The sequence below is a fragment of the Scyliorhinus canicula genome, chromosome 1, assembly GCF_902713615.1.
Source record: "Scyliorhinus canicula chromosome 1, sScyCan1.1, whole genome shotgun sequence".
In the NCBI taxonomy this organism is placed as follows: domain Eukaryota; kingdom Metazoa; phylum Chordata; class Chondrichthyes; order Carcharhiniformes; family Scyliorhinidae; genus Scyliorhinus; species Scyliorhinus canicula.
This window is the reverse complement of record NC_052146.1, coordinates 216,371,733-216,491,089: the sequence shown is the minus strand read 5'-3', so window position 1 is coordinate 216,491,089 and position 119,357 is coordinate 216,371,733. Positions and strand designations below refer to the sequence as shown.

Below are 119,357 nucleotides of genomic sequence, written 5' to 3'. Positions count from 1 at the left end.
AGCAAGACCTGGACAATATCCAGGCTTGGACTGACAAGTGGAAAGTTACATTCGCAACACACAAGTAGCAGGCAATGACCATCTCCTACAAGAGAGGATCTAATCATTGCCCCATGACATTCAATGGCATTACCATCACTGAATCCCCCACAATCAACATCCTGGGGGTTACCATGGATCAGAAACTGAACTGGACTAGCTATATTAATACTATTAAGGCTAGGAATCCTACAACTCACTTCCTGAACCCCCCCCCCCCCCCCCCCCCCCCAAGCCTGTCCACCACCTGCAAGGCACAAGTCAGGAGTGTAATGGAATACTCTCCACTTGCCTGGGTGAGTGCAGCTCCAATAACACTCATGAAGCTCAACATCATCCAGGACAAAGCAGCACTTGATTGCTCCCCCTTCCACAAACATTCAAACACTCTACCACCATCGAACAGTGGCAGCCATACCATCTACAAGATGCACTGCAGGAACTCACCAAAGTTCCTTCAACAGTACCTTCCAAACCCATGAGCACTATCATCTAGGACAAGAGCTGGAGATACCTGTGAACCCCACCACCTGGGGATTCCCCTCCAAATTACTCACCACCTCGACTTGGAAATATATCGGGCGTTAGTTCGCCGTAGCTGGGTCAATATCCTGGAACTTTCTCCCTAACAGCACTGAGGAAGTACCTACACCTCAGGGATTGCTGCAGTTCAAGAAGGCAGCTCACCACCACCTTCTGAAGGGCAACTATGGATGGGCAATAAATGCTGCCCTAGCCAGCCACGTCCACATCCCATAAATGAATTTTAAATAAATAATAGCTGTGGGATTTAAATTCAATTATGACAGTGGGAATGTGAAGCTAGTGCCGGTCATGGTGACCACAAAACTACTGGATTGCAATTAAAAAACATCTGGTTCACTAATGTCCTTCAGGGAAGGAAATCTGGCACCCTTACGCAGTCTGGCCTACATGTAATTCCAGGTCCTCTGAAATGGCCCAGCAAGTCACACAGTTGGATTAGGGATGGGCCAAAAATTATGCTTTTTGTGGTGATGTTCACATGCCCACGACCGACTAAAAATAACACATGTACGGAAAAGCAGACTAAAATACATTAGTAGTACGATAATGCCAGTTTCTTCTTCCTGATATGCTGCTACCCCCCCCCCCCCCCCCCCCCCCCCCCCCCCCCCCCCCACCCTTTCCCCACAGTGCTGGCTCCAAAACAGTCATCCCTGTACATCTGGTTAAAGTACAACACGGGCAAAAGGATCTGGAAAGAGCGAGTGGCTCTTCACAGCTTCTCATTCGGGAAAGATTAATGAACACAGTGAGGATTGGGACAAGAAGCAGGAGAAATGAGCACACACAAAAATATAATTTTACAATGCAAGCAATTATTTCATATAAACACAGTGGCCTTATTTCTCTCCGATTTCAATCATACCACTGCAGCTCCCAGTATTGTTCAACCGCCTCAACCTACTCAAAAGGTGAAAAGGACAATGATAATTTGCACTTGTTACCATGACTACTGCTGATTGATGTCTTACTTATTTGTTTCCGTATGTGATTTAACCTGTTGTGATGTAATCTATTGCCAATAATTTCTAATCTAACAATGTCATTCCTGCTGTGGTCCATGTTACAAAGAAATGCTGTGAATTTAAAGTACTTACTGTCATACTCTGGAATGAACAGAGTTATTGCAAATCTATATGCAATGTTCTTTGAATAAAGTTTAAACTGTTGATGTGCTTTCTTTGTATTTTTCGAACGAAGATCCTACTGTCTCCATTATGGGGTTTGTGCCGTTTAATGACGTTTCCCTTCACGGATTTTATGGCTTAAGAAAGAGGGGATTTTATGGCTTAAGAAAGAACTAAATTATGAAATGTATATTTTATGTTCGTTTCACAAGTGCAGTGAAACCTCAGGAGGTGCTTATAGATTTATGAGTGAATTTTCCCCTGAAAGTAGGTGTCAAGGCAGCGAGAGAGCAGACGTGGTTCATTGGAATGGTGTTGGGGATATGTGTCTTCACAGACGTGGAGAAACTGAAATTCATCTCCATCGAGCCAAGAAAGTGAAGAGGAAATTTAATTGGGGCATTCAAAATCATGAGGGGTTTTGACAAGAGTAAAAAAGGAAGAACTATTCCCATTGGCACCAATTGGAACCAATTCCCATTGGTTTGACTGGCCTTCAAAGGCCACACATTCAGACAGGTGAAACCGTCAAATAATTTGCAGAAAGACATGTGGGAGTGTAATTGTAACATTGGCCAATGTCTGCTGTCCTTCAGATGGTTACTGTTGGCAAAATACAGAACAATAAAGCATTGAATTTATTACTTTATTATGAATTTAGTGTACCCAATTCAGTTTTTCCAATTAAGGGGCAATTTAGCGTGACCAATCCACCTACCCTGCACATCTTTGGGTTGTGGGGGCGAAACCCATACAAACACGGGGAGAATGTGCAAACTCCATACGGACAGTGTCCCAGAGCCGGGATCAAACCTGGGACCTCAGCGCCGTGAGGCAGCAGGGCTAACCACTGTGCCACCGTGCTGCCTAATTTATTACTTTATTAAGAACAATAAGTGATAAATATGAAAGTTCAAAACAAATTTGTTACTAATAGGGAATATTACAGATAGGATCGCCTTACTCATAACCGGACAGATTTGAGTTAAAGGCAAGTCATGTTGCTTGTGTTTTTTGATTTAACTAGACTGGATAATATATTTAACACATTATAGAGAAGTTTTGGATATCCTCTTGAGTTGAGTAGCAGAGATACTTGCTTGATTGTTACTGGCAAACTGTCTATATTCTCACCACAAATCCCTGTCATAAATGTATTGCAAAATTGTGGAATGTTCTGAAGTCGAAACAGTTCAAAGATATTGGGCTGGATCGTCCACTTCTCACTGCTGGAAGTGGAGTTCCTGATGCAGTGGAAAATCCAGCATCAGGGAAAAAATGGGGGGGCAGGATTATCCGTTGGCTGACACCGAAATCGTGAAACTCGATTGACACTAAATCGCAATTCTCCGTCACCTCGACAGAGGCACCAATGTATTCTGGAACACTCGAACAGTAAACACCATTTGCATATCATTAGCGGGCTCCTACCCATTCTCCGGGGCCTCCGCGATTCTCTGTCACCGATTGGCCAAATTCCCGATGGTGCGGTTCACTTGTGCTTTTAAAAATCGTGAAACTGGCACTGTGGCTGATAAGGGAGAGAGAGAGGAGGTAGGACCCAGAGAGGAGCGGCTGTGGGCTGCTAGGCTGGTCGCTGGCCGGGCTGGCTGTGGGGGGAGGGGGGGCTGCCAGGGCCTGGGGAGGGGGTGGGGAGACGGGGTAACAGGCTGAGTGGCCGGGGTGACGCCCCCCCACGGAACTGAGACGGTGCCCAGGCATGGAGAGCCATTACTGCGACCGTGGCCACTCTGTAGCCTGGTGGACCTGGTTGGGCACAGGGGTACGCATTATGCTAACATGTCGGCATTTCGCCCCCTGCAGACAATGGAACTCTGCTGATTTCCAGCACATCCCCAAATTGATAATAATTTATTTTTCCTTTTGTATTTTACAGAAGTAGCAATTACTTTAGCAGTAATATTACAAGTACAAATTTAAGGTCAGCACGGTGGCGCAGTGGTTAGCATTGCTGCCTCATGGCGCCAAGGTCCCAGGTTTGATCCCGGCTCTGGGTCACTGTCCGTGTGGCATTTACACAGTCTCCCTGTGTTTCCGTGGGTTCCGCCCCTACAACCTAAAGATGTGCATGATAGGTGGATTGGTCACGTTAAATTGCCCCTTAATTGGAAAAAATTAATTGGGTACTCTAAATTATTTTTTAAAGTACAAATTTAATGCACATTTAGCCTCATGTGATATATAACAAATTGGAAACAGGGGGCAATTTGTTTTCTGTATAACCCCAGGGTATTTTAGAGAATTTATTGTATCCATATTGCAGTTCAGCCAATTCACCCCATCCCCTCCAATCCCTACAATCCTCTAAGATATCTGCCTTAATTCAATTCTGCCCTTGTGCTTTTGACAATATTCTCAAAGATCTTCAGTACCTCAATAAGCCTCAGTCTTCTCCAGTGTAAATAATCTTGGTTTCTGTTTTATCACTAGGTAGCTCCACTAGCTGAAACCAATTAGCAGAGCAATGTGTGCTCCATTCATGTTGCAGAGCGTTCATGCTGCAGAGGGCCACATGCCGTGTTCATACCTTTATTGCTGTATATGAATTACTAAACACATACATGGTTTATTCCAAAATATACCCATGATACCTGAACTCCGTAGGACTTCCCCTGTTCCCCAAACAACATCCAAATTAAATAACCATCTTATCATTATCACAATACAGGGATGATACTCAAGTCTAGCAATTGTCTTTTCCTGGTCCAGCAAAGATATTTAAAACTGCTGTTACAAAGGTTTGCAGCACTGCCTTGGTTCTGAGACGTAGAGCCTTGTTGCATGTAAACTTGACCTCTAGGCTGCTAGCTGGGTAACTAGCTTGTTGGCTTCGGAGGCTGATGGGTTTCTACTGCCTGCCTTGCTTCTGATTGTTCGGCCAGTTCGACTGTCTGCCCATCAACCTCCTTGACTATACGTTAACATATATATACTTCATTGATCTTCCTAAACGTCCACAAACTGTCTTTCCTCATAAGCCATTCACACTTGATTCTTATCAAAACTGCCTTCACGTTACGAGGGAGCGACACATCCCATTTGGGCCTTTTGAATACTGAATACTGCTGTCTCTAGGCAGATTTCTACCTGTTCCTGGATATCTCGCATCCTATTATAGAACATAGAACTGTACAGCATAGTACAGGCCCTTTGGCCCATGATGTTGTGCCAAACTAGTCTGAAACTAAGATAAAATCAACCAACTCCCAATCATTCTAGTGCACTCCATATGCCTATCCAATAACCGCTTGAAAGTTCCTAAAGTATCCGACTCCACTACCATAGCTGGGAGTACGTTCCACGCCCCAACCGCTCTCTGAGTAAAGGACCTACCTCTGACATCCCTCCTATATCTTCCACCATGAACCTTATACTTATGCCCCCTTGTAACAGCTACATCCACCCGAGGAAAAAGTTACTGAACGTCCACTCTATCTATCCCTCTCATCATCTTATACACCTCAATTAAGCCACCTCTCATCCTCCTTCGCTCCAATGAGAAAAGCCCTAGCTCCTTCAACCTTTCCTCATAAGATCTACCCACCAGTCCAGGCAGCATCCTGGTAAATCTCCTTTGCACCCTTTCCAATGCTTCCACATCCTTCCTATAATGAGGCGACCAGAACTGCACACAATGGGCGAAATTCTCCGACCCCCAGCAGGGTCGGAGAATCGCCTGGGGCCGCCGAAAATCCCGCCCCCGCCGTGGCAGAGATTCTCCGCCACCCGGGAAGTGGCGGTGGCGGGAATCTCGCCACTCCGATCGGAGAGGCCCCTGCGGTGATTCTCCGGCCCGAATGGGCCGAAGCCCCGCCGCTGGGAGGCCTCTCCCGCCGCCGAGGTTTGAACCACCTCTGGAATGGTGGGATCAGCGGCGCGAGCGGGCCCCGGGGTCCTGGGGGGGGGGGGGGGGGCGAGGGGCGATCGAACCCCGGGGGGTGCCCCCACGGTGGCCTGCCCCGCAATCGGGGCCCCCTGCTCAGACTCCGGGCCAGTGCCCTGGGTGCACTATTTCTCCTCCACGGCCTCCACGGCCTCCGCCATAGCTGAAGAGAAACCCACATCGCGCATGCGCCAGCTGCTGCTGACGTCACTGCCGGCGCATGCGCCGACTGGCGAAAACCTTTCGACCAACCCCGCTGCCGGGGGCGCCGGTGTTTTGCGCCAGTCTTCTGGTGCCAACCGCTCCGGCGCGGGGTTGGCCCCCAAAGGTGGGGAGAATTCCCCACCTTTGGGGAGGCCTGAACCCTGAGTGGTTGGCGGCACTCCCGTACGCCGGGATCCTCCGTCACGCCGGGTAGGGGAGAATCCAGCCCAATACTCCAAATGTGGACTAACCAAGATCTTGAACAGTTGCAGCATAACCTCACGGCTCTTAAAATCAATAGCTCGATCCACTTGGGTGGCAACGTTCAGAGATCTATGGACATGACCTCCAAGATCTCTCTGCTCCTCCACATTCTTCTGAACCCTGCCGTTAACCATGTAATCTGCGTTCAAATTTGTCCTACCAAAATGAATCACCTCACACTTATCAGGGTTAAACTCCATCTGCCACTTTTCAGCCCAGCTCTGCATCCTATCAATGTCTCTTTGCAGCCTACAACAGCCCTCCGCATTATCCACTACTTCACCAATCTTAGTGTCATCAGCAAATTTACTAGCCCAACCTTCAACTCCATCATCCAAGTCATTGATAAAAATCACAAATAGCAGAGGACCCAGCACTGATCCCTGTGGTACACCACTGGTGACTGGTCTCCAGGATGAAAATTTACCATCTCCCACCAGCCTCTGTCTTCTATGTGATAGGCAGTTACTGATCCAATCGGCCAAATTTCCCTCTATGCCATGCCTCCTTTCTGCATAAGCCAACAATGGGGCACCTTATCAAACTCCTTACTAAAATTCATGTATACGACATCAACTGCTCTACCTTCATCTATGTACTTACCTCCTCAAAGAATACAATCAAACTTGTGAGGCAAGACTTACCCCTCACAAATCCGTGCTGACTATCCTGGATTAAGCTGTATCTTTCCAAATGATCATAAATCCTATCCTTCAGGACCCTTTCTAATAATTTACCAATGACTGAAGTGAGACTAATCGGCCTATAATTCCCAGGGTTATAACTATTCCCTTTCTTGAACAAGGAGACAACATTTGCCTCTCTACAATCTTCTGGCACTATTCCTGTAGACAGTGAGAACATAAAGATCAAAGCCGAAGGCTCTGCAATCTTATCCCTTGCCTCCCAAAGAATCCTAGGATATATCCCATCAGGCCCAGGGTACTTATCTATCCTCAGGCTTCTCAAAATTTCTAACACATCTTCCTTCCGAATATCTACCTCCTCCAGCCTACCAGCCTGTATCGCACTATCCTCCTCAACAACATGGCCCCTCTCGTTTGTGAACACTGAAGAAAAGTATTCATTTCGGGCCTCTCCTATATCTTCAGACTCCATGCACACGTTCCCACTACTGTCCTTGACCGGCCCAAACTTCACCTTGGTCATTCTTTTATTCCTCACATAAGTGTAAAAAGCCTTGAGGTTTTCCTTGATCCTGCCCACCAAGGACTTCTCATGCCCCCTCCTAGCTCTCCTAAGCCCTTTCTTGAGCTCCTTCCTAGCTATCTTGTATCCCTCAAATGCCCTAACTGAACCTTGCTTTCTCATCCTTACATAAGCCCCCTTCTTCCTCTTGAAAAGACATTCAACCTCTTTTGTAAACCATGGTTCCCTCACTCGACCATTTCCTCCCTGCCTGACAAGGACATACATATCAAGGACACGCAGTATTTGCTCCTTGAACAAGCTCCACATCTCAATTGTGCCTATCCCTGACAGTTCCTGTTTCCATTTTATGCTCCCCAATTCTTGCCTAATTGCATCGTAATTACCCTTCCCCCAGTTATAAACCTTGCCCTGCCGTATGTTCCTATCCCTCTCCATTGCTATAGTGAAAGTCACCGAATTGTGGTCACTATCTCCAAAGTGCTCTCCCACAAACAAATCTAACACTTGGCCCGGTTCATTATCTAGTACAAAATCCAATGTGGCCCCGCCTCTTGTCGGTCTATCCACATATTGTGTGAGGAATCTACAGGAAAACCATTACAGGCTGCATACAAAGACAATAACCTTCTCACTTCTCCAGAAAGGCCGGTGAGTGCTGAATTTCTGAATCTACAGAGACCTGAATGAACCTACAATAAAACCATGAACCGAAAGCAAAGTTTGAAATCATTATCTGAAACAAAGGCTCTTTTTTCCTTTGTCTTATGATCTTTTTACTCCTTTCTTCCCCATCTGTGTTTGTCTGTTTTGTGTGTGTTTGTGTGTGTGGCGGGTGGGGGAGAGGGGCAACTAAAGTAGGGAATTAGGAATTAATAATAGTTAACCAGTTGTATTTGCTGCATATTTCATTATAGTTCTTATTATAAATAAATAGTAATTGTGTTTAAACTTACAAACCTGGTGACTGTAATTATTGGGCAGCAAAGGGCCAAAGACTTTGGGTATTTTTCTAAGAATTATTGGTTAATTCACTTGTGTTGTGACTCCAGGAGAAGTGGGGCTGGAACTGACCACGCACGAGCTAAGGGTGTCATAACAGTATATATACAATAAAGTCCAGCCATTTGTGTCGTCACCATTGGTGAATCTGCCTATCTGTGCTAAAATTATGTACACTATTTCACTGATTGCGGATCCAATGCTCGCTGATCCACGGTTTTCAGAGAAAAAAATTCGAAGAAAAATTGGAAAAAATGACATGCGACAAAAAAGCGGCATTAAAAAAATTCAAGAGAAAGGGCAGCACGATGGCACAGTGGTTAGCATTGCTGCCTACGGCGCTGAGGACCCGGGCTCGAATCCTGGCCCTGGGTCATTGTCCGTGTGGAGTTTGCACATTCTCCCCATGTCTGCGTGGGTTCCACCCCCACAACCCAAAAGATGTGCAGGGTAGGTGGATTTGCCACGCTAAATTGTCCTAAAAAACAAACAAAACAAAAAGATTCAACAGACAGAGGGTGTCCGAGACACATTTCTTGCACTAGAAGGTGAGCGCTCTCCATGCATCATCTGTCGTTTTGCTTACTGGCATGTTTGTACGTGTGTTCATAGTTGATTTAATTTGTGTCTGTACAGTACAATATCTGGGAAATTTTTAAGTCACCATTATTTAAAAATTAGTGGATCTGAATCATCCTAGAAAAGTGGTAACAGTCACCATCAAAGTGGCAATATTAGTTAGGCTGCAAGTTCATCCCCAAGTATAGAGTTACTGCTGTGGTTTGCACTAAATCAACACAATGCAGGTTTCTGTGCCTCCTATCTCATTTTGATTTTATGATCTTCCTAGAATCACACAGCATAGAAGGTTCAGCCCATCAATTCTGTGTTTGGCAGAGCTTTCAAATCAGTACTAATCCCCTGCTCTTTCCCATAGCCCTTGTATTTATCCATTTCCTGTTGAAAATGATTGAACCTGCTCCCACTACTCTGTCAGTCAGTGTATTCCAGATCCAAATACACTCCAATTCTCACCCTCTGGTTCCAGTGTTGATTAGCTCCTGTTCCATGTGAGGAAAATTGATTAAATATTGTGCCTGTGGGTCCTTCCTCAGCCTGTCGTGAAGCAGAGAGACTCATCTTCATGTCCAAGCAACCGAGATACCAGCCCTATTGGGTCAAACCAATTAGAAATTGGAATGAATGAGACAATGGGTTAATGGAGTGTGAATGAGAGGGAGGGGTGGGGGCATAGATGGGAGGTCGTTTTAGGAGGTGCTTCAGTCATTGTAATGGGGGAGACACTGGAACAGGGAATGAGAATCCAACTAGAGCCAGGAGTCCAATGAGTGGTAACTTGACATTTTTCAATCTTAAAATGTAAGTTAGCTTCAACTTGCTCCTGAAATAAATCAGATGTGGGAAGAGGCACTGTGGAAATAGAAGGAATCAGAAGCCAGGAGTAAACTGGAAGCAACGCTCCCACCGCAGTAAACTAGCAGCGGGAATGGGGCCAAACAATAGAAAACAGACACAGAAACTGCAAGGCGGAAAGCTAAGACACACAAAAGCCAAGAGTAAACAATGGGGCAATTATGTGATGAATGTAGGAATTTTGGATATATATTGTTTATATATATTTGGTGCAGTAAGGGTTAAAAGCCTGGGGTAGTGTGTGTGTGGTGAATCACACAGTAGCGTAATTCACACTGTATTACTATGCCTCTGTAAGCTCGGCACACGAGCAGTTGCGCTGCTCTGCCACTAGGGAGAGATGCACTGGGAGTGTATGGGAGTTTGTACTGGGCTCCACCCTTGGCTCCACCCACGGCTCCTCTCCCCTAACCGGAAGTATTTTTTTTTTAAATTTAGATTAGCCAATTAGTTTTTCCAATTAAGGGGCAATTTAGCGTGGCCAATCCACCTACTCTGCACATTTATGGGTTGTGGGGGTGAAACCCACGCTAACACGGGGAGAATGTGCAAACTCCACACGGACAGTGACCCAGAGCCGGGATCGAACCTGGGACCTCAGCGCCGTGAGGCGGTTGTGCTAACCACTAGGCCACCGTGCTGCCCCCTAACTGGAAGTATAAAGGTTGATGCTGAGAGCCTGCCTGCAGTTCATCTGGAGTTCATCATGTCACAGGCAGGCTCTGTTGTAAGACGATTAAAACCACTGTTCACTTCTAACCACGTGTCGCGTGAATTGATGGTCTCATCAGTGTGTGTGGCTGCTGTAGGAATTTTTTTAAATCCTTGTTTAAAAGACCAGCAAACACCTCAGCTACAGGTGTGCAATGAAAGCATCACAAAAGTGAAATCATCACTCATTCCAACCACGTATATTGTTTATCTGAAATAGGGCTAATAGAATTGTGTACATATAAAGGTTCCCTGGGAGTAAATAATTAGTGACATTGTGTTTGGCCTCAGTAAGATGATGTTGATAATGGGAGGAGCCTGGGACTGAAGCAGTCAGGTGTTGAGTTTTGGAGTTCAGTTTTGATCTGTCCGTGAACAGGCTAGCAGTTTCTGAAAAGGCTTGCAGGTTCAACAGTACTTTGACACAGACAAGAATCTACAAGCTGGTTTCCTGAAGGATCTGTCTCAAGACATCGCTTTACAACAAGTATTCCTGGGTTTGCTAACTGTATTTATTTTATTTTTTTCAATTTAGAACATCCAATTCTTCTTTTTTTTTCAATTAAGGGGCAGTTTAGCGTGGCCAATTCACCAACTGTAGAAGTCAATATTTTTCCCGCTTCTGGACTGTGTAGAAGGATTCAACAACGCTCGTTATGGAAAAATAACAAGACTTTATTTTTAAACAGACTGCATGCAGTTTTGGCTGAAAGTTGAGGTCGGAGAGCAGGGAGTGTCACTGCTGATTCCTACTCAAGTCCGCGCTTTCACAGAAAATTAGCTCAGTATTTATACATTATCAGAATCAGCATTACGTGACTACAGCTTGGTCAGGAATTCGATCAGAAGTACAAACTTAAGCAATATCATAAAACAGGCGTCACCTTGCTGACCTTTCAGGACTCTTTGTCTCATCACTCAGACCATTATTTTGTCCTTTATATCGAATGTTTAAGAGTCGGAGGAGACTTGTTTCTTCCTGGCCTTATCTTGTCGTATTTAGACTGCTTTGGGTTATGACGAGTTAGTCTTATCAGAATTTACCGAGTCCAGGCATTTCGGATCAGCTTGACCTTCTCTGATCTTATTCAGGCTTTAGGTCATGCAAAGTCAGCTTTTCTTACATTGTACCCAGTAGTTGACCAGTTTTCCCATCATGCCATTATTCACTTCGTACAACATCACAAACCCTGTACATCTTTTTGGGTTGTGGGGGTGAGACCCATGCAGACACGGGGAGAATGTGCAAACTCCACACGGACAGTAACCCGGGGCCGGGGTCGAACCCGGGTCCTCAGCGCTGTGAGGCAGCAGTGCTGACCACTGCCACCATGCCATCCCTTGCTAATTGTATTTAAAAGTGGATTTTGACCTGAGATGGTTTTTTCTTGAGTGGAGATAAAAGATAGTAGTTGGGATATAGGCCGGGATTCTCCCCTACCCGGCGGGGGGGGGGGGGGGGGGGGGGGGTCGGAGAATCCAGCCCATAGTGTTTCATTGTCATTGTTTTTTTTAAATATTTTTATTCTCCTCCTTTTTCACATTTCCTCCCAAATTTACACCCACCAACAATAAACAATAATCAGCAACAAATATGTCAATCCCCATAACAATAACAACGATCCCATCTTCCCACCAAACCCCAAACATTAGCCCGCATGTTTACATAAACAAAAAGGAATCAGGGATCACCCATAGTCACCCTTAATACACACAGCCCCCCTCCCCCCAACCCTCCCACCCATCCCCCCAACTAATGTTTTTGAGGAGTTTTTTGAGTGGTTGTACAGGTCAGAGCCACCTGTGGGGAGACCGTGAGATGCAGGAATTTCTAGATGGGTTGGAGTACCTGAGGCTAGGGGAGGGGGACTGGGCTACATTAGAAGGAGCAATACTGGAGCAGGAGATAAAATATGCGATTGGGAGGATGCAGTCGGGGAAGGTGGCAGGGCCGGATGGGTTTCTGGTGGAATATTATAAAAAATTCAAGGATAAGCTGGCACCCCTAATGGTGGGGATGTTTGAAGAGGCGATAGGGAAGGGAGTTCGATGTTATCCAGTTCTTGATTGGATTGGATTGGATTGGATTGGATTGGATTTGTTATTGTCACGTGTACCGAGGTACAGTGAAAAGTATTTTTCTGCAAGGAGCTCAACAGATCATTCAGTACATGGAAGAAAAGGGAATTAAACAAAATTCAAGAAAATACATGAGAATATAAAAGAGAGAGGTTAGTAATAATGTTAGCTTTAGAATAAATTTTTAAAAGGTTAGAACGAGTATAATTTAAGTTAAAAGTGGATCTGTTGGGGAGAGCTTGCAAATAAGGGCACCTGAGTAAAACTTTTGAGTAAGTAAACTGGTCTAACTCATCAGAGGGTTTAAAAGTACAACAAACATTGTTGCCTACGGCGCTGAGGACCCGGGTTCGAATCCCGGCCCTGGGTCACTGTCCGTGTGGAGTTTGCACATTCTCCCCGTGTCTACGTGGGTTTCGCCCCCACATTCCAAAAAAGATGTGCAGGGTAGGTGGATTGGCCACGCTAAATTGCCCCCTTAATTGGAAAAAATTATTGGGTACGCTAAATTTAAAAAAAGAAGTACAACAAACTGGAAAAAAAGCTGCTGTTACATAGAAAATATCTCTCCTATCCCCAGGATATCCCAAATCATAGAGTCAGAGAGTTTTACAGCACAAAAAAGAGGCCCTTTGGCCCATTGTGTTTGCATCGCTCATCAAGTACCACTGATTCAAAAAATGTTTTCAAAGCCAATTAATGACCTTTTTTCAAATTTAGAGTATCCAATTCATTTTTTGCAATTGAGGGGCAACTTAGTGTGGCCAATTCACCTACCCTGATCATCTTTTGGGTTGTGGGGGCAAAACCCACGCAAACATGGGGAGAATGTGCAAACTCCACACAGACAGTGACCTAGAGCCGGGGTCGAACCTGCGACCTCGGCGCCATGAGGCAACAGGGCTAACCCACTGTGCCACCATGCTGTCCCAATTAATTACTTTTTTAAAAAAAAATTTAGCGTACCCAATTATTTTTTCCAATTAAGGGGCAATTTAGCATGGCCAATCCACCTATCCTGCACATCTTTTGGGTTGTGGGGGTGAAACCCACGCAGACACAGGGAGAGTGTGCAAACTCCACACGGACAGTGACCCAGGGCCGGGATTCGAACCCGGGTCCTCAGCGCCGTAGGCAACAATGCTAACCACTGTGCCACCGTGCTGCCCCCAATTAATTACTTTTGAAGGGTAGTCACTAAATGGGAAAAGGCAGCTGCCAAATTGTGCATAAGATCCCACAAGCAGCAGATAAGCTAATGACAAATGGAGCAGTTTTGATGTCTTTTGAGGGATTAGGTAGGACGTGAGGCAAACTCTCTTACTCCTGGATTGGATTAGATTTGTTTATTGTCACTTGTACCGAGGTACAGTGAAAAGTATTTTTCTGCGAGCAGCTCAATGGATCATTAAATACATTGGAAAAAAAGGGAATAAAAGAAAATACATAATAGGGCAACACAAGGTATACAATGTAACTACATCATACATAGACATACAAAGAATTTACAGTGCCGAAGGAGGCCATTTGGCCCATCAAGTCTGCACTGACCCACTTAAGCCCTCACGTCCACCCTATCCCTGTAACCCAATAACCCCTCCTAACCTTTTTGGTCACTAAGGGCAGTTTATCATGGACAATCCACCTAACCTGCACGTCTTTGGACTGTGGCAGGAAACCGGAGCATCCGAAGGAAACCCACGCAGACACAGGTAGAACGTGCAGACTCCGCACAGGCAGTGACCCAGCAGGGAATCGAAACTGGGACCCTGGCGCTGTGAAGCCAAAGTGCTATCCACTTGTGCTACCGTGTTGCCCATAAGCACCGGTCATCAGCACCGGCACCGGATGAAGCATACAGGGTGTAGTGTTAATGAGGTCAGTCCATAAGAGGGTCATTTAGGAGTCTGGTGACAGTGGGGAAGAAGCTGTTTTTGAGTCTGTTCGTGCATGTTCTCAGACTTCTGTATCTCCTGCCCGATGGAAGAAGTTGGAAGAGTGAGTAAGCCGGGTGGGAGGGGGTCTTTGATTATGCTGCCCGCTTTCCCCAGGCAGCAGGAGGCGTAGATGGACTCAATGGATGGGAGGCAGGTTCATGTGATGGACTGGGTGGTGTTCACGACTCTCTGAAGTTTCCTGCGGTCCTGGGCCGAGCAGTTGTCATACCAGGCTCTGATGCAGCCAGATAGGATGCTTTCCATGGTGCATCTGTAAAAGTTGGTAAGGGTTAATGTGGACATGCCGATTTTCCTTAGTTTCCTGAGGAAGTATAGGCGCTGTTGTGCTTTCGTGGTGGTAGTGGGTGGACCAGGACAGATATTTGGTGATGTGCACCCCTAGGAATTTGAAACTGCTAACCATCTCCACCTCGGCCCGGTTGATGCTGACAGGGGTGTGTACAGTACTTTGCTTCCTGAAGTCAATCACCAGCTCTTTAATTTTGCTGGCATTGAGGGAGAGATTGTTGTTGCTGCACCTCTCCACTAGGTTCTCTATCTCCCTCCTGTGTTCTGACTCCTCATTATTCGAGATCCGGCTCACTATGGTCATATCGTCAGCAAACTTGTAGATGGAGTTGGAACCAAGTTTTGGCACGCAGTCGTGTGTGTACAGGGAGTAGAGTAGGGGGCTAAGTACGCAGCCTTGCGGAGCGCCGGTATTGAGGACTATTGTGGAGGAGGTGTTGGTGTTCATTCTTACTGACTGTGGTCTGTTGGTCAGAAAATCGAGGATCCAGTTGCAGAGTGGGGAGCCAAGTCCAAGGTTTTGGAGCTTTGATATGAGCTTGGCTGGGATTGTGGTGTTGAAGGCGGAGCTGTAGTCAATAAATAGAAGTCGGATGTAGGAGTCCTTGTTGTCGAGATGCTCTGGGGATGAGTGTAGGGCCAGGGAAATAGCGCCCTCTGTGGACCGGTTGCAACGGTATGCGAATTGCAGTGAACCAAGGCGTTCTGGGAGTATGGAGGTGATGCGCTTCATGATCAACCTCCTCCACATAATATTGAGGGATCTCTCACGTCTGCTTGAACAGGAATTAATGCCACGTCCAATAGGCAACAACTCTGCCAGTTCCAACCATTTCTCACCACTGCATTAAAGTACCAGTCTTGATGCCCCATACTGCAATTCTCATGTGGATCAAACTCACAACTGACTCAGTCAGTGAAAATTGAGCTCACGATATGTAGTTGTGGTGGCATGTGGCGCAGTGGTTAGCACTGGGACTGCAGCGCTGAGGACCCGGGTTTGAATCCCAGTCCTGGGTCACTGTCCATGTGGGGTTTGCACATTCTCCTCCTGTCGGCGTGGGTTTCACCCCCACAACCTAATTGGTGAAAGAATAATTGGGTACTCTAAATTTATTTTAAAAAAAGGATATGTAGTTGAAGCCATAGAATCCCTACAGCGCAAAAGGAGGCCATTCAGCCTGATGAGTCTGCACCGACCCTTCGAGAGAGCACGCTACCTAGGCCCACTCCCCCACCCTATCCCCGTGACCTCACCTAAGCTGTACATCTTTGGACACTAAGGGACAATTTAGGCATTGCCAATCCACCTAACCTGCACATCTTTGGACACTAGTGCTGATGTGAAATGAATCAATTCTACAAATTGGGATTTCAGCCGTCCACAGGATGCAAGTAAGGATAGAATCAGACAGATGACATCAGATCCCTGGTCTGTCTCTGTACTGGGATCTGACCAGTGGATCCCCTCCTCTATCGGGCGCTGAGCAGGTTGGAGCGACCCTCCCGCATTCGCCGCCCGGGCAGAGTAACTGTTCGCGGCTTCTGTGCTCTGATTGGCTGCAGCAGCGCTCGCTCCGCCCCTCCTGTTTGTTACACTTTCCTCGAACGTGTAACCTTGTTCCGGAAAGACCAGAGAGTGGCTGATTACCCGGACAGAGAGTGAGTGACCATCAGGCCCAACACTGACACTCAGCAGAGAGACAAAGAGCAGCAGGGGTCCAGGATAAGGGTGAGTGTTGCTTTTTATTAAACAATTTGCAGTGCAGAGTGAGACTGACGTGCAGCTCCTGCTCTAACCCCTGTGTTTGCGCTCTCCTCATCCCCTACTCTTTATTTATTGGCGGGGTGGCACTCCTGCTGTGTGTGTGTTGGGAGGGGGTGGGAGGCTCACTGATTTCTGTCTCAGTCGCTTCTCTTCTCAGTTTGTCTCTCGAACGGGAAGAACATGAAGGTATCTCAATACAGTTAAATAACAGGAAGCAGATTGCGGACTGAGACCTCTCTTGATTTGCTGGAGGAATGTTTTTAGTGTTTGGATCAAAGGATGTGATGCAGTTTCAATCTGGAATCAGAGGAAGAAATGCCATGAAGAAGGTTCCGCTTTTATTTCAAATTCCTCCCCCTCTCCCCACTCTCTGTTTTTACTGAACAAACAGCAGTGAGCAATTCTGGAAACCGCTTTGTCTAACTTTTCCGGATATCTAAAGGTACAGTCAGGCTCACGCACTAAGTCAGTTTCACAGAATCCTGTTCAGTTTCATATTTTAAATTCGAGCCAATGGCGGATGAAAATCAGTGAAATGGATTCGGAGTGAATCGTGTCTGAGCCTTCCTCGGGGTAAATTCAATCCATCTTCCCTGCACCAGATTCCTTATGGGTCTGATTTTGAAGGAAGTGATTTACTGATCTGAAGCATTATATGATTATTGCAGATTTAAAAATTGAATTTAAGTTACTGATGCAGTATTATAACAGGAATCCAGATAGTTGGATATCAGGATTGTTTACAGAGGGGGCCAATTGGTTCAATTATATTTGATGACCCTAGTCTGCTACAGTAAGCTTGGTTACAAGATCCAAACTGCGTTGTATTCAGATTGTCACTCTGACAGGCCTTAACTGGCCTCTCAGATTTCCCCAAAGGGGGAAAGTGACCTGAAGATGCATTAGATCCTGACTTGTCCAATTCAATGTGTTTGCCTCCTGTATCTGGTGGGATATCACTGTGGGGAAATTAGTCTGTGTCTGTGAGGAATTCAGGCTTTTGTTTTGGTGCTGGGACTTTGGGCTTTGGCTCACTAGAAAAAATAATATAGATTTGGTAACTAGGCAATGCACAGCGTATACAACATATAGATCTAACTATCACTTGTGGTTAATCATTGCAAAGATAGCATTTGACAAGATTTTGTTATTATTTGTATATTCAACTGTTCATAATTGTGCAATCATTTTATTTTCTACTTCAATTTTATTTTAAGATTCTGAATTATGATTCATCCATTTTCTTCTCCTTGCTTTCTGTCCACTAACTCGGGGTTTTTAATGAGGGTGACCATAGACATAGAAGCAGAATTAGGCCACTCGGCCCATCGAGTCTGCTCCGTCATTCAATCATGGCTGATACTTTTCTCATCTCCATTCTCCTGCCTTCTCCCCATAACCCCTGATGCCCTTATTAATCAAGAACCTATCTATCTCTGTCTTAAAGACACTCAGTGATTTGGCCTCCACAGCCTTCTGCGGCAAAGTGTTTCACAGATTCACCACCCTCTGGCTGAAGAAATTCTTCCTCATCTCTGTTTTAAAGGATTGTCCCTTTAGACTGAGATTGTGTCCTCTGGTTCTAGTTTTTCCTACAAGTGGAACCATACTATCCACGTCCACTCTATCCAGGCCTCGCAGTATCCTGTAAGTTTCAATAACATCCCCCCCCCCCCCCCCCCCCCAATCCTTCTAAACTTCAACGAGTACAGACCTAGAGTCCTCAACCATTCCTCATACGATAAGCTCTTCATTCCAGGGATCATTCTTGTGAACCTTCTCTGGACCCTTTCCAAGGCCAGCACATCTTTCCTTCGATACGGGGCACAAAACTGCTCATAATACTCAAAATAGGGTCTGACCAGAGCCGTATATAGCCTCAGAAGTACATCACTGGTCTTGTATTCTAGCCCTCTTCTCATGAATGCTAAAATTGTATTTGCCTTCCTAACTGCCGACTGAACCTGCACATTAACCTTGAGGGAATTGTGAACAAGGTCTACCACATCCCTTTGTGCTTCTGCTTTCCAAAGCATTTCCCCATTTAGAAAATGGTCTATGCCTAAAGTCCTCTTTCCAAAGTGCATAACCTCACACTTTTCCACATTGTATTTCATCTACCACTTTCCTGGCCTGTCCAAGTCCTTCTGCAGCACCCTTGCTTCCTCAATACTACCTGTCCCGCTACAGACCTTTGTATTATCTGCAAACTTAGCAACAGTGCCTTCAGTTCCTTCTTCCAGATCATTAATGTATAATGTGAAAAGTTGTGGTCCCAGTACAGACCCCTGAGCCACACCACCAGTCACTGGCTGCCATCCTGAAAAAGACCCCTTTATCCCCACTCTCTGCCTTCTGCCAGTCAGCCAATCCTCTATCCGTGCCAGGATCTTACTCTTAACACCATGGACTCTTTAATTTTTTTAACAATCTCCTATGTGGCACCTTGCCAAAGGTCTTCTGGAAATCTAAATAAATCACGTCCACTGGTTCTCCTTTGTCTAACTTCCTGGTTACCTCCTCAAAGAACTCTAACAGATTTGTCAGACATGACCTCCCTTTGACAAAGCCGTGCTGACTCAGTCCTATTTTATCATGCACTTCCAAGTACTCCGTGTTCTCATCTTTAATAACAGACTCTAAAATCTTACCAATGACCAAAGTCAGGCTAACCGGCCTATAATTTCCTGTCTTCTGCCTCCCTCCCTTCTTTTGTTTTCAAATATTTTTTATTCTCCTTTTTCACATTTTCTTCAAAATTTACACCCGCCAATAAACAGTAAACGGTAACGAATACAATGTCAATCCCCTTATTAACAACAACGATCCCATCCTCCCACCAACCCCCCAAACAACAGCCTGCATGACAACATAAACATCAAATAAAAGAACAAAAAGGAATCGGGAATTGCCCGTACTCACCATTAATATCTTTAGTCCACCCCCACTTCCCCGCTAATACTCAAGGCCATCCAATCCCCGAAAGTGTGCAGTGAATGACACCCATGAATTGCAGAACCACCCCACCCCCACCCAGACTCCTCCCCTCCACTTCCTCTCAAAAACATCTCGCCCAGTAACGGTCCCTTCCCCCAACGTTTCACCCCTCCTAGGCTCATCGAAACCTGCTCTACCAGCCGCTGATGGCCGCAGCCCCACCCCCACCACACTCTCACACTCCCGTTCACTGGCTGGCTTAAACCAGCCAGTGTGGAAGCCCCCGCCCAGGTCTCATTCCCCTCTCATCCCCTTTCCCCTGCCCGGTCCCAGGAAAACAAAGAAATCCCCTTCAACACACAACCCCAGTATAAACACACAAACCCCAAAGAGCCATCATTACAAAGGAAAATCCCAATTCTTACCTTGTCCGAATAGACAATGTTGACCCATTTAGCACATATACCAACATGCAGTGAAATAATCAAGCTAACTCCCACAAACCCCCTCCCCTCAGTACAAGACCAATCCTCAGTCCTTTTTCTCATTTCTGCCCCAGTCCTTCTGCCTTCACAAACACATCCACCGCTTCCACCGACTCAAAATAAAAGCCTTTGGATTTGTAGGTCAACCTCAGCTTAGCTGTGTACACTATGCCACACCGCACCCTACTGTTATACAGTGTCGTCTTCACTCAGCCGAAGGTTGCCCGCCTTCTCGCCAACTCCAAAGTAATCGTTCTATGTTCTATAGTGTAGGTTAGATGGCCTTTAGTTTTTTTTCCATGTCGGTGCAACATTGAGGGCCGAAGGGCCTGTACTGCGCTGTATCGTTCTATGTTCTATGTAAAGTCTGATGTATACGTATGCCAGCCCCAGCCCACTGCACCTCCCGCGTCTGCTTTGACCAACACAGGACCTTCTCCTTCGCGTGGTACCTATGGAAACAAATAATCACTGCTCTTGGCAGCTCATTCGCCTTTGGTATAGGCCTCCACGTCCTATGAGCCCCGATCCAGTTCGTTACCGAGAGGGATCTTCCTGCTCCCCCAACAACTCCGCCAACATCTTTGCAAAATACTTCGTCGGCCTCAGACCTTCCACCCCTTTGGGCAGACCCATGATCCTCCGATTCTGCCACCTGGATTTGTTTACCAGGTCTTCCATTTTGGCTCGCAGACCCTTGTTGGTCTCTATCACCCTCTGCAGCTTCTTCCCCATCGAGGTGAGTTGATCACTGAGCTGCGATAATGCCTCTTCCACTTACTTCAGTGACTCACCCTGCTCCCGCACTTCAGCCGATGCTCTCACTAGATCAATCGCCTCCTCCACCAGCAGCTTCAATACCACCACCATCTCCTTCCTCATCACCTCCATGTGCTTTGTGAACTGTTTTTCAAGCTCCAAGCCATCACCTTGGTCATCTTTTCTGCTGTGAACAGTGCGGCTTGACCCTGCGACCCAGCCTCCGCCTTTCTTTTTTTTACTCAGTATTCATTAGAGAGAGGGACCTTGTTGCTCATGAGCACGGTGTGAACCAGGTTAATGGACTCAAAAAGGTTGATATTAAGAAGGAGGATGTGCTAGAAATTTTGAAAGGCGTCAGGATAGATAAGCCCCCTAGGCCTGATGGGATATACCCAAGGTTACTACGGGAAGCGAGGGACGAGATTGCTGCACCATTGATGATGATGATCTTTGCGTCCTAACTCTCCACTGGAGTAGTACCAGATGATTTGAGGGAGGTGAATGTTGTTCACCTGTTCAAGAAACGGAATAGGGAAATCCCGGGGAATTACAGACCCATCAATCTTGCGTCTGTGGTGAGCAAAATATTGGAAAGGATTCTGAGAGATAGCATTTATGATTATTTAGAAAAACATAATTTGATTGAAGATAGTCAGCATGGCTTTGTGAGGGGCAGGTCATGCATCACAAGCCTCATTGAATTCTTTGAGGATGTGACGAGCCACATTGATGAAGGTCGGGCAGTGGATGTGGTGTATATGGATTTCAGTAAAGCATTTGATAAGGTTCCCCATGGTAGGCTCATTCAGAAAGTCGCGTCATTGGATACAGGGAAATTTGGCTGGCTGGATACAGAATTGGCTGGCCTAAAGAAGACAGAGAGTGGTAGTGGATGGAAAGTATTCCGCCTGGAGGTGGGTGACCAGTTGTGTCCCACAGGGATCTGTTCTGGGACCTCTGCTCTTTGTGGTTTTTATAAATGACTTGGAAGTGGAAGGATGGGTTAGTACGTTTGCCAATGACGCGAAGGTTGGTGGTGTTGTAGATAGTGTTGAGGGCTGTTGCAGGTTACAACAGGACATTGACTGATTGCAGAGCTGGCTGAGAAGTAGCAGATGGAGTTCAACCGAGATAAATGTGAAGTGATTCATTTTGGAAGGTCAAAGTTGAATGCTCAATAAGGGTTAAAGACAGGATTCTTGGAAGTGTGGAGGAACCAAGGCTTCTTGGGGTCCACGTACGTAGATCCTTCAAAGTTGCCACCCAGGTTGATAGGGTTGTTAAGAAGGTGTATGGTGTATTGGCTTTCATTAACAGGGGGATTGTGTTTAAGAGCCGTGACGTTTTGCTGCAGCTTTATAAAACCCTGGTTGGCCCACACTTAGAATATTGTGTCCAGCTCTGGTTGCCTCATTATAGGAAGGATGTGGATGACTTGGAGAGGGTACAGAAGAGATTCACCAGGATGCTGCCTGGACTGGAGGGCATGTCTTATGAAGAAAGGTTGAGGGAGCTAGGGCTTTTCTCACTAGAGTAAAGAAGGAAGAGAGGTGACTTGATAGAGGTGTACAAGGTGATGAGGGGTATGGATAGAGTGCATAGCCAGAGACTTTTCCCCAGGGTGGAAATGGTTGTCACGAGGGGACATAATTTTAAACAGAGGTGGTAGAGTCAGAGTCATTAGGGACATTTAAGCGACTCTTGGACAGGCACATGGACAGCAGTAAATTGAAGGGATGTAGGTTAGGTTGATCTTAGATTAGGATAAATGGTTGGCACAACATCGTGGGCCGAAGGGCCTGTACTGTGATGTACTGTTCTATGTTCCTTCCAGTTCCTGAGCCGACCTTTCCACTTGACGGCGAACCTTCATTCGCCCCCATCTACACGGCCATTTTTCTTTGGGATTTGGACATCCTTCTTCCTTTTGTCTTTCTGCACTTATTTAACCAAAAATTGTCCCTGGGACCGGGCATTAAATTAAAAAAAAATCAAGCCTCGTGCAGGAGCCCTCCAATGTGCGACCTCCTCCTACATGCCGCCATAGGAAGTCGCCTCCCTCCCTTCTTAAGCAGTGGTTTTACAATAGTCACTTTCCAATCCTCTGGGACCCTTCCTGTCTCCAGTGATTCCTGAAAGATCATCATCGATGCCTCCACAATCACCTCAGCTATTTCTATTAGAACCTTGGGGTGGAGTCCATCCGGTCCAGGTGACTTATCCACCTTCAGACCTTTCAGTTTCCCCAGAACCTTCTCCTTAGTGATGGCCAGTGTCTAGTCTTCCGACCATAAGCGGCGGCAGTGAGCATATCCTTGCATGTACACCTGACGGCAAGCGATGTGTACGTACCTGCTTTTGCCGCCATTTCACAGAGGAGAGCTTCTTCCATTTTCTAGCTGCTGGCAAATAAGGCAAGAGGACTGTGAAGATGGATCATTTTGTGAAAGGAAGAGACAACCAGAGAGACACATGGGCCATGTACCTACTGACCAGGACCTCACAACTAAATCTGCTGGAGAGAGCTGCCCAGCAGAATTCACGGCAAACCAGCCGTACCAGCCTCCCCGAACAGGTGCCGGAATGTGGTGACTAGGGGCTTTTGATAGTAACTTCATTTGAAGTCTACTTGTGACAATAAGCGGGTTTAATTTAATTTCAACATTATCGAAGGATGTTTAAAATGGACGCAAAATGCCAAGATGGGTTCTCTCAGTGAATTAACTGCCTCATTGGACAAGTGATGCTCAAGCTGGATTTTGATAGGACAGTATAAAGGGGTCAACAAAACATTCTTCCCACCTTGGAAAGAAAGATATAAAAATAATCATAAAGAGCAGTTCTGAGCTTTACCCAGACAGCTCGTGGATGTTGCAGGTGTGTTGAATATTGTTATCAGCACACATACCAGCAGCATTATTTCCAGGTGTCTCGCATTTCTAAATTGCCAAATTCCTCAAATTACTTGCTATTTACAAGTTGTTGCTCAGTGAATTAAAGACTGAGTTTATCTGATATTATTTTAAAATAAATTTAGAGTACCCAATTAATTTTGTCCAAATAAGTTAGCGTGACCAAACCACCTACCCTGCACGTCTTTGGTTGAAGGAGCGAAACCCACGCAGACACGGGGAGAATGTGCAAACTCCACACGGACAGTGACCCAGAGCTAGGATCGAACCTGGGACCTCAACGCCGTGAGGCATCAGGGCTAACCACTGTGCCAACGTGCTACTGGGTTGATCTGATACATAAGAAAAAATACTTTGACACCCTGGGCTAGTGCATAGCCAATTCCAGCCCCACTTGACCCGGAGTCGCAATACAATTAAATTAACCAATCATTCTTGGAAAAATACACAAAGTGGTTGCCTGTTACTAGCTGCTCAATAATTACAGTCACCAGGTTTGTAAATTCAAACACAATTACTTTTTATAACAAAATTTATAATAAAATATACAGCAAATACAATTGGATAACTATCATCTAATTCCTAATCCCCCCACTTTAACCTGCCCCCACCCTCTACACACAAACACAGAGGGGAGGAGAGTGAAAGATAAGAGTCTTTGTTTCAGATGGTGGAATCAAAGTAAGCTTTCAGATCCAGGTCTCTGTTGCAGCCTGTAGTGATTTCACTGTAGATTAATTCTGCAGTTTCAGAAATACAGCCACTCATAGCCTTTCTGGAGAAGGAGAGCAGGTCCTTCCCCTGTGTGGGGCGGTACAGTAGCACAGTGGCTAGCACTGCTGCCTCACAGCTCCAATGATCTGGGTTCAATTCTGGCCTCGGTTGACTGTCTGTGTGGAGTTTGCACCTTCTCCCTGTGTCTGCGTGGGTTTCCTCCGGGTGCTCCGGTTTCTCCCCTCAGTCCAAAAGTGTACAGGTTAGGGGTATCGGCCATGCTAAATTGCCCCTTAGTATTAAAAGGTTATGTGGGGTACTGGGTTACGCGGATGGAGGGTGGAGGCGTGGGCTTAAGAAGGGTGCTCTTAGGGCAGCACGGTGGCACAATGGTTAGTACTGCTGCATCACGGCGCTCAGGTCCCAGGTTCGATCTCGGCCCTGGGTCACTGTCCGTGTGGAGTTTGCACATTCTCCCCGTATTTGTGTGGGTTTCGCCCCCACAACCCAAAAATGTGCAAGCTAGGTGGATTGACCACGCTAAATTCCCCTTAATTGGAAAAATTAATTGGGTACTCGTAAGTTTAAAAAAAGTAGGGTGCTCTTTCCAGGTGCCGGTGCAGACTCGATGGGCCGAAGGCCTCCTTCTGCATTGTAGATTCCATGAGTGTCCAGGATTCAAACTGAACTTCTCCATATTTTCTGAAATTCAGCCCACTTGGACAGGATCCAATCACCACCTGCTACTGGACATGGCCAATTGGCCAGCAGCCAGCCAACCTAACTGAGTCCCACTCCATCTCTCAGGAGCCACAAAGTCTGGGTCTTGCTGTCCAAAGCTACCAGCACCATATACTATCTTCCAACTTCTTGAATTACTCATCCTCTCTGCTGGCATAAAATTGCCTGTTTAGTCCAAACCTATTCCGTCATGCCAACCTTCTATCTTCATGCTCGGGGCCATTAAAGCTCTGTTATTTGTGTATTTATCGCAGCTTATTGATTTCAACCAGATTATATGACTTTTTGGCCTCTCGCTAAACATTCTATGGCTTCAAAAGTGTTATTTTCTATCACCGATTAATGACTCCATTTATCTGTAAGATAATCTTTATTGTCACAAGTAGGCTGCAATGAAATTACTTTTTTAAATCCCCTAGTCGCCACATTCCAGCGCCTGTTTGGGTACACGGAAAGAGAATTCAGAATGTCCAACTCGCCTAACAGGCACGTCTTTCGGGACTTGTGGGAGGAAACCGAAGCACCCGGAGGGAACCCACACAGACACAGGGAGAACATGTGGACTCTGCACAGACAGTGACCCAAGCCGGGAATCGAACCTGGGCCGCTGCCGCCGTGAAGCAACAGTGCTAACCACTGTGCTACCGTGCCGCCCATAAAGTGTCTGCAACTTTTAGACAGTTAGTTTAATTCAGAAAGCCTGTTGGCCTTCACAATGCATGTTGGGAAGATTCAGCCAGTTTCACATTCAGTATTTCGTTTAATCTATCTAATGTTCCAAGTGTTCGGGGTCCTGAAATGTTCGGGGTCCTGAAAAGGAGTGGCAGAAGCTGAGCTTGAGTGCAGACCCTTAACTTTGCGAAGCCACAATGAGTCTGAGGGAAGTGGCCAACCAAACTGTCTTGTACTTGTGTCATAGACATTTGCTGAGCTATGATGGAAATGAGGTCACAATAAAGTGGGACACTCAGAGTAAAGTCCGTTGGGCAGGGTGCCTGTATGTCTCTTTATGGTTTTCCCCAATTGGGTATAATACCCTCTGGATAATAATCATTCACTAACCAGGAACGCTGCCCGAAACCTACATTGGAGCTGCCAGGAATGGATTTCTCCACATTGAATAAAAGATGCATGTTGGTATATTAATGCACGAGCCCAGTGTGTTCTAACGGGCAGTAACTGGACAATGGATTTTCACACTACATGACCAGTTGCCATGTGAAGAGTGGGTAAAGATCATCAATCCGTCCCTTGTCAGGGGGGAAGCAGTGAATCGAGAGAGAGTAACAAGAGATTATTTTGGAAGAGAAATTGCTTTGGGGGCAAAAACCTTTCATCGTTGTGCATCTTAATTCTTCGTTAACTGGAAAAGTTGACATCCAAAATTTTCCAAGGCGTTTCTGACATTTATGACCGTTCTCTGGAATCTTCCTGCCGTTGGACACACTCCATTGGTAATTATAAATCACTTATAATAGAACATATGAAGATAGAACAGTACAGAACAGGCCTATCGGCCCTCGATGTTGTGCCGAGCCTTGTTCGAAACCAAGATCAAGCTATCCCACTCCCTGTCATTCTTGTGTGCTCCATGTGCCTATCCAATAACTGCTTGAAAGTTCCTAAAGTGTCCGACTCCACTATCACAGCAGGCAGTCCATTCCACACCCCAACCACTCTCTAAGTAAAGAATCTACCTCGGACATCCCTCCTATATCTCCCACCCTGAACCTTTTATACCATTTAACTTGAAAATACCACCATTTAATTTGATAAAATACTTTAGCAATAAATGACTGTTAATACTAGGCTTGCTGGTAGTCAGAAGATAATGCTATCACAGGAAGAGTATTCTACCGCTGTATTTATGAAATGGAACTTTTTGTGCAATTTAAGCTGCAGCTAGCAAATCTGACGTATAAATTGTAACAATTGAATATAAATAACTACAGAGACATGAGGGAGGAGCTGGCCAGAGTTGATTGGAAGGGGAGCCTAGTAGGGAAGACAGTGCAACAGAAATGGCAGGGGTTTTAGTGATTATTCAGGAGGCATAACAGAAATTTATCCGAAGGAGGAGGGAACATGCTAAGTGATGCTGCATCAGAAGTGAATCGAAATTAAATGAAACCAACTTTATAGCATTCACCAATAAATCCTTGTGCCGTGTCATTGTTACGGCACATTCTCTTACTTTGTTCCTTGACTTTTGTATTTGCTGGGGCTGATGATTTTGTTTTAAAAGTGTGCACTAATCAAAGAGACTCCCGTTTATTTAATCAAGTTTCAAGGGCAGGATGGTGGGGCAGTGGGTTAGCCCTGCGGCCTCACGGCGCTGAGGTCCCAGGTTTGATCCCGGTTCTGGGTCACTTGTCTGTGTGGAGTTTGCACATTCTCCCCGTGTTTGCGTGGGTTTCACCCCCACAATCCAAAAATGTGCAGGCTGGTGGATTGGCCATGCTAAATTGCCCCTTAATTGGAAAAAATGAATTGGGTACTCTTAAATTTAAAAAAAAAAGCTTATTTTACGGGATCTGGCTGCTTGTATAACAGGCCCTTCACATTACAACAATGTCAGCCACCACTGCGAGCTGGCTGCAGGATGCACTCGGGGAATGTTTTTAAAGGAAGGGGTGGGGGATCATTATAACTGATTGGGAATTCCAGAGATGTGGAAGCCAAGTGACTGTAGCACTTGAGGGATGAACAAGCAATGGAATTGGGCCAGTAAAGATGTCTGAGATGTTGTTTGGGATGAGTTGAGGTGGCAGAGGTTAGTTGATACTGATCTTGAGAAGCTGCTGAGGAAGAGATTGAAGAAAACCAGACCTGAGGAGGATATTGAGCTTCCAACAGTGGTGAAGAAAAACCGAGCCGAGTGGACGTTGACTGACAGAGGTGGGATTTGAAGCTCAGCATGGAATCATGTAGATCCTTCCCCCAGACCACTGGGTTGAGTTTGAGTGGAAAGTGAGGGATTGTGCGGTTTTGGGATGTGATTTGAGGAAAAGATGTGGAGTTCCAAATACAGATGAAGAGGGTAGCTCTGACCCTGCCAATGCTGAGCTGTAGAAAGTGTGGGCCACTTTTCTGGGAATTTTGGATGGTAGATGTTGTCGGTATATATTAACAAGAATGTTGAGCTTTACAAGATGGTTATGTCTTAATGTATCAAGTAAAGCAGGCAATTCCAGATAAGCGTCTCTGCTCTGAGTCATGTGATCCAGTTGCCATGGGGAGGGAACCTCAGGCACTCGTTGAAGTGGGCTGACAGTATCTCACAGAAACAGGGCAGCTTCTGTTTGAGACAATCGACAACGATCACCATTACTGAGACTGGCTTTGATTCCAGAACTTGAATTTAAATTCCACCAGCTGCCAATGTGGGTTTCCAATCGTTTGTCATCAGAATATTAGCCAGGGTCTCCTAGATCAGTGTTTTTCAAACTTTTTTCCGGGGACCCAGTTTTTGCCGATCTGCGCGACCCACCATTTTTTCTTACCTTGGGCGGGATTCTCTGATTTCCCCCCCCCCGGTCGGAGAATCACCCGGGGCCGGCGTCAATCCCACCCCTGCCGTGTCCCGAATTCGCCTCCACCCGAGATTTGGCGCGGGCGGGAATTGCACTGGTCGGCGGGCCCCCTGCGGCGATTCTCCGGCCCGCGATGGGCCGGAGTCCCGCCACTGACAAGCCTCTCCCGCCGGCGTGGATTAAACCACCTACCTTACCGGCGGGAGCAGGCGGCGCGGGCAGGCGCTGGGGTCCTGGGAGGGGGGGGTGCGGAGCGATCTGACCTGGGGGGGTGCCCCCATGGTGGTCTGGCCCGCTGCGATCGGGGCCGATCGATCAGGGGGCAGGCCTGTGCTGTGGGGGCACTCTTTTTCTTCCGCCTTCGCCATGGTCTTCACCATGGTGGAGGCGGAAGAGACCCCCTCCCCTGCGCATGCGCCGGGATTATGTCAGCAGCCGCTGATGCTCCGTCGCATGCGCGGATTTACGCCGGCTGGCAAAGTCCTTTCGGCCCCGGCTGGCGTGGCGCCAAAGGCTGTTCACGCCAGCCAGCGGAGTGGGAACCACTCTGGTGCGGGCCTAGCCCCTCAATGTGAGGGCTTGGCCCCTAAAGGTGCGGCCCGACGCTGGAGTGGTTCACGCCACTCCAACACACCAGGACCCCCCGCCCTGCCGGGTAGGGGAGAATCCCGGCCCTTGTTTGTTGCTGGCAAAAACGGAGGAAATAGTTTTGGGTCGCTTTGGCCCCAATGGTCCCTTCGGCCCCCCGAACTTGGGGGAAAAAAAGGCTGCGCCCATATTTAAAAAATTAGGCCGCATTGCGCATGCGTGCCAGATTACGCACCGATGATCAGGCACCTATGCGCAGTGCGGCCAAGTATTTTTTTAAAATCTGTTCCTGGCCATTTTGAAGGTAATGCCGGCTGTTACATGCGGATTTGTGCGATCAGGAGCGCCATGACGGATGATTCTGCGACCCACCTGCGGGTTACGCCCCTGAGTTTGACAATGCCTGTCCTAGATTACCAGTCCAGTGGCATTACCACTATGTCCATATCCTAACTTGCACTTGAGTCCCATTCACCAGTCACCACTGTACTGCGCCAAAAAAATGCCTTAAATTAAAATCTCATACTTTTTTTCAAATTCCTCCATGGTCTCACCCTGTCCTATTTCTGTGATGTCCTCCCCAACCTTCCAAGATATCTCTGTTCCTCAAGTTCTGTTCTCCTGAGAATCTCTGATTTCATAATTGCTCTCTCATTGGCAGCCGTGCCTTCAGCTGCCTGTGCCTCAACCTCTTTCCTCCTTAAACTCCTTTACTCCCCCCCCCCTCTCTCTCTCTCTCTCTCTCTCTCTCTCTCTCTCTCTCTCTCTCTCTCTTTCCCCTTTAAAACATTTACATAGAACATACAGTGCAGAAGGAGGCCATTCAGCCCATCGAGTCTGCACCAACGCACTTAGGTCCCCACTTCCACCCTATCTCCGGAACCCAATAACCCTCTCCCCCTAACCTTTTTGGGCACTAAGGGCAATTTATCATGGCCAATCCACCTAACCTGCACGTCTTTGGACTGTGGGAGGAAACCGGAGCACCCGGAGGCAACCCACGCAGATACGGGGAGAACGTGCAGACTCTGCACAGACAGTGACCCAGCTAGCCACTGTGCTATCGTGCTGGCCACTTTCTTAAAACATATCTCCATGACCAAGGTTTGACCTAATGTTGTCTTTTGCCTCTGTGTCAGATTCTGTTTAACAATCACTCGTATGAATCACTTAAGGATGTTTTACTCTGTTGAAAGTGCTGTCTAAACATACCTGAGTTTGGATTAATATTGAAAGGGTTAACCACTAATGGTGAAGAAAGGCGATCATTAATCCTTCAGTGAAACATGGATTAATGGCAAATGTTTGTTAAACTATTGAAGACAGGATTTTAAATAACTCTCATTGTTATGGGACATGTCACTGCATGTTTGTATGACTGTCCGTGGGGTGGAAGGAACCGGAACCTTTATAGTTCAGGCAGAACTATTTTTTTCAAGGCCTCATTTGCGTTGTGCAGATTGCCAAATCAATGCATCCTAGCCGGTGACAACACCAGAGATAAACTTCCTGGAGGGAAAGCGGGAGATCGGGTTGCCAACTGAGGCTGGATGTATTCCTGGAGGTACCGTCACATGATCACCTCCCTCTGCCCTGCCCCCAGAGTATCCCCCACACCCCCATTGGTCACCTGTTGTGCCTTCATGCGCCAATGGGCAAGCAAATATATTCTTCATCTGATTGGATGATTCTTGTCCTGTCAGTCAAGCAACCTTTTCCATCACCAATATTTTGATGACTGATAAAAGTATTTGAATGAAATTCCATTTGTTAATACCCTATAAATTTTCTTCTGCGATGTGAGGACAACACTTCCTGGCCATTAACTGTAGCAAGCTTGGAGGGCCATAACCTCCAAGATCTCTACGTTGTACCAATTCCCCCTTAGTTATTGAGGCCCTCAATCTGGAATTCCCTACCTAGACACCTCTACCCTCCCGAAACTGCTCTACCTTTCTTCCCTCCTTTTAAGATGCCTTTGATCAAGAACTTGATTTTCTCTCCCAACATTTCCTTAGTTGGCTCAGTGTCCAATTCTGATTGGATTGGATTTGGATTTGTTTATTGTCACGTGTACCGAGGTACAGTGAAAAGTATTGTTCTGCGTGCAGTTCAGACAGATCATTACGTATGTGAAAAGAAAATACATAGGGCAAACAAAAAATACATTAAAAAACATAAAATAGGTAGCACGGTGGCCTAGTGGTTAGCACAACCGCCTCACGGCGCTGAGGTCCCAGGTTCGATCCCGGCTCTGGGTCACTGTCTGTGTGGAGTTTGTACATTCTCCCCGTGTCTGCGTGGGTTTCGCCCCCACAACCCAAAGATGTGCAGAGTAGGTGGATTGGCTACGCTAAATTGCCCCTTAATTGGAAAAAATAATTGGGTAATCTAAATTTATTAAAAAAAAACATAAAATAGGGTCCCGGGGTCGATTTCCCCGCTGGGTCACTATGCGGAGTCTGCAAGTTCTCCCCGTGTCTGCGTGGGTTTCCTCTGGGTGCTCTGGTTTCCTCCCACAGTCCAATGACGTGCAGGTTAGGTGGATTGGCCATGATAAATTGCCCTTAGTGACCAAAAAAGGTTAGATGGGGTTATTGGGTTACGGGGTTAGGGTGGAAGTGAGGGCTTAAGTGGGTTGGTGCAGACTCGATGGGCCAAATGGCCTCCTTCTGCATTGTATGTTCTATACATAAAATACACACTGTAAGTACATAGGCACAGGCATCAGGTGAAGCATACAGGAGTGTAGTACTACTCAGTAGAGAAGATGTGTGAAGAGATCAGGTCAGTCCATAAGTGGGCTGTTTAGGAGTCTGGTAACAGCTGGGAAGTAGCTGTTTTTGAATCTGTTAGTGCGTGTTCTCAGACTTTTGTAATTCCTGCTTGATGGAAGAAGTTGGAAGAGTGAGTAAGCTGGATGGAAGGGGTCTTTGATTATGCTGCCCACTTTCCCAAGGCAGCGGGAAGTGTAGACAGAGTCAATGGATGGAAGGCAGGTTTGTGTGACATGCTGAATTTCCTTAGTTTCGTGAGGAAGTACAGGCATTGTTGTGCTTTCTAGGTCGTAGCGTTGACGTGGTGGACCAGGACAGATTGTTGGTGACATGCATACCCAGGAATTTAAAACTGTCAACCATCTCCACCGTGACACCATTAATGCAGACAAGGGGGTGTACAATACTTCGCTTCCTGAAGTCAATGACCGGCTCTTTTGTTTTTTTGACATTGAGGGAGAGTTTGTTGTCATTCCACCACTCCACTAGGTTCTCTATCTCCCTTCTGTATTTGGACTCATTAGCTACGTTCGTGTCATCATCTAACCTGCAGATGGAGTTGGAGCCAAATTTTGTCTCGCAATCGTGAGTGTATAGAGAGTATAGTAGGGGGCTATGTACGCAGCCTTGCGGGGCCCCGGTATTGAGGACTATCGTGGAGGAGGTGTTGTTTTTTATCCTTACTGATTGTGGCCTATGGGGCAGAAAGTCAAGGATCCAGTTGCAGAGTGAGGAGCCGAGTTCTAGGTTTTGGAGCTTTGATATGAGCTTGGCTGGGATTATGATGTTGAAGGCAGAGCTGTAGTCAATAAATAGGAGTCTGATGGAGGAGCCCTTGTTGTCGAGATGCTCCAGGGATGAGTGTAGGGCCAGGGAGATGGCATTTGCTGTGGACTGATTGAGGCGCTATACGAATTGCAGTGGATCTAGGCATTCTGGGAGTATGGAGTTCATGTGCCTCATGACCAATCTCTTGAAGCACTTCATTATGATCAATGTCAAGGCCACTGGATGATACTCGTTGAGGCATGAGCCAGGTTCTTCTTTGGCACCGGAATGATGGTGGGCACCTCGGAACGGAGTAGGGAGAGGTTGAAGATGTCTGCGACCACATCTGCCAGCTAGCCTGTGTAGAATCTGAGTGCACAACCAGGGACTCCGTCAGGACCTGTCGCCTTCCGAGGGTTCACTTTCAAGAATGCTGATCTGACTTCGGATGTGGTGACGGTGGGTGTGTCCAGATGTGCTGGAATAGTTGACAGCGGTTTGATGGTTTTGTGCTCGAACAAGCATAGAATGCATTAAGTTCATCGGGGAGGGGTGTGCTGCTGCCGGAGATTCTGCTCGGCTTTGCTTTGAAGTCTGTTATACTGTTTAAGCCTTGCCACAACCAACTAGAGTCCATGACGTCAGTCCGTGACTCTAGCTTGGTCTGATATTGTTTCTTGGCATCCCTGATGACTTTGCGGAGGTCATACTTGGATTTCTTGTATAGGTCAGGGTTGCCTGACTTGAAAGCTTTAGACCTGGCCATCAGTAGGGAGTCAGTCTCCCGATTAAGCCATAGTTTCCAGTTAGGGAACGTACGTACTACTTTTGGTGAGGAGCAATGTCTTTAAACCATGAATTGCATCATCTGAATCTTTGCAGATACAAAGGTGAAAGTTTTCCAACATGTTTGCAGTCATCCTGAAATTGTTTATTGGTGTAACAACAGTTCATTCTTTTGTCGGGATGTGTGGCTGGGGTATTTGCGTCTCTGTGGCTGAACCCAGTTGTTGTCCCTGGTACTTAGTCTATTTGTTTTCACTGCACATGTAATTTTTCACTACATGAGAACTGCCTTTTGTCCTTCATGGAAAGGTGCTGGGAGCAAAAGTCCAAATGTGAACAGGAATTGGTCACCGGTGTGTCTGCATGTGTTGTATTCCACACTATTATGGCAACTGGCCAATCAACCCATCTGCTCCATGCTGGTGTTTATGATCCACATGAGCCCCCTTCCATCCCTTTTCTTCTCGCCCTATCGGCATCTCCTTCCAGAACTTTCTGCACGGTAGCACTGTTGCTTCACAGCTCCAGGGTCCCAGGTTCGATTCCCGGCTTGGGTCACTGTCTGTGTGGAGTCTGCACGTTCTCCCTGTGTGTGCGTGAGTTTCCTCCGGGTGCTCCGGTTTCCTCCCACAAGTCCCGAAAGACATGCTGTTAGGTAATTTGGACATTCTGAATTCTCCCTCTGTGTACCCGAACAGGCGTCGGAATGTGGCGACTGTGGGCTTTTCACAATAACTTCATTGCAGTGTTAATGTAAGCCTACTTGTGACAATAAAGATTATTACTACATGTGCTTATTCAGCTTCTCTTTAAATTTACGTTATTCACCTTAACAACTCCCTGTGATATTGAGTTCCACATTTGTCTACCTCTCTCTGGATTAAGAACTTCCTTCTGAATTTCCTACTGGTTTATCAATGACTATCTCATTTCTGTGCCCCCCCCCCCCCCCCCCCATCACTACCTTCTCTTATTGAGAGAAGAGAGCCCAGCCAAGTGGCATGTTACGTGTGTGTGCACCTACACAACCATTGGAACAACTATTTCCTGCTTCTAAGGCAGCAGTTTCTCTGATCAAACATTTTGAAAGAATGTTTGCTGCTGAACCTAGATACAGTCAAAGATGTGGATTATAGACTCTGCTGAATAGTAACAAAGGTTGGAATTCGGAAACTTTGAATATCCATTCATCACTCCGCATTAGGAATTAAGGAATATTATTTGCTGTGTAAATTCTTCATTATGTTGGTAACCATCCACGGCAATTTCAGCTTGTAAAGATTGTACATCACTGTTGGGAGTGTGTAAAATTCAGACCAATCGAACTGACAGGGAAACCCAGGATTAACCCAGGAGACCCCTATTGGATAATAGGATTTGGTTTTCTTTTATCTGGCTTTGAAGAACTAGGGTTGTAATTCCTGGAATCTGAAAGATTAAGGGATGATTTGATCGTTTTCAAGATATTAAGATACCGGCAGGGTGGATGCAGGGAAACTATTTTACTGGTTGGGGAGTGTGGGGCGAGGGGACAGAGTCTAGTTAGAGGCCAATATTTCTGGAGTGAAATGAGGAAACACATTTACGCACAAAGGTGGCCGAAGGTTGGAACTCCCCTCTGCAAATGGTAGTTGGTGCTAGATCAATTTATTAATTTTATATCTGACATTGATCAGTTTTTGTCAGCCAGAGATATTAAAGAGAGATGAGGCAATGGTGGTTATATGGAGGGAGGTCACCAATCAGCCATGATTTTATTGAATGGTGGAACAAGTTCAAGGGGCTGAATGGCCTCACATTTGACTTGGGCAGGTGAATAAAGGGACCTTTTGTTGTTGTTCGGAAGAGGACTAAATTGCTTTGGATCTGATATCTGCTGTTTGAATTTTACACTGAAAAGGTTAGAAATTTGATCAGCCTGGCCCTCTGTTCTGCTCAATCTCTCTTCACCGAGCTCGCATCACCTCGGCCTCCGACTGTATTTTACTGGCATTCCTGTGAAAAATTGTGAAAAAGAGAGTTGCTCAGAATGGGTCATTCGTTCTCTGCACAAAGATTGTAGTCCAGGGGCAGGCAAGTCCTAACTTGTTCTGTGACATAGTTGAGGGATCTGGTAAAGGAAACTTTATTGTCCTATTGTTTGGCAAAGAAACTCATTTATGGGCCTCTCACTATTCAAGTGTTAATTAAGACATTTGATACAAGCATGATGTCCTGTGCCAGAGCGGAGGGACACAGCAGCTGAAACTGGAAAGACTAGTCGCTGTTTGATAACAAAATCGTTTGGCATGACAACAGTTCTTGTGGCCAGTTAATAACCTCTAAATTCCAAGTGGGTGGTAGATACTGAAAATGTGACGTCACCCAATTATTGCGAGGATCCTTTCGAGGTCTTGCAGCAGAAGAGTGATCCTGTTGGGAGGGAGACCTGTACAAGCAAAAGCGACAATTTTTAACACTAGGTCTCACTCCCGTCTACAGTGAGCAGCCAGATTGAAGCAGTGTATATTCTACAGACCAATCGGGAGCAGAGTACGGTCACTCTGCCCCTTGAGCCAGCTTTCTAAAAATTCATTTTATGGGATGTGGGCTTCACCGACTAGCCCAGCATTTATTGCCCATCTCTAAATGCCCTTGAGATAGTGATGGTGAGCTTCCCTTCTTGAACTGCTGTAGTCCATAGGGCGTAGGTGCACTCACTGTGCTATTAGGGAGGGAGTTCCAGGATTTTGACCCAGCAACTGTGAAGGAATGATGATATATTTCTAAGTCAAGATGGTGAGTGACTTAACATAGAACATAGAACGATACAGCGCAGTACAGGCCCTTCGGCCCTCGATGTTGCACCGACATGGAAAAAATCTAAAGGCCATCTAACCTACACTATGCCCTTATCATCCATATGCTTATCCAATAAATTTTTAAATGCCCTCAATGTTGGCGTGTTCACTACTGTTGCAGGTAGGGCATTCCACGGCCTCACCACTCTTTGCGTAAAAAACCCACCTCTGACCTCTGTCCTATATCTATTACCCCTCAATTTAAGGCTATGTCCCCTCGTGCTAGCCACCTCCATCCGCGGGAGAAGGCTCTCGCTGTCCACCCTATCTAACCCTCTGATCATTTTGTATGCCTCTATTAAGTACTTGGAGGGGAACTTTCAGGTGGTGGGGTTCCCAGATATCTGCTGCTTTTGTCCTTCTAGATTTAGTGGACATGGGTTAGGATCGTACAGTCTAAGGAGCCATGGTGAGTTCCTACAGTGCATCTAGTAGATGGTACACACTGTTGCCACTGTTTGTCGGTGGTGGAGGGAGTGAATATTTGTGGAAGGGTTGTCACTCAAGTGGGCTAATTTGTCTAGGATGGTGTCGTGCCTCTTGAGTGCTGTTGGAGCTGCACTCATCCAGGCAAGTGGGGAATATTCCATTACACCCCTGACTTGGGCTTTGTAGGTGCTTGTCAGTCTTTGGGGAGTAAGGAGGTGAGTTACTCATCACAGGATTCCCAGTCTCTGACCTGCTCTTGTAGCCACAGTATTTATATGGCTAGTCCAGTTCAGTTTGTTGTCAATGGTAACCCCCAGGATGTTGATAGTGGGGGATTCAGTGATGTTAATACCATTGACTGTCAAGGTACGATTATTAGACCCTCTCATGAAGGAGATGGTCATTGCCTGGCACTTGTATGGCGCAGATTTTTTGAAACTTCATTTATGGAATGTGGGCATGGCTGGTTAGATCAGCATTTATTGCCCATCCCTAGTTGCCCTTCAGAAGGTGGTGGTGAGCTGCCTTCTTGAACCGCTGCAGTCTCTGAGGTGTAAGTACACCCACAGCGCTGTTAGGGAGGGAGTTCCAGGATTTTGTTGCAGCGACAGCGAAAAAACAATGAAATATTACCAAGTTCGGGGGGGGGGAGAAAGAGAAACCTCCAGGTGGGGCAGGGGGGGGGGGGGGGGGGGGGGGGGGGGGAGGGGAGGGAGAACCTCCAAGTGGGGAGGGGGTGGGGGGAGGGGAGAACCTTCAGGTGTTGGGGTTCATTATTTGCTTCATTATCTGAGGAGTTGCGAATGGTGCTGAACATTGTGCAGTCATCCGTAAGCATCCCCACTTCTGACCTTATGATGGAAAGGAGGTCATTGATGAAGCAGCTGAAGATGGTTGGGCCTGGGACACTACCCTGAGGAACTCCTACAGTGATGGCCTGGAGCTGAGATGATTGACCCCCAACCATCACAACCATCTTCCTTCGTGCTAGGTATGACACCAAAGAGTGGAGAGTTTTCCTCCTGATTCCCTGTGACTCTAATTTTGCTAGGGCTCCTTGCTACCATACTTTGTTAAATGCCACCTTGCAGTCACTCACACCTCGCCTCACCTCTGGAGTTCAGCTCTTTTTGGTCCATGTTTGAACCAAGGCTGTAATGAGGTGAGGAGCTGAGTGACCCTGGCGGAACCCAAACTGAGCATCCATCAGCAGGTTATTGCTAAGTGTCGCTTGCAAGCACCGTTAATGACCCTTTCCATCACTTTACTGATGATTGACGGTAAACCTATAGGGCGGTAATTGGCCGTGTTGGATTTGGCCTGTCTTTTGTGTACAGGACATAACTGGACAATTTTGTACATTGCCGGCTAGATGCCAGTGTTGTAGCTGTACTGGAGCAGCTTGGCTAGGGGTGTGGCAAGTTCTGGAGCACAATTCATTAGTACTATTGCCGGAATATAGTCAGGGCCCATAGCCTTTATAGTATCCAGCGCCTTCAGCTGTTTCTTGATATCATGTGGGTGAATTTAATTGGCTGAAGATCTCCGGAGGAGACCAAAATGGATCATCTACTTCTGGCTGAAGATTATTGCGAATGCTTCAGCCTTGTCTTTTGCACATATGTGCTGGGCATTGATGATGGGGATATTTGTGGAGCCACCTCCTCTAGTGAGTCATTTAATTGTCCACCACCATTCACGACTGGATATGGCAGGACTGCAGAGCTGGTTCTGATCCGTTGGTTGTGAGATTGCTTGGCTCTGTTTATCGCTTGCTGCTTATGCTGTTTTTTTAAATATAACTTTTGAGTCCCCAATTATTTGTTTTTCCAATTAAGGGCCAATTTAGCGTGGCCAATCCATCTACCCTGCACATCTTTGGGTTGTGTGGATGAAACCCATGCTGACACTGGGAGAATGTGCAAACTGCACACGGACAGTGACCCAGAGCCGGTATTCGAACCTGGACCCTCAGCGCCGAGAGGCAGCGGTGCTAACCACTGCGCCACCTACTTATGCTGTTTGGCACACAGGTAATCCTGTGTTGTAGCTTCACCAGTATACTCCTTCACCATTAAATAAGATCACGGTGATCTGACTGTAACCTCAGCGTCACATTTACACTTACCCAGGCCTTTCACACCCTTGAAGAATTTATTTACCTCGAGTCGGCTTTCACTGCTGTTTGAGCAAGAGAGTTCCAGAGTCTCGCAACTCTGAGAAAACTTCTCCTCGTCTGTCTTAAATGGGCGACCCCTTATTTTCAAGAGTGACTCTAGTTCTAGATTCTCCCACAAGAGGAAACATTCTCTCCACATCAAGCCTGCCAATGCCCCTCAGGATCTTGCATGTTTCTGTCAGGTTACCTCTTACTTGTCTAAAGTCCAAAAGATGGAGTTTTGACATTATCTGACCTGTGCTCTGTGGGAGGGAATTCGAAGACATAATGCCAAAACTTTTCAAGTATTAATGACCGTGGTTTATCGTTAGGCTTACACATCTCATTCAGTAAATCAGCGGTGCACACAATGTCACTTAAAACAGAATACTGGCATCTGACTTATGTAATGGTATTGCAAATGCTTTTCACCATTGGCTGTCTAGAAAGGCTTTTACAAGGAATGAAGCATTCTTTATAATGTTGGAAATGCAGTAGCCAATTTGTGCACAGCAAGACCTCACACACAGCAGTGGGTTAATGACCAGATCATCTGTTCTTTTTATCATGTTTTCATAATAAACATTGGCCGGCTCAGTAGGGATGGGCGGCACAATGGTTAGCACTGCTGTCTCTAGGCGCCAGGGATCTGGGTTCAATTCCGACCTTGATTGACTGGCTGTGTGGAGTTTGCAAGTCAAATGGAGTCTGCGGGTGCTCCGGTTTCCTCACACAGTGCAAAGATGTGAAAATTAGGGGGATTCAGCTAACACAGCTGACCCCTCTCACTTTCACTTCCATTGCCAGTTGTCAAGTGGTCATTGTCAGAGCAGATTGTCATGCACAATGGTATAAAAACAAGTCAGCATGCTCACTGCAGCCATCCCTGGATGCATTTAGACCCTCCATGCCTGCGCCGACCATGGTACCTGCCTAAACTAAATCCGGCTGCACTTACGGAGACTGTATCCTTCCATTCCCACCCTATTCATAAATTTGTCTAGATGTTCCTTAAATGCCACTTTCGTACCTGCTACCACCACCTCACAGGCAGCGTGTTCCATATATTTACCACCCTCTGTGTAAAAAAAAAACACTTGCCTCGCACACCTGCTGTTTCCCCATGCACTTTAAACCTATGTCCCCTCGTATTTGACCCTCCTACCCCAGGAAAGAGCATCTGACTATCCACTCTGTCCATGCCACTCATAATCTTGTAGGCCTCTATCGGGTCGACTCTCCACCTTCGTCATTCCAGTGAGTTTATCTAATCTCTCCTCACAACTAATGTTACACCCTGTTCAAAGAGGGGAGCAAGGATAATGGCAACTACAGGCCAGTCAGTTGACTTTAATCGTCTGGAAACTATAGTTTGGGACAAAATCAATAATCATTTAGGCAAGTACAGGATAATTAAGGAAAGCCAGGATGAATTCATTGAAGGCAAATCGTGTTTAACTAACTTGCTGGAGTTTTTTGAAGAGGTAATAGTGAAGGTTGATAAGGGTGTATATGGATTTTCAAAAGGCATTTAATTCAGTGCCACGCAACAGACTTGTGAGCAAACCTCTAGCTCATGGAATGAAAGGGAAAGAGATTGGCTGAGTGACAGGAAACAGTAGTTATAAATAATTGTTCTCGGAGGAAGAATTGTAGTGGAGTTCCCCGGGTAGCTCCTTCTGGCCTAGACTGTGGTGAGCAGGGCACCATTTAAACATTTTCAGATAATACAAAGATTGGAAACATTGTCAACTGTGATGAGGATAATCTTGAACTTCAAAAGGACATAGGCATGTTGGTGGATTGGGTCGACAATTAACAGAGTTGAACAGAGAGAAGTGTGAGGTGATTTATTTTGGCAGGATGAATGTGGAGAGACAGCATAAAATAAAGGGAGAAACTCTAAACGAGGTGCAGGAACAGAAGGACCGTGGCATATTTGTACATAAGTCATTGACAGTGGCAGGGTATGTTGAGAGAGCAGTTAATAAAGCACACGGTATCCAAGGTTTTACTAATAGAGGCGTTGAGTACAAGAGTAAGGAGGCCATGTGGAACTTGTACAATATGCTAATTAGGCCTCATCTGGAGACTGCATCCAGTTCTGGGCACCACACTTGAGGAAGATGTGAAAACATTGGAGAGAGAACAGAGGGGATTCACACTAATGATTCCAGGGATGAGGAACTGCAGCTATGAGGATAGATTGGGACTGTTTTCTGTGGAAAAAAGACAGCCAAGAGGAAACTTGAAAGAGGCATTCAAGAGCCTGAGGGCACAGATTCAAACTAATAGGTAAAAGAAATGATTGAAAGGGATGTGAAGAAACTTCTTTCCACTAGAGGGTCACTAGAGGGTGGTTAGAGTCCGTAAAAAAACTTCCTGAGATGGTGGTGGAGACCGGTTTGATCGAGGTATTCAAAAGGGATTTGAATTACTATCTGAAAAGAAAGAATGTGCAAGATTACAGGGATAAGGCAGGGGAATGGGATTTAATAGACTGACCTTTCAGAGGGAGAGGGCACGTACAGACTCGATGGGCCGAATGAGCTCCTTCTGCATTGTAAACATTCTGTGGGCCCATTTGTTTTTAATCATCTAGTCCTGCCAAGTTTAGGTTTTTGTGTACATGGACACGCTAAGGTAAGCCTCTGCTCATCACTTTTCAAAATCTTAACATTTAAATTATACTGTCTTTGCATAATGGTACTCTGAAAATGTATCATTTCACACTTCCTGGGGGTGAGGGGGGGGGGGGGGGGGGGGGGGGGGGGAAGGTTAACATGAAAAATGGGAGCCTGCATAGCAACAGAAACATAAGCGAAACTATCAGCACTTTTTGCAATATCAAAAGTAAGATTAAGGTTTAAAACTTGAGCGTTAAGAATCCAGCTCTGCCTGGTCAGATCAATAGCTTGGCCACTTGAGTACGGTTTGTAACAGGGATGTAGCCAGCATGTGTGCAGTACAGCGTGGGATCGGAATTGAATGAAATATGTATTTTGGTGGTGTTTGCGTTGGTCCGCAATCCATTGCTTGCTCAAATTCTTTGCCTCGAAATATGCCCAATTTCCTGATGAGCACTTGTAATGATATGTATATAGTCAGGTTAGTGAAGGGTTAATAATTACATCTGTGTAAATCAAACACTAGAGGGCACTACTACTTCTCTGTATTAAAGACAGCCTCTCAGGGAATTCTGGGAGAAGCATGGTGAAAGCTTGGAGCAGAGTGAATGTTAATTAGAGATAGCACGAGGTTAGATTATTATTTTTTTTTTTTTTAAATTTAGATTACCCAATTATTTTTTCCAATTAATAGTGTAGTTAGTGATTAGATAGATTATTGAATACTGGAAGACAGAATCAATATCATTTAATTATCATCTGTAGCTCAGTAGAGTGTTTGAACTTCATTTAATTAGTAGTGTAATAATAAGCCCGTTTTGTTTCAATCTTTTGATTGGTATATTTCTTTGTCAACACTACATTGGGTCATTCTGGAAGTAAAGACAAAGAATACAACATATTACCAATCATGGTAATATAACAGCACTCACTCCCGACAAATCTCTGTGCAGAAGATGAATTCTTGAAAAATGGGGTTATAAAGAAGAGTTGGTGGGGACATGTCGGCATCGTGTGTACCGGAATCCTTCTTTAATAAACCCACTTCAGCCGGACGAAAAGCAACTCTCAATGTACAGTGCCACAGTCTGGTAACAATGTCTTTACAATTGTGTCGACCATTACTCTAGAGAAGCTACTTCCCAGTAGAAAAGGGAGGGACATCTTAGCTCCACATCTCCTAGCAACTAGTTCAGGAATGGGAAAAGGTTGTAAATGGAGAAGTCTGTCTGTTTAACTGGGAACATGTGAACTCTATCCGTGAATTTATGAACTACTCGAGGCCGATAGCGGACATCATGTTCTTCTGATCTGTGTCCTCAAACTGTGAAACCAAAGTTTTACTGTCTCAAATAACTCTAATATGGAAGGAACTCTGTAGACTGTAAAATGAGGGAAAGGTGGTTGATCTGTTGTACCCTGGTTAACGTGTTTTACTTGGTTACCGCTAATCCTCTATCTCAATACTATACTTCTGCACTCTCCCCATATCCCTTGATACATTTGGAGCCTAGAAGTCTATCTATTTCCATCTTGTAGATATTCAGTGACTTGGCCTCCACCACCTTCGATGGTAGAGGATTCCGCAGATTCACCATTCTGAGTGAAGAGGTTGCTCCTCATCTCGGTCCTAAATAGCCTACCCCATATCCTGCGACTGCCATCCCTTGTTGTAGACCCCCCTCCCCCACACCCCCGCCACCAGGCAGAGGAAACAACATCCCTGTGGCTTTATACCTTTCAATAAGACCCTGCCCCCTCATTCTTGTAAATTCCAGTGAATACTGGCCCGATCCCGCCCCTACGGCAATCCTGCCATCCCAGGAATCGGTCTGGTGAACCTACGCTGCACTCTCTCTATGGAAAAGTCTTGGATAAGGAGGAGATCCAACTCTCAAATCCTCATCCTTTCCTCAGGAAATAGGTTCAGGAGTAGGCCATTCGGCCCCTCAAGCCTGCACTCTTCACATGGTCATGGCTGATCTTCTGCCTGAACGCCACTACACCATGTACCTTGATATCTTTAATATCTAGAAATCTACCAGTCTCTGTCTTCAATACACTCAGTGATTGAGCTTCCATAGCCCTCTAGGGTAGAGAATTCCAAAGATTCACCACCCTCTGAATGAAGACATTTCTATTAATCTCAGTCCTAAATAGACTGTCCCCTGGTTCTGGAATGCCCCCCCCAACACACACACACACACACACACACACACACACACAGAGCAAGAGAAAACATCCTTCCTGCATCTACCCTGTAAGAAATGTGTATGCTTCAATGCGATCACCTTGTGTTTTCCTAAGCTTCTTCATCATTAACAATTTCTAAAAGACCGATCCGTTGGTGCTTCTAGCGCCTCTTAGTTCCATACATACGTCACAAATCCACCTGCTTTCATTATTTATTTGCTAGCCCAGAAGAAACTCATTTTTCCCATTGTCTTCGAGTCAACAAAGAAACAGAACAATCTAGAACTGAAGCTACCATCTTGCTTTTACCCCATGTTGCTGTATGTTTCTCCTGCTTCAAGTACTTCTTCAGTTTTCTCATTGGGGTGGAGAAGATCAAAAGGAGGATTTTAAAATGATGGAGTTAGATTTCTGAACTATGTTCTCTTGTTGGGGAATCAGTGACATGGAGTAATTTCATTTAAGATTATTTGTGAGAGAGTGTGAGATTGTTGGAATACGAAATTCCCAGTATTTTCCACCCTCTCCAAATGACTCTAGCTTTCCATCCATGGCTTTTACCATCGCCTCCCTCCTCCCCGATACTCAGATCTTCTGTCATCAGCAATGTTTGTGGTGTCCCTGTGTCTGTTCAAATTATCCCCCAACCCTCTCCCTCCCTCCAGTCTCTCTTTTTCATTCCCATCCCCCCCTTTCTACTGAGATGAGGTATGGCCAGTACTGCCCTGCGAAGTGTATCAGTTGTTCGTCTTCTTGAACAACCCCTGATGACTGTGAACGCTTGATCATGCTCGTCGACCACATTTCTATGAACGTTGCTACATTTTCCTTGCTTAACCCTGTAATGTTCTTTGATTGGGCTGATGTTAAATCTTGGCACTGTAGTGTGTACAAAGAACATTAGATTTTGTTTCTTAAACAAAATTACTTATTAATAACACTACACCAACGAGTTACTAAAATGTCTAAGATAAATACAGTTGGAAATAATGGTCTAACACTAACTTACACTAAGATACTTCTGAGCTCGGGGCAGCACGGTGGAGCAGTGGGTTAGCCCTGCAGCCTCACTGCGCTGAGGTCCCAGGTTCGATCCCGGCTCTGTGTCTCCGTCAGTGTGGAGTTTGCACATTCTCCCTGTGTTTGCGTGGGTTTCGCCCCCATAACCCAAAAGATGTGCAGGGTAGGTGGATTGGCCACGCTAAATTGCCCCTTAATTGGAAAAATGAATTGGGTACTATAAATTTTAAAAATAAAAAGATACTACAGAGCTACTCTAATATGCGACTGCTACAAACTCCAAACACCTTCTCCTGGAACACATGGTGTGTCCGGGTCACGTGTCTGCCTACTCACACCACCTGGTGGTCTGATGCTGGAACTACAACAGTTATACATATATTATTATTTACATTCAGATGACAATCTACTTATCACAAACCCCACCCATTTCTAAATGCTCACTCATTTAGATTATGCCCACAACTAGAGCAAGAGGTTCCACCATGGGCGCAAGTGGAAATCTAGGTGCAAAATGCATACCCAGAATTGGGAGGAGGTTCCTGTGGAGCATAAATACAGCATGGGCTAGTTAGGCTGAATGGCCTGTTTCTGTGCTGTAGACTCCATGTGATTAATTACTTTACATATTTTTTATTTTTCAGAAAATGCCAGCAGTTGTAACTATATCTGGTATAGATTTCCATGGCTATGAAGATTGAGATCTTTCCTGATGTTTCAAAACCAGGCGCAACTCCAAGAGGTTCAGTAAATGGAATTGTACTGCATTAGTGGCAGATTGATCTAAGCCTCTTCACCCTGTATAGCAGTTATTGTTCTCTAATTACTTAGATTCATCACCATTAACTGCGAAAGCTTCCAAAACCCAATCGGTGTTTGTTTGAATGAGGGATCATTGGAGCAAATCCAGAAGAAAAACGTCCAAATGGTTCTTTGCTTTGCAACTCAAAAATCATTCTGGGATAATTCACAACTGATCAAAGATCCATCAACTACAAGCAGATGTCCAGTCAATTCCGGAGACCTCAGCAGGTAAGAAATATGAGTATTGTCTGTGCACATTTGTCCATTTTTTAAAAACCTAATTAGAAATTTGAACAATACAAATTAACCTAGACTGATGTTTAATTGTTCAAATCACTCCTGCACATAAACAGTGTCACTTACTGACCTATTTCTGACAGTCAGGTGCCAGTACTGTTTATCTGTTTGGCTTTAAGCTCTTTCTCTCAAACTACTCTCTAACTATACAATTTTTGTCTGTCTGTGTGTGTCTCTCTCTCTCTCTCTGTCTTTCTCCAGGAAAGTTAATAGAATGTTTTTGTGAGTGGAATTGAATACCAAAGTATCAAAGTTATGCTTCAGTTGTATGGGCGCTGGTGAGACTACATCTGGAGTACCTTTTGTAGTACAGGTCTTCTTATTAAAGGAAAGATGTAAATGTATTGGAAGCTGTTCACAGAAGGTTTACTAGACTAATACAAGGAATGGGCACTTTCTCTTGAGGAACGGTTGGAGCGGTTAGGTTTGTATCCACTGGTGTTTAGAAAAGTGAGAGGTGACTTGATCAAACCTTTAAGATCCTGAGGGGAAATTGACAGTGTAGATATGGAGAGGATGTTTCCTCTTGTGGGAGAATTTAGAACTGGGGTCACTGTTTAAAAACAAGGAGTCGCTCATTTAAGACAGAGATGAGGAGAAATATTTTCTCTGAGGGTCATGAGTCTCTGGGATTCCCCCTCAAAAGGTGGTGGAAATATTTTTGATTAACAAGGGCGTGAAAGGTTATTGTGCGGGGCGGGGCGGGGGGGGGGGGGGGGGGTTGGGTGACAGGAATGTAGGGTTGAAGTTACAATCCAATCAGCCATGATCGTATTGTATGGCAGGGCAAGTTCAAGGGGCCGAGTGGCCTCCTGCTGGTCCTAATTTGTATGTTCGTATCTCTCTCGCTCTCGCTCTCGCTCTCGCTCTCTCTCTCTCTCTCTCTGGCTCTCGCACTGTGTTTTCTGGAGACGTTACCTGATGTATTCATAGAATCATAAGGCGCAATCTTCTGGCCACACTGTGCCAGAAAAGCATCTCGCTACAGCGCAGCATGGCCGGTGAAAGCCGGGAGACCCCGCTCCTGGGATCCACCCGGCTCGCAACGCCTTGTGAGATTCAATGCAATCTTTAGGAGATTGGGCGGGATCACTTTTTAGCAAATCTGCATAGTAGAGCGATGCAGGAAACCTTACTCTAATGTGCAAGTTTCCAAGATACTGAGGCTTTGGGATTCAATCACTTTGCCTCGAAGACCTCAGGGGAGCACCGTTCTGCACTGGTCCCCACAAACAGGGACCAGACGGAACGGCACTTGTGCGGGTCTCCAAGGGGATTGGAGGCCCCCAGCACTGCAGGGATTCTATGTGCGCGATCTTCCAAAAGGGGAACAAAGTCCTTTTGGGCATGGTGGTGCCCTGACACTGGTGCCACCTGGGTACCCTGGCTGTGCCACCCTGGCACCATGGCAGTTCCAGCCTGGCACCCTGGCAGCAACACCTGGGTGCCATCCTTGTACTGCTCAGGTGGCACTGCCAGCTGGCATTGACACTGCCAAGGTGCCATGCTGGCATTTTCTGCACGCGCACGATTGGGCCGGGGTTGCCCACCGTGGGTGTTAGAGGGTGCGTGTGGGGGAGACCATCCCATGTTGCGTTTGGGCTGGGGGGAGGTTGGTGATTTTATTTGTGGGCCTCTGAGATCGGGACGGCGTTTAAAAATGGTGACCTGATTTCTCACTACAACGGGCAGTTATGATGAGCAGAGCTTGCTGGTCTAAAAAATGGGGCTACATTCCCCATTCAATCCCCTTATTCAACACGTGTAGCGTTGAACAGCCACGTGTTTCTCGGCACCACGAGTGCCAGAAAACGGGTGGCTAAACGCACTCGTTAGGGGACTTTGTTCCCCTTTTGGAAGATCGCGCACATAGAATCCCTGCAGTGCAGAAGGAGGCCATTCAGCCCATCGAGTCAGCACTGAACCTCCGAAAGAGCACCTGAACCTCAGCCCACTCCCCCACCCTATCCCCGTAGCGACACTGAGGGACAATTTTAGCATGGCCAATCCTCCCAACCCGCACAGCTTCGGACTGTGGGTGGAAACCGGAGCATCTGGAGGAAGGCCACGTGGAGAATATGCAGTCTCCACACAGACAGTCACCGGAGGTGAGAATTGAACCCGGGCCCCTGGCACTGAGAGGCAGCAGTGCTAACCTCTGTGCCACCTTGCTGCCCTAATGTTGATTAGCCTCCCCCTGTGCCATTATGACTGTGTCCAAAGAGGTCGTGTCAATGGAATCTATCATCTGAAAATTTGATGTTTGGTATACAGAAACACAAATTTAATATTCCCTTTTATTAAGGGAGCTGATATGCAGGAGCTGAATAAAAGATATTCCTACCCACATTCTGGATGTTCATCGAGAGGGATACCATCAGAAAGTGGGAGTGACAATGTGACCTACTCTTTGCCAAGTGAATCATTACAGTCTTCATACCCTGAATATCAGCCAAAGTCTTCATTACCGTCAGTTTCTCAAGCGTATGATCCAGGTGGTAGATTTGATCTGAAAATGACCCGATTCAATGTTTCATCACCGAGAACACTAAAGAAACCTGAGGTTGAAAGGGCGGACAATCAGAGATATCTCTCCACTCCGAGGTACAGTACGTGTCTAGATACATCCACTTTCTCTCAATGTGTACCAAAACAAAAAGCCACGATTAGCTCTCAAGATTTAAATTTCAACAAATATCCGTCATTAGAACAAAATTCTAATGGGTGTCTTGCCTCTACTGTCTCCAACCATAAGGCTCTGTACAAGAAAGAGATCCAACCCTACTTATCAGAATACTGGACACCAAGCCACCCTGATATTTTCAGGCCATTTAGGGACAGGATGTCACCTGATTGGGACCCTGATGAGGAATACCAAGCTCTGCTTGATTTTACATATCCCTTAAGACCAGGGCATTTCACCCCCAAGGACTATTTGGAAGATGATGATTTATCCTCTGATTCGTGTTTGAAGGATTCGGGCATCATGGATGACAGCTCTTTGCCCTCTCTGTCAAGTACATTAATAACAAACAATACGTTGCCTGCTCACCAATCTGATCCAAGCAACACTGCTAACCCTGCCTGGGGCCAGAGCAGCCACAGGGAGGATAATAATGTGGACTTTCCTCATCATTCCTCCAGTCCTTTACATATGTACAGCCAGCCGTCCAATTGGACTTCTCATCCAAACTATAAAGCTGGCATGATGCCAAGAGTCTTTATGGGAGGTCCTTCGACTAATAGGATGCAACTTTCAGAGGGCTCCATTAACCATGCAATGCCAGCTGATTTCACCATGGCCACTTCAGTTGTTGACTCCAGTCTTCTATCAAGGAACACAAATGAAGAATCTTCCAACCTGTTAATCTCTGCAAAAGACCCTGCAGGTTTCGTACTAACGACACAAATTTTACCCTTAAATAAGCAGTGGGAGAGCGATGAGGAGTTCCTAACTCTCCCATACAAGCTGAATGAATTGAAAGTCTTGGCTCAGCAATTGGACGGCCTCTCGATCCATTTGGATAACCAGTCAACTTTGGCAACCAACGAAAAAGGAGGGTTTGTAAAGCCACGAGAGGACATGGCCATTCACGGTAGCAGCTCTGACGATAGCCTCATTGACCAGAGCCACAGTACTGAAGTTGCCAAGTTAAGTTGGCAGTTGGAAAGTAGTCCTAGAAATGCACCCAACGATCTGAGGCGCGAAGATATTATCAATGACTTAAAAAAGGCCAATGACTTTATTGAAAGGCTAGGCAGGTGTCCTGGTTCTCAACTGATATCCAATGAACCAGTGGAACAAGTAACTAAGGAGCAGAAGAATGACAGTCTCCTGGCTCACATTCAGGTAAAACTGCACATTTTTTTGGTGAAACTTTTATGTTACAGTCGGCTACCTCACACAAGAAGAATAAATTGCTCTTGTGTTGTTGCTTGGACAAAAGTTGTTGAATTAGAGCAGCTGGAAACAAAAAGGTTAATGGACAAAATTATCACAGCTACTTTCAGTTGTGAATAGATTTTGGTGTTTCTTCAAACTTGAAGATCTAGTGAGGATTTAACTGAATTGTGTTCATCTGCCACATTCACTTCACTACCGTTATTGAGAAAGATTGGGGCTCTTTTCTCTACAAAAGCAAATGGAGGTCTTTGAAATTCTGAATAGTTTGGACAGGATAGATGTGGAGAGAGTGTTTCCACTTGCGGGAGAGTCGGAAACCAGGGAGCGTAAATACAAGATAATTACTAATAAATCCAATAGGAAATAAAGAGCAGTTTCTTTACTCTTGTGTTTAGAATGTGGAATATGCTACCACAGGAAGTGGTTATAACAAATGGTTTAAGACTCTTTCCAGGGCAGCACGGTGGCGCAGTGGTTAGCCCTGCTGCCTCACGGCGCCGAGGTCCCAGGTTCGATCCCGGCTGTGGGTCACTGTCCATGTGGAGTTTGCACACTCTTCCCGTGTTTGCATGGGTTTCGCCCACACAATCCAAAGATGTGCAGTCTAGGTGGATTGGCCACGCTAAATTGCCCCTTAAGTGGAAAAAAATGAATTGGGTACACTAAATTTTTTTTTTTTAAAAAAAGATACTTTCCAAGGGCAACTAGACTAGAACGTGAGAAAAGTTTAAACATGTGGGAGGGTTTAAACTAGATTGGCCCAGGGTTTTTGGGGGGGGGGGGGCTGAGAGAGAAAGTTCAGATTGGAGGGAAACAAAACTGGGAACGGCAAGTAGAAAGATAGTAAGCAAAATTAGAAAGTAGACAAAGCGAAGGCAAGCATCGGATAGGATCAGAATGTGGAATAATGCTAAAAAGACAAAGGTACGGGCACTTTAACTGCATGCACGTAGCACTCTCAACAAGGCAGCTGATTTGAAGGCACACAAAGAGGTATGTGGGTATTATTTAATTGCCATTGCAGAGACATGGTTACTGGGTGACTGAGACCGGGAATTGAATATCCAAGGTTATTCATTATTTAGGAAGGATAGGCAAAGAAGAAAAAGATTTGGGGTGGTGCTGTTAATTAAGGATTGAAGAATCTAGGTATAGAATCAGTTTGGATGAAGCTAGGAAATAGCAAGGGGTAGCAAACGCTGGTGGGAGTTGTTATTAGGCCACCAACCTTTTATCAGTAATGTGCGCACATTTGTGTTCAACGTGGGTTATACAATAATGGACATCTTCAATTTGCATTTAATGTGGGTAAATCTAATTTGCACCAATGCTGGGGTGGATAAATTCCTGGAGTGTGTACCAGATGGATTTCTGGAGTAGTACATTGAAGAACCAACTAGGGATTGGGCTATTTTAGAGTTAGTATTATCTGTTGATACAGGGATAATTAATAACCTTGCTGTCGGAGAGCCTTTAAGAAATAATGCCCGTAATATGATAGAATTTTACATTAAAAGTGATACAGTTCATTGTGAAAAGAGGGCCTTAAATCTGAAGAAACCAAATTATAAAGGTATGAGGGATGAATTGGCATGGTGGATTAGGGAAACTACAAAACATTGATGATAGACAGGCAGTAGTTAGCATTTAAAGACGCAGTACATTGTCCGCAACAAATATGCATTCCTCAAAGACACAACCCAACAAGGAAAATGAATCAACCATGGCTAACAAAATAAGTTAGATCAAAGGAAGTAGCTTTAAAGGTTGTCAGAAAAAGTGGTAAGGTCAAGGATTGGCAACAATTTAGTATTCAGCAAAGGCGGCCCAGGAAATTGATGAAAAAAGGGAAAAGAGAATATGAATAAAAGCTAATGAGGAACATAAAGGCAGACTGTAAGAGCCTCTCGAGGTATGTGAAAAAGAAAAGGAAGGACAGAAGTGGGTCAATTACAGGTGGAGATGAAGAATTTGCAATGGAGCATAGGGAAATGGCAGAGAAACTAAACAATTATTTTGTGTCTGTCTTGACGGAGGGAGGTACAGAAAAACTGGGGAACCAAAGAATCAGTGAAAAGGAGGAAATTAAAGAAATTATCAATAAAGAGGCAGTAATTAACTGTATTGAAGGTTGATAGACCCCCTGAATGAGTTGCGCTACAACTCCAGAGTGTTAAAGAAGGTGGCTATAGAGGTAGTGGATGGATTAGTGGTTAACTTTCAAAGTTCTACAGATTCTGTAAATATTCCGACAGACTGAAAGGTAGCAAATGTAATCCCACTATTTAAGAAGGGAGGGAGAATGGATACTCGGAGTTGTTAGTTTAACATCAGTAATAGAGAAAATGTTAGAATAAAGTGTGTGATAACTGGACACTTCGAAAATAATTATCATTGGGCAGATTCAACATGGATTTATGAAAGGGAAATGATGTTTGACCAACCATTGGAGTTTTTTTTTGGATATAGCAGAGATAAAAGGGGAACCAATGGATGTGGTTTATTTGTACTTTCAGAAGGCTTTTGGTAAGGTAGTACATAAAATTAGAGTACATGGGATTGGGGGTCTATGAATCATAGAGGTCTGCAGCACAGAAAAGGCCCTTCAGCCCATCATGTCAAAAACAACCATCTAATTATTCTAACCCCATTTTTCAGCACTTGGCACATAACCTTGTACGCCTTGGCATCACAAATGCGCATCTAAATACTTAAATGATACACAAATCTCTGCCTCCCCCATCCTTTTTCAAGCAGCGAGTTCCAGACTCGCACCACCCTCTGGGTATAAAGGTGTTTCCCTCGCATCCCCTCCAAACTTCCTGCTCCTTACCTCTGATCATTGATCCCTCCACCAAGGGGAAAAGTTTTTCCCCGTCTACTCTCTCTAAGCCCCATATAATTTTATACATCTCAGTCAATTCCCCCCTCAATCTCTGCTCCAAGGAAAACAAGCCTTCATCATGAGGGGGTTTGAGTGCGGGAGTAAGGATGTCTTGTAATTGTACAGGCCAGGGTCTTGGTGGAATATTGTGTAGTTTTGGTCTCCTTACCTGAGGAAGGGTATACTTGCTATAGTGGGAATGCAACAGATTTTCAGCAGACTAATCCCTGGAATGGTGGGAGGAAACTGGGCCTGCATTCTCGAGAATTTAGAAGAATGAGAGGTGATCTCGTTGAAGTGTTCAAAATTCTTAGAGAACGTGACAGGGTAGATAGAATGTTCCCCCGGGCTGGAGGGTCCAGATCAAAGGGCCACAAATTCAGGATAAGGAACAGGACATTTAGAACTGAGATGAGGAGGGTGGCAAATCTTTGGAATTCTCTACCCCGAAAGCTCAATCATTGATTTCTGTCTTGAACATCAAGGGATATTAAGATAGTGCAGAAAAGTGATGTTTGAGGTAAATGATCAGCCACAATCTAATTGAATGGCGGAGCATGTTTGAGCGGCTGACTGGCCTATTGGTCCTTTATTCCTAGGAAAGGGAATAGAAAGATGGACTGGGACTGAAATGAGATGGAATGGGAGGGAATGGTATGGAACATAAACAGTGCAGACTAGTTGGGCCAAATGGCCTGTTTCTTTGCTGTATGTTCTCTGTAATTCTGTGTAACTGGGCAGCTGTTTTGTTCAAGTAGAGCTTCAGTTCTAAACTTGAAGAGATGATCCAATGGTTGTACGAGGTTGCTGAAACCACAGATAACTGGATGCCACCACAGCCCCGGATGGACAGTATCAATGCATCCCTGGATAAATGCATGGTAGGCAACTTTCATCAGCCTTTTTTTACCGTTGAAAATTAGTTCCTATTATTTTCAAAAAATGATCAAGTGGCTAAGGATTGGGGGCAGCTTCATAAGTTAAATCTGGGCAAAACGGTTGATCAAATGAAAAGGGACTTGCTTCCACAGATGGGACATGCTCCCGCTGACGCTGGCGGGGAGGGTCCAGGAAATAAAGATGGCGGTCCATCCGAGACTGCTCTTTTTTCAATGTCTTCCGATTTTTGTCCCAAAGGCTTTTCCCAGGAAAATGAACACGCTGATATTGGATTTTGTGTGGGCGGGTAAAACCCCGGGAGTAAAGAAGGCACTCCTGGAACGGGGTCGTGGTGAGGGGGGTTTGGCCCTCCCGAGCTTTATTAACTATTACTGGGCGGCCAACATAGCGATGGTCAGGAAGTGGGTAGTGGGGGAGGGGTCGGTTTGGGAGCGAGTGGAAGCGGCATCCTGCAAGGGTGTGAGTTTGGAGGCTTTACTAATGGCGCCTCTGCCGTTCTCACCAGCTCGGTACTCTACAAGCCCTGTGGTGGTGACAGCCCTAAGTGTGTGGGGGCAATGTAGGCAGCACATGAGATTGGAGGGGGCGTCAGTGTGGTCACTGATTTGTGACAACCACCGGTTTGCTCCGGTGGGAGGGCTGGCTGGGGGCTTTAAGAGATGGCAGCGGGCAGGGATTGAGACCTATTCATCCAGGAGGCACTAGAAGAGGAGCTTGAGTTGCCAGGTGGGAACGGGTTTCGGTACCTTCAGGTGCGGGACTTTGTACGGAGGCAGATTCCAAGCATTCCCCGCCTCCCCCTGAGGGGACTACAGAACAAGGTGATGTCAAAAACAGGGGTGGGAGAGGGGAGCATTTCGGAGATATACAAGGAGTTGATGGAGTGGGACGTGGCCCCTATCAGAGAGGTGAAGAGGAAGTGGGAAGAGGAGTTGGGAGGAGAGCTGGAAATTGAACTGTGGGAAAAGTCTTGAAGAGAGTCAATTCATCCTCATCATGTGCCAGACTTGGCTTGATCCAGTTCAAGGTGGTCCACAGGGCCCACATGATGGCAGCCCGGATGAGCAGGGTAACTCCAAGTCCAGCACTGGCAATATTTAGGGTATCGGAAAATCCGGGGAGCCAAGGGGCGGGAGGGAGACCGATGTCCTGCCCTTCTCCCTGATGGCCTGGAGATAGATTTTGCTGGGATGGAGGGACTCGGAGCCCCTGAAGTCAGGAGTGTGGGTCAGCGATATGGCAGGGTGATGCACGATCAATTGCACAAAGACGAGAGTTGGATGCAATCGAGGCTTTAATACACTAAGATGTGTGGCCTCCTGCAGCAGCTGGCAAAATTGCTGTTGTACAGGAAGCACGCATATTTATACTCCGCCCAATGGGCGGAGCCAGCAGGCAGGGAACTACCCGCGTACCTGTAGTACAGGGCCTTACCACAAATCACCTAATATATACATCAGTGGTGACTACCACATTCACCCCCTGTTAAAATGGAGTCCGGGGGGGGTGGTGGAGAACTATATACAAGTACATTTTAAAATACAGAGAGAGAAAATTGAGTCCAGCGGGGTGGAGGGGAATTATACACAAGGGCGATGTTTCAAGAGTCCCGATCAAGTTACAGGTTCAGTCAGTCCGAAGCCTTGATCTGCCGCTGGGAGCACCGCAGTGGTGGCGGCGATTCCGGTGTCGGCCTGGTCTTCGGTGACTCTGGGATTGTGCCGAAATCCTCGTCATCCTCGGGCGTGGGCAGGGGAGGACGGATTGTCCTGGGGCGGGAGTTGCGGCTGGGTGCGCCGGGGAAGGGAAGGGTGGCGCCGGGCCGGAGGGGTGTGTGTGTGGGGAACCTGCTGGTGCCAGGTCCCTGAGGGAGACAGTATCTTGGCGGCCGTCAGGGTACGCTACGTAGGCATACTGCGGGTTAGCGTGGAGTAGCTGTACTCTTTCAACCAACGGGTCTGCCTTGTGGAGTCGTACATGCTTACGGAGGAGTACGGGTCCTGGAGCTGCAAGCCAAGTTTGGAGCGACACCCCGGATGTGGACTTCCTGGGGAAGGCAAAGAGACGTTCATGGGGTGTGTCGTTAGTCGCAGTTCATAGGAGCAACCAAATGGAGTGCAGTGCGTCGGGGAGGACTTCCGGTCAGTGGGAAGCCGGGAGATTTCTGGATCGTAGGGCCTGCTGGACGGCCCTCCAGACTGTCCCACTCTCCCTCTCCACCTGCCCGTTTCCCCGGGGGTTGTAGCTGGTCGTCCTGCTGGAGGCGATACCCCTGCTGAGCAGGAATTGACGCAGCTCATCGCTCATGAATGAGGATCCACTGTCACTGTGGACGTAGGCGGGGAAACCGAACAGAGCGAAGATGGTGTTGAGGGCTTTGATGACAGTGGCAGACGTCATATCAGGGCATGGGATGGCGAAGGGGAATCTGGAATACTCATCGACCACACTGAGGAAGTACGTGTTACGGTCGGTGGAGGGGAGGGGCCCTTTGAAGTCCACGCTGAGCGTTCAAAGGGGTGGGAAGCCTTCACTAGGCGTGCACGGTCTGGCTGGAAGAAGTGCGGTTTGCGCTCCGCACAGACCTGGCAATCTCTGGTGATTGCCCTGACTTCCTCGACGGAGTTGGGCAGATTGCAGGCCTTGATGAAGTGGTACAAACATGTGACTCCCGGGTGACAAAGATTGTCGTGTAAAGTCCGAAGTCGGTCTACCTGTGCGCTGGCACATGTACCTCGGGATAGGGCATCAGGGGGCTCGTTGAGCTTACCAGGACGATACAAAATCTCGTAGTTGTAGGTGGAGAGCTCGATCCTCCACCTCAATATTTTATCGTTTTTGATCTTGCCCCGCTGTGTGTTGTTAAACATGAAAGCTACCGACTGTTGGTCAGTGAGGAGCGTGAATCTCCTGCTGGCCAGGTAATGCCTCCAATGCCGCACAGCTTCAACGATCGCTTGGGCCTCTTTTTTGACGGAGGAATGCCGAATTTCGGAGGCATGAAGGGTTTGTGAAAAGAATGCCACGGGCCTGCCAGCCTGGTTGAGGGTGGTGGCTAGAGCGACGTCTGATGCGAAATGGTAACGTCTCGTCGACTGTGTGCATGGCAGCCATGGCGATGTCGGCCTTAATACAGTTAAAGGCCTGGTGAGCCTCGGCCGTTAGGGGAAAGAGCGTGGATTGGATGAGTGGGCGGGCCTTGTCCGCATAATTTGGGACCCACTGGACGTAGTAAGAAAAGAACCCCAGGCAACGTTTGAGGGCCTTGGGGCAGTGGGGAGGGGGAGTTCCATGAGGGGACGCACGCGGTCGGGATCGGGTCCCAGAACTCCGTTCTGGACCACATAGCCGAGGATGGCTAGGCGGTTCGTGCTGAACACACACCTCCTTGTTGTATGTTAGGTTGAGGAGAGTGGCGGTGCAGAGAAATTTGGCATTGTTGGCGTCATGGTCCTGCCGATCGTGGCCGCAGATGGCTACATTGTCAGGGTACGGGAAGGTGGCCCACAGCCCGTACCGGTCGACCATTCAGTCCATTTCCCATTGGAAAACTGAGACCCTGTTGGTGATGCCAAAGGGAGTCCTGAGAAAATGGTAGAGGCGGCCATCTGCCTCGAAGGCAGTGTATGGGCGGTCCGCCTTATGGATGGGGAGCTGGTTTTAGGTCCACAGTTGAGAAGACCCGGTACTGTGCAATCTGATTGACCATATCAGATATGCATGGGAGAGGGTACGTGTCGAGCTACGTGTACCTACTGATGGTCTGCCTGTAGTCCACGACCATTCTGTGTTTCTCCCCAGTTTTCACCACTACCACTTGGGCTCCCCAGGGGCTGTTGCTGGCCTCGATGATGCCTTCCCGAAGCACTCGCTGGACTTCGGACCTGGTGAAGGCCCTGCCCTGAGCACTGTACCGTCTGCTCCTGATGGCGACGGGTTTGCAATCTGGGGTTAAGTTTGCAAATAGGGAAGGTGGGTCGACCTTTAGGGTCGCGAGGCCACACACTGTGAGGGGTGGTAGGGGCGCAAGAAATTCAATGTTAGGCTCTGGAGGTTGCACTGGAAGTCCAGGCCGAGTAGCAAGGCAGCGCAGAGGTTGGGGAGGACGTAGAGGCGGAAGCCGCTGAACTCCACGCCCTGGATGGGGAGGGTGGTGATGCAGGACCCCCGGATCGCCACGGAGTGGGACCCGGAGTCCAGGGACATTCTCTGATTGGCGGGGTGTACTGCAAGGGAGCAGCGCCTTACCGTATCGGGATGAATGAAGCTCTCGGTGCTCCCGGAGTCCAGCAGACAGGAGATCTCGTGCCCATCAATTTTCACGTTTGTAGAGGCAGTTGCTAGGTTGTGTGGGCGAGACTGGTCAATTGTGACCGAGGCGAGACGCGGCTGGCCGTCAATGGTGGAAGGTGAAGTGGTGCCTGGGGGGCATGGGTCCTGGTACGATGGCGGCACCCATGGGCCGCACGTGTCATGGGGAAAACAAGATGGCGGCACTTGATACTCCTGGGGAGGACAAGATGGCGGCGCCCACGGGCTGCACGTGATGGGGGTTGAACAAGATGGCGGCGCCCACGGGCCGCACTTGGTCCGAGGAGGGGGAAATGGCAGGGCCCACTGGCTGTGCGTGGTCGGAGGAGGGGAAGATGGCAGCGCCCACTGGCTGTACAATGGGGGGGGTCGGAACAATAGCGGCGACTGAGCGGGCCTGGCACACCGCAGCGAAGTGCCCCTTCTTGCCGCAGGCCTTACAAAGGGCGCTCCGGGCCGGGCAACGTTGTCGGGGATGTTTTGGCTGCCCACAGAAGTAATATTTGGGCCCCCCAGGGTTAGTTGGTGGGCGCGCGGCTCAGGCGTGGGTTTGGCCGAGTGGCGTCCCCGATGGGGCAGCCGTCTGCGGAGTCCACTATGCGTAGGAGGGGGGCGCTCGGTCGAGGGTTTAGGCCTGAATGTTACGCGAGGCATTCAGTGAGAGCGCAAGCTTTTTGGTTGACGCGAGGTCGAGCGTGGCCCCTTCTAAGAGGCGCTGGCGGATGTAATCCGACCGTATCCCCGTAACAAAAGCGTCCCTCATAAGCAAGTTCGAGTGTTCCATGGCCATGACGGCCTGACAGTCACAGTCTCTGACAAGGGGGATTAGTGCACACCAGAAACCTTCTACTCACTCACCAGGGAGTGGAGAGGGTGCGTCTGGCGTAAAGTGTGTTAGTCCGCTGAGCGTAGTTTTCTTTCAGTAGCGCCATGGCGTCGTCGTAGGTCAGCGCGTCCTGGATAAGCAGAAAGACGTTGGAGCTCAGCCGCATGTAGAGGATCTGAATCTTTTGAGCTTCCGGGATAGGGTCTGGTGCAGACCTGATGTAAGCTTCGAAATAGGCTAGCCAATGTTCAAAGTCCTTTTTGGCGTTGCCTGATTGCCGATCCAGCTGCAGGCGATCCGGCTTGATGCGGAGGTCCATCTTCTGAAAACTTTAGTGTATTAAATTGATGCACGATCAATTACACAAAGACGAGAGTTGGATGCAATCGAGGCTTTAATACACTAAGATGTGTGGCCTCCTACAGCAGCTGGCGAAATGGCTGCTGTACAGGGAGAACACATATTTATACTCTGCCTACTGGGCGGAGCTAGCAGGCAGGGAACTACTCGCGTACCTGTAGTACAGGGGCCTTACCACAAATCACCTAATATAGAACATTACAGCGCAGTAGAGGCCCTTCAGCCCTCGATGTTGCGCCGTCCTGTGAAACCACTCTAAAGTCCCTCTACACTATTCCCTTATCGTCCATATGCCTATCCAATGACCATTTTAATGCGTTTAGTGTTGGCGAGTCCACTACTGTTGCAGGCAGGGCATTCCACGCCCTTACTACTCTCTGAGTAAAGAACCCACCTCTGACATCTGTCCTATATCAATCTCCCCTCAATTTAAAGCTATGTCCCCTCGTGCTGGACATCACCATCCGAGGAAAAAGGCTCTCAATGTCCACTCTATCTAATCCTCTGATCATCTTGTATGCCTCAATTAAGTCACCTCTTAACCTTCTTCTATCTAACGAAAACAGGCCCATTTGGTTCAGCCTTTCCTCATAAGATCTTCCCTTCATACCAGACAACATCCTGGTAAATCTCCTCTGTACCCTTTCCAATGCTTCCACATCCTTCCGATAATGTGGCGACCAGAACTGCACGCAATACTCCAAATGCGGCCGCACCAGAGTTTTGTACAACTGCAACATGACCTCATGGCTCGGAAACTCAGTTCCTCTACCAATAAAAGCTAATACACCGTACGCCTTCTTAACAACCCTCTTAACCTGGGTGGCAACTTTCAGGGATCTATGGACATGGACACCGAGATCTCTCTGCTCGTCCACACTACCAAGAATCTTACCATCAGCCCAGTACTCTGTCTTCCTGTTATTCCTTCCAAAATGAATCACCTCACACTTTTCTGCATTAAACTCCATTTGCCACCTGTCAGCCCAGCTCTGCAGGTTATCTATGTCCCTCTGTAACTTGTAACATCCTTCTGCACTGTCCACAACTCCACCGACTTTAGTGTCATCTGCAAATTTACTCACCCATCCTTCTATGCCCTCCTCCAGGTCATTTTTTAAAATGACAAACAGCAGCGGCCCCAAAACAGATACTTGTGGTACACCACTAGTAACTGGACACCAGTCAGAACATTTCCCATCAACCACCACCCTTTGTCTTCTATCAACTAGCCAGTTTCTGATCCAAACTGCTAAATCACCCTGAATCCCATGCCTCTGTATTTTCTGCAATAGCCTACCGTGGGGAACCTTATCAAATGCTTTACTGAAATCCATATACACCACATCAACTGCTTTAATCTCATCCACCTGTTTGATCACCTTCTCGAAGAACTCAATGAGGTTTGTGAGGCACGACCTACCCTTCACAAAACCGTGTTGACTATCTCTAATCAAATGATTCCTTTCCAGATGATTATACATCCTATCTCTTATAAACCTTTCCAAGACTTTTCCCACAAAAGAAGTAAGGCTCACTGGTCTATAGTTACCGGGGTTGTCTCTACTCCCCTTCTTGAACAAGGGGACAACATTTGGTATCCTCCAGTCTTCTGGCACTATTCCTGTAGACAAAGATGACTTAAAGATCAAAGCCAAAGGCTCAGCAATCTCCTCCCTAGCTTCCCAGAGAATCCTAGGATAAATCCCATCCGGCCCAGGGGAATTATCTGTTTTCACACATTCCAGAATCACTAACACCTCCTCATTATGTACCTCAAGCCCTTCAGTGGTGACTACCACACAGGGTTTCTCAGTCTGGAAAAAAACCAAGTTCGCCTTGAGAGGATCAACTCGGGGGTTCGCCCAGAGATGGCAGCCGTTCATCGATTTCTTCAAGGAAAATTGAATGTCAGCAATAAGGAGGGGCAGGGGAAAAGTGGTTGGGGGGGGAGGAAAACAGGAGGCATGGCAATGTTAGATAAGGACAGGGAACTTAGTATACGGGTAATTAAGGAATCGGGCGGGGGTAGTAGGGGACATGTGTTTTGTTCTTTTAGGTGTTTTGTGTGTGTCGGCCCGCGCGGTTGTTTAAGAAATGTTAATGTGATAAACTGTGAAAATTACAAATGCTTCGATAAAATATTTTCTTTAGAAAAAACTATGGGTTGGTAGTATGGATTTTTGAAGAGTTTTGGATTGAAACCTCATGAAAATTGCACTTATTTTTAGTTAATCCTGTCTTTCTGATGTCATCGTCTTGATGCCTTGTACTGACCAATGTACTCTCTTCAATTATGTGCTCATCAATCCTAAATGTAAAAAAAAAAAACCTTTTTGGTTGATTGTAAAATAAACTTGCATTTTTACAGTGACCTCAGGTTATTCCAAAGTGCTTTACAGCCAATGCAGTTACTATTTGAAGTGTTATTGTTGTAATGTAAGAAGCATTGCAACCTATTTGCACACCACAAATTCTCACAAACAACAATAGTCGTGATGTTCTGCCAATTACACATTCTGCGATCTTACCTTTCTGCCATTATTAGCATCTTCTTTAGTTTTGACACTACCGTTAACACTCCCTTTTTGGGGCAGCGCGGTGGTGCAGAGGTTAGCACTACTGCCTCACGGTACCGAGGTCCCAGGTTCGATCCCGGCCCTGGGTCACTGCCGGTTTGCACATTCTCCCTGTGTTTCGCCCCCACAACCCAAAGATGTGCAGAGTTGGTGGTTTGGCCATGCTAAATTGCCCCTTAATTGGGAAAAAATGAATTGGGTACTCTAAATTTATTTTTAAAAAATAAAATCGGAGGGCTGTTGTCGGCTTCAAAGAGACATAGATAGGATGCAGAGCTGGGCTGAGAAGTGGCAGATGGATTTTAACCCTGACAAATGTGAGGTTGTCCATTTTGGAAGACAAATATGAATGCGGAATACAGGGTTAACGGTCGGGCTCTTGGCAATGTAGAGGAGCAGAGAGATCTTGGGGTCTATGTTCATAGATCTTTGAAAGTTGCCACTCACGTGGATAGAGCTGTGAAGAAGGCCTATGGTGTGCTAGCGTTCATTAGCAGAGGGATTGAATTTAAGAGCCGTGAGGTGATGATGCAGCTGTACAAAACCTTGGTCAGGCCACATTTGGAGTACTGTGTGCAGTTCTGGTCACCTCATTTTAGGAAGGATGTGGAAGCTTTGGAAAAGGTGCAAAGGAGATTTACCAGGATGTTGCCTGGAATGGAGAGTAGGTCTTACGAGGAAAGGTTGAGGGTGCTAGGCCTTTTTTCATTAGAATGGAGAAGGATGAGGGGCGACTTGATAGAGGTTTATAAGATGATCAGGGGAATAGATAGAGTAGACAGTCAGAGACTTTTCCCCCGGGTGGAACAAACCATTACAAGGGGACATAAATTTAAGTTAAATGGTGGAAGATATAGGGGGGATGTCAGAGGTAGGTTCTTTACCCAGAGAGTAGTGGGGGCATGGAATGCACTGCCTGTGGAAGTAGTTGAGTCAGAAACGTTAGGGACCTTCAAGCGGCTATTGGATAGGTACATGGATTAGGGTAGAATAATGGAGTGTAGATTAATTTCTTCTTCAGGGCAGCACGGTAGCATTGTGGATAGCACAATTGCTTCACAGCTCCAGGGTCCCAAGTTCGATTTCGACTTGGGTCACTGTCTGTGTGGAGTCTGCACATCCTCCCCGTGTGTGCGTGGGTTTCCTCTGGGTACTCCGGTTTCCTCCCACAGTCCAAAGATGTGCAGGTTGGGTGGATTGGTCATGATAAATTGCCCTTAGTGTCCAAAATTCTATGATTAACCTAGGACAAAAGTTCGGCACAACATCGTGGGCCGAAGGGCCTGTTCTGTGCTCTCTATCTCTATTTATCTTGTGTCCAAAACATCTTTGTCGAAGGTCTCCTAAGCTTCAACCTATCCCCGACCTTCTATTTTGCTCCTCCCCTCTTAAACAAGATAACATCTATCACATTTCTACCTTTCTTTATCTCTGAAGAAGAATACTATATACTCAAAATGTTAACTCCACAGACACCACAGGACCTGTTGAGTATTTCTGGCATTTTCTGTTTTTATTTCCAACATCTGCATTATTCTTTTTTTTTTTAAATTTAGATTAGCCAATTATTTTTTCCAATTAAGGGGCAATTTAGCGTGGCCAATCCACCTACTCTGCACATTTTTGGGTTGTGGGGGCGAAACCCACGCAGACTCGGGGAGAATGTGCAAACTCCACACGGACAGTGACCCAGAGCCGGGATCGAACCTGGGACCTCAGCGCCGTGAGGCGGTTGTGCTAGGCCACCGTGCTGCCCCATCTGCATTATTTATAATAGGTGTGATTGCTTTGGTTGATTTATAGACTGTCTCAATCAATACTCTGGTAATAGATTTAATTGCTGATCAACCTCCCTTGATGTTGCAAACAGAAAATCAAAGCAAGGTGTAGGCTTCATGTGAAGCAGGTTTACAGGGCAGGGGGCCATTAGCCAAGATGATTGTCAGAGTGGCTGGGAATGCGGGTGGGGATAAGGGCTGTTGATGAGCTGGATGTGTATGAAGATTAGGTGCACCTGTAATGTGGGTGAGGAGGAGGGTCTGTCAGACCTTTGACCTGCTGTGCGTTTGGTAGATGGATGGTGGGCCCAGCAGTGGGACAACACAGGTGTAGACAAAATGGACAGAAAGTCACTCAGTGAATAGATTGTTATTACAGAGGAATTAGTTCATATGTTGTAAAGTAAATGAACTTTTGATTTTCTTGTGTAAAAATCGAGCTTCAGAATGTGAGTTTGTGTCTTTCCAGGCTTTTAGGAATGATATTAAGGAACACAGAGGGCTGACTGAAACTGTATTAAAATCTGGAGAACACCTGCTCAAGTCAATGACCACAACCACCCCAGGTACAAACCTTTTAGGGTGCAGAAAACGCTACATTTCGTATTTAATACCGTACTTTATCTGCACTCCCTTTTTTATGAATGAAAACTCGGAAGAATGCTTGTGAAAATCATTATTAATAGGAGGCTTAGAGGCAGAAGGGTTTCACTGTTATTTTTCCGTCGGATACTGCTAACGTGCAGTGATCTAAGTCATGATTCACTTGGACCAGGAGGAAATCATTCGGCCCCTTATGTCAGTTCCACAGCCATTCAATGAGATCATTGTAAGAAATCTTACGACACCAGATTAAAGTCCAACAGGTTTGTTTGGAATTACTAGCTTTTGGAGCACAGCTCCTTCATCATCAGGTGATATCATGACTGATCTGAAAATTAACTCACTTGTCTCAGTTTCCTTTAGTGCCTTTGTCCAACACAAACCTCATGATCTCAAATGTGAAGTTCTTACTTCAGTTACTGTTTTTTGTGAGAGAGCAATATGTCACTTACTTCCTGTCAGAGATCTTTTAATTTTGTTGCTGAAACAGGAGCCGGAGTGTGGCGACTAGGGGATTTTCAGTAACTTCATTACAGTGTTAATGTAAGTCTACTTGTATAGAATAATAATCGTTATTGCCACAAGTAGGCTTACATTAACACTGCAATAAAGTTACTGTGAAAATCCCCTAGTCGCCACATTCCGACACCTATTCTGGTACATGGAAGGAGAATTCAGAATATCCAATTCACATAACAGCATGTCTTTTGGGATTTGTGGGAGGAAACCGGAGCACCCGGAGGAAACCCATGCAGACACCGGGAGAACATGCAGACCCCGCACAGACAGTGACCCAAGCCGGGAATCAAACTTGGGACCCTGGAGCTGTGAAGCAAAAGTGCTAACCACCTGTGCTATGGCACTGCCGACACTAATAAAGATTATTATTAATATGATTGAAACAAAAAAAAATCGGAACGGTGGTGGATTTAAAAAAATAAAATAAAAATCATGCTTCTGTACTTTAAGGTAATTGACTGTAGCCAGACTGGCTATTTTTTCTTCTTTTAAAAAAGAAAGCTTGTACTCATATTGAATAATATAGATAAACATCCCGAAGTGCTTCACAAAAGCATAGTCAAATAAAATGACTGAACCGAAGGGAAGGTGCCCAAAACTGCTTGAAGATGGCTCTTAGCTCTTTATTGGAGACTGCAAATTGAGCAGTTTGACAACACAGAACCAATGGAAAAGTTGTAAGAGATGATGGAGAGATAGAATCACGTCTGTCACAACTTCTGGACAGCCCAAACTGCTTTACAACCAATGATGTGCAGTCGTTGTGGTAACATGAGAAATGCAATGGCGAAATTGCACATGGCCAAGCTCCTACAAACAGCGATGATATAATGACTAGATAATTGGCTTTAGCGATACTGGTTATTAAATGTATCAATTATTTTTACATGGCATAAAATAATTTCTGAAAATTCTTCGCAACCTTTGTGGAGGTTGTTTGCTACTGGTCATAAAAACAGAAAATGCTACAAGTACTCAGCAGGTCAGGCAGCATCTGTGGAGAGTGAAACCGAGTTAACGTTTCAGTTCTGATGAAAGGTCATTGACCTGATTATCTCTCTCCACAGATGCTACCTGACCTGTTGAATATTTCCAGTCTTTTTCTGTTTTTACTTCAGATTTCCAGAACCTGCAGCATTTTGTTTTTGTACTTATCAGCCATGATACTTTAAGTTGCTTTTCTGATCACTTCTGCTACTGTTTAGTTCTCAAGGAGACACTCGAATTGATAGCAAGGCAATCCAAGGCACTGAATGAGCATGCTGCACACCTGTACTTATCAGTTCTTACAGCTATGAATATGGTAAAAGGTGATCTGGACCCAAAGCATCAGGAATTGGAAGCTGCTGGTATCAAAGGGCACTCCGTACTGGTAAAGAGTAATTAATTATGGCTTGAATGTGATTGATCAAGAGCCTTGCTTCTATATTGTTTTATTGCTAGAGAATATGTATAATGTGCTGCTGTGTTCTTTAAAGCTTCATTGACAGTGATTTCTTATTAATAGTAATAATCTTTATTAGTTTCACAAGTAGGCTTACTATAACACTGCAATGAAGTTACTGTGAAAATCCCCTAGTCGCCACCGCCGGCGCCTGTTCGGGTGCATTGAGGGTGAATTCAGAATGTTCAGTTCACCTAACAGCACGTCTTTCGGGTCTTGTGGGAGGAAACCGGAGCACCCGGAGGAAACCCACACAGATACAGGGAGAACGTGCTGACTCTGCACAGACAGTGAACCAAGCCGGGAATCAAACCCAGGACCCTGGTGCTACAAAGCAACAGTTCTAACCACTGTGCTACCGTGCCGCCATGCGTGAATTTTAGTTTGCGTTGGGGCGGGCTCTATAATATATTATAAAAAGGTTTTGTATGAAGGCCCGAGCGTTGTGATTCTAAATACCTTACATTGTTTTCACACATAGCTGGACCGAAATATCAATCCTCTTATTTCATAGAATTTACAGTGCAGAAGGAGGCCATTCAGCCCATAGAGTCTGCACCGGCTCTTGGAAAGAGCACCCGACCCTATCCCCGTAACCCCACCCAACACTAAGGGCAATTTTGGACACTAAGGGCAATTTATCATGGCCAATCCACCTAACCTGCACATCTTTGGACTGTGGGAGGAAACCGGAGCACCCGGAGGAAACCCACGCACACACTGGGAGGATGTGCAGACTCCGCACAGACAGTGACCCAAGCCGGAATTGAACCTGGGACCCTGGAGCTGTGAAGCGATTGTGCTATCCATAATGCTACCGTGCTGCCCTGGTTTGGGAACGACCAGAATCTGGAGAATTATTGATTTTTTGCGTGTTTGTTTCTCCTATGCAACTTTTTGTCTAGAATTAGGGGACATATTCTTGCAATAAGGATTTGGCCATTTATAACTGAGATGAGGAGCAATTTCTTCACTGGAGGTTGTGAGTCTTTGAAGCTCCCCACCCTAGAGAGCTGTACATGATCAGTGATTGGATATATTCAGCACTAAGATTGATCATATTTTTTAGACACCAAGGGAATCCAGGATTACGGAGCAAGGGTGGGAGAGTGGAGTTGATGTCGAAGATCGGCCATGACCTCACTGAATGATAGAGCAGGAATGGGGTTCCTTTGGCCTACTCCAATGTCTTATGTTCTAAACTAGAACAGTATTATTGTTTTTCTAGTAGAAATTCAGCTGGATTCTCTTAACGACCCTGTGACTGTAAGAGAGAGATCCTGACACTGATAATAATTCCAGCTGATATGCTGGTGGTATCATGGTGAATGCAATAAGTGTGCCAATTCTAGCCTCCTTGACATGCATGCATACCACTAAAAGCATTTGATTGAGGTGTTTCCAAGTTTAAAAGTTAGTCAGGCTATTTTATTCCTGCTTCCTTTTTGAATTATTCACCAACTATAGTGTAGTTGTTATCTCGCTGGACTAATTATCCAGAGAATGTGCGAATTGCAATTTGAGAATTTTGAACAAAGAATGATGGTGGAGAAGATACAGCAACAACTTGCATTTATATAGCACCCGTAACACAGTAAAATATCCCAAAGCACTTCACAGGAGTGATTTATCAAACACACTTGGATACAGAGTCATGTACTTTAATATTACAGTGGTGACCAAAAGCATGGTCAAAGAGAGAGGTGGAGATTTATAGAGAAGAATTCCAGAGTTTAGAGTGGATTGGGATGAAGGTATGACCGCCGATTTAAAATCGGGGCTGTACGATCGGCCGGAATTGGAAGTGCAAATACAAGGATTATAGGGCTAGAGGAGATTTGAAAGGGTTTAAAATTGAGCCATTGCAGGGCAGCACGGTGGCCTAGTGGTTAGCACAACCGCCTCACAGCGCTGAGGTCCCAGGTTCGATCCCGGCTCTGGGTCACTGTCCGTGTGGAGTTTGCACATTCTCCCCGTGTCTGCGTGGGTTTCGCGCCCCCACAACCCAAAAATGTGCAGAGTAGGTGGATTGGCCACGCTAAATTGCCCCTTAATTGGAAAAAAATAATTGGGTAATCTAAATTTATAAAAAAAAAATTTAAAAATTTTTTAAAAATTGAGCCATTGCCTAATCAGGAACCAATGCAGGTGAGGGGAAGAATGGGTGACCAGGATGTGGTGAGAGTTGGGTCATGCGCAGCAGGGTTTTGGCTGAATTCTGGTTTGTGTAGGGTAGAGTTTGGGAGGCCAGTTTATCCGACTAGTCTATGCTGGTATTTTATTGATTTATTTATTTTAATATACTTTATTCCAAACATGTGTCAAACAGCAACAAATAAAATGCACTCTCCACAAATCACAGTCCACAGTCTGTGCTATTTTTCTCCTTTTCTCCTCCCCGCGACGAACAATTCCTCAAACAGCGTCGTGAAGAACATCATACCGAAGCCCTCTGCTGACCCCCTCAACTCAAACTTAATTTTCTCCACCCGGAGAAAGTCGTGCAAGGCCCCCGGGCAGGGCTCCCCCCCCCCCCCCCCCCCCCCCGGCAGTGTATCCAACCTCCAATTGAACAAGATCCATCACCGGGCAATTAGAGAGGCAAAGTCCATAACATCGGCCCCTTTCCTCACCAGCAGCTCTGGCATTTCCAATACCCCAAAAGTCGCCACCATTGGGTCCAGCCTGACCTCCATCCCACTAACTTAAGACAGTGTCCCAAACACCGCTTCCCAGTATCTCTCCGGCTCCTCGCAACCCCAGAACATGTATGCATGATTCGCCAGCCCCCACCCACACTTCCTGCACTCATCGGCCACCCCCTGGAAGAACCACTGACCCTCGCCCGAGTCAAATGAACCCTGTGCACTACCTTGAACTGAATCAAGCTCATCCTCACGCAGGAGGAGGTTGAATTCACCCTTCTCATCGCCTTGCACCACAGTCCCCAGCCTATCCCCCCCCCCCTCACATTTGTTCGTGATCCTCGCAAATTGCACCTTCCCTGCTCCCCCAATCACCCCTAAACTTCTCCAATTCTACCCTCCAACTCATCCAGGAGCAGCAGTCGCTCCGGTAAAGTGTACTCGGGCAACCTGGGAAATGCCCTCCACACTTTCTGTGCAAAGTCCTGAACCAGCATATATCTAAACTCGCGACCCCTCGGCAACTCAAACCTCCCCCGCAACTCATCCGGACCAGCAAACTTCCCTTCCGAGTACAAGTCCTTAATCCTTTTCAGCAGCACCTCCCTCCATTTCCCATCCATCACCCCGATTGAACCTGTGGTTCCCACACAATGGCGTCGACACAGACATCCTCTCCTCAACTTAAAATGTCTCAGCGCAGACACTGGGGCTACGGCGCTGAGGACCCGGGTTCGAATCCTGGCCCTGGGTCACTGTCCGTGTGGAGTTTGCACATCCTCCCCGCGTCTGCGTGGGCTTCACTCCCCCCCCCCCCAGCCCAAAGATGTGCAGGGTAGGTGGATTGGCCAAGCTAAATTGCCCCTTAATTGGAAAAAGAATTATTGGGTATTCTAAATTTATTTTTTTTAAACGTAATGTCTCCTCAACTGATTCCACACCCTGACCATTGACTGCACCACCGGGCTCCCTGTATACTTCTCCCCGAGCTAACAGCAGTGGAGCCCTCAGACTGGACACCCTAAAGGACTCTTATTCCACCTTGACCCATTCCACCCTTACCAACCCCCCCCCCCCCCCCCCAAACCATCGACTTACCATCTGCACATTCGCCACCCAATAATATTGCAGCAGGTTTGGGAGCGCTAACCCCCCTTTTTGTCTCTGTCTCTGTAACAGAGTCCTCTTTACCCTCGGCACCTTCCCCTCCCATATAATCTTCCTGTGGCAGACCCACAATTCGCAGGTTCTGCCGCCTGGACCTGTTCTCCTGCTCTCCCAACTTCACTCGCAGCGACTTGCATAATCCCACAGGATTCCCACCTCGGCCTCCAAAGACGCACTCCGATTGCGCTGGTCGGACATCACCTTCTCCCCCTCTCGTATCATCGCCCGTTGCGCCTCGAGGCACTTCTCCACCCGGTCCATTGATATTTGCAGAAGTGCTACTGGTCCCTCAATGGCGTTTGACCAGTCATTGTGCATCTCCTTCCTTTGCTGGGGAAATTCCGCCTTGATGAAGGCCATCAACTGCTCCATCTGGGGCTTTCCCACTGACAGCGAACCTTCCCCCTCTACCATTCTCGTAATTGTTGCTGCGCCACAGGTCTCCAACTTAGCCAGATCTTTAACTGTTTTTTGCTGGGTCTGGTGGACAGTAGAATGCCAATCTTGGGGAGAACTTCTCCCTCTACACATTCTGCACCACTTTCCTGGCGGAGCTATAAAATGCCCAAATCACCACCTTTGAGCCAGAGCTGCCCTGTGTGCGACCACTCACTAACTCCATGGGCACGACTGGAAGACCTAAGGTGGTATTTATAATCCCCATACTCTCCTCCATTACATCTATCTCACCTGTTTTTTAACATATTTTTCTATTACCTTTAAGCCCTGGCCTGTTCAATTTCTTTTAGAACAATTAAATCAGACAAAAAACCTCAGTAAAAGCAACCAGAAAATTACGATTATCTTAAAACCTCAACTGGCTAACTAATGTTGTTCTATGATAGAAAACCAGTCTCTTACTCCAGTCCCACACCAACATCTCCAAAGTGCCGTCTGAAAGGAACACTTGATTAGATCATAGAATTTATAGTGCAGCGGGTAGCGCAGTGGTTAGCACTGCTGCTGCATGGCACTGAGGTCCCAGGTTCGATCCGGCCCTGGGTCACTGTCCGTGTGGAGTTTACACATTCTCCCCATGTTTGTGGGCTTCACCCCACAATCCAAAGATGTGCAGGGTAGGTGGATTGGTCACGCTAATTGCCCCTTAATTGGAAAAAATGAATTGGGTACTCTAAATTTTTTTTAAAATTACAGTGCAGAAGTTGGCCACTTGGCCCATCGAGTCTGCACTGGTCCTTGGAAAGTGCACCCCATCCAAGCCCACACTTCCACCCCACCCCCGTAACCCAACCTTTTTGGACACTAAGAGCAATTTAGCATGGCCAATCCACCTAACCTGCACATCTTTGGACTATGGGAGGGAACTGGAGCACCCGGAGGAAACCCATGCACTGGCAGAACTTGCAGACTCTGCAAAGTGACCCAAGCTGGGAATCAAAGCTGGGATGCAACTATGCTAACCACTGTGCAACCATGCCGCCCCATTAGCTTGTACCTATTGTACAGCCTAACATTCTTGGTCTTTGTCTAAATACCTTCAGAGAGACGGTTTCCAAAAGGGTAAGATGGTACGGTTCCATTTATTGGGACAAAATCTGCAATTTGGGGGACACAAATAAATGGATTTGTAATGCACTTTAACCTTGTAGTGTCCTTTCCATGACCTTCATTTACTGACCAACTGTAAATGTGCAGTTTATGTGGGCGTGATTATGAACAGACAGCCTGTGTGCCCAGATAGGAAGTGATATTATGGCAGCCAAATTATTCCCATTTCTCAGTAAATCCTGAACATAAAAACGTGGAGCTGGATCCTCCGGTCGGCAACGGCAAAATTACGATTGGCCGGAGAATCCAAGTTTACGACAGAATCGGGGGTGGTGCCACTTTCGCAATGCTCGGCCCCCTCCAAAGCAGCATACACAGCGTACGCCGCGCCATGTATTGACAGCCTTAGGACATTGCCTGATGCCCCCCCCACCGAGGCTCAGCCCCATACCGGCTGAGTTCCCGACGGCGTTGGTCTTTCAAGGTCTCCTCCGTCAAGAACGCGGCTTGGTGGCTGTGGTGGGGAGGGCCGATCCGTGGGCTGGGGGGAACTTTATTCGGGGCTGGGGGCACTGTGGGGGAGGGGGGGGGGTTCCAGGCTGTGCGAGATGGCCAAAGGTGGGGGGGGACCTATTTTGCGGGCTGTTTCCGCCGTGAAGCACGGCGCAGCCGCTGCGTGCATGCGTGGCCACGGACCCGGCAATTCTCCAGGGCATATCGGCTGCTAGAGCCGGGTGTTCTACATTGCCATCCTGCTGGCCCCCAGCAATACGGGATATCGGTGGCTGTTCTACGCCAGTTTTCCTGCCGTAAACACCCAGAATCGGAGAGTCCAGTTTATGGTCTTAGCCAGCTTGTTAGTTTTAAACAAATGCTTTTCTCCTTCCTTGCAAACAATTCCACTAGAGGGCACCATGGAGCTTTGAGATGACTCATATTAATGGCAGTCAGATTTGGGTTTATTAACCATTTCCTCCATATTCATCAAAACCATTTACAAAAAGCTTAGCTGTTTTTTTTAGTATGTTATGTTTTTATAACTCTCATTGCTAAAATCATAGCAATCCAGTCCCTTTTGAGTAGACCAGTTTTAAGCACAGACTCCTTCACTCAGTCCAAAGGTGTGCAGGTTAGGTGGATTAGCTATGCTAAATTGCTCCTTTGTGTCCAAAAGGTTAGGTGGCGTTGCTGGGTTACGGGGCTAGGTTGAAGACATGGGCTTAAGTGGGGTGCTTTTTCCAAAGGCCGGTGCAGACTCGATGAGCCAAATGGCCTCCTTGTGCAATGTAGATTCTATGTTGGTAGCACTGCTTTGACATTCTTAAAACTTTTTAATTAAAATCGTTAAAACTTTGTTTCCTTTTGGTATACGTGATCACTTGCCTGCACTGGAACTAGTCATTCCTAATCAGCTGGTGTTAATAAGAAACTGGATGTGGGGATCAGCTTCTGTATTTCCCATCATGTGATTCACTGAATCACGCAAGTAATATGTTACTTTCGCAATTAAATCTCGTGAGGAGCAACTTTGTATTTTTAGATGTAGAATTTGAAATAAGTAAACTACACACAAGCTTCCTTCTATTATTAATTGAATTATTGACCTAGAGTCTTTACCTTGTGGAAGCCTTCAATTTTATAAGATATAGTACTTCCAAATTACAACTGCCCCCCCAAAAAAACTGATGACTGAATGTTGTTTTTCCAGACTCCAGAGATGGCAGCGTGCTTTGAGCAACATGGTGCATCAAACCACGTGAACTTGGATCATCCTCTATGAAATGCTGAGCAGTAGGAGGTTTAAGCTCCTTCCTTTAATTCAAGTTGGGACAGAACTTGTTCTGTCAAACCATTGGTTTTACATTTACACTTTCTTTTAGCAGTCAAAGTAAAGGGTGTATACATTTCCTGTATACACTAATTATTTCAAAGCTCTTCTTTTTATGCAGTCAGTCACATGGTTACTTTCATTGCCAAACAAATGGAATTACATTTTCAGAGGCAATGGATTAAAAGTTGTTCTTGAACCGCATTAAATATTTTTGAATTGCAGATCTCCTCTGTCGCTTGTAACTGGAAGTCCAAAGGGGGTCTATGAGCTAGAAGTCTGATGGTCACTCCTTGCTCTTGATTTTCCAGCTGGTGTCATCAGTTCCCACATATGGGTGTGTAGCTTCCCCCACCCACACCTCATTCTGGATCCTAGTGACTACATGACACATTCAAAAGCATCAAGTTAATAGGAATTGATTCTGTAGGTTTCTTCCACCATACTGCAAATAGAAAGGGGTAACCCTCTAACCAGCTAGAGAAAAGTAGATCCTACTCTGCCCAGCCCTAATTGACATGATCAATGTTCAACCTGAACCAGGAAACAAGATCTCAAACCACTACTCCAGAAACACTTTAATTGAGGTGGACTGTTGTTTCAATGACAACAGCATTAGAGGGGAAGGTGGTGACAGAAACTTCCCAGAACTTCTGTTTATGTAGGCACAATGTCCTGCGACAAATTTCTATTTTCTGCACTTCTGCTACAACACACAATGACTGCAATGTCGTATGAAGTCCGACAGGTAGTGTAAATGATGTGAACTAACAAACTCAGCAATAACTTGCTCCAAATGTGTTGAGTAATTAGATGTAACCCAATTTTGTAACCTTTTCAAAATCACTTTTATAAACAAAGGCATCAAAAAATTGATTTGTAATGTTATGTAATTTTCTATTGTGTTATGTAATTTTCTATTAAAGGTTTTGTCTTGTGTGTCAACTTGTTTCAGCATGTTTATGGATCTTGGGAGCAAAAATAGTTTTCTTTAGAATAAACATAGGCACCTGTAAATCAATGTCCAACTTGGCCTCTAATAAATCCAGCCTCCATTTCTCTCTGGTGAAGACAATTCACAAGAAATTCCTCTCCTGTCTAAAAATAAAGGGGTCCCCAATTTAAAGATTTCTCCAAGGGGAAATATCCACCCAGCAGCAAATCCGCTCACTCTTCACATCTGCTAGTTCTAAACTCCAATTGGCCCTACCTTCATAAGAGAACCCCATCATCCCAGTAATCATCACCTCTGAACTGTTGCATCAAAAGTGCATCCTCCTTTAAGAGGGGAGGTGAGTGACTGCCTTGATATCAAGAAAGCATTTGACTCATTGCAAAATCAAGGAGCCCTAGGAAAACTGGAGTAAAGGAGATCGGCGGCGGCGGGGAACTCTCCACTGGTTATAGTGTAGCCATCTGGGATGGCCACTTCCAGCACACAAAATGGACACTGAGAATGAAGGGAAATGTGGACAATGCTAGACAACAAGCAGGCACAGTGCCTAAATGTATATTTGGGAAGCAGTTACCAGACAGAATTGAAACTCTGGGTCGATTAGCATATTGATGGCCCATCTCCAAGGAACAAAGGGCTAACATTCAGGTAGTTGATACTGTTAAGACATCCCAGCGCCAGAAAAACAGAGCATGACCAACGGTCACCTAAGACACGCCCAGCCATCAGGGCACCCACCCCTTTATTGGTTAAGATCAATAATTGAGAAGCGGCCCAATTAATTGGGCCCAAGTTTAAGGCCCACCTAAAAGCACACAAAGCCCCTCTAAGTATAAAGAAGCAACCCCCACGAGAGATTCGCTCTCTTGGATTTGGCTCTCCACCAGCATCAAGGTCAACGCTCGCTACCAGACGGACGACCTTAGCTGTTCTCTTGTATCTCTTCGAACCCACTAGCCTCAGATCCGAACAACGGCCATTGTTCCTCTAAGTGGGCACCCGAAGTTAAGTATAGCTGTTAGAGATAGTTTAGTTTGTAGTACTGTTGTGCATGAGTAGTTCTTATTGTGTGTGTAAATAAATAATATTGACTTTGAACTAACTAACTGGTGTATTGGCTTTGATCGGTATTCAGGTTGAACCTTGTGGTGGCATCGAGAGATACCTGGCAACTCTGAAAGTAAACATAATTAGGATTAAGGAAGGCGACCATACTGACTGCTATATTTATAGCAAGTAAACAGAGCAACAATAGTCATACCTAGCAAAAGGAAGGTGTTTGGTGGAGGTTAATCATCTCAGTTCTAGACATCACTGCAAGAGTTTCAGGGTAGTGTCCTGAACACAACCAGCTTCAGCAATGACCTTCCTTCCATAACACCTGAAGTGGGGGATGTTCGAATCATCAACGTTCAGTACCATTCACCACAACTCCGATACTGAAGCAACTTATGCCCATATGCAGCAAGATGAGTGGCAAGTAACATTCGTGCCAAACAATGACCACGTCCAGGGAATGTGACCATCAATTCCTTGGCATTCAACAGCATTACCATTGTTGAAATCCCTACTGGCAACAGCTTGGAGGTCACCACTGATCAGAAACTGATCCGGATTAGCCATATAAATAATGTGGCTACAAGATCAGGTTGGAGGCAAGGAATCCTGCAGCAAGGAACTCATCTCCTGACCCACCAAAGCCTGTCCACCACCTACAAGGCACAAGTCAGAAGTATGATGGAATGCACTCCACTTATCTGGATAAGTGCAACTCCAAAAATGAAGCTTGACAACATCCAGGTCAAAGCAGCCCGTTTGATCGGCAGCCCGTTTGATCGACACCCCACCCACAAACTTCCACCACCGATGCACAGTAGCAGCAGTGTGTACCATCTACAAGATGCACTGCAAAAACTCACCAAACCCATAACCATCTAGAAGAAGAGCAGTCAAAATCCTGGAACTCCCTCCCTAACAGCACTGCAGGTGCATCTACACCACACAGACTTCAGTGGTTCAAGGAGGCAGCTTACTGCCACTTTCAAGGGCAATTTGGAATAGGCAATAAAAAATTAATTAATTTCCAGGATGTGGGTATGCTGGTTAGGCCAGCAATTATTGCCCATCCTTAGTTGCTCTTCAGAAGGTGGTGAGTTGCCTTCTTGAACCACTGCAGTCCTTGAGGTGTAGGTACATCCATTGTGCTATTAGGGAGTTCCATGATTTTGTCCTGCAAAAGTGAAGGAATGCCGATATTTCCAAGTCAGGGTGGTGACCGATTTGGAGGGGAGCCTCCAGGTGGTGGGGTAACCCAGGTGTTTACCGCTCCTGTCCTAGATGGTAATGGGTTTGGAAGGTGTTGTTGAAGGAATCTTGGTGAGTTACTGCAATGCATCTTGTAGTTGCTACTCATGGCTACCACTGTTAGTCAGTGGTGGAGGGTTTGATCGTTTGTGGAAAAGGGAGCAATCAAGCGGGCTGCTTTGGCCTGGATGGTGTCATGCTTCAAGTTGTTGGAGCTACACTCATCCAGGCAAGTGGAGAGTATTCCATTATACCGCTGGCCTAGCCAACGAGCCCCACATTCTATGAATACATTTTCTAAAAAGGATAACAAAACTGTACACACTACTCCAGGTCTGATCTCTTAAATGCTCTGTACACTTGTAGCCAGACATCTCGACTTGCAATAAAACCCAACATCCTCGTCTTCCCAATTACCTACATGCTGACTTGTGACTGATGTACAAGGACACCCAGATCCTGACACACTGTAGAATTCTGTGGTCAAGCAATATCCTACAGAACCCCCCTTGCCAGCCACAACAATATACTCCATCTGCTCTCCCCCCCTCCCCCCCCCCAAGTTCATAAGCTTTAGGAAATTAGGCCATTCAGCCCATAAGTCTGCTCCTACATTCTGATATGTTCTTCATCTGTTACCTACAATGCTACAGACCCTCCCCAGGGGCTACAGGAAAAGGTGTCGAGAACAGGAGTACAAAAGGGGAAGGTTTCAGAGAATAATAAGGAACTGATGGAGTAGGAGGGAGCCCAGATAGGAGGTGAAGAGAAAGTGGGAAGAGCTGGATGGGTAGCTGGCAGCTGGGTTATGGGAGGAGGCCCTGAGGAGAGTTAATGTGTCCTCATCGTGCTCTATGCTCAGCCTGATACAGTTTAAGGTGATCCATAGGGCATACAATACTGTGGCCCAGATGAGCAGGTTCATTGAGGTGGAGGATAGGTGCGGGCGGTACTGCAAACTGTGTCCATATGTTTTGGGCCAGTCCGAAGCAGAGGAGTTTCTGGCAGGGGTTTTCTAATGCCATGTCAGAGGTCTTAAAAGTGAGGGTGGTTCCGAGTCCAGAGGTGGCTATCTTCAGTGTGTCGGAAGACCTGGGAGCCCAGGGGGTGAGAGAAGCCGAAGTTCTGGCCTTTGCCTCCCTGGTTGCCTAAAGATGGATCTTACTAGGGTGGAGGGACTCTGAATTCCCGAAGTCAGGGGTATGGGTTAGCGACATGGCAGGGTTTCTCACTCAAAAAAATAAATTTGCCTCGAGGCATTTGCTCGCAGGTGGTAGTCATTCATTGACTTCTTTGAGGAAAATTAAGCTGTCAGCGGGGGTGGGGGAAAGAGAAAAATGAGGCATGGGAGTGATGACTCAGGATAGGAGAACCAACAGAGGGGTGGTCGGGGAAGGTGGCATTGTTTGTGTTTTTGTTGAAATTTGAAGTTTAAAATTGTTAAAATTATAAATGCCTCAATAAAACATTTAAAAAAAAAATACAATGCTACAGACCAAGAGCTGGATGTAAAACCAGCCAGAGCATCTCCTCCCTACAACACAACCTAGGAGCAGGAGTCAGCAATTTAGCCTCCCGAGCCTAAACACCTTCAATGTGATCATGGCTGATCCCATCCAAATTAGGGTTAGGACTCTAACCCATTACCAATTAAAAATGTTTAACTCCTCCTTAAATTTACTCACTGTCCCCGCATCCACCACACTCGTGTAATCAATACCACAGATTCACAACGTTTTGGGAGCAGTTTCTCCTCAAATCGTTTCAAATTTGCTACCACTTATTCTAAGATTATGATTTTTCGTTTTAGAATGCCCCACAATAGCATCGTGTATACTTCAATTAGATCTCCTCTCATTCTTCTAAACTCTAGAGAGTATAGGTCTAAACTGTTCAATCTCTCTTTATACAACAAACCCCTCATCTCTGGAATCAATCTAGTGAACCTCCTCTGAACTGCCTCCAATACCACTACATCTTTCCTTAAATAAGGGGACCAAAACTGTGCACAATACTTCAGGTGTGGTCTTACTAATGCCTTGTATAGTTGCAACAACACTCTTATCTTTATACTCAAATCCTGTTGCTATAAATGCCAACATGCCATTTGCTTTCCTTATTATCTGCTGCACCTGCATGCTCTTTGTGACACATGCACGAGGACTCCCAGATCTCTCTGCATTGGAGTACCCCAAAGTCTCTCCCCATTTAGATAATAAGTTGACTTTCCGATTTGTCAACCAAGATGCACAACTTCACATTTATCCACGTTAAACTCCATCTGCCATATTTTGGCCCTATCTATCCATTTGCAAGGTTCTTATTTCTTCATTGCAACTTACTGTCCAACCTGCAGATTTGACTACAGAACCTTCTGTCCCGGTATCCAAATCATTAATATAGATTGTAAATAGCTGGACCAAACCCTGTAGCACCCCACTAGTTACATCTTACCATCCCGAAAAAGACCCATTTATCCCGAATCTCTGTCTCCTGTCCGTCAGCCAGTCATTTATCCTAGCTAATAAATTACTACATACCCCATGGGATCTCACCTTGTGAATTAACCTTCTGTGTGGCACCTTATCAAACGTCTTCCGAAAATCCAGATATAAGTCTACAGGATCCCCATGATCAACTTTGCTGGTTATATCTTTGAAGAACTCTAGCAAATTAGTCAAACACGATTTGCCCTTCATAAAACCATGCTGACTCTGATGGATCATGCTTTTGCTTTCCAAATGTCCTGATATATGTCCTTGATAATCAATTCTAACAATTTTTCAACAACAGATGTTAAACTAACTGGTCTATAGTTTCCCACATTCTGCCTCCCTCCCTTTTTGAATAAGGACATTACATTAGCATTTTTCCAACCCACTGGAACCTTTCCAGTGTCCAGGAAATTTTAGAACATTATAACCAATGGATCCACTATCTCTGCTGCCACTTCCTTTAACACTCTAGGATGTAGATCATCAAGCCTTGGGGACTTGTCTGCCCTCAATCCCAATCCCAAGAGTTTGATGAGTACGATTTCCCTATTGATGCTGATTGTTCAAAGTTTCTATTACCTCTGAATTGCCCGTTCCTATATGCATGGTACTAGTGCCCTCCACCATGAAAACTGAGGCAAAGTATTGATTTAGACTCTTTATCGTAGACTCTTTGCATCCTTCCAACTTACTTTCCCACCTATCTTCGCTGATGGGAAAATTATCGGACTGGGGAAGTTTATAGAAACAGAAACAAGCACATAGCATTAGGATTGCTCATGTGCTGATAAACATTAACATACTGGTCCAACAGCATGTCTATATAATTTTATGATTTATTTTGTAATCGGTGAACTTTACTTGGATCATGCAAGTCAATGTCTTCTATGGAATTAATGAATACATACAAAATAAAAAGAAATGTGGAGGAAAATGTGCCATTAAGTATTTTATTTAGAATGAGTAAAAATAAATTTGAATTAAATCACCCTTAACCATGCTTAAAATATTTCAATTGTTTCAAATTATATGGGTCCCTAGACTAGTCCTAGAAAATGAAATGGTTAGCATGCCTGATATACTGTAACTATTTACGAAAATTTCAGGAGAAAATAAACCACCAGTATCCAGATGTACAGTTCCTAAAAATCCACAAAAATAAATGAAATTCACTTGTAAAAATGTCACCTGTTTCGAGCACCTCTTCAACGAGCAATGTCCCTGTGCTCACATATGCAATTTATAAATACAAGCCAATTTTCCAAGGCAAATGGGAATCGTAACAACCAGTGATCTACATATTGAAAACTGTCATCCACAACCAAATCTACATTGAGATACAAATGAGATATATGCAGAATAAATAATTAAGACATTTAAAGCTCTGCAGCAATTTAGCCCGCTTTGCCTTGCAGGCCATGAAGCTTTGTGGACCATTCTGTGCCACCATGTTAGTTCTAAGTAATTCTAGCAAGTACAATATTCATTAAACATTTCTTCAGTTGTTTAATGTTACATATGTGCAACAAGTTACAATATCCTGCAGCCACAAGTTATATGCAGAGAATGAAGGTAATGCAGTGTAATTCTCTCGTATCTCCACAAAGTACTGGCAAAATCAGATCGGACATAACATTTCACTAAACTTTATTGATGTCAATGAGCATGAAACACTTGTGCTGCTTGATGCAAAATGGCTAAACTTCATCTTCAGAGGAGATCCAATGTTGACATTTAAAACATGCCATTATAAACAAAATCAATCTTTATAATAAACCGACCGCAGGAAACTCTGATAACGGGTATGAGATTTATGCACATTATTAATGACCTGCACGTTTTAAAGTTTAAAAACCATTCTGAAAATGAAGTTAGTCTCAAGTTGGAAATCGCAGCCAATAGCGGCTTTCAGTCCCCAATTGTGTCTGGAAGGGAGCAGGAAAGGGGACAAGTCTGCAGTAGTGTGGCTACATACAGTACAATTCAGGCAACATTTCTTACTTTTGGGCCTATTAAATCAAATTTATTGGGAGAATGTGAAAATTCTTAGCAGCAACCTCCACTGGACGGCTTCACTGGTGTGCTCTGGATATTTACATTTGACTTTTCAGAACCACCAGATGTAGCTCCAGGACCCATTCGCTTTTTAATCTCAGCAGCCATTGTCATGAAGGCTTGCTCTACATTTGTTGCATTCTTTGCACTGGTTTCCAAAAATGGAATCCCAAGGGAGTCTGCAAATTCCTGTGGACCAATGAAAGAGGAAATAATTAATCCACAAGAATAATTCGTAACATTTCTTTAAAATTCTCTTATGCAATTTACTACAATAATTGGAGTAAAATACTTAGTCAATCCACAAAGTTTTTCAGCAACTGAATTGTGTTAATGCACATTCATCAAGAATATACATGGAAAACTGCAATATAGGGTGGCACAGTGGTTACCACTGCAGCCTCTCCACACCAGTGACCCAGGTTCAATTCCATCCTTGGGTCATTGTCTGTGGAGTTTGTTCATTCTCCACATATCGGCACGAGTTTCTTCTCATAGTCCAAAGATGTACAGGTTAGGTGCATTGGCCATGCCAATTGCCCCTTCGTATTGATGCAAACTTGATGGGCTGAATGGCCTCATTCTGCACTGTAGTGATTCGATGATAACCAAATATTACATTCACGTTTTAGATCTACAAATTAAATATTGGCGTCTCATTGCCATTTACTCCAGTTGCTAGTTGTCTTCTATTCATTTCCTGCAAGGATGTGGTGCATGGACATAAACTAAGATTTAAGAATGAAAGGCATTAAATGACTGAAGAGGGAGAGTTGAATGGCACTCCTTACCTGCATCAATAAGCCAACTGTTTTCAAATACAACTTAGTTTTTAAAAAAATACCTTTAACACAGTAAGATATTTACAAACTGCATTACCGAACAATTCAACCAAGTAGGGAGATACCAAGACTGAGGTAGGCTTTAAGGAACTTCTTAAAGGAAGACAGGAAGTGCAATGTTTAGGAGCTAGGTAGTGGAAGGCATGGTTCCAATGACATTGCTACTGAAATCGAAAATGGGTGGGCAGGGTGCAGGAGGCCAGAACTGTGGGGTAGATGTCCACGGTTTGTGGGGCTGGAGGTGGTTACGGTATTAGGGAGGGGACCAGGTCATAGAGGGATTTGAAAACAAGGAGGATTTTAAAACTGATGCATCGTCAGGACAGGAGCAAAGTGTATTGAATACAGCAATTCGGGGCTGTTTAGCTCACAGGGCAAGCTAAGACCAAGGCAAGCCAGCAGCACGGTTCGATTCCCGTAACAGCCTCCCCGAACAGGCGCCGGAATGTGGCGACTAGGGGCTTTTCACAGTAACTTCATTTGAAGCCTACTCGTGACAATAAGCGATTTTCATTTTTTTCATTTTCAATGAATGGGTGAACAAGACTTGAGCAGAATAGGTTGGATAAGTTCATGTTTATGAGGGCAGCACATTGGCACAGTGGGTTAGCCCTGCTGCCTCACAGCGCCGAGGTCCCAGAAATTCAAAAATGCATTTTCATATAAACTTCGAGCAGGTTTTTAAAAAATAAGTTATCTAGTTTCTACTGGAATTTAACAGCAGGCCTGCATTCAGGTTGCAACCTCAAGAAATAATGAACAATCAAACCATTATCAGTGCTATATATTTAAGTTTTCACTCATTTAAAACAAATTCTAAACTGTGAACACTTTATTTTTCTGTACATCTAATACTTCCAACATTATTTTCCTCATTAACATATTTATAGATAAGAATTGGAATGCTTCCCGTCACAGAGGAGAGTTTTGGAAAATACAATGCAATGCTGCTTTTAAATTGAAGTATGTTAGGAGTTTGATTTCAAACACATACCTTTGCTGTTGTATAGTCCACCACTTTTTTTGTTGTCAGGTCACATTTGTTCCCTACCAATAACTTGTTAACATTTTCACTGGCATAACGATCTATCTCCTGGAGCCACTGTTTTACATTGTTGAATGACTCCTGGAGGAAAAGAAATAAAAGGATTGAAATGGTGGCCTTCCCTTCTAAAGATATTCAGGAACAGTTTCACAAATGACATCACCCTCCTGTCCCCACACTCCAGTCCTGGCTTTCAGGTATTCAAGCCTGAACAATGAATGCCTGGAGTCTTTACCTGACAGCAATGTAAATTTATTTCCAATAGGAGTTCTTTTTGATACGTTTCTCCAATAAAAATTCAGGAGGATACATCATCCAAATTAATTTTTTTTTTTTTTTTTATAAACAGAATCTAAATAAAACCAAAAACTCAAAAGGAAATCAAAGATGCACTCCACAGAAGACAGATCATGGTACACAATGGTTAAGCAAAAGTAAACCACATCTACTTTAATCTGTTGTTTTGGAGAGAATGCTAGTCTGGAATATAGCCATGGGAGCGGTTACATCCAGCTCAACAGGGAGACTTAGTTTAATGCATCATCTGAAAATATATTACCCCGAACAATAGAGTACTTAAATGTTAACCAAGATTGTACACTCAAATCCTGGAGCGGGATTTCAATTCTCATTTTGACTCTGGTAGCAACTGCCCAACTAACCAGGCCATGCTGATGCCACTTCCTGTAGAGCTCAAACAGGAAGAAGTCTGTTAATCAAAACCTCTCTTCCCAGCGTAGCAAAGAAGGTAGAGATTAACTGTAGTGACTCTCCTGGCGCCAATTAAATTAACTATACACAGACCTAGAACTTAACCATCCTCATTTATATGCCATACCTATTTATTCACCGAGTCAACATGGAGTGTTCCACTATTGATATCTCCTCCATTTAATGAAATATTACCATGTACAGCAGTATTCCAAACACCACACTGAAAATAGCAAAGCATCTCTGGTGGCCATTAATAGTTCTACACCTGCATGGTTGGTATTACAAACAGGCAACTACGTTCAAAATATTACTTGCCGCATATTTCCTTTGTTAACTTCTTTCACTTAATATGTTCATATTTATAACAGAAACTAGCCATGCTAATTATCAAATTGTAGTTACACATTCCATTAGCCTACCTTTGTTTTACCACACCCAGTTCCTCAATCCATACTGTTAAAAAGAAAAGCTATGCCCCACAGGTGATCAAATAGACTTTTGTAAAATACTGCAGTACAGATTAAATTGAAAACCAACTTTTTAAATTAAGCAATTAAATATAATGGGTGGGGGAGAACAGCCATCTCTATATTTATATGTACCTACACCTGTATCCATAAACATTGCCGGACAGCAATAGCTCACCATTTATGGGAGCAGATTTGGTTTTACTAGTAACTATATATTTGTCCAATTTGCTTTCTTTCCCCACCGTGCCGATGTCATACGTTTGGTTTTGCAGTACCTGGTCTGTAACATCATACACAACTATGATGCCATGTGCTCCTCTGTAATAACTGGACGTGATTGTTCGAAACCTTTCCTGACCAGCTGTGTCCCACTGGAAACAAGAAAAACAGAAATTCCTTTCAAGTCAGGGCTGATGTAGTCATCGCACGCATGACACTTCAATCTCAAACAAAACTCTTTCAACACAGAAATCCAGCTAATGACCCCAGAGTTGTGTTCTTATCCATCTCCCAGTTCAATCCACAACTTTGGATCATTTCAGAACTACAGTAATTGGGAGCGAAAACAGTACACATTTTTTAAAAGGCACGATTTTGTTAGAGTTCTGAAGTTAACAATTGCATTTCCATAGCACCTTTAATGTAGTAAAACATCTCAAAGCTCTTTACAGTAACAATCAAACACGTTTTGATACTGAGCCACAGGAGATTAGGCCAAGTGACCAAAAGCTTGGTCAAAGGAGATGTTTGATGTTGCAGAATCTAAACGGAGGCAGGTTTGTTCACAAATGGATAGATATTTTAAAAAGCAATTTAAAAAGAGTTAGAAATTTCCAGCTTTTAAATTTCTAATCAGCTATGGATTCTAGCAATTTCAATGCTGCAGCATTTATAAACACTTACAATTTGAAGTTTGATAGTCTTGCCGTCTAACTCTATAGTTCTGATTTTGAAGTCCACACCAATTGTACTGATATAACTTTCTGTGTATGTGTCATCCTGGAAATGAACAGAAAATTAAAGCTTTACTTTAAAAAAAGTACAATAGTACCACAATTAAACAATTACTTTTGACATTGACATATTCCCCATTAACCTGAACCATTCCTAATATGGGGATGTTGTCCATCTGTTGGACTGTAATATCTGGGCAACCCAGTTTTTCATGATTTTTTTGAAATTTCTGCAATATCCTATGAATGGAGAGATCCTCTGATAATTGATGCTCATGAATTGCTGCCTAAAAAGGCACAGATCAGTTGTAATGTGTTTTCTTTTGCTGCTCATTTTCAATTGGAATAGTTTTACATATTAGTTTTCATTTTTAGTTGTACTGCCACCTGCAATTTGAATTTATGAATTTAAAAACTTGCCCAGGAGCAGAAATTTAATCAATTCGGATCAGGAATTGAAGATCACTCCCAGGTCATAATCAGAGTGCGATGCATGGCCAAGGAAGCAATCCCAAATGTAAATATTCATAGAATTTACAGTGCAGGAGGCCATTTGGCCCATCAAATCTACACCGGCCGGCCCTTGAAAGAGCACCCTACTTAAGCCCACACCTTCACCCTGTAACCCCAACTAACATTTGGATACTACAGGGCAATTTAGCATGGCCAATCCACCTAACCCGCACATCTTTGGACTGTGGGAAGAAACTGGAGAACCCGGAGGAATCCCAGGCAGACACGGGGAGAAATGTGCAGACTCCGCACAGAGAGTGATCCAAGCCAGGAATCGAACTCAGGTCCCTGGCGCTGTGAAGCAACAGTGCTAAACAATGTGCCGCATATTGCTTATGCCAAATACAGATAATCACAAATTGATAATCACACAAAACCATGACACATGCATCGCTCAGCAACCAGCTGCCACTTTACAAGCAGCACTCAGACCCTACAAAATATTTCTACAAACAATTCAGACAGCACTTTTGTTGTTAGGCTGCTCCTGGTAGTCTTTAGAGCTGCTTGTGGAGCCAGCATCACCCAAAAGTTAAAACATGTGCTCTGGTCGTGGGGACAGGATATGGAAGGACAGAAAGTTACAAAATGTAACTTATGAACCCCTACTTTGTGAAGCTTCTACAGATATGTGAAGCGAAAAAGACTGGTGAAGGCAAATGTAGGTCCCTTACAGTTAGAATCAGGTGAATTCATAGTGGGCAAAGAGATGGCATACCAGTTTGCAAAAAATACATTTGAGGGCAGCACGATGGCGCAGTGATTAGTACGGCTGCCTCACGGCGCCAAGGTCCCAAGTTCGATCCCGTCTCTGGGTCACTGTCAGTGTGGAGTTTGCACATTCGCCCCGTGTTTGCGTGGGTTTCGCCCCCACAGCCCAAAAACGTGCAGGGTAGGTGGATTGGTTTCGCTCAAGTACCCCTTAATTGTGAAAAAATGAATTGGGTACTCCGAATTTATAAAAACAAAAAATACCTTGGATCTTTCTTCACCAAGGAGGGCATAAATAACCTTCCGGAAATAAGGGGGACAGCGGGTGCAGCATGATGTAGGAACTGAAGGAAATACTTATTAGTAAGGAAACGGTATTGGGGAAATTGATGGGATTAAAACTTGACAAGTCCCCAGGACCATTGCTCGGCATCCCAGAATAGTCAAGGAAATGGCCTAGAAATAGTGGATGCATTGGCTATCATTTTCCAGCATTCTATAGACTCGAAGAATTCCAGTGGTATGGAGGGTAGCTAATGTAACTCCACTTTTTAAAATAAAGGAAGGAGAGAAAACAGGGAATTATAAACCGGTTAGCCGGACATCGGTGGTGGGGAAAATTCTGGAGTCAATTCTTAAGGATGAAACAACTGAGCATTTGGAAAGCAGAGTCAGGATCGGTCCAAATCAGCATGGATTCACGAAAGGGAAATCATGCCTGACAAATCTTCTGGATTTTTTTTTTGAGGATGTGACCAGTGGAGTGGACAAGGGTGAACCAGTGGATGTTGTTATCTGGACTTTCAAAAAGCTTTTGACAAGGTCCCACACAAGCGATTAGTGAGCAAAATTAAACCTCATGGTATTGGAAGTAATGTATTGATGTGGAGAAAGAACTGGTTGGCAGACAGGAAGCAGGCAGTGGGAATAAACGGATCCTTTTCAAAGTTGTAGCAGTGACTAGTGGGGTACCGCAGAGTTCAGTGCTGGGACCCCAGCTGTTCACAATATACACTAATGATTTGGGTGAAGGAATTGCATGCAATATCTCCAAATTTGAAGGCGACGCTAAGCTGGGAGGCAGTGTGTGCTAGGAGGAGGATGCAAAGAGGCTACAGGGTGACTTGACAGGCTGGCTGAGTGGGAAAATACAATAATGTGGATAAATGTGAGGTTATCCACTTCGGTGGCAAAACTGGAAGGCAGATTATCTGGATGGTTTAGGAAAAGGGGAAGTGCACCAATTGCTGAAGGTTGGCATGCAGGTACAGCAGGTGATTAGGAAAGCTAATGGCATGCTGGCCTTCACAGCGAGAGGATTTGAATATAGAAATAGAGATGTCTTGCTGCAATTATATAGGGCCTTGGTCAGGCCACACCTCGAGTAGTGTGTGCAGTTTTGGTCTCCTAGTTTGAGGAAGGACAGTCTTGCTATTGAGGGTGTTCAGCAAAGGCTCACCACCAGATTAATTCCAGGGATGGCAGGACTGACATGAAGAAAGACTGGATAGACTGGGCTGGTGCTCATTGGAGTTTAGAAGAATGAGAGGGGATCTCAGAAACAAAATCCTATGATTTTGCCAAATGAGGGAAGAATATTCCCAATGTTGGGGGCATACAGAACTAGGGGTCACAGCCTAGATTAAGGGGTAAACCATTCAGGACTGAGATGAGGAAGAACTTCTCGAGTTGTGAACTCATGGAATTCTCTACCACAGAAGCCGTTGGGGCCAGTTCATTGGATATATTCAAGAGGGAGCTGAATGTGGCCCTTGCAGCTAAAGGGATCAAGGGTTATGGAGAGAAAGCAGGAGTAGGATACGGAATTTGCATGATCAGCCATGATCATATTGAATGGTGGTGCAGCCTCGAAGAGCCGAATGGCCTCCTCCTGCACCTATTTTCTATGTTTCTATTACAGAATGGTCTACTCATGAAAATAGTCACTCACTACTCATCATTCAACACCGAGGGTGTTAACCATCAGACAGTTTCTAAAAATGTACGTTAATTTCCCTTCATATTACTAGGTGAAGAAAGCACCAGTTTAAAACAGCAGTTATGCAGCAAAATCATTTCCAGAGAGAGCACAATATTCCTAGAAACAGTGCCTGTTTTATTGCAAGATGGTTGACAAGCAGATTGATTCAGTTTAAAATGGAAAATGTGATAATGGGAAGGAAGAACAGAACATTAGTATCTCTGGGTGTGGCAATTTTGCTTCACCTTCCTGTGACAGCTTGCTTAAGTGAGCAGTTGGAACTTGACTCCCTCCAAGGCAAGAATGGTGAGACATGTTAGCACAGCTTTCTTCTGCTGTACCTCTCATCAATAAAGTTCATGGGTTTGTCACACTAAAGTAAAAAAAAAATCACCTCGCCCTCTTCCTTTGGTCTTATCTAGTATATGTTGTGTCTTGCAATATCCTTGGTTTCTTTTTAATGCAGTTGCACAAAATAACCTTTGTATTTCCAATACTGGAACTCGGAGAAGCACTAGAGTACAATATTTTAAATGGATACAGGACACTACGTTCTGTAATTAATGTTATGCATGGACAGGCTCATCAACTAGTATTGAATTGTCGGAATTCATTACAACTCCCCATTATGAATACAGATCATTCTGCAAGCTGGCCTGGGTTTTAGATTTTATTTTTGTATGACTGTTTTCTGTAATAGGTAAATCAGGTCAAGCTGCCATTTTGTACCAACATTTGAGAAGCCATTTTGTATTTGACCACTTCCTGCCCAACTATGCAATATTTTAGTACACCAACTGGCATTGTAAAGTACTAATTGACCTATAGATGATTATTAAAGCACGTAAATTACTCTGTACTTGAAGTAATTAATCTGGTAGTTAACACAGGTTGGACTCTACGTATTTCTTTTTCTACTAACATTCCTATCCGTATTTTAAAACATGCTGAGAGTGTGTCTGTGGGAAGCAAATGCATTATTCCTCCAATGCTCCTATCAAAACAATCTGTCCTCGACTAGTCCGGTACGTTTCCCTAATGAATGGGTATGCTCGGTTTGAGATAAAGAATACATCTTGAAATAACCCATTGCCTTGTGGCAATGTGCAGAAATGGCCAGTTCCAATGAAATAAACATTACTGACCAATTGGTTATTAACAACTTTTGACCAAGGTACGGTGATGCCAGAATTAGGTATAAAAGGCTTCAGAAACTCTCGTTGTGTGTACACTTTTTTTCCCCCCCTTTATTCATTCATGGGGTATTGGCATTGCTGGCAAGGCCAGAATTTGTTGTCCGAAGTGTCCCCGCCAGGCCATTTAGTGTCTCACTAGATCATTTCCGAGTCCATTTAAGAGTCAACCACGGGCATCACAGTGGCACAGTGGATTAGCACTGCGGCCTCACGGCACCGAGGTCCCAGGTTCGATCCTGGCTCTGGGTCACTGTGCACATTCTCCCCGTGTTTGCGTGGGTTTTGTCCCCACAACCCAAAGATGTGCAGACGAGGTGGATTGGCCACGCTAAATTGTCCCTTAATTGGAACAAACTGAATTGGGTACTCTAAATATTTAAAAAACGAGTCAACCACATTGCTGTGGATCTGAAGTCACATGTAAACCAGACCAAGTAAAGCAGCAGATTTCCTTCCTTAAAGATGTTTTCTTACAACAATCGACAATGGTTTCATGGTCATCGTTATTTTCTTTCCAGGTTTATTTTTAACTGAAACTTTTTTTTTTTTTAAACTGGTGATATTCAAACTCTGCTCCCCAGAGCATTACTCTGGGTCTCTGGATTACTAGTCCAGTAACAATACCATTATGCCACCTCCTCCCTTCCCTCACACTAAGTAAAGGGACCATCAATTGTGTTTTCTCAGAGGTAGAGGTAGAATTCCCATCAACTCGAGAGGGAGTATTATAGCACTGAGCCCAGGGGCAAGGGAGGAATTCCCATTGGTGTAGGTGTAGACCTTGGATAGTGCAGTTTCCTGCCGAGATAGAGGCAGAATTCCGGTCATTAAGGGTTGAGGTAGTTTACTACTTAATCTGACTGCCGCCCGGTTGAAGTCAACGCCTACACCTTTTTGTTCTTTTGCTCCTTTAGCTAATTGATAAGTGCATTGTTTATTTTCATCTTTTGTTCAGTAAGCTTTGATATTATTTGTTAATTCAGTGTCTCAGTCCTCGCCTAATGGTTATTTCTGTGTCGAACTAAATTAGTTCAAAGGGTTTGATCCAGTAATTAGACTGCATGCAATTAAAATCAAATCACTTTTTTAAAAAATGTATACTTCCCTCCACCCCCACCCACATCTGTAGGTTGCCTTGCTATTTTAAAATGTCCAAGTGGAGCTCAACCTAAGCAAACTCTCCTACAAAGACAACCATTTCCAATAAAATCAGTTTCATTCAGAATACAATTTATACACAACTCACTGCTATTGACATCAAAAGTTTGAATTGACTGCCCAAAAGGGAGAAGCGCAACTATTTACGCCAAACTCCAATACCACTCCCGATTGAATGGCAATTTCCTGCATTTTAGCAGCAAAACCTGAAATAATGACACTTTTATGGTAATACAATAAACTAATTTCCACTTTGTTATACTATTGTAGTTGAAGATTTACTGCAGTTTGGGTGATGTTGTCTGACACGAATATCAGCACAGAAGATGTGGTGTGATCGCATCAGAGCTAGATCCACATTTTAACATTATTTGGGATCTTTTTATTTTTTTCATCTTGAAGTATTATCACTGAATGCTTTAGAAACCATTTGTAACGAAATTGAAATGCGTCAACCAGTCTCCATTTTCACTTTCATTACCGATTCAAAGTACAACATTTTTATCAAATCACTAACGATAATCTTAGCGTTCCTAATTGCCCTTTGGCACACTGCTTACCTTGGTTCAGCCATTAACACATTCAAATCTGTGTGCCACTATCAACATCCTTCTTAGCCTTAATCACTGCCATTTACATTCCCTTGGCATTTCTATCCACAACATCTTTGTCAATCACCACCTATCGCTGGCCCTCTATCCAGCCCCACTGGTCCATGCCCCCCCCCCCCCCCCCCCCCAAAACAACAGTACATATCTGAACCCATTTCCAGTTTTCTCCAGTAAGTATACTTGTCGAGGAAAAACAGGTCCCTTTGAAAGTCAAAATGCACCGACTAACTTGAAAGTTAAACTGAAGGGAGACCTGACCTCTCAACAAGATGTTAAGAACAATGCAAACTTAACAATTTCAAACTATTAACAAACTAGATACTTTTCCCAAAACACAATAGGAAATTAAAAATCTATTATATTTTACACATTATCAGTGAGTTTCACGATTCTAACAGCACGTTGCTCCACTGCCATTATCGACATGTTGTCTCTCCAAGAACTAAACCTCTAGATCAAAAATGGTAGAAACCGATCCTGTTCAATTGTTACCAGCTGCAAGAATTAAGGTGTGACTGCAGGCCACACCCCCCCAACACACCCGTTTGCAACAATTTAAACAAAGACAAGATCTAATTTAACAGAGCACTCGGCTTAATAATTAGATTTTTCCACTGTTTTCAGTTTTTGTACAGATATATATTTTCTTTCTTTAAAACGACCCTCTGCACTATTTCAGTTAACACCCCAGAATTTTTGGACCTTAGAAAATCTGAAAATCCAGGTTAACGCCCAGGTTTGCCCTCTAGCTCTACATTTAGATTTGTCATGTGTACTGAGGTACAATGGAAAAAAGTATTGTTCTGCGTACAGTCCAGTCAGATCGTACCATACATGAAAAACATAGGACACACGATAGATACACAATATAAATACATAGACATTGGGTGAAGCATACTGAGTGTAGCGCTATACTGTAAAGATGCATGGAGGGGGCAGCACGGTGGCCTAGTGGTTAGCACAACCGCCTCACGGCGCTGAGGTCCCAGGTTCGATCCCGGCTCTGGGTCACTGTCCGTGTGGAGTTTGCACATTCTCCCCGTGTCTGCGTGGGTTTTGCCCCCCACAACCCAAAAATGTGCAGAGTAGGTGGATTGGCCACGCTAAATTGCCCCTTAATTGAAAAAAATAATTGGGTAATCTAAATTTATTTAAAAAAAGATGCATGGAGAGATCAATTCAGTCCATAAGAGGCCATTCAGGGGTCTGAGGAAGTAGCTACTTTTGAATCTGTTAGTAAGTGTTCTCAGACTTTTGTCTTCTGTTGGAAGTGAAAATACCCCAGATGGGAGGGGTCTTTGATTATGCTGCCCGCTGTCCCAAGGCAGCAGGAGATATAAACAGAGTCAGTGGATGGGAGGCGGTTTCGCGTGATGGTTCACAACTTTCTGTAGTTTGTTACGGCCTTGGGCCGAGCAGTTGCCATGCCAGGCTGTGATGCAGCCAGATAGGATGCTTTCTATGGTGCATCTGTAAAAATTGGTAAGAGTCAATGTGGACATGCCAAATTTCCTTAGTTTCCTGAGAAAGTATAGACATTGTTGTGCTTTCCTGGCCATAATGTCGATGTGGGTGCACCAAGACAGATTGTTGATGATGGGGTTTACACCTAGAAATTTGAAACTGTCACACCATTGATGCAAACTATAGATCAGTATGCAGAAAACTGCCTGTGAGCAAATATGCAACTAGTACAGGCTCAGAATGCTGTAAATCTAAAATGTCGCTCACTACTATGTTCGAAGTTAAATTGCAAAATTCTCTCTTGTGAAAAGTGAATTGAGAAGTATAAGGTTTTGCACTGGGATAGTATATAGAAAAGGTGGTGGTTAGCAGGCAAAACAACAGAGCTGAATTTGCTTCCAACGTGTGAAACTAAGATACACAATAGACAACTTAAAGCCAAGAATGTAAGTTTCCAAAGACTTATCTGGTGTTAAACAGCTAAAACAAATACCCTTGGAAGCATAAAAGACAAGAGAAACTTTTCAAAGAGGTTATAATTCTGTTCCGAGTGAAGAAAAGGTGGAAAGAGTTAAAATCATAACCCATGTGTTTTGTCTAGGTGGATGGGAAGGCAACTTGCTCCCAAGCTGCAATATTACTTCAGATTGAACAGTAAAAGTCAGTAACCACTATTAATGAAGTACCTGATCTTTATTCACAAGGTTGAGATTTGGAAATGGTTGCATAACAGGAGCGAATCTGTGTCTGATCACATTTTTAAAATGCTTTTAATGTAAACCAGTTTAAAAAGGCATTCCTCAATTTTCTTGCCAAAATAAACTATCTTTAATTTTTAATTAAGTTATGTCACAGTTTTGCATATGAGAATTTGGTCCAAAACTCAAAGCAGAGTTGCACCGCCTTCATAATCAGGGGAGCGACTATGACAAGTATATGCCAAGACCCTTCATTTATACAATTCTCCACTACTTAGCAAAGGCTTTTTAGTTAAAAAAAAAAAGAGGACTAGGAATATCCGGATGGATGTACTTAAACAGAGATCCCATTCAAATAAATCCATCCACTTAATGTCTCCCTCATTTAGAGTTGATCAAACTGAATGTTTAGGCTCCTACCCTGGTCATCAGTTGACCAAAATTCAAGGACAATTTCTATTTTGTACATTCAATTTAATTAGAATCTTGTTTCTCAAGCTTCATCTCAATAAAACAGACACTGACATCAATCACAGATTGGAGTGTTTTCATTTTGGAAGATTGCTGAAATTACAATATGAAGTAGGTAATCTGCTACTTCATGAAATAACCTGAACATTACACAGAACTTTATAGCTTCCACAAGAATATCAGGAGGTAAAAAATATTTAAACTAGCAATCAGCAGTACAAATTAGTCAGACTAGATATGGTCAGATAATAGGTACATTTGCACTGGTGAGTAAATTACACTATGGAAAATAAGCAATCTTAAGTGTATCAAATATAGAAACATTTTTAAAAGCTGCACATTTGAATTAAATTAATAGCTTATTCATATCAACCATGTATATTGTATGGAGCAATCTACAATGGTAATTGCTTGGTCAAGTACGTTTATGGCAGGGACTTCCGGTGGCGGCTATGAGGGAGTAAGTCGCGCATTTGGTGGCTCTCGCTCCGGTCAGACTTTTAGACCTTTTCCCTGACTTTTTCAAACTTTTGAGCGCTGGAGTGAAAGACAATAACACTCTAGATCTGAATCCATGTAGAGTTGTATGGACTTAAGGAGCAGAAGGGAGCGAAAACAGGCGAAGAAGGGGCTGAACAAAGCTGGTGTGGAAGCTCAAGTGGGAGGAAAGATGGCCGATGAACGGACCATGGAACGGACGGTCCAGTCAGCACTGGACAACATGCTGAAGGTCATGAAAGAGAGCTTCGCAGCACTGATGCAGGATAATTTGGAACCGCTCCAGAAAGCGATGGAGCGACTGGACGAGAGGCTGGACGCTCAGGATAAGAAGGTCCAGGCATTGGAGAAGATAGTGGAAGCAGGCGGATTTCCAAACTGTAGCGGACGTGGAAATTAGAAAGTTGAAGGAGCAACAATCAAGGCTGATGGACAGGCTGGAGGACCTGGAAAACAGGTCTCCCCGGCAGAATCTGAGAATCATTGGGCTCCCGGAGGGGGCCGAGGGAGTGGATGCCACGGCATATGTGGCAGACATGCTGCAGAAGCTGGTGGGGGATGATTTCTTCCCGCGTCCGTTGGAGCTGGACAGGGCACATATAAGAGTTCAGGCGAGGCAGCCGCGGGTGAGGGGGGGGGGGGGGGGGGGTAGCCCTGGGCAATGGTGATCAGGTTCCATAGGTTCGTGGACAAGGAACGGATTCTGCAGTGAGCCAAAACCACAAAGAGCTGCTCATGGAGCAACAGTGTCCTGCGCATCTACCAGGATCTGAGCCAGGAGGTGGCCAGAAGGAGGGCAGCCTACAGACAAATGAAAGAGATCCTGTTTAAAAAAGGTCAAGTTCGGGCTACATTTCCTGGCGCGGCTTTGGGTCACATACCGGGAACAGCAACATTATTTTGACGACCCGGAGGAAGCGATGGACTTCTCTAAGGGGCATGGACTGGTCTGAACTGAGGACCCATAGACTCAAGTTAGAGTGTATTTGGGGATGTTTGCATTTGTTCTTAGATTGCCCTTTGTTAGCGATGTCGTTCGGCATGCTCTTTTACTGAAAATTGGGAGTGTTTTTGTGTTTGTGCTTGCCTGTTTGAAAGTTAAAGCCAAAGTTACAGTTAAAGTTTAAGTTATTGGGTGCTGGGGGGCTTTTCGGGTACTTTTTGCTATTTTTCTGGGAATGTTGGGAGGGGGGGGGGTGATAGCGCCCACCTCATTACCTAGTTTGAATTGCACTATTGTGGGGGCAAGCTTTGTTCTTTGTTTGTTTTATCTCTGTTTCGGTCCCAGAGCGATTGCTCGAACAGGGCTGTTCTGGGGAGGTGGTGTTGATGGGGGGGGGGGGGGGGGGGAAGACATGGTGGCGCCAGAGCTGAGAGCCACCAAGCAAGCTGCTTTGAGCTAGTCAACGGGAGCGAGGTGGGGGGTGTGTATACAGCCAGTATATGGCAAGGGTTAGGTTACAAGGGGTTGTTGCCTGGGGGGGGGGGGGGGGGGGGGAAAGATGATCTGCTGACGAGGGAGGGAACTGAACCAGGTAACAGGGAAGGGGTCGGGGGTGGGAGCTGCCAAGAGGCGGACCAGGGGAGGCGCGGCACATGGGCAGGGGGTGGGCCCAAGAAGGGAGATGGCTGATCGGCGTCGGGCAGGCAGGGTGCCCTCCAACCAGGCTGATCACCTGGAATGTTAGAGGATTAAATGGGCCGGTCAAGAGGACACGTGTGTTTGTGCACTTACGGGCTCTGAAGGCAGATATAATGTTGCTGCAGGAGACACATTTGAAAGTGGTGGACCAGATTAGATTACGGAAGGGCTGGGTTAGCCAGGTCTTCCTTTCGGGGCTTGACTCTGAGACCAGAGTAGTCGCAATCATGATTAACAACCGGGTTGAATTTGCAGCGGACAGCACAGTTGCAGATGGGGGTGGTAGATTTCTCATGGTCCGGGGCAAGCTTGAGGGGCTGAGGGCGATCCGAGTGAATGTTTACACTCCAAACTGGGATGATACAGATTTCATCAAAAGGCTGCTGGGGAAAATCCCCGATTTGGATTCGCACAAGTTGATTATGGGTGGGAAATTTAATACCGTCCTTGATCCCGACCTGGACCGGTCGTGCTCCAGAACGGGCAGGGTCCCGGCAATGGCAAGAAAACTGAGATGGTTCATGGAACAAATGGGGGGTAGACCCCTGGAGAGTCAGCCGGCCGACGGGGAAGGAGTTCTCGTTCTATTCATATGTTCACAAGGTTTATTCTTGTATTGATTTCTTTATTACGAGTAGGGACTTTTTGGAGGGGGTGAGGGATACAGAATACTCGGCGATCACTATTTTGGACCATGCTCCACATTGGGTCGAGCTGCAGGTCTGCAAAGAAAGTTACCAGCGCCCATAATGGAGGTTAGAGGTGGGATTGTTGGCAGATGAGGGGGTGTGTGAGAGAGTGGGGAAATGCATGCAGAATTACCTGCAGGTCAATGATACAGGGGAAGTCTCAGCAGAGGTGCTCTGGAAGACGCTGAAGGCGGTGGGGAGAGGGGAACTGATTTCAATCCGAGCCCATAGGGTCAGAACGGATAGGGCAGAGATGGACAAACTGGTGCAGATGATACGGACGGATAGGGAATATGCAAAGTCCCCGAGGGCAGAGCTACTTAGGGAACGACGGAGACTGCAGGCGGAGCTGGGAGCGCTATCCATTGGGAAGGCCGTAGAGCAGCTCAGGTGTATGAGTATGGGGAGAAAGCCAGCAGAATGCTTGCACAGCAACTTAGGAAGAGGGAGGCGGCCAGGGAAATAGGGACAGTAGTGGACGGGGCAGGAACCGGGTTGGAGACCCGGCAGGATTGAACAGGGTATTCAGGGACTTTTACAGCAAGCTGTATACCTCGGAGCCCCCCCCCCCCCCCCCCCCCCCCCCCCCCCCCCCCCCGACAGGGCCAGAGGGGATGAGGCGCTTCTTCGATGGGCTGACCTTCCCAAAGGTGGGCAGGGGGATGGCAAAGGGGCTGGGGGCTCAGATTAGAGATGAAGTAGTAATGTGGGGCCTGAAGGCCATGCAGTCGGGTAAAGCCCCGGGGCTGGACGGTTATCCAGTGGAGTTCTACAAAATGTTCTCGGGTATACTGGGGCCGGTGCTGGTTCGGGTGTTTAACGAGGCGAGGGACAATGGGGTGTTACCCCCGACGATGTCGCAAGCCACCATCTCGCTGATATTAAAACGGGATAAAGATCCGGAAGCTTGTAGGTCCTCTAGGCCAATCTCCCTGATTAATGTGGACGCTAAACTGCTGGCCAAGATCCTGGCATCCAGAATCGAAGACTGGGTACCGGACGTGATTGAGGAGGACCAAACGGGGTTTGTAAAGGGCAGGCAGCTGGCAGCCAACCTAAGAAGGCTACTCAATGTGATTATGTTGCCCGCGGAGGGCAGAGAGGTGGACAAAGTGGTGGCAAGGGATGCCGAAAAGGCTTTTGACTGGGTGGAGTGGGGATATTTATGGGAGGTACTGGGACGGTTTGGGTTTGGGGAAGGCTTTGTGGACTGGGTTCAACTGCTATATCAGGTCCCGGAGGCTAGTATAAGGACAAACAGGATGATATTTGAGTATTTTAGACTATACCACGGGACGTAGAGGGATGCCCCTTCTCTCCATTGCTGTTTGCGTTGGCCATTGCTCTGAGAGCGGCATGGGGATGGAAGGGAATGGTCACGGAGGGGATAGAACACAAGGTCTCGCTCTACGCGGATGACCTGCTTTTGTACGTGTCGGATCCAGCGGCAGGGATGGACGGGATTATGAAACACCTAGGGGAATTTGGCCGGTATTCGAGCTACAAGATGAACATGGCAAAAAGCGAGATGTCTGTGGTGCTGGAGAGGGGTCAGGAGAATAGGCTGAGGGAGCTACCGTTTAAGCTGGTTGGGGAAAGTTTTAGATATTTAGGGATACAAGTGCCGCGTGACTGGTGCAAGATGCACAAGTTGAACTTGTCCAGGCCGGTGGAGCAAATGAAGAGCGAGTTTCGGAGGTGGGATGCGCTCCCACTGTCACTAGCGAGGAGAGTACAGATGGTGAAGATGACGATCTTCCCGAGATTCCTGTTTATTTTTCAGTGTCTCCCTATTTTCATTCCGCAGTCCTTCTTTAAAAAGAATCAATAAAACCATCCTGGGATTTGTTTGGGATGGGAAGTTCCCACGGTAACGAGGGGGATGGTGGAACGGAACCCTAGCGAGGGGGGACTGGCGTTGTCGAACCTCAGCAAATACTACTGGGCGGCTAACATAGCCATGATAAGGAAATGGTTGGTGGGTACAGGGTCAGTTTGGGAGCAGGTGGAGACTGCTTCGTGCAGGACACCAGCCTGGCAGCCCTGGTCACAGCTCCCCTGCCGGCTAGGTACTCCACCAGCCCTATAGTGGTAGTTTCCAGGGGTGAGGTAGGAGAGGGGAGAGTCTTGGATATTTATAAGGAGCTTATGAGGAGGGTAAATGGAACCGCAACATGTGTCAGGCTCGGTCTGATTCAGTTCAAGGTGGTTCACCGGGCCCACATGACGGTGGCCCGGATGAGCAAATTCTTTGGCCTGGAGGACAAGTGTGCTAGATGTGGGGGAGGACCAGCGAACCATGTCCAAATGTCCTGGGCGTGTCCAAAACTCAGGGGATACTGGCAGGGATTTGCGGACGTCATATCCCGGATACTGAAAACAAGGGTGGCGATGAGTCCAGAGGTGGCGATTTTTGGGGTGTCGGAGGACCCGGGAGTCCAGGAGGGGATAGAGGCCGACGTTGTGGCCTTTGCTTCCCTGATAGCCCGGCGACAGATACTGTTGGCCTGGAGGGGCTCAAAGCCCCCAAAGACCGAAGTATGGCTGTCAGACATGGCAAGCTTTCTCAGCTTGGAAAACAATCAAGTTCGTCTTACGAGGATCACTATCGGAGTTCGCTCGGAGGTGGCAACCATTCATCGACTTCTTTGTGAGGAACTTCGTGAGCCATGTCAGCAGGGGGTGGGGGGGTAGAATAGTGTGGGGGGGGGGGGGGGGGGGGGAAAGAGAATAGGCAGGTCTATTTGCGAGAGGGGAACTGTTATTTGCACCATGTTTTTGTAATTGGTATTTGCACACTAATGTATATTGTTAACGTTGTGTGTATAGCATGCATCACGATTACCTGTAATGACTGTGTAAGCCTTGCAAATTTGGATTTCAGTGTGCTGCTTGGGGTGCCATTGTGAAATGCAAGCTATATTCTAGACCCAAGTGCAAAACACTGCATGTAATTAACTAGCCAGTCTTCATGGCAATTATAAGGCTGGCATAAGAAATGGCATATGGATACCATTTTAAAAAGCAAATGCTGTACTTACTGCAAATCGAAGGAGGAGACAAGATTTCCCAACACCAGAATCTCCAATCAACAGCAGCTTGAATAAATAGTCACTGAAATAGATAAAAGCAAGAGACATTATCAAAAGATTGCAAGAGGTTCATCAAAAGACTGCAAGAGGTACTTCATGTTCTCATTAATATATTATGCCCGAGAGTTAACTTTCATTATTGTAGCTGTATGAATGCAGAACTGCCTCCTCACCTGAAAACAATTATGCTCCTGTTGGCACCAATAATCCTCTGCTACCTCACCTAAATGCTTATTCTTTAGGCAAGAGCCTGGCAGTTTACAACAATGAGATTGAGTGAACAGACTTCACTGAACACAGCACTAACTACCTGGTCAGATGTCCACATCTAACAATGTGCCAACCTGGTTGATTTTCTCCCAACTGCCAACCTGAAGGCAGGGAGATAAACTGTACCGATAATTGCCATCTGTACCGTGCCTTGATGTAATTCAATATGCCAGGCTGTTGTAAGCAGAGTATGCCACTAAGCCACTTAATGAGTTATTAGAACATGTGACAAAAACTTGGTCAAAACAGGTAGTAAAACAGTGTCTTAAAAGCAAGAAAGTGAGAGATATTTTTACACTGTGTCCCCTAGTTCTCATCTCTCTCAAGTGGAAACAACCTCTCAGTATCTAATCTGTCAAATTCATTCATGATTCATTCATGATTCAATGGATACAGACCCAGCCTGTCCAACCTTTCCTCTGAACACTCCCCATTCCAGGTATTAGTCGAATTAACCTTCTCTGAATCGCTTCCAATACCTTTACATCCTTCATTAAATAAGAGACCAAAGTCATACACAGATGTGGTCTCACCATGCACCGAGAAACTACAACAAAAATGCCTACTTTTATTTACCTTGCAATAAACAACATTCCATTTTCCTTCCTAATCACTAGCTGGTTTAAACAGGAGGATACAAATACAAGATTGGAGCATTGTGGGGACCAGGTGGGGGAGGTAGGTTAGCACCGACAGGAGTGATGGAAGGGCAGGAAAGTGCCAGTGGTTAGCACTGTTGCTTCACAGCACCAGGATCCCAGGTTTGATTCCTGGCTTGGGTCACTGTCTGTCCAGAGTCTGCACGGTCTCCATGTGTCTGTGCGAGTTTCTTCCGGGTGCTCCGGTTTCCTCCCACAAGTCCTGAAAGATGTGAATTAGGTGAATTGGACATTCTGAATTCTCCCTCAGTGTACCTCAACAGGCGCCGGGGTGTGGAGACTATGGGATTTTCACAGTAACTTCATAGCAGTGTTAACATAAGCTTACTTGTGACAATAATAAATATTATACTTGTACTGACACAGTAACTTCAAGTTTGTAAACTGTCCCAAAGTGTTGCACAGGAGCATAACCAAACAGAATATGAGACTTAGTCACCAGGGAGATGGCCAAAAACGTGGTCAGGAGGTATCTAATCTTTAAGCAGTATCTGTAAGAAAGAATGAGAGATAAAGAAGCAAATAGGTTTTAGGGAGGGAACTCAAGCTGAGTGCCCAGGAATCCAAAAGCAGTGCAAGCAATTGTAGAGTGATTAAAATCCGTGATGTTCAAGAGTCCAGAACTGGAGCAGCGCAGAGATCTAGATGAGTTTTGGGGTTAGATAGGATGGGGGCCAAGGCTGATCAAACCATTGTTTAATCGTAAAATATGTGAAGGATCAATAGTGAAAGCAGCTGGGGACATCCTGGTACGAAAAGCATCAGAGTAATCCAGATGAAAGGTGAAGACTTAGACAAGCCAGCTTCAGCAGCAAAGGGACAAAAAGCAGCAATGAATGTGACAATGATAGAGGTAGGTGCTTTTTTATGATGGAGGGGGTAACTGAGCTCTGGATCAAACAGAATGTCCAAGCTGCTGACAGCCTGGTTTAACCTGAAACACTGGCTGGGGAGTTTTATGGAATTAGAGTAAAGGACCAAAACACAATATTTACAATGCTTAAATGGTGAAAATTGAGACTCACCCAGTACTCAAGGTCAGGCAAGTAGTCTGACAACAGACAATGGAATTGTCAAATAAATTCTTAAAAAAGGTTTTAGGGAGGGAACTCAAGCGGAGTGCCCAGGAATCCAAAAGCAGTGCCAGCAATGGTAGTGATTAAAATTGATGATGTTAAAACCTCTTTGCTTCTTTATCACTCAAGAGTCCAGAACTAGAGCAGCGCAGAGATCTAGATGAGTTTTGGGGTTAGATAGGGTGGGAGCCAACGCTGATCAAGGCATTGTTCAATTATAAAGTAACGTGTGAAGGATCAATAATGCCTTCTTCCATTGGTTATTAATTCAAGCAGAAATACAGACTAACAGAACATTCTAGCATTAATGCCCAGGATTGTAACAAAATTACAAAAGCCTTTTATTTGGGTTGGGACAGGGTGTGCAGGGCAAAGGAAGCCGTGACAAAGGAATGCAAAAAAATCTTTGGCTGCATAATACTGGAATTGAGTGGATAGGCCACAGCAAAGCTAATGAAGCTCCAAAACAGCTCCCAAGGCCCTTATGAATATTTATCTTTATTAGCCACTCTTCTACTTCATTCTCAGGCACACCTTTCACCATCCTCTGCAAAATGGAGGCATCCCCAATACTTCATGCAAGTATGAGATGATCACTCCGACTCATGTCTCAAACAACATGGGTGTAATACATGAACAGGTATCATCAAGGAGAACCAATTGGAATTGGACCATAATAAATAAGAACAGGAGTAGGCCATTCAGCCCTTCAAACCTGCTCAGCCATTTAATAAGTTCATGGCTGATTCAACACTCACCAAGTCCACTTTCTTGCCTTCTCTCTGTAACCCTGAATTCCGCTACTGATTATAAATCTATCAATCACAGCCTTGATATTGTTCAAGGACTCGGCCTCCACAGCTTCCTCGGATAAAGAATTCCAAACATTCACCACTCGAGAGAAGAAATTCATCCTCAAATCCATCTTGAATGAGCACCCCCTTAATCTGTGACTGTGCCCTCCGGTCCTACACTCTCCCACGAGTGAAAACATCTTCCGAGCATTTACCCTGTCTTAAGCCCCTAAGAATCTTATGTTTTTTTTTATAAATTTAGATTACCCAATTATTTTTTCTATTAAGGGGCAATTTAGCATGGCCAATCCACCTACTCTGCACATTTTTTTTGGGTTGTGGGGGCAAAACCCACGCAGACACAGGGAGAATGTGCAAACTCCACACGGATAGTGACCCAGAGCCGGGATCGAACCTGGGACCTCAGCGCCGTGAGGCGGTTGTGCTAACCACTAGGCCACCGTGCTGCCCAGAATCTTATGTTTTAATCATATTACCTTTCATTCCTCTGAACTCGCAAATACAATCTTTCCTCATATGGCAGTCCCTTCATACCCAGGATCATCCGAGTAAAACCCTCCTCATCTTTGTTTAAAGGACCAAAACTGCACACTGTATTCTAAATGTGGCCTCACTAGTACATTGTACAGTTGCTGCAACACCTCTCCTTTTATACGCCAGCCTCAAATTAAAAGCCAGAATTCCATTCTTAAACCTTCACCATAAATGTCCATCTTGGCTTTTCACACCACATCCAGGAGTAACTGGTGTCCAACAGTTTGAGGTACAAACAAACAAATTAGGAGCATAGTAGGCCACCCAGCCCCTTGAAATTGCTTTGCCATTAATAAAATAGTGGCTGATCCGATTGTAACCTCACATTCCTTTCGACCCCAATAACCTTTCACCATGTTACTCAAGAATCTATCTAGCTCTGCCTTCAAAATATTCAAAGACTCTACTCCACTGTTGTTTTGAGGAAGAGTTCCAGAGGATTCATGACCCTCAGAAAAATTCAGATTTTTGATATCAGATATCAGTGCATCAATAATTTTGTGCCAATGGTCAAACACAGACTACACGACTGCAGTTGTGAACAAATGGTTTATTAAATGTTGAGTACACAAAACTTCAGCAGTGTTTAAGTAAGTAATGACTGGAAGGGCAGTTCAGTCCTCTTGCAGTAATTCAGCTATATCTAACTGGCAATTATAAATATACAGACGAGTTCAACATTTGAGTTGGGGCAGTACGGTGGCACAGTGGTTAGCACTGCCGCCTCACGGCACAAAGGTCCCAGTTTGGATCCCGGCCCTAGGTCAGTGTCCATGTGGAGTTTACACATTCTCCTAGTGTTCGCATGGGTTTCACCCCACAACCCAAAGATGTGCAGGGTAGTTGGATTGGCCATGCTAAATTGCCCCTCAAGAGGAAAAAAGGAATTGGGTACTCTAAATTTAAAAAAAAAAAAGAGTTCAACATCTGCGTTGCTATCAATTGCTATTAATTTAGGATTAGGTTCTCTAGTCAGTCTGTGCCAACCATGGACATACAGATTGTTTCCAATTGATGCAAGTTTATATTAATGAACTGGCGAGGGTGAACTTGGTGTCTTGCCTTCTTCTGAGAGACAGATATTGCTTGCGATCTTAAAAGTGATTAACCTCCGTGGGCAGCACGGTAGCATTGCGGATAGCACAATTGCTTCACAGCGCCAGGGTCCCAGGTTCGATTCCGGCTTGGGTCACTGTCTGTGCGGAGTCTGCACATCCTCCCCACGTGTGCGTGGGTTTCCTCCAGGTTCCTCCCACAGTCCAAAGATGTGCAGGTTGGGTGGATTGGCCATGATAAATTGCCCTTAGTGTCCAAAATTGCCCTTAGTGTTGGGTGGGGTTACTGGGTTATGGGGATAGGGTGGAGGTGTTGATCTCGGGTAGAGTGCTCTTTCCAAGAGCCGGTGCAGACTCGATGGGCCAAATGGCCTCCTTCTACACTGTAAATTCTATGAAATTCTCCAGCTATAGATAAGTTGTCCTTCCGTATCGGAAGTGATGCACTTGTACCTGGCTGTATCCGCATGGTATAGCCAAACAAGTTCAGTAACTGGCAGAGATGGAATTTCTGATGTTTTGGGAATCAATATTTAGATAGAATTTGAGTGTCAAGAAAAACACAATAGACTAAATTTTCAAAGAATCCCTTCAATCAGAGTGATACACATTACAAGTGTCACTAACCTAACACAAAGTCATAAGAAACTGGAACTGTTCAGCCAAATGAGTGTCCTGTCATTCAATACAACAGTGGCTGATTTGATTGCAGCCTTAAACACCCCTTTATGGTCCGTCCCTCATAGCCCTCGACTCCCTGGTCTATCAAAACTAACTCATCCTTGCATCAGCCTCCATTGCTCTCTGGGCAAGGCAACTCCACAGATTAACAACCCTTAGAACAAATTCCTCCTCTTCCCATCTTAAACAGGGACTCCCTTAGTTTCAAACTGCCATTCCTCGTTCCTGATTCCCCCATGGCAGAAGAATTTCTCAGCATCCAGCTGGTCAAGCCCCCATCAGAATCTTACACGTTTCAGTCTGATCACCTCATTCTTCCAAGCTCCAATCAGTATAGGCCCAACCTACTCAACCGTTCATCATTAGACAAGCCTTTCATCTCAAGTACAGTAATAAAAACAAAAGTGCTGGAAAAACGCATCAAATCTGGCAGCATTTAAAGCCTCTTTGGAATACCCTTAATCTCAGGAATGGAGCGGATAGTGAACCTTCTCTGAATTTCTTCCAATGCCATTATGTCCCTCCTTGAGACCAAAACAGTACACAGTGTTCCAGATGCAGTCTCACTAATGCCCTCTATAGCAGTAGCAAAGTCTTCCTACTTGCAAAGTCTATCTGATTAGCAACAAAGAAAACCTTTTGCTCATTTCTTGTTAAACCTCAATGCTAAATTTTGTGACAAGAGAACTCACCCGGTCCCCCTCCGCAGTCTTTCTCCATTTAAATATTTTGCTTTTCTATTCTTCCTGCCAAAGTGGACAACCTAGATTTTTCCACTTGTACTTCACCTGCCAAATATTTGGCCGCTCACTTAAAACGATCTATATCCCTTAGCAGACTCTTGTATCCCGCTTACAACTTGCTTTCCACCCAACCATTATATTTGGTTACGATCACTTATCCAAGTTATTAATCTAGATTGCAAAAATTTGAGACACCAGAACAGATCCCTGTGGCTCACCACCAGTTAGTCCATCGACTTGAAAATTACACATTTCCTGCTAGCTAGTCAATCTTCTATCCATACCAATATATCACCACAACACCATGAACTCCTGCACAAAAATCAATGGAGTTAACACAACCTGACACAAAACAATTAGCCAATCAAGTATGTGCTATTAACCCATTCCCTCAAATTTGGGTCATATCCACTCTTGGTCTCTTGTCACAACTTAACAGTGCCATGCATAGCCCACACTGAACAAGTGATCACATGGAAGTACCACAAGATAGTAAATGATTAAATTCTACTGGAAATGAATATTGGAACATCGTTATCACTTCAAATTTCATGAATTTGATATGTTGTCAACCATTTCAATGCTTCTAAATCCTCTCTGTTCCTGGTCCAAGTTGGAGCATGAATCTTACTGGATAGAGGACCATCATACCCAAGGCAGATATTTGTTGGCAGTTCACTTTAAGCCCAAACCCCAACTTTTTCCCCATAATCCTGAAAATTAATCCCCTCAAATACATGTCCAAATGCTGTCTAAATATTCTTAAGGAATTGGGTTTCACCACCCTTTCACATGCTGCATTCCAGATCTTAACACTGAAATTATTTATAATAATTAACATTCCGGCACCTGTTCGGGTACACAGAGGGAGAATCCAGAATGTCCAAATTACCTAACGGCACGTCTTTCGGGACTTGTGGGAGGAAACCGATGCAGACACGGGGAGAACATACAAACTTTGCACAGAACAGTGACCCAAGCTGGGAATCGAACCTGGGACCATGGGAGCTGCGAAGCAACAGTACTATCCACTGTGCTACCATGCCACCCACTCATTCCCCCTGTAATCTTTGCACCAAGTATCCTAAATCTATGATGTCAGATTACTGACCCATGCCCATACGAGTTTCTCCTAACTTGGTCTAACAAATTAGCTCAAAATGTTGTAATGGTTTAATGGACTTCCTTGTTTTTTCAATGCCCATATTTGCAAAGCCAAACATCCCATACACTTGCTTAACCAAGTCACCTTCATAGATTGGGAATATGCACCCCTACATTAAATGACTTTCTATGCTATTCCAGCCAAGAGGAATTACTTCACACTTATCCTAATTTTTCTCTCCTGATCTGCCTATTTCACTCCGTTTCAATCTAGCTCAATATTTATTGTTGTCAAGTTTAGCACTATCCAAAAACTTCAAAATTCTACGCTCTATACCACACCATTGCCTTTCTTCTTGCAATGTCAAGTTTGGGATATTGTAAGCTGTGTAGTTGGTGAAAATGACTCACTAATGATTGTGGTGGAATCATTAAACAATCCACGGTTAAATGACAATTTACTAATGTAATTTCTTTATTTTCTCCCTAGTAGACAATACATTTTCTATTTTCATTTTAAGTCTTGCTTGTGTACTTTTTAATCATTGTCTCTTATCTTTATTCCATGCCCTTTGTACAAAAACAACTTTAGGGACAAAACCCACACTGCCTCAGTGCTGAAAACAGAAATAGAAAAATCAAAGTTAATTTGGAAACTGTTCAGAATCATAGTCACCAGAACTAACTCAATGTTAGCATGCTCCATTGGGGAGACTGTAGCAATAGATACTTTCTGGTTCGGCCCAGCAATGCTCAAATTACAAAATGTACCAACACTTCCTCATATAATTCCAAAACCAGTTAAGCTTTGTATTTTAATCTCTCTCCTGGAAATTAGACATAAGGAAACTACATGATCCTTCGTGCCTCTTTGAAAGAGCTATCAGAGTTAGCCCTCTGTTATAGCATCACAGGGCATACTGAGAAAACAATGGGAATGACAGAAATAGACAAAAAACTACAAAATCTGATCCCACACAAGAATAACAATTACCATCACGTAACAACAGTATTCTATCCCTAAAATCCTTTTCACATTAATATTCATCATCTACTTTTGGTAGAAACCAAACCAACCATCAGCTTTTGGTAGGGTTCATTATAACTATTCCAAGCATTGTAGGTTTTCTTGTGGTTCGCAAAGCCAAACATCCCATACACTTGCTTAACCAAGTCACCTTCATAGATTGGGAATATGCACCCCTACATTAAATGACTTTCTATGCTGTTCCAGCCAAGAGGAATTACATGTGGTTAACAGTGTTCAGGATTACACCAAGTAGCTACGAGTAGGCATCGGCTAATTAATTACGTATTAGATCCTCAAAAAGGTTATAACTCCTTAAATTGTCAATCCTTAAATTACAATGAAAACACTCTTTTTCAAATAAAAACATTGTTACAATAAATTTAGAGCACCCAATTCATTTTTTCCAATTAAGGGGCAATTTGGTTTGGCCAATCCACCTACTCTGCACATCTTTGGGTTGTGGGGGCCAAACCCACGAAAACACGGGGAGAATGTGCAAACTCCACGTGGACAGTGACCTCGAGCCGAGATCGAACCTGGGACCTCAGTGCCGTGAGGCAGCAGTGCTACTCACTGCACCACCGTGCTGCTACAGTAAAAACATTCAGACATTACAGACCGAGGATCTTGTGATATTTGTTAGGATACAAACATTTGAACAAGGTCAAACACCATAACAGCAGTTTTCTGGTAATAGAGTTCTATCTCCTTTCGTTAGTATGTCACTTACACCAGGGTTTCAATATTATATATTTGGACTGAAGACGTTGAGAAAAATAATTAATATACATAACACATCTAAATGCCATCTGAACAAAGTACAGGTTATTGTGCTTGTTTTGTCCAAAGAACAAAAAGATTACAATGTTTCCCCAATGGAACTGTTGGAAATAGTTTGCTACAAATAAGCATGTAATTAGATTGAGTTTTGAAAGGACAGTGTCTTTCAGTAACACTTCAAAGAGTGAACAGCTTGCATAACACATGACAATCATTTCCTGCAGTTCCACAGACATAAAAAGTCTTCAAAATATATACATCAGGAGCAGTGCCAGACATTAGAAGGGAAGAAAACAAGTCAGGTTAACTTGTGCTTGAATACCCCTTAAACCAGTGTGGGGGTAAGGAAAATAAAACAGGTTGCCTGTTCCCATCTTGCCATTGAAGGTGAAATCTCATCCAGATACTTGGAACCATAGAATTCCTACATTGCAGAAGGAGGCCAGTTGACCCATCAAGGCACCAGCCCCCTCCGTGTGGAGTTTGCACGTTCTCCCAGTGTCTGCGTGGGTTTCGCCCCCACAACCCAAAAATGTGCAGAGTAGGTGGATTGGCCATGCTAAATTGCCCCTTAATTGGAAAAAATAATTGGGTAATCTAAATTTATTTTTTTTTAAATTTTTTTAAAAGGCACCAGCCCCCACCTGAAGGAGCACCCCACCCAGGTCCACTCCCCCGCCCTATCCCGCAACCTGTGCAGCTTCCAACAAGGACAATTTAGCATGCCTAATCCACCTAACCTGCACAAACTCAGCCTTATAGAATACAACAATGCACATGGTTTGAATCACACTGAATCAAGTGAAACCTGGGCATGGGGATAAAGAAACAGCTTGGCGAAGTGCAGGTGGAAGGGAATGCTGCAAGGTTCCTGGTCTTGATCGGAAAAGCTTAAACACCATCGCAACACTCATTAGCCATCTGCACAGTTCTCTTTTGCTAGTACATGGATGATGTATTGCCGCAGTTTGTTGCCCTTGCTCCAAATTGGAAAATATCAACTGTTTTCCAATTTCCACCGTTCCCTCACCTTCACATGACCCATCTCCAACTCTCTCCTTCCCTAGCCTAATTTTTCCATCTCTGGGAACAAGTAATCAACCAACCTTCTCTCCAAGCCCATTGACTCATACAAAAACCTTGATTAAGCTCCCCCCTCATCCCACTTCCTGCAGGAGTTCTATTTCAATCATCCAGTTTCTCTGCCTCTTAGCAATTTTCTGAAGATGCTACTTTCTATATTTATGCTTTACTGTGTTTTTTTTCCACTCGATTCCCTTCCACTGTGGTTGACAGGGGTCTTCAATGTCTGTCCCATTTTCCACACTTCGGTTTGCACCCTTTCCACTCTATCCCAGAACCACGGAGCTCCCCGTATCCCCACATTCCATCCAGCAGCCTCCTTAATTCACTGAATCACCTTCCGTCATTGCCACCAACTCCAGCATTCTGAATGAATCATTGCACCAGAAAGTCCCTGGTCCACTCTTCAATTATCCTGACCAACCTCCCTGCCTTCCCATACAAGCACAGTGCTCTTTCAGCGCCTCCTTTCCACCGTTTAATGCCGGTCCAGTATCCCCTCCCAGGTGAAACTGCCACGGACTATTTACTGCTCACAATGTGGTATCCTCTACAATGGAAAGTCCAAAGATCACAATATTGTTTTGTAGAACATCTTCACTCAGTTTGCTTGATGCCAAAACTTCTGCCATTTAGTGTGGTCATTGTTGCCCTTGGGCTTCAACTCCACTTTCCCACCCATTCTCCATATCCCTCGATTCTCTAAGAGGCCAAAAATGTCTCCATCCCAGCCAAAAATATATGACAAATGGAGAATCCCTGGGGTAGAGAATTCCAAATATTTCCAACCTACTGGTGAAGAAACGTCTCCATTCCAGTGTTAATTGATCAGTCCTTTATCCTGAGTCTGTGCCCCCGTGTACTAGATTCCCCAGCCAGGGGAAAACAACCCATCCATATGCTGTCAAGACTCTTCAGAGAGAATTCTTCCTCCACAGACGATGCTGGATCGGAGCATTTCCAGCATTCTGCTTTTGATGCATGGACCACATTACATCCCAAATGGAAGCAGATGTATAGGTGAAGAAGCTAACTAGTGTCAACCTGGGTCCTTGTTTCGCTAACCCAGAGTTCATAGCCATCAGAAATATTCAGTAATCTGAGGAACAAACTGATGCTTAGATGTGGAGGCAAACAAATGTGTAGGGACAGAGGGCAGGAAAGCAAATCTGAGAATTAAGCACACATTGACCTAATTCTTTATTCATTCCCTTCCAAAATCCAGAGTTGATTAAAGAAATCAGCAACTATCTCTCATCCCGGCATCCTTGCAGCCAATCAGTGAAAGGGTGCTGGAACAAACTTTCTGCATACTTAATATTAGGGAAATGAATGAAACGTTAAAGTTTCAAAACAAATCTTCTATACTTACCACTAAACATTATTAAACCGTGTTTACACCCACTCTAGTAGTATCTTTCTAGTTTCCAGTTCCTATCCGTCATTGTGCATTGCTGTAACAATTCGCCAGCACAGCACAAATTGTGGCAGAAATAGAAATCCCACTTCTTTTGTCAATTCGGACTTCAAACAAATTATACTCTCTCCTTCCATTGTGAGAGCAAGTAAATAACCTGCGTAGTCGGCATTAGGCAGGCTCTTCACTTAAACACATTCCCTCTATTCCAAGGCATTCAATATCTATTAAGCTTACCTGCAAATCTCAAAACCAAGTGCCAAAACCACTTGAAATCCTCAACAAACCCATTTCAGAATTCAAAAAGTGCACAAAATATTCCAAATTCAGCCTGTAAGACAATGTTAGATATAACATGATAATCAAGTGCCCTTGACCTCCATTCCAGCAACTGATTGCAGCTTCAAACTGGATACATTCAGTAAACAAACACAAATAAATCTCTTTTTCCAACACTGTCAAAGTTACCATCCACTGTGCAGGAGTTTCAGATTACATCATAAATCCAAATTGTCATGAGAATGTCACTTTAAGAAATGTTTGGCTGCTCATGTTACTGCAGTGATGTCAGAGTGTGGGTGGAACTGAGCTCTGACTCTGCTTTTTAGCTTCACTTTGAGAAAAGCTTGGGTGTGTCTGTGTCTTTTTGGTTTCATTTTCAGTGTTGGAACTGAAGCCAGACAAAGCATGTGTACTGCTGTTCTCTCTGCCATGAAAAGACTATCTCTATCTCTTGATCATTTGGTGAATTCAGAATAAAAAATGTTTTCAGTAGTGACTTTAACCTGATGTACTTCTGTTAAAGGTTTTGTTTTTAAGTTGTACAGATGTTAAAAGGAAAGCTTAAAGGATTACTTAGTGTTGTAGTCTTTGGGGGTTGTATTTGAATTAATGGTTGCTAAGATGTTCACGGTGTTTAAAATTGTTAACTTGAGTTCATAGAATAAACATTATTTTGCTTTAAAAATACTTTTCAGGGCAGCACGGTGGCCTAGTGGTTAGCACAACCGCCTCACGGCGCTGAGGTCCCAGGTTCGATCCTGGCTCTGGGTCACTGTCCGTGTGGAGTTTGCATATTCTCCCCGTGTCTGCGTGGGTTTCGCCCCCACAACCCAAAAATGTGCAGAGTAGGTGGACTGGCCACGCTAAATTGCCCCTTAATTGGAAAAAATAATTGGGTAATCTAAATTTTTTTTTTTTTTTTTTAAATACTTTTCCATTTTTGCTGTACCACACCTGTAGAGTGGGCCGTGTGCTCCCCATACCACAATCTATTAAAAGTTGTGGGGCAGATGAACTCCATGATACATTTTGGGGTTCTCTAAACCCTGGCCCAGAACAACATTATATTATCTAATCTTGCTCATACATTAGCTTCAACATATGGGTCAAAACCTTTTCAGTTCTCAGATGACTTGGACGTACTTTGGAGTTTATAAATGGAAGCTACCAGCAAATCATACCAGCAGCATGTAGCACACAGATCTCTTATGAATACAATACAGTAGCAAATGGCAGAATTGAACACATTAACCCCTCACCTCAGAATAAACACAAACAACTTTCTCAATTTCTCAGATGCAACCCTAATGTAACACAGTTTGTCATCATCATACAAAACATATGGCACATTAAGTTAAATTGTAAACAAATTTAATTTCAGATACTTGTCCTAAAGTGATCATGTTCACAATAACTGCCTCAATGTGTAAATTCTATTATTTTTTAATCCATGCACTGATAACACAATTGCCAGAAGGAGTGAAATTAGACAAATAGCGACACTGAACCAAAAGGGGAAATATTAGGATGGGTGTTTAGAAAATTGGTCAAAGAGGCACATTTTGAGGCTAATGGAAGGAGGGTTGAAGGGGCTGAGGGAGGGAATTCCAGAGGTTAGGGCTCAATTATAAGCATGGCAGGGAGGAGAATGCACAGGAGAGGCCAGAGTTGAAGGAATGCAGAGTTCCCAGAGGGCCGGAGGAGGTTGGAGATGAGGTTGTGCAGGGTCAGAGACATTTGTACACGTGGGTGAGAATCAGGAACAAATGTAGGTCAGTGGGCAATGTGGTGATGGGTAAATGGGACTTGGTGCAGGTCAAGAAATAGGCAGCAGACTTTTGAGCTCAGGTTTACAATGTTAAAGATGAAGGTCAGTCAGGAAAGCACCGGAATAGGGCAACATGGGGGCACAGCAGGTTAGCACTGCGGCCTCACGGTGCTGAGGTCCCAGGTTCAATCCTGACTCTGGGTCACTGCCCATGGATTCTCCTCATGTTTGCGTGGGTTTCGCCCCCACAACCCAAAAATGTGCAAACTAGGTGGATTGGCTATGCTAAATTGGCCCTTAATTGATAAAAAAGTGAATTGAGTACTCTAAAAAATTAAAAAAGGAAAGCACTGGAATAGTCATAGTCACTCAAGTGGATGAGGGGTTTCGCAGCAGGTGAATAGAGATAGGCAGTTATGGTAAACGGTTAGAGCAATAGGTTAACTTTCACACTTTCCACAACTGTGCAAGTGCAAGCAGAGCTCCACTGGTAACTTCTGGATCAGAAGGTTACAGCTCCAGGTCCTGCCAACAGCACTACACCGTGGCATAGTGGTTAGCACTTCAGCCTCAGTGCCAGGGAACCGGGTTCAATTCCAGCCATGGGTGACTGTGTGGAGTTTGTACGTTATCCCAGTGTCTGCATGGGGTTCTTCCAGCTGCTCCGTTTTCCTCCCACAATCCATAGATGTACAGGTTAGGTGGAGTTACAGGGATAGGGTAGAGAGTGGACTTGCGCAGGGTCGGTGGACTGTCGGAATTCTACGATTCTATCTAGGTTGACAGTTTAGCGCACATCTGAGTGCTACATTGTTCGAAGTGTCAAGAGATGAAACCAGCCTCAAATAGGACTGATCACCGTTCGATGGAGTATTAGTTCCATAAATACAGGACACGTGCAAACCTCAACACTTAACCTGCCCCTGTTTCACAATGAACCAAACTGTATCAATTAACTCAAAGGCCTTAGTTCAAATTCCATATTAACTGCTTTTACATGCTACTCATACTAGAAACCATTTCCTAATTGGCTCCTTTTAAGGAGTTGATCCACTCACTAACTCTCCTTCAATGTCTCATTCTATGCAAGACCAAACATGAAGTACCGTACTGTCAAGCCACTTGAGAACAGAGGCAAAGATGAGCCATCTCTCTATCACACGTCTCTGACATGTACATTTTGTAAGCCCAGCGCACTTCTCTATAAGCTGACCTTGTAGCAGATAAAAAACGTGAAATGTAAATTGACTGACATTGAGGCTCGACTAGTTTTGAATTACTAGGCTACCAAAAAGCACCAAGAGGGCTGGAATTCCACAGTTGCTTATGCTGAGTGTTCAGTATTTAGCAAAGTCCACATGACCTACACCTGTCACATCCTGTGTGGATCTCATTGGACTAAGTCAGGAAAGTATGCTGAAAAACCTTCCTGACAGCTCATAGCTTTTTCTTTAAAAAGTGGAAGAAATCGATTTACCATTAACTGTAAACATCAACAGCTATGAAATTACAGGTGTCAGTTCCATGCCAAGTCAGGCATGAAAAGGTGGATGCAACTAAGTTATGTCCAGAACAGAGGGTAGTCAGCAGTTAACAGTCATTTGCAAAGCCCACCCGGAGCAGGTTCTTCACTTCACATACACACAGGACAAAAGGCCAATCAGCCTTCAATCCTGTAAAACTGGGACAGGCCCTTCTGCTGACAGGGTTGAAGCCCCTTGAGCCTGTTAAAGTGGGAGAGGAGACCAATCAGTGCTCTTGAGCCTGTTTCAAAGGGGCAGAAGGCCATTCAGTTCCTTTGAGCCTGTTTCAAAGGGGCAGTAGTCCATTCAGTCCCCTTGAGCCTGTTTCAAAGGGGCAGTAGTCCATTCAGTCCCCTTGAGCCTGTTTCAAAGGGGTGGAAGGCCATTCAGTCCCCTGGAGCCTATAAAACTGGGGCAGGAGACCATCAATCATTCCCCTTGAACCTGTTACAAAGGGGCAGGAGGCCATTCAATCCCCTTGAGTCTGTTCCAAAGGGGCAATAGGTCATTCAGTCCCCTTGAGACTGTTACAAAGGAGCAGGTCATTCAGTCCCCTTGAACCTGTTACAAAGGGGCAGGAAGAGACCATTCAGGCCCCTTGAGCCTGTTACAACAGAGCAGGTTATTTCAAACTGGCACGAGTCCATTCAGTCCCTTTGCCTGTTACAAAGGGGCAGAAGGCCATTCATTCTCTTTGAGCCTCGTTAAAAGAGACAGAAGGAAGCCACTGTCATGCCATTCAATTGTTAGAGCAAAATGTATCTTCTTTTCAATTCCATTTACGTTTTAACCCTTATACCAATCTGGCAGAAATCTGTCAGTTGGGAAATTTCCCACTCCATCCCTACCTGAACAGTTGGGGGCAGATCCCCGCTGACACAAGCCTCAAAGGGCTGGTTCTAGTTTGAAGACGGTCCCCACCCTCCCGTTGGACTCTCCCGGTGACTGTCACCGACAGCTGGCCAAGGGAGGGAGGCCGCCCTTCACTTCTAACTGCAGCAGCTGGCTCGTCCTTTCCCTGACAGCTGCTAGGCCCAGACCGAGGTCCGGATCCGGGCCCAACCGGGGCAGCGGCTTCAACCCCGACAGAAAAAGGAAAGAAAGTAGGCACTTACTACTCGGGATTCATGGTTGACATCTCACTTTTCAACCCCCGTCAGCTGGATGTTTTTTGTTGTTGCTTTCCTCTCACGGCTCCGGGTTATGTTTAAGTGTCTGAGACTCTATTTGAATAGTTAGGGAGCAGTGCTTCGCCCCCCCACAACACTCAGCGACAATCGGCCCTCAGTCACAACTCAAAATGGCGGCCTCAAACCAGGAAATAACAAGCCGGCGGCTCCCGCGCTGCCTGTCGGGAATTGGAGGCCCATGACGTCATCGGCCCCAGCCGCCGGCGCCGGCCGCCAGAAAGACTGCAATACCCGCCTGTCGCCGCGCGCTACAGTCGCATGCGCGCTGACGTCCCCCGCCACGCCTTTGCGCGCGCGCTGCTGACGCTTTCCCCCCCCCCCCCCAACATCTCCTGATTGCGTCACCACTTGACACGTGGCAGCCTAGTCTGAGACCGGAGCCAGAGGCTGTTGTTGGGAACTGCTGGGGGTTGGGAGCTGGGGACTGGTGGGAATGATTGGTGATGGGGACTGGGGCAAGGTACACAGTTAGGCAATCATGAAGCAAGAGCTATCACACTGGCAGTGTGAGCAACCATTGGTAACTGAAGAAGCACATCATAAGATATTCTCAGAACTACTTTGTAAATAACACTGCAATCATTCCAAGGTTCATAAGGTGGGGGGAGAGCAGCAACTTTCAGAATTGAATTGATTCTGAAAAGGTTGAAACGTTATGGGAGAAAGAACACAGGGAGTGGAGGTTATTGGATAGCTCGTAAAAAGTACTGCACAATACTTGAATGGTCATCCTGTAGAATTTCATGGTTATACTCCTTGTTATCCAATAAGACCTGTTAATTTAGCCATCTTTGAAGGGAAAGGCTGGCTTCTGAGGAGAGGACAGTGAAAGCTGCGTGGATCGGAGAGTGGGGTGAGGCCTGCGTGTTGTGGCAGCAGGCCAGCCTGACTGGGCCTGGGCTGGGCAGCAGGAGCGAAGAGATCAGAGAGCTGATCAAGCATTTCTCCAAACACCAGTACTGAGCCAAGGAGGCCAACTACAAGGGAATCAGACCAGCTCTTCCTCTTCCTGACAGACATTGGGCACAAAGAAAATAATAGGCTGCGTGGATTTTTTTAAAAATTCCATGATGGCGCTGGAGCTTGGTGAGTCTCTATGAGCCATCCCCTACAGATCCTTTTCCAACATCTTTTCTAGCTGTTTGGACTTGTTTAGGTCAGTGGGCTAGACAAGTGGTTTGTGATGAACAAGGCTAGCAGTGCAAGTTCAATTCCCATATCAGAAAGCGACATAACGGCTGAGTTATATCAGCTGAGAATTCTGAATTCTCCCTCTGTGTACCTGAACAAGCGCCAGAATGTGGCAACTGGGGGGCTTTTCACAGTAAATTCATTGCAGTGTGTTTCTTTTTATAAATTTAGAATACCCCATTCATTTTTTCCAATTAAGGGGCAACTTAATGTGTTCAATCCACCTAAATTGCACATCTTTGGGTTGCCAGGGCGAAACCTCCGCAAGCACAGGGAGAATGTGCAAACTCCACACGGACAATGACCCAGAGCCGGGATCGAACCTGGGACCTCGGCGCCATGGATTGCAGTGTTAATGTGAGCCTACTGAGATCATTGATCATAGAATTAATGGTGCAGAAGGAGGCCATTCAGGCCATCGAGTCTGCACTGGCTCCTGGAAAGAGCACCCTACCCAAGGTTAACCCTACTCCACCCTACTGGGTTATAGGATGTCCTATAACCCAGTAACCCCACCCAACACTAAGGGCAATTTTGGACACTAAGGGCAATTTATCATGTCCAATCCACCTAACTTGCACATCTTTGGACTGTGGGAGGAAACCGGAGGAAACCCACGCACACACGGGGAGGATGTGCAGACTCCGCACAGACAGTGACCCAAGCCGGAATCGAACCTGGGACCCTGGAGCTGTGAAGCGATTGTGCTATCCACAATGCTACCGTGCTGCCCTCTTGTGACAATAAAGGTTATTTATTTACTTTTATTTATTTATTATAGTATGTTCTATGTTTTCATGTATGGAGCGATCTGCCAGGACTGTAAGCATAATAATATTTTTTATTTTACCTCGGTAGACGTGACTATAAATAAATCCAATCAAAATCATTATATGATGCAAGATCAGTGCTGACGATTTCAAGCCCTGACCAATCTTGCAACATGAGTATGACACTGCTCCCCCACTTTCAGAAGCTCCCAATTCTTAAATCTTCATTTACCAGATGATCCCAAGTAGCAAGTAAATGGGAATAACATCACCCACACATTCCCTTTCGTGTCACACACCATACTGACTTGGAAATATATTCACCATTTCTTCAATGTCAATGGATCAAAATGTTGTAACTTCCTGTAGAGATTGCAGTAATTCCAGAAGATCTCGCAAACCAGCGCCTACTTACATCAGTGTGGTTGTCCTAGGGTGGGAGCACGGACTGTGTTTTTGCTGGGCCCCATCGGGGGCTGAAGATCTGCATGTGCTCACCTATCTTCCCACCCTCCAACTTCATAGGAGCCTCCGGAGTCTCCCACTTCAGGCACCAATCCATCCATCGTGCCCCACCCTCTTGTGCCGCTATCCTCCTCCTCCCACTGTGTCCTTTTCTCTCTCTTCCTTTCCTTTCCTCGTTCCTCTACAGATCTTCCATGGGGGGAGAGTACATTGTTCCACCTCGCTCTTCCCCTAAACTACCTGTCTTGTATTCCAATCCACACTGACACAAAAAAGCCCACATTAGATTGGGCGTGGCACTTGCCCTGACGGCCACTCCACCTATGCCGGTGGCGGGGCAGTCCAGAGTCACCTGTGCAGGAGTGGTGGCCTCTTTGGTCACGACTACTCCCGCAGCCCCGCCACGCTTCAGGTTGCTAACCCAAAAACGGGGAGGGTGGGGGGGTGGGAGGTGGGTGGTTAAGTGCTACTCTCACCCCACCATCACCAATAAAAGCGTGCGTTCGTGCAATGGCCAGGGTCATCGGCCCCTCGAGCCATTATTGCCACCTATCGTATGTACGGTAAGGTTGCGCTTTTCCTGAGGGCCGAGAGGGCAGTCCACCTCACCCTTGAAAAGGGATTCACGGTGGGCGGGACCGACATGGCGGTGGACCACTGTAATGAACTCCAATTGGCTTTATTGGTTGGCCAATTGGAGTATGAGCTCCCTCAATGATAGCTCATTGAGGGGGCCCATATAATCACCTGTGAAGGCTTTGTGAGCAGTCTTAAGTTGACTGGACTGCTAGCAGCACTGTTTGTAGCTGCTCCTGTAATATCGTTATTATAAATAAATATTGGTGTGGTGACGGAACTCCTGCCTCCCGTGGATTACAACAGTGGCGACGAGGTAAACTACGAATTTTGCGGAGACCAGCTGCCGCACTCGGAGGGTAAGCCTTGCCATTTTAAAAATGCAGTTTTTTGGGAGGTTAGAGGCATTCGACCCGGCTATTGAGGACTGGTCCCAGTATGTGGAGAGAATGTGTTACTTCCGGGCAAATATACTGACGGACGAAAGGAGACGGCTTATCCTGCTGTCGGCGTGCGGACCCTCCGCTTTCGCCATTATACGTAGTCTGACTTATCCCGATGCGCCGGACACGAAACTTTTCAAGAAGTAATGGAATTGGTGAAAGAGCACTACGACCCAAAACTACCTTTTGCGTAGGTACAGATTCTACACAGCGAAGCGGGAAG

At 45.3% G+C, this 119,357-nt stretch overlaps 2 protein-coding genes across 6 annotated transcripts; one reads left to right on the top strand and one right to left on the bottom strand.

Annotated features, from left to right (window-relative positions):
- The first annotated feature begins 16,305 nt into the window (after positions 1–16,305).
- On the top strand, positions 16,306–74,067 carry cep68 (centrosomal protein 68). 5 transcript variants are annotated; one of them, XM_038807456.1, is made up of 8 exons: positions 16,307–16,458; positions 45,409–45,506; positions 45,596–45,796; positions 48,171–49,715; positions 53,412–53,534; positions 63,877–63,973; positions 65,735–65,901; positions 73,003–74,067. In XM_038807456.1, the coding sequence occupies exons 3-8, from the start codon at positions 45,767–45,769 to the stop codon at positions 73,072–73,074; spliced, it is 2,034 nt and encodes a 677-aa protein (XP_038663384.1). In that variant the 5' UTR covers positions 16,307–16,458; positions 45,409–45,506; positions 45,596–45,766; the 3' UTR covers positions 73,075–74,067. The 5 variants fall into 5 exon arrangements, 4 of the variants coding, with proteins under 4 accessions (XP_038663384.1, XP_038663356.1, XP_038663376.1 ...); XM_038807428.1 differs by having other exon boundaries at positions 45,409–45,796; XM_038807448.1 differs by lacking the exon at positions 16,307–16,458 and adding an exon at positions 16,841–16,936 and having other exon boundaries at positions 45,409–45,796.
- Positions 74,068–79,812: 5,745 nt separating this feature from the next.
- LOC119971688 (ras-related protein ORAB-1) lies at positions 79,813–115,833 on the bottom strand. The gene is made up of 6 exons (XM_038807593.1): positions 115,615–115,833; positions 99,629–99,701; positions 84,906–85,001; positions 84,278–84,373; positions 82,768–82,899; positions 79,813–81,120 (listed from the first exon to the last, which is right to left on the bottom strand). Exons 1-6 carry the CDS (start codon positions 115,635–115,637, stop codon positions 80,923–80,925), a joined length of 618 nt encoding a protein of 205 aa, XP_038663521.1. The 5' UTR covers positions 115,638–115,833; the 3' UTR covers positions 79,813–80,922.
- Between the last annotated feature and the right edge of the window lie 3,524 nt (positions 115,834–119,357).

Excerpts from the sequence above, each read along its gene's own strand:
- LOC119971688 (XM_038807593.1), bottom strand. The coding sequence starts at position 115,637 with ATGTCAACCATGAATCCCGAGTA. Across the intron at positions 84,374-84,905 it reads AGACTATCAAACTTCAAATT|TGGGACACAGCTGGTCAGGA; the intron begins GTAAGTGTTTAT and ends TCTTGTTTCCAG. Across the intron at positions 81,121-82,767 it reads TGGACTATACAACAGCAAAG|GAATTTGCAGACTCCCTTGG; the intron begins GTATGTGTTTGA and ends ATTGGTCCACAG.
- cep68 (XM_038807456.1), top strand. The coding sequence starts at position 45,767 with ATGTCCAGTCAATTCCGGAGACCTCAGCAG. Across the intron at positions 45,797-48,170 it reads AATTCCGGAGACCTCAGCAG|GGAGCTGATATGCAGGAGCT; the intron begins GTAAGAAATATG and ends CCTTTTATTAAG. Across the intron at positions 65,902-73,002 it reads TCAAAGGGCACTCCGTACTG|ACTCCAGAGATGGCAGCGTG; the intron begins GTAAAGAGTAAT and ends TTGTTTTTCCAG.